General features: G+C 38.4%; 1 protein-coding gene across 1 annotated transcript; it reads left to right on the forward strand.

The window, feature by feature from the left end:
• Nucleotides 1-4,569: 4,569 nt before the first annotated feature.
• Nucleotides 4,570-77,789, forward strand: ENPP3 (ectonucleotide pyrophosphatase/phosphodiesterase 3). The gene is made up of 25 exons (XM_079716081.1): nt 4,570-4,662; nt 7,986-8,061; nt 9,073-9,195; nt 10,965-11,090; nt 14,157-14,217; nt 19,175-19,272; nt 24,088-24,167; nt 26,722-26,841; nt 27,406-27,515; nt 29,148-29,213; nt 29,720-29,792; nt 34,533-34,641; nt 35,970-36,098; nt 36,479-36,510; nt 38,293-38,420; nt 43,802-43,868; nt 46,098-46,185; nt 47,506-47,684; nt 49,434-49,485; nt 58,648-58,802; nt 65,344-65,479; nt 68,021-68,098; nt 68,837-68,969; nt 70,779-70,935; nt 77,527-77,789. Exons 1-25 carry the CDS (start codon nt 4,585-4,587, stop codon nt 77,695-77,697), a joined length of 2,625 nt encoding a protein of 874 aa, XP_079572207.1. The 5' UTR covers nt 4,570-4,584; the 3' UTR covers nt 77,698-77,789.
• The last annotated feature ends 51,870 nt before the right edge of the window (nt 77,790-129,659 follow it).

Raw genomic sequence — 129,659 nt, forward strand, 5'->3', positions numbered from 1 at the left:
GTTGGCAGGCCCTTGGGGTTTTCCCGAGACATTAACAAGTGGGCTTTCTGTAATTTTAGAAAATTCCCAGAAATCTGTGGACAGGGGGACCTTGTAGAATGTAAAACATATTTATGATGGGTGGGGGATGTAATGATAGCTGCCTTTCAGAGCCCAAGTGTTCTAAGCATTAGAATATGCGGAGTGAAGCTTTCAGAACCCAGAAGGTGGAGATTGTTCTAAAACGGAAGGGAAGAAGAATAGTGAGGCTTCCAAGATTCAAGTAACTTAGAGAGCGTAGGTTCAGATGACACAGGCAGTCTAGTCCAAAGCCTAAATTGCCTGGAAGCTGTGGATTTGGCTGGTGTGCAATGTTTAGGAGAACTGCTAAGAAGTTTCTAAGACTTGAGAAACTCAAAAGAGGTTGGAGCTTAGGACTCAGGGGAATTGTTATAGCAGAAAATATGACTAGAAGCTGGGCAATGCCAACATCTCTACTGTACATACCTGTACATGTCCCAGGTAGATTCTCTGAGGTTTACTACCCTCAGGAACTGAAGGATTAAGATATTTCTCCATTATAATATCCAACATTTATTAGCATGGAGATAATCTGAGATCACTTTGAAAACGAAGAATCTAATGTCAAGAGTCAATTAACTTGTAACAGACATAAGACTTTATCAGAGGCCTCCTAACTTCCTTACCTAATGTTTTCTTGTGTTCTCAAGGTTGAAGGGTGTTGGGGAACAAGGGTGGAAGAAGAGAGGAGGGGTGTTCTGACAGTGTGGGAGATTAAACAACTGGTTATGATAGCATAGCCAAGTTGACATACAAAACAAACCACCACAGAGAGGTAGATAAAGCCAGGAGCACTGTGAACCAGACTCAAGGAGACTAGATAGATTGTCCTAATTGCAAATAGGCAATTAGAACCCAGAACCCAAGAAAAACTGAAGGCTTAAGTCAGATGAGTACACAAAAGCCGTAGGTCCTAGGAATCTCCTAATTTAGAGGCAAATTGCGATGTAGACTTTATCTTTTATAAAATCAGTATATCATAACACAACAATAACAACAAAATACTCTGCAGTGGAAGCCTGAAGACATGGCAGAATCTAATTTCTGAGAGATTGCTCACCAAGGTGATCTGGGCAGATGATCAAGTCCCTTGGGTCCTCTAGCTTTATCTGTACAGTCATCAATTTTGATTAGAATCCAGAGTGAAAGTTTGCAGAACAGAATCCAAAAGTGCATACAGGACTCAAAGCAAGTGTTTAGACTTGATTTCAGAGAGGCAGCAGTGAGTGGTGGCTTGAAGAGAGATCTTAGTTCCCTGCCCAGGAGTTGAACCTGGGTAACCTGGATGAAAACCAGGAATCCTAGCCACTAGACCAGCAAGGGGTAGAGGCTAGAAGCAAATTTTCCCTGGCTCTTTCCCCCATTGAAAAATGCATTTCTCAAGGAGGCAAAAACTTTAAAAACAGGTACAAAGTTTATTATTAGAGACACAGCACAACAAGTGGAAGGGTGCACAGAGAGACAGTTTATTTAGTTAAGACAGAAGCAAGGCAGAGATACACACCAGGAGAGGAAGGGTATGGGCGTCCCCCACAATGAGGAGGAGCCCCGTAAAAGGCGGTTAAGTCATTTATATAGGTCAGTCCTTCCAGTCTTTGTCTTCCCTCTGGCCAATTGTCTTGTTTTGTCCCCTTGGCTAATTTGTCTCAGGACCCTCCCCTAGGTGCACGTGCACCCCTCAGCCAAGATGGATTTCAATGCAAAGGTATCTGGGAAGAAAAAAGCAGGACATTATGGCCCGCCATCCCCTGACTTTTGACCCCCAAAGAGCCTTTCTTTGCATGTGTAGTGTCTCCCTTGCCCCAAGGAGGGGAAATATGTTACCTCTTGAGCCTTTACTCAAACAGGGTTTAGCTCCTGTGACTGGTATCTTAAGGTGTCCACAGGAGACAAAGCCTGGCTATTTACCCTCTTTCTGTTGTTACTTCCATTTCAGAGTAAACAGGAGGCTGATTGTAAATGCCTACCCTGGAGCCTACCTATCTCCTGTCTCAGGCAATGTAAACAGGAGGCTACTGGTAAGTGTCTGGCCTGAAGCCCACCTTTTTCCTGCCCCATGAAATGTAAACAGGAGGCCAGTTGTAAATGCCTAGCCTGGAGCCCATCTATCTCCTGCCTCAGATTGATCTTGGCTACATAAAGAAAATCACGTGGAAGGATACTTAAAAATACTGCTGCCTTTGTCAAAAGTCCAGAAGATTCTAATTCAATCAATGTGGAGCCTGGGCTTCAGAATTCAAAAACTTAAAATTAAAAAACTACTTTGGGTGCTTCTAAGTTTACCCGGTACAAAGAACCATTTGCCAAAGGTATTCAAATATGTTTTTGTTCATTTCTGAATTTTTAAAGACCTGGTAGTTCATTGTGGTCCATGGAAAGAAGTCTGCAAGACCGTGAATTAGATTTTCTCTAAACCTTAATTCCTTCTATTACTGCAACAAATGCAGATGCTTCCACTAGTAAGTCTGTAGGTCGAATTGGTGAAGTGGGGGGCATAGTGGATGGAGAAAGTGATGGGAAAGAATAGCACAAATCCTCAATGCCACAAAAGGAAACCTGGCTTTTATGCTGCAGATTTTTTCATGAAGGGAGTGCACTTCAGTAACAGAAAAAGGGATTTAGCTACAATTTTCATAAATATTCTTAATATTTATGTCATATTGTATATTGTATATTAGGATAGATTCATTACCTATTTCTTTTCATGGTCTTTAGGGTTGGAATAATTTGAATAGTGGTTTCCAAAGAATGTACTGCAGTCTACAGGATTTTTATAATCTTTACACTAAAAGAGAGTGTTCAAGCTTTATCTGATTAAATAAAGGAGGTTATCATAGGACTAATGTTCTGTTGACTTAAAAAAAATGCACAACGTGAGAGTTGCGAGTAAAGTTTTATTTGGGGCAAAATGAGGACTGCGACCTGGGAGACAGCGTTTCAGATGCTTCTGAGAAACTGCTCCGAAGAGGCAAGGCGAGGAGCCAGTTTATATAGAAGTTTTGTAACAAAGGGCAGGTAGTCTGAACGTCAAAAAATTGCTGTTAATTAAAGAAAACCAGGGCTTCCCTGGTGGCGCAGTGGTTGAGAGTCCATCTGCCGATGCAGGGGACGCGGGTTTGTGCCCCGGTCCGGGAGAATCCCACATGCCGCGGAGCGGCTGGGCCCGTGAGCCATGGCCGCTGAGCCTGCGCGTCCGGAGCCTGTGCTCCACGGCGGGAGAGGCCACGGCACTGAGAGGCCCGCGTACCGCAAAAAAAAAAAAAAAAAAAAAAATTAAAGAAAACCAGATACCTCAAGTTAAGGAATTTAGTACTCTTCTATGTATGGGAAGATGCAAGAGTCTGGGCTCACTGAAATCATTCCTTTGATGTGCACCTCAGCTCTCTGGGGGCCAGTATCCTGTGTTTTCATATCCTGAGTTTCCTCAGGGCTCACGGTAGGGAGTAGCTGCCGTCTGATGGCTGCTAGATGGCAGGTATTCTTTTCAGCCTTGGGTTTCCTCAGGGCTCGCCGGCTCATGTTGGAGGGTGGCAATCGTTGATGACTGTGACACCCTTTGCTTACTGACATGGCAGAAAATATTTCATTTATCAGTTCCATGGAATCACACTTGGAGAATTATTGCCTTAGGGCCATTTAAAATAGAAATGTGTAAAACCCACCATTTATTAGAACTCTCTTCGGCCACACTGCTACTAATTTAGCTTCTTTCATCAGAAATCAGTAACCCCCTCTCAGCATGAAATATATGTATCATGAGACCATTCTCATCTATGTAAATAAGAAAGGATCACATTTAATTAGTGAAATTTACCTTGGATTTGGGGCTATAGAAGACTTGGGTTCCAGTTCCACTTCTGGCATGTAGTAAATGTGAGTTGGGACAAGTAAGTCACATAATTTAAATAATCAGAGCCTTACTTTACTCATCTTACAAAATAGGGATACAATGTTTGTAAGGGATTCTGTTATGTTTGACATGAGATAATGCATGTGAAAACATGTCAGAGTGTGAATGCTCTAAAATGCAAGTCATAATTATCACATGATTAATACTTTATACAGATTTAGCAGAGTTGGAGTTTTTATATTGTTAAAGCACATGGTTAATATGTTAGTTTTCAACAGTGACAGGAAGTTTATATAAATGTAGAAACTTTCTAGAATTTTGGTAACAAGTTGTTTTGTGTTGGGTTATTTTTAAAGAAAATCAATGATCATTGTATTAAAATTTGATTATTGTATTATTCTTGTTACATATATTTTGATTAGTATTTAGTAGAAACTATAAGGAGAGAAAGAACAGTTGTCTACAATGTACTAGAAATGAACTTTCATCTCTCGATATTGTTATTACTTTTTCCCTCTCTCTTGATTGCCCAATCACTAAAGAGCTGTGCTCTTCCCAAACATTTAAAAGTCAGTTACAGCCACGGACTTCATACAGTTTCTCTTTGCCAGACTAGAAAAAGGAAGGAGTTCTACCATTTTCTGGTTGAACAGGTTTATACAGCTAACAGCACAATGGATTCTACGCTGAATTTATCAACAGAAGAACCTGTTATGAGAAACACTGTTAAGAAGTACAAAATAATTTGTATTGTAAGTACATTTTAACATTTTCGTCTCTGTAGGTTTGTGACTAATGGTAGGGGTATGACTCCCCGATTGTATTTGTTTCTGTTGCTATTTAAATGTAAAGTTTTAAGTAATTGTGTTCAGTTTTATCCCTTATGACAACTCTAAAGCAAAGTGAATCACATTTTGCAAATAAGAAATTTGAGTGACAACAAATTAATATTTGATCAATCTAAAAGGTTGGGATCTGTGGCAGAACATTTAGCAGCACTAATTTTACCATGATCATAATTATATTTATCTCCCAAGTCACCTTTTTTTATTTTTTTTGCATGAATATTTTAAGACAAGAGAGTGAGGAATTAAAATCACCGTGTCTTATATTCTTTGTTGGACTCTTGATTTTATCCTATTTTACTTCACTCCTAGAGATGGTCTCTTTTTCCTATTTTCTCTTTCTTGTTCCCTTACATGGTAAGATCTTCCCTGTCCTAAAATAACAACAACGATAACAAAACAAAAACAAAAATAAAAAACTTTCCTTGACTTTATTACATTCTCTTTTTCTTTTACCATCAAACTTTCAGCTCTAGCCATTGTCTCAATTTTCTTACCACCCAACCATTTTTTGTTCTCTAGCTTTGTTTTTACTGTACTCAAGTCACCTCCTCAAAAGTCAGCCCTTCTCCCCTGTCCTTCTCCTGCTGAGTCTCCTAACAATAATACACAGATATTGTGGAGTAATTTCTCATTTTGAATTCTTCTCTCCCCTTGCTTTCATGATGGCATTGACATTCCCATTTTTATCACTTTTCTCCTTATCTGCTTTATTGGCTGATTTATCTTTCTTCTCATTATGCATTTCACCAAACCCTATCTAAAGATCTTTTCTTTAGGAAATCTCACCTTCTTTAATGGTTTTAAGAGCATATTCTCCACCAAGAATTCCAAGTCAGCCACTAGTTCTGACCTCTTGCTGAGTTTCTACCACACCATTCCAAGCGCCTGCTTGCTGGCTCCTCATCCAGCACCTTCCTTGTAGCCAAAACCATTTGCATAGTTTTCTCACACCTATACCGCTGCAGTTTTCTCCTAAATTCCCTACTTTTCTTAATGTCATTGCCATTCTCTCTGTCATGCAAGCATTGTTTGGAGGAGTAAATGAAACAGTGTGTATAAGTATTGAGCTCAGTGACTATAACAAAGGAAACTCTCAAGATATTCTATTTATTCATTATTCTGGGAACTTTGGCATTCTCTTTTAGCTCTTATGCCATTTACTATATTTATCCTACCTTATTAATCAGGGAATTATCAACTCCTCAGGAGCAAAGTCTGTTCATCGTTTATTTCCCTTCATTGTATCCTTTTAGTGGGTTGTTAGTACACTAAACAGAAGCTCAATAGTTTAAAATCAGTTTCAAAGTTACCCTACTGTTTCTAAATTTTAGTAAAAGTTTTATTTAAAAATTTTTAATGTATCTGTTGTGTTTCTAGCATTCTTTTTTCAGCCAAGCTAAAACCAAGTGTTGGTTTCTCAGTGATTTCTGGAGTCCAAAGCACTCCCCTCTCCACTTTGTAGATAGCATAAGTAGTTTAAGATATATTTGCACCTTAATATCATGAAGCTTATTCAGAATTACATACTTAGAGTCAATGATTATACAAGATTAAAAATGAACCTTTTTACCCTTGAGGAGATTACAGAATAATGTGGAGAGCAAGTCATAAATATATGGAACAAGTACAAAATCATTAAGAAATAGACATGAAGATTTAACATTACAGAGTTTTAAAGCATCCTAAGGACAGCTAGGTGTTGTCTATTTTTCCAGCAAGTTTGAATGGCCAAAGGACCAAAAATAAGATGTAAACTGAGGTATAGCCGAAATGTAAATCTATGACACATGAGGTTTACCATAGGAAAGTTTCTCAGGTCTTTGTTGCTTTGTAGCGTTAGTAGCCTTAGTCACCTGTGGCTCTTGAGCATCATAATAAGGGAAAAAGTGCTAATGATATTATTTAATAACTGTTTATGTTTACTTTTCCCTCTCCATCCTCTCCACTGAATGAATACCTGCTGGAAGGTCACTGACCCTTGGGCTGATTTTTTTTTTTTTTTTTTGTGGTACACGGGCCTCTCACTGTTGTGGACTCTCCCATTGCGGAGCACAGGCTCCGGATGCGTAGGCTCAGCGACCATGGCTCACGCCGCTCTGCGGCATGTGGGATCTTCCCGGACCGGGACACGAACCCGTGTCCCCTGCATCGGCAGGCGGACTCTCAACCACTGCGCCACCAGGGAAGCCCCTTGGGCTAATTTTGAGTCTTCATGTAAAAATTGTTTTCACAGTATTTTAACCATATTTTCCCAATCACTGAATTCACTTCTATTGTAAAAATTAGATATGTTAATTTTCAGATGATTTTCAGAAGAAAAACAGACAAAATATATAGTTTATGTAGGGTTTTTATTATCTAAGCAAATTTTGTTGTTGTTTTTTTTCTTTTATAAAAGTGATTTTTAAAAAAGAAACATAACAAAGTTTATTTGTATTGTAAAATACTTTAAGTAATCTGTGTACCTGTTGCATTTGTATTCTTTATGGTGATACATATTATTTAAGCTCTATCATCCAGTATGCTTATCATTGGACTTAATGGATAGGGAAGGAGGTCAGTGGGAAGAATTCTCTTTAATTTATATCATAGTTTAATTTCAGTCATAGTATAAAGTCCATAACACTGAAGAGCTTTGTCAGTAGTAGTGATAATAAATGACATACACAATCTGGTTACGTGACTTCCTGGTTACCCTAAAACATCTGTTTGCACTGCAGATCAAAGCAGATAATTTGCTAGTTAATTATTTGGACATTATATTTTTATAAGTTAAATATTCTTGTTATTCTCTGATGGTCAGAGTGGGAGAAAAAAACCCTGCTTCCTGGGAATGAGGTCGTTAACGATTTCACAGTTTTGGAATGCTTTGAAATAAATGATCTCCAAACATGTATCTAGTTAAGAAAGGAAAATGGGCAAAGGTAAATGGCCCCTTGGTTTCATTTGTACTTTAACTCAATTTGGGGTTAAACTAACTAGGACTAACATATTTGAATTTGAAGATCTGCAATAAATGGTATTTTAACATTCTTCCCAAACCTTTCTTACTTAATGTCTGAAAATAATCAGGCATTAAATAAAATTCTGTCCCCTTATCATTGTTGGATCTGGTAACACGAAAAGCTAGCAGGCTGTGCTCCCTTAACAATCACCAAGGGAGGGCGGTTATCTGGGTCTTTGTATATTTTAACAAAATGGTACAAGTCACATTTTTTTGGTAATAGGTTCTTCTCACTTTGTTGGTGGCTGTGTCACTTGCGTTAGGCCTGGTGGCTGGACTCAGGCAACAAGAAGAGCAAGGTACTCCCCTCAGCATTTTCTCAGAAACTTTCCTTCTTTCTTCTTTCTCCTCCCCTTCCCTGTTATAACCTGGACTCGCCTCCTTTCTAGGCTAGGCTAGGCTCCCCTTTCTCCCATGCTCCACTTGTCAGGAGCCCACATCTGTGGTTAGCACTCTCCACTGCCGCTTCTGGACCTTCCTCTTTGACCTCATCTCCCTGCTTCTTTGAGATTCATATCATTCCAGTATTTCCCCCTTTTCCTCACCTTCATAGAGGACTCCTATAGTTCTGCCTACCACACACCTCTATTGAGTTTTCCATTACTGCTCTCGTGTTTTTATTTCCAAGAGCACCCTGAACATGATTTCCCTTTTTAAAATTATAGTTTACTTTCTTATTTAATGGACGCGATTTCTTTTCTGAGCATCTCAATGTCAGTTGTGTGTTTGTGTGTGCGTGAGCGTGTGTGTGTTTAACTCTTCTGCTCCTTGCAATATTTCCTCTTCAAAAGTTTTTCTTTTTCTCTTGTTTTTTTGGTCTTTCATGTTGGATGCTATCCTCCAAGGTCTGGTAATCATCTGTTCACATTTAAGAGTAAGACTTGTTCATCTTTCTTTCTCATTATGGCCATTCTCCATGTCTGCTGTCTCTGTGATGAAAGCAACTCCTCCCAATTTCTTCCAAATTTTGAGCCTTCTATTCTGAAGTGGGAGGTGGGGTGGGTAGCTGCTGCTTCATATCCAGACTTTCAACCAATTCCACTACATTTAGCCTCTGTTTGTCCCTCCTACCCTCTCCTTATGGCCCCTGGTGTATCTGAGTCTGGGACCTCTCTGGAGTCCTGGGGAAAAATCACTCATTATGTATTACTCATTATTTATCACTTTACACTGATGAGGCATACAGTGCAATAAAAATTATCTAATTGTCTGTCCTAGTCTGTGCTGGGTACTTCTTGTGCTTGCACCATTGAGCTATGAGACTTCGGATAACTTCTAAGCACAGATTTCCTTCTTCTTTCACTCTACAGGCAGCTGCAGGAAAAAATGCTTTGATGCTTCACATAGAGGACTAGAGGGCTGCCGGTGTGATGTGGGATGTAAAGGCCGAGGCGACTGCTGCTGGGACTTTGAAGACACCTGTGTGGAATCAAGTACGAATCCTGAGAGCAAATTTATTAGCATGTTGGTTGTGCTATCATTAATACATGTGCAAATGCTCACCTTATGTATTAGTTTGCTCAGGCTGCCATAACAAAGTCCCACGAACTGGGTGGCTTAAACAACAGAAATTCATTTTCTCACAGCTCTGGAAACTAGAAGTCCAAGATCTAGGTTTGGCAGGGTTGGTTCCTTCTGAGGCTGTGCGGGAGAATCTGTTCCATGCTTCTCTCCTACCTTTTGGCAGGTCGCCAGCCATCTTGCGTGTTCCTCCACTTGTGGCAGACATAACTCAAAGCTCTGCCTTCGTCTTCAGATGGACTTTTCCCCATGTCCTCACAGCCTTCCCTCTGGGTGTGTCCACGTCTGAATTTCCTCTTGTTGTAAGAAGAATACCAGTCATACTGGATTGGGGTCCACTCTAAAGACCTGATTTTAACTTGATTATCTGCAAAATCCTTTTCTAAATAAGGTCACATTCACAGTCATGGGGGATTAAGACTTCAACATTTTAGGGGAGGGACACAATTCAGCCCATTACACCTTGTATTCAGGATCTAGTATTATCCTGACCCCCCTTTCAGTACTAAAGATAGAATCCACACTTTATTTAGTTGAGGTTGAGGAATAACAGTCTCCAGTAGATGAAATGTTGTCAAATTACACAAGTTTCAAGGGAGTTTTCTCATGGCTTATCATCTTATTTAGTTTCATTTTTAGTGGTTCTCAAATTTCAGGATGCATAAGACTCCACTGGAAAGCTGGTGATTCTTAGCAATTCTGATGCCAGCGGTCCACAGAACACAACTTGAGAAACACTGTTCTTGAGGCAGAAGAGACAGTTTGCAATATTTAATTTTCTAAGAAATCAAGGAGGTGGTAGGGGGAGGTGTCTAGTGGTTCGAGGAGAGAAGATTAGGACAGTACAGCTCCTTAACTTATGCTCTCTGAAAAGGGCAAGAGGAGGGTATAGCCTAGTATGGATAAGATGTGTACTCCTTTTATTTCATCTCCAGAACTCTTTTCTTTCTAAGTACATAGTATATAATTAAGAATGAAGAACTCTGTGCACGACTGAAACACACAACTGTCACCTAGCCAATGCATTTGTCTGAGCACAGGGGCTGATGTTGATTCTAGTCACTGTTTCCTGGCAGGTGGCCCTAGGAAGCAGCCTCAGTCCAGCCTCTTGCTGCTGTTAGCCCTGGGATTTATTGAAAGTGATCTCACATTCAGTGCCTAGCCTGGGAAAATATCAGAGGCGTGGTGGGGAGCTGATCTACCTTTCTTTCACTCTCAGCTGGGAGGTACCCTGCCTGCCTACATTCTTACAGACCTGACCATGTTCCTGTTACTTCTGTTGCCACTGCCACTTCCTTGTTGTCTGTCCTTATATAAGGCTGGGCAGGCTGCTCTTGGGTGGCAACAGTCACTCAAGGTTAGTAGTTCCTTACCATTGGAAGTTCCTACCCTTGGGTGGGAATAGGACAGGTGTTCAGAGTTTCTCCAAACTCAGAGGTGTACCTGATAGGTAGACCAGAGCTGCAGTTTATAAAGCTACATTTCTCTCTGCCACCCATGCCAAATGAAGAAAAGTGGTGGATTGCCCCTTATTCGTATTATGAATTTTCATTTATGAATGCAGATAGACCAAGAATTTGACCATAGGATAATACAAGAAGAAATGCATGGAATTTGTATTTTTGTTATTGGATGCTTAAATTAAGTTGTATGCTCAAAACCGAATTGTGTAATTTTCCAGCTCGAATATGGACGTGCAATAAATTTCGTTGTGGGGAGACCAGACTGGAATCCAGCCTTTGCTCTTGTTCAGATGACTGTTTACAGAAGAAAGACTGCTGTGCTGACTATAAGAGTGTTTGCCAAGGTAAGCAGGTGTTGGCCCATTTGCCTCCGTGAGTTCAGTGACCCTAGAGCTGGCCTAGGCTGCAAACATTAAAACAAGTCAAAGAATTTTTAGCCACTCTATGTGGAAGAAAAGACCCAATGTGTTTACTGTGGGAAGAAATGGGTTTTGTGCACGATAGAGGAAGGGAGCTCATAGCAAAGATATTATAGAAGAGAAGAGAAAAGTTAACATTCCACATGTTCTGTAAAGCAAGGTCTTTTTCAGTCCAATGACTATGCTAGACATTCTTGTGGTTTGAGATACTGGACGGCAGGTCCTAAAGTTAAAATATCACAGAAGAGATTCTCTGGCCTGAATAGCAGTTAGTTAAAGCAATGTGATTGTTGAAACAACTATGTCCTCAGTGGTTTAATGACTGATTTAGGACTGGCAGGGAGGTAATGCAGAGAGCCAAGGTTAGAATCCAGGTTATTCAACGCCTGATTTCACCTGCTTTGCCACTTTATAAGTGATGTAGATTTTTTTAAAAAATCACCAATCCCTCTGCACATCTGATGAGACTTAGGAAAAACCTACATATACACATAGCAACAAGATTTCTTCAAGCTATCAACCCCTTTTTCCTAACACCACACCCAGTAGAGCTAACTAACTTACATGTGTAATATTTTTAGACAGAAAAAGAGATTAAGGTGAATTTTGATTTTTTTAAAATAAGAGGAAAATGTTATAGTAGAAACATTATTAAGTATAGTCCCTCAGTAAAAAATAGGTTTTACACTAATAGATGAATCAGTTTTTATGCAAAATATAACTGAAAATCCACTAAAAAGGGCAACCAGAAAGGAAAGTAGAAGCCTGAAATGGTAAGTCTGTTTTTAAATAATAATTGATATTTAATAGTGAATATCGTGTCATTAAAAATCCCTCTAAATTCACAAAGGCAAGTGTAGTTTGCAGTTTGCTTATTTCTCTAATAAGTTCATTGAGCATAGTGCCTCTGAGCTTTGTGGTCTCCTGCCTTCTGCCCTAATTTTATAACTCTTAACTTTTAATCTCAGTAGTGATCCTCAGGTCATGTGGCAAATTTTCTCACTGAATTCATTGCACAACATTTCTTGAATTTAATGGAAACAAAAGTAATTTTTATAAGCAGTGTTGATGTTTACCTTTACACTAATTAACCACTTTGATGGTGTTCATTGAATCATTTCAGTTTATTTTTTAAACAAAGGTAAATGTTTTCTCACTCTAAGAATTCAACACTTTAAAGATGTTAAATGTTTCTTGCCAAAATTGTATCTCCAGACCGTAGTTGGAGGGAATTTGAATAATTTTTGTGCAAGAAACCAGCTAGTTTACTTTTATATTTTAAGTTCAGAATTTTGAAAAGAGATATGATGAATTTCTAACATATGGAAAGAATAGTGTGTTTAACCATATGCCCATCACCTTGCTTCAGTAGTGATCAACTCATGCCCAATCTTGTCTCATACCAATACAGAATGAATGTTAAGCTGGCTCAGAGGATCAAAGAGACTAGAACTGAGAGAATGTTGGAATAAAATCACTAAAGATGTAATTTGTGGTGGGATACAAATGATTTGCTTTGCTACAGGACAATTTATCTGCTATCAGATAAGAATCAGTTACACTGCTATTAGTTTTCTACCAATTAACTCCTACCCTTACTAAGTTGTAAAATGAATAAGTGGTAAAGAATAAGCTAGATAAAGGTATATACTTCTAGGTAACTAGATAATCCATAGGTGGGCTTTTAAAATAATTCCCAGCATGACATTAAAATGAAGTTTAATGATCGGTCCTCCTTTTGCTTATTTTCAAGTTTTGGGGGTTTTTTTCTTAATAAAATACCTCCAACCTCTCTTTGAAAATTTTAGATTACCACAAAGCAAATCCCAAGGTTAATATAATTCATCTATAAATATTTTCAGTATGTATCTAAAAAAGATGAAGATTTAACAAAATTAGAATACCATCAATATATCTAAAAATGTCTTCAATAATTATTTATTGTTAACAAATGTCCAATCTGTGTTCAGATTTTTTTGTTTTATGATATTAAAAAAATATTTGTTTGAGGTAGGATCCAAACAGATTCCATACATTGCAACTGGCTGATATATTTCAAGTCCTTTAAAAGTGGGTTCTCCCTTCCTTTTTTCCACCCCATGCAATTTACATGTTGGATAAATGGAGTCACTTGTCCTGTAGAATTTTCCAGTCTGGGTTTTGCAGATTGCATCCTCTGTGACTTAAGCAGTTTGTCATCCCCTATATTTCCTGCAAATTGGTAGTTAGAACTAGAGGACTGTTCAGATTCAGGTGTTTATCTTTCTTTCTATCTATCTATCTATCTATCTATCTATCTATCTATCTATCTACCTGTTTACCATGTACCCTTCACAGGTAGTAGTGTTACTTCCGTCAAGAGGCACATCTTGTCTGCTTGTCTCTTTTTTGGTCATGTTAGCCATTGATGATCATTGCCTAGATCCATTAGGGGTTACAAATGATGACATTCATATTCTATCATTTCTACTTATTAACTAGTGGGAATGTTTTATAAACAGAAACATCCATGGAGTGAGAATTTTTTAGTTACGATCTTAAAAATTTGTTTGTTTGATTTTCCCCATTTGATATTAATATCAATTATTCTCATTGGCTATTTCTCTTTTCTTTTCATGCTTTCTTTTCATTTTTCTTTAGATTATATACCTATATTTATTAAACTCATTTTTCCTAGCAGTTGGGAAAACACTGTCCTTGAGGGAAAAAACATTATTTAAAAAAGAAAGAAGAAATTGTCCCTTTCCAGTTAAAGGAATTCCCTTTATTTTCTTGGTAAAGATGGGCTTCCTGGTATTCAGTTAGTGTAGATTACTAATCTGTGCCAATCGCTAGAGGCACTGACCTTGCCAACATGTGAAGTAGCATTTAACATGTTCTAAAAGAATTTCGTCATTGGAGTAACATGAATTAAGTCGTTTGGAAAGAGCATGTCCATTGAACATTGGTTTCTCTTTTCTTATCTAAAGAATTTGATCTTATGCTTTTCAGGAGAACCCTCATGGGTTGAAGAAGAGTGTGGCACAGCCCAGCAGCCTCAGTGCCCAGAAGGGTGAGAAGGACATGGGTATATTTATTCTCCTTTAACAGATGGCACGCAGGAATGTAGCTGAGAGGCAGGGTGGAATTCCCCCACTCTGTTTACATCTTAGAGCAAAACAGTTAACAAAAGATTAGATCCCTTGTGGCTTCCAACTCATAACATACTTTCGTTTGCTTTATTGTTTAAAAAGCATTTTTACATTAAGTTATTATATTCATATTTTACAACAATGACTTTAAAAATGGTTGAAATATTTGTACTAACATCCCAAGGTCCTACGATCAGGATTAGAATTTAGATCTAAATGACTCCAGCCAGGACTCTTTTCTATTTTCATCCTGGCACCTCAGATTTATTCTCACGGAGGGAAGGGGAAGAGGATTGTCCATGGATGGCCCCACAGGGAAGGATGGACCTTGACGAATGGATGAGGAGAACACTGTCAGATGGGCACGGGTGAGGGACATGTGAGGCCCTCCTCACCCCACCCTTGGCACGCATTTCCTTCACACGTTTATGATGGTTGCTCCCCAGACTTTGTCCAACCCTGGAAACATGCCCCTTGTCACCTCCCAGTCAAGGTGGACTTCCCCTTTTCCTCTAGTTGTCCCTTCTGCCCTTTACCTGCTGCACTCTTCTGGCCCAAGCAGTGGGAGGATGACAGTGAGATAAAAGAAGGAGAAAGGAATATCTGACTATAGAAAGAATTGATGGAGACATTTTTAGATAACGTTATTTTGTTAAAAAAAAATGTGTGTGTATGTGTCTGTTTGTATATCATGTTACTTTGGTTTACACCAGTCCTCAGATCCAGCTGCCCTCTTCAGAAGCTTCTAGGTAGAAGAGTAAAGAATTTAGAATAGGGCTTCCCTGGTGGCGCAGTGGTTGAGAGTCCATCTGCTGATGCAGGGAACACGGGTTCGTGCCCCGGTCCGGGAAGATCCCACATACCGCGGAGTGGCTGGGCCCGTAAGCCATGGCCGCTGAGCCTGCGCATCCGGAGCCTGTGCTCTGCAACGGGAGAGGCCATAACAGTGAGAGGCCCGCGTACCACAAAAAAAAAAAAAAAAAAAAAAAAAAAAAGAATTTTGGATTAAAAAAAAAGACTTCAGTTTTAGTACTGGTTTTGCCTGTGGGACTTTGCACTGGTAACTTCCCTAAGCTTCATCTGTAAAATCAGAATAATAGTAAAAATAATAACAACAACAATAATGTGCCAAGTTCAGAAGATTTCATATGAGAATTGAATCAACATCCTGATCGCATAGATGTATGGCCCTGTTTTGTTTTTTTTTTCCCACGCTTAAAATTTTTTTTTTTAAGTAGAGGACTGTTTTGAGCAGTTGTAGACATACACACATACAGATGCATTTATATTTCTTTTACCCCCAAACCTGAAATCATGTGAACAATGTGTCAGACTTTATTAAAATCTTTGGAAAGACCATTAGTTCAGTGTTTTCCCTTGGTGAGTGACCAGCACCAAGCCCTCCGTTTGAAGCTGGGAACCCTGGAATTCACACTGCCAATTATGCAATACTAGAACACTGGGAAGCATTTCTGGCTGGCTCAGCTGGTGATCCGATTTTACCCTGCAGCATCAAGATTGAGAGACCTTATAGTTTTATCCTAGTTAGTGCGGATGCTGTTCTTACAGAAGTTTTTTTAAACCCCCCCCCACCCTGTTTTTAAGCTGCCTGGTTATTTTGATGGCATATTTATAAATATAAATTTTAAAATCAGCATTATGCTAACGACTTTATGAAAAAAATAAGTATTTTCCAATGCAAATTGCAATATGTCATGTTAATTTCTTGATGAATTTTTTTACACATTGTTGTTAAAACAGTAGTTAAAACAGTCAAAATTTTCCATTCTTATTTTTTGAGGTGTAGTTCATATACACTGAAGTGTTCACACTTATGTATACAGTATAATGAGATTTGGAAATTCAGAAATCTCTATAACCCACAGATACAGAATATTTCCATCTCCACAGAAAGAGGTCATATTCAGATTTTCATCACCATAGATTCTTGTTTTAGAACTTCATATAAATGGAAGCATACCATATATCCTCTTGAGTCTACTTTTGTGGGGTTTTTTTGTTTTTTTTTTGCAGTACGCGGGCCTCACACTGTTGTGGCCTCTCCCCTTGCGGAGCACAGGCTCCAGATGCGCAGGCTCAGCGGCCATGGCTCACGGGCCCAGCTGCTCTGCGGCATGTGGGATCTTCCCGGACCGGGGCACGAACCTGTGTCCCCTGCATCGGCAGGCGGACTCTCAACCACTGCGCCACCAGGGAAGCCCTGTTCTTTTGCTTTTTGCTTAACCCAATGTTTTGTTTTTGAGACTCCTAAATGTTATTATATGCATCATTTATCTCACATGAGCTTTTGCAACATGTGTTCTCCGTGAGTAAAACATCGGTCCCATTCTTTTTTCATATTATTTCTATTTGTTCTTTAGGGGTCAGTTCACAGGTCATACCCCCTGGAGAGCCGCTCTCACCTTACAAAGATCGAATCTGATGTCCTCCTATGTACTTGAATAGCATCCTGTACCCAAATCTAGTCATTAACCACTTCTGTTTACTTCTCAATTTCATCCCCTAGATAAGGGCTGCAATTCCTTCATGCCTTTATTCTGTGTCTGGCACAATGTCGGACTCAAATATTTGTTAAATGAGCTACCTACAATAAATACATATTCTGGGAAACCAAATACACATCCTCCAGACTCTCCTCACAGTTTCTTTTGCAATGTGCAAATAGATGGCTATGCTAATATTTTTTTCTAGCTCTACTCAAACACATTGAAAAGAACTGAAATTATTTTTCTTACTTTTAGCTGGTACCAGCATTCAGAAGTTTCTTTACAATACTATTGGGCCTTTGTCAGAATTTTTAAAGACAAATTCTAATCAAATTTCTTGAAAACTTATGTTCTTGTTCAAAAATTTAGATGTGAAACTGCTTGAGCACTGAGTTGAAAATTCCTTTTGGCATTCTTGTGGTGTTTTGTTTTTTTTTTTTGCGGTATGTAGGCCTCTCACTGTTGTGGCCTCTCCCGTTGCGGAGCACAGGCTCCGGACGTGCAGCCTCAGCGGCCATGACTCACAGGACTAGCCGCTCCGCGGCATGTGGGATCTTCCCGGACCTGGGCACGAACCCATGTCCCCTGCATCGGCAGGTGGACTCGCAACCACTGCGCCACCAGGGAATCCCTTAGCATTCTTATTTGCATGCACTATGTTTTTTTGTTTTTTGTTTTCTGTTTTTGGTTACACCATGTGGCATGCAGGTTCTTAGTTCCCCAACCAGGGATCGAACTGCATCTCCTGCAGTGGAAGCAGTCTTAACTGCTGTACCGCTGGGGAAGTTCCATGTGTGCACTATGTTTGGAATTTAAGACAAACTTACTCTGTTAATAGTTGTTATCCATAATAGCCCTAAACTGGAAAGTATCCAAATGTCCATCAGCAGAATGAATAAGTTGTGGTTTATTCATTCACTGCAGTTCTAGACAGTCATGAGAATGAATGATCTACAACTATATGCAAAAATATGGATGAATCTCAAACATAATGTTAAGTAAAAGAAGTTAGACACAGCAGAATATATAATGTATGATTCTGTTTGCATATAAATATAAGTACAAAAATAGACACAGCTAATCTATGCTGTTAGAAGTCAAGACACTGATCGTCTGTGGTGAGTGTTTTGCAGAGGTAGGTGACTAGAAAGGAGAACGAGGGAAGGATTCTAAGTAATATTCTGTTTCTTGATCTGGGTGATGGCTACACAGTGGAGTTCAGTTAGGAAAAAATTATGAAACTATACATCTCTGGTGTGTGTGTGTGTGTGTGTGTGTGTGTGTGTGTGTGTGTGTACATATAAAATACAAATAAAATTTTAGAAGTGAAAAAAAGATATTGAATGGAAAAAAGACAATCTCTGACTATAACCCAAAAGTCACCTTTCATCATTTTAACTTAAATACTCAACTAAAATGGGATTGTAATGCTTTGCAGGTTAATATTAATATCCTGAGATATTGGAATAAGAGTAAAAAATGTAGAACTTTAATAAAACATCTTGTAAGTTTCAGAGTTCCTAAAGTCCATATCATAATAACAATAGTTGTATCCAAAAGGTGGTAGAATAACTGTCACTTTTATAATTTTTGAGTGTGAGCATTGAATTCAGTAATCATTGCTTTTGGATCCTTAGCCAAAGCTGGGATTTTGAAATGTCTCTAATATAAAATCTCATTTCTGGTGATGTTTTGTTAGTGCTCTGCTTGCATGCTGCTGACTTCTACTGTAAAACTACAAATAATTAGCTCCATGTATACCTGCCCCTGTAAAATACTACATATATTTGAGGTGAGGCAATGATACTAATGTGCCATGTTGTAATGATTCCAAAGTGCTGGGTGCATGGGTTGGGAGTGAGTTTTGAGAGGTTGAATAACTGCTCAGTTAAATAGCTCATAAAGAATGAAGCAGAGAATTAAACTCATCTTTCTGAGGCCAATCCCTTCCTTTTTCTCCACAGCGCACTGCCTGGTCATTGTAAACACTCAGGGCTAGAGAAACTTCATATATGGTATACCTGGGTGTCACAGATAGCCAGTGCCAAGGAGCAAACGGAAATAAAGTTAGCTAACATTATTTAAACTCTAGAACTCAAAGGGTGGTATATCTCCAAGTTGAAAGACCCAGCTAATTTACGTAACACCTTTTAAAAAATACTGTACATTTTTACTATGGATTAATAACATACTGGACATAACTGATTGTAAAGGGAAATAATTTTTAAAAAGAGAAAGGAAAATTTGACTTAGAACTATTTCTGACTGTACTTTCTTAGTATTTTCTAATTTAGAGAATTATAAGTAGTATGGAAAAGTGTCTTTTTAAAAAAATAAAAATAATGGACAATTTCTTGTTTTCCATTTTCAGATTTGACCTGCCACCAGTTATTTTGTTTTCCATGGATGGATTTAGAGCTGAATATTTACAGACATGGGGCACTCTAATACCTAATATCAATAAACTGAGTAAGTCTCCTATAATCAGGGACATGCAGATTATAGACACCTAGTTAGTTAATGTCTAGATTGACTCACACTTTTCTTTCTGACCTTTAATGTTAGCGGTTTGTCTTAGTTCTGGGTCCTCTCAAGAGTTTGACGCATTTACTGCACGATATCTATTTTCATCCTTCTTAGCTCCTCCTTCCTTCTTTTGCAACGTGTTTATTTTTTGTTTGTTTATTTTGATTTGTTTTATATTTGAATATAACTTCTGCTCTGTGAAAATCTGTTCATGGATACTCTCTCAAAATTGGCATTTGTCAGCCCTGGGTTCTGGGTCTCAGCAAGGTGGGTATGACCAGTAAGGATGGGAAGCTGAAGGAGCCTGAGCAGACTGGACAGAATCAGCAGATACCAAGGCTCCAGTAAGTGAAAAGTCCAGTATCTCTGTCCAGTTCTGGAATCAAGGTGCTTGGAACCTGACTCCACCACTTACTAGCTCTGAGACCTTCGGCAAGTTTACTTCCACGGTTGGTGCCCTAGTCTCTTCATCTGTAAAATGGTCACTTATCACCTCATAGAAATACTGTGAGACCATGAACATAGTGTACATTGGATGATTTTCAGTTATTACTATAATTATTATTTTTATTGTCATCTTTATCATGATGTACTTCTGAGTTAGGGTACATGGACTTCACACAATTTTATAGTCAATAATAAAGAAGAATGGAGAACCCGAGGACACAAATTTAAGAAGTATCAGAGGGTTGGCTCCAGGGCGCATAGTCTTCACTGTGCTTCAATTCCTCTCTTACTTCCCCCTTCTACCAGGCCCTCTTTTACCTCCATGGTCCTGAAAATTTCTGACAATTTTACTGGTTTCCTGTTTTTATTTTTCTCCAGATTATTAAAAAATAGCTTTTGACTTTGAGTAAGGTGATCACCTTTTCTGGGCCTCAGTTTCCTCATTTGTAAAATGAGAGGATTAGACCTAATGATTTCTACTACTAATCCCAGCACTAAAATTCCTTGACTGTGGAAAGATAAATTACTTCCCCCCTACAGCATAAGGGACTTTGTCTCTTCAGGTTCTCCTACACTCTCTGAGGCAGATCTTTAGCAAAGAGATTTAGATGTTGGGTCTCTGACAAAACTGGCTCCAAATTCAGGATTTGTCACTTACTGCTGAGTTACTTTAGCCTGAAAAGTCATTAACAACTCTCAGTTTCTATTTCCTTATCTGTATTTCCCTTGGTAGTCTGGATATCAAATCCTGTGTCCAAAAGGGAATTTATCTAGCCAGGCTGAACTGGACCCCTTTAGAAGTGGAATTATTTTATTTGCTCATCCCCTTGAGAGTTGGAAAGGACACCAGTGAAATACTGGACCATTAAGAGCCTTCCTTTCTAAGGTTTAAAATATTTTTTAAGTCATTTATACAACATCTTGATCCTTTAATGTGTGAAGCCATAACTAATTAGGTCTACCGAGGCAAAATGGGCTCTTCATTTATAGGAGGTCCAATTAAGAGTAGATGTGTTAAAAGATTTAGGATTAGGACCTCCCGAGAATGGTAGGGTTGAGCTGAGGTATGTGATAGCAGGCATCACTTTAAGGAAGTCTAGAACCTCATCTCTAGTGTCTTATCAAGCTGCCTGGAAACTGAGCATGGACTAATACCACAGTGCAGTGAGTTATATCAGTGACTACTAAGGGGTCATGGACTCTAGTGAGAACGTGAGGTCGTTGTCTTGTCCTAACGTGGGTGGGAGCAGACAAAGAAGGGCCAGGATCAGCAAACTGTCAGGTGAGATAGAAGTGATTTAGCTTGAACTAGAAGTCAGATTTCTTGGAAAGTTAGATGTGAAACTGGGGATGGGACAAGACTAGTAGTAACTATCCTTGCATCCCAGGGATAAATCTCACTTGAAAGTGGTGTATGATCCTTTTAATGTGCTGTGGAATTTGTCTTGCTAGTATTTTGTTGAGAATTCTTACATCTAAATCCATGAAGGTATTGGCCTGGAATTTTCTTTTGTTGTAGTATCCTTCTCTGGCTTTGGTGTCAGGGTAATGTTGATCTCATGAAATGAGTTTGGGCGTGTTCTCGCCTCTTCAAATTTTTGGCAGAGTTTGAGAAGAATTGACATTAATTCTTCTTTAAATGTTAAATAAAGTTAACCTGTGAAGCCATCTTGTCTTGGGCTTTTCTTTGTTTGGAGGTTTTTGATTACTTGTTTTTGGTCTGTTCAGATTTTCGATTTCTTCATAATTCAGACTTGGAAGGTTGTATGTTTCTAGGAATTTATCCATTTCTTCTAAGTTATGCAGTTTGTGGGGTGTAATTGTTCATAGCAGTCTCTTATAATCCTTTCTATTTCTGTGGTATTGGTTTCTGATTTTATTGATTTGAGTCTTTTTTTCCCTTAATCTAGCTAAGGGTTTGTCAATTTTGTTTATCTTTTCAAAAAACCAACTTTAATTTTGTTGATTTTTAGAACTGTGTTTCTATTCTCTATTTCACTTATTTCTGCTATAATCTTTGTTGTTTTCTTCTTTTTACTAACTTTGGATTTTGTTTGTTCTTTTTCTAGTTCCTTAAGGTGTACATTTAGGTTGTTTATTTGAAATTTCTTCTTTTTTAACGTAGCTGTTTATTGCTATGAACTTCTTTCCTCGTACTGCTTTTGCTGCATCTGTACATTCTTCAGCTATTTCACCTACTCATCCATTCAGTCTTCCACTTCTTATAGTTTATAGTTACTATGGATATATATTTATTCCAATTATATTTTCAGAACTTTATTCATTTGGTACTTTCTTTTTAAAAATATGTTTTTTAAGGAGTAAAACATGCAAATGATAAACTTTTACAAGTGACATTAAAGGGTATACAGTAAAAAAACAAACAAAAAAACCAACCAACCAACCAACCAACCAACAGACTCTCTTTCCTGATCTTCCTCATTTTTCTCTGTAGCAGCAACTATTATTATTGGTTTATTGTGTGTCCTTCCAGAATTTTTCTGTTCAGTCATAATTTAGATTATTAAGACCTGGAAGAAACAATGGTAGAAGATCTTGCTTTTGATGAGTTATTCTATAATAGCTCTGGTTCAAAGGCAGGTGATCGAAAATGGTAGATTGAACCTGTAGATAGTCAACAGATATGTCCTGTTTAAAACTACGAAGGTGTCATGTTTTTACATCACTGGTAACTTAGTTTGTTTTTTATTTTATACTCTGTGACTTTAGCCATTTAAGAATTTGAAGGCGTTACCCATGTTTCAGGGAAATAAAAACAGAAACTGACCTTATATCTCTCTCTATTGTATGATTGTTTTCCCCACTTAAAGTCTTTTATCAGTGGATGAGATCTCATTTTATTTTCTATCACATGACTTCTTAACAATATTAAATGCGTCTTTCCTTGATTGAGGACATGATTTATTTATTGGGGGTATTGATTGAGAAAGAAAAAATTTGATTATATGTTATGTCCTAGAGCAGGCCTCAAACTCGAGTACATCAGAACCACTTGGGGTGCTTGCTAGAAATGCAGATTTTTGAGCTCCTTTTCCTCCACCTTTCAACCTCCCCCATCCCCACCAGAGTCCTATATATTAGACTTGGTATTGGATCCAAGAATCTTCTGAAGGAGGAAATTCCTGGATCATATTGGAAACACTGTTCTCGAGGCTGGGAAGGAGACCAGTTCCAAGCCTATTTGAGAAAACCTTCATTATTTCCAGTTGCAATGTTTGTTGCTTTCTGGACAACAATCCTTTGCACTTTTTGTTTTAACCTAAATAGAATCTCTAATGGTGAAGCTCTCTTTTAGAATTAGACTTGGTAGGATTTTGGTATGGAAAACTTCTCATACTTCACTGCTGCAGAGGAAATATCAGTGTGCCTTAGTGGTTCTGACCTCCTTGAGCAGAGTTATTGCACAGATGAAAACAACAGAATAACTGAAAGCAAATTTGATGCCATGCTTTGGGGAAAACAGATCGCAGGAAACTCCACTGATCAAATGGAAACTGTACTGAGTGAAAATAATAAGTGGGAAAGTTAGTTCATCTTGTAACATTGCTTTGTGGCATGGGCTTATGCATTTACACAAGTTAAATTCCTTTTTAGTTATCTAGATAGTCGTGTTCACTTTTGTTATATTGGATACTTTATGTATAAGAACTAGCTGAGAAGCGGATGTTATATAGAAATTCTTGTTGTAATGACCTGGGTCAGAAAGAGGGGAGCAGCAAAAGCAAACAAAGCTGGCACTGTGTAAAGCAGGGTACATTTAGCTCAGGGGTCAGCAAGGTGTGGCCTACGGGCCAAATCCAGCCCATTCTGCCTATTTTTGTAAGGCCTGTTAATGCTAAGAATTGTTTTCATTCTTAAATGGTTGGGAAAAGAAATATTTTGTGCCATGCAAAAAAAATACGTGAAATTCAAATTTCAATGTCTACAAATAAAGTTTTATTAGAATACAGCTATGCTCATTTGTTTACATGTTGTCTATAGATGCTTAGAGGCCTTACTAGCAGAGTAGAGCTGTTGCAACAGAGACCATATGGGTTTGCAAAGCCTAACATATTTATTATCTGGTTCTTTATAGAAAAATTTTCCTGACCCTTGATTTAGCTCACTCCTCTCCTGAAAACTGTCATTCCTTGGAATGGAGGAATTTTAAGCATCAGAATTTCGACCTCTTTCCATCTAATTCACCCCTTAGTTTTTCTATTTCTCTGTGACACTTTCATGATTTTTAGTTATTCAAACAACTTCTGAGGAAGAAACAACGTCTTAATTTCTCACTATCCTTTGCTGCAGAAACATGCGGAATTCATTCAAAATACCTGAGACCTGTCTATCCGACCAAAACCTTCCCAAATCATTACACCATTGTCACGGTAAGTGCTTAGCCCAGTGGCAAGACTGACAAGCCCCTGAAGGGCAACTGACCACACCAGACATGCTTAGGCGGAACCGGCCAAGCCGCAGGTCACACGTTTCACGGCATGTGTGGTGGCAGTCACAGCTAATTCAGGCTGGGAAGGAGTGTCTCAGTATGGGGTCAATCCAGGGCTGTGAGATGTTAACTATGAATGAGTGTCCCAGCATTAGGTTCATTTACCTCTGTGACAGGCCAGGATAGCCTCTTGGATGTGAGAAATACCCTCTATTCTGATCTGTTGATTAACCTCCATTTATCTGAAGGTCTGCTGGGAATGGTAGGCTATGTATGAGGACAGCCACTCTGATGTGGGAAATTTCTTTCTTTCCTAGTCTTTTTTTTTGGTACGCGGGCCTCTCACTGCTGTGGCCTCTCCTGTTGCGGAGCACAGGCTCCGGACGTGCAGGCTCAGCGGCCATGGCTCACGGGCCTAGCGGTCCGCGGCACGTGGGATCCTCCCGGACCGGGGCACAAACACCTGTCTCCTGCATCAGCAGGCGGACTCTCAAGTACTGCGCCACCAGGGAAGCCCCTGGTCTTTTTAAATTATATTTAATTTGATAAAGTCTCTTGTTTCATAATTGAATTCAAACCGGCTATATCTCTTTATAAATTTATTTATTTATTTTAAAACATTTATTTATTTATTTTTGTCTGCATTGGGTCTTTGTTGTTATGCACAGGCTTTCTCTAGTTGCAGTGAGCAGGGGCCACTCTTTGTTGCACTGTGCGGGCTTCTCATTGTTGTGGAGCACAGGCTCTAGGCGCACAGGCTTCAGTAGTTGTGGCACACAGGCTCGGTAGTTGTGGCTTGCGGGCTCTAGAGTGCAGGTTCAGTGGTTGTGGAGCACGGGCTTAGTTGCTCTGCTGCATATGGGATCTTCCGGGACCAGGGCTCGAACCTGTGTCCCCAGCATTGGCAGGTGGATTCTTAACCACTGCGCCACCAGGGAAGTCCCAAACTGGCTATATCTCTTTAGATAAAGCAAGTAAAGCAAATGAATTCTCCTCAATGTATGAGAAGATGTACATGAAATGATCAAAATGAACTCAAAGGAAGATTAACTTATTTAATATTTATAGATTTAGAATACATCTTAAGGCGTCCTCTGCCTCAGCCTTTATTGCCAAAGGATATTATGTCTTTACTACATTGCATTTAGTCTTTTATTAGTATGGAACAATAATTACAACTTATTTAAATTTTAGTCCTTAAGTAATTATATGTATGTATATATGTATATATGTGTGTTTGCGTGTGTGTGTGTGTGCATGTATAAATGCAGATTCCATTTTGCAGATTCACCTAAACGTTTGAGTACCCAGCTCACATGTTTCCAGCTGAGGTCTAACAAGGCAATACTCTGCCTTCTTGTTTTTAGCTCTCATTCTATAAACAAATGTTTTCAAAGTCTACTGTCTATTTAGTGCCATGTTTTTCACATGTTTATGCTTTTTTATTGGAGATTTTGCTGTTTACAATGGCCCTGAAGTATGGTGCTCAAGTACTTTCTAGTGTTCCTAAGAGCAAGAAGTCTGTGATGTACCTTATGGAGAAGATATGTGTGTTAGATAAGCTTTGTTCAGTCATGAGTTATACTGAACTAAAAATACATATTAAATAAGGGATCTTCAAACAGAAACACACATAAAACAAGATTACATATGGATCAGTAGACAAAAATATTGTAACCAAAGGCTCACAGGAACCTAACCCTTTATTTTCTCTAGGAGCAGTGGTTCGATATTCACTAATTCAGTGTTTGCAGCAACTTTATAGAGCATAACTATTGCAAATAGCAAGAATTGACTATATGTACACATACATAAGTCTACATACATAATATATAATACTTATACATGTATATATAAATAAGGGATTATACATAAGTGCTATTAATTTCCTACATATGCATATGTATCCATATTCATATATATAGTAATGTTCCGAAATAATGACCCTAAAAATCTCTCTAAATGTAGTTAAAACTGCATAGGGTATCATGGGCATTCAATAAAAATATGTGAATTGCAGGAACGACTGGATTGATGGATGGATGGAAGGGAGGACGTACAGAGACTTGGCAGGCTTCCTTTTAAAGTGCTGGTAACACACTTTAACCCATTTGCCAGGCTATCAGATACTTAAAATCATCCATGTAGTAAATTTCTTGCTATTACTGCCAATAAAACCAATGGCTAATCATTATTATAATATAGAATCTATAATTAACAAACAGTTATTAATAACATGAGTTATATTAAAACCATCAGCCCAAATCATCTGCCTAATGTCATTCATTTGCAGCTATAGACCATGGTGGAACTAGTATATATATAATACTAGTATGTATATTTTGTATTAGGGTTCAGATCCAGGGGTTTTATATTGAAAGGTATATGGCATCTTTTCAAATATGAGTTATGGGTCTTATGCTATTTCAATTTAAATGTATGTTCTATTAATTTATCATTTTATCTTAAATCTTTTTTAAAAATTATCATTTTAGGGGTTATATCCAGAATCACATGGCATCATTGACAATAAAATGTATGATGTATACCTCAACAAGCAGTTTTCACTTTCTTCAAAGGAGAAAAATAACCCAGTTTGGTGGCATGGACAACCAGTATGTAGCATTCTTCATGTGGCTCCAAAGTAACCTTCATTTCCCAACGTGACAGTGGATCTCTCTTCTCTCTCCACTTTGAGTTTTACATTATCTTTTTAATTTCTAAGGGCTAAGGGTGGGATGGTGTTTCACCACTATTTATAATTATAATTTGAATCTTTTTAACGTGTATAGTTGTTCACCTAAATTGTCTTCAGTTGAAACTTGGATGTTGTATTATAAACGTATCAACCTGGAAGTTACTCAGAAAGATTATCTGTTAACATTTTTACTCATTCTGTTTTATAAATCTTTAAAAGGGAAAGAAGAACTGTACAATTCTACCAATTTGAAAAATGATCTTTCTTACTGTCCTATGTTTTTTGATTTTTGAAGTGGATGCCTGGATAATTACTTTTTTAAACTGAGACAAAGACAAATTTTAAATAATTTAAATATATTTTAATAGTTGAATAAATTTTGCAACTGTTAATATGTTCAGTTTCTCATAAATGACACCGTGTCTACTCAAACTGATTATTCTCTTGACCTCCACTTATTTGAAATTTTCTCTTCTTATAGATCTGGCTGACAGCCATGTATCAGGGTTTAAAAGCTGGTACCTACTTTTGGCCAGGATCAGATGTGGCTATAAATGGCACCTTTCCTTCCATATATAGGATTTACAACAGGTACTAAAGCACCTGCAGATGTGATCTCGTCTAGGCAGGGATGATTAGATTTTTTTTTGGCTGCGTTGGGTCTTTGTTGCTGTGTGCGGGCTTTCTCTAGTTGCGGTGAGGGGAGGCTACTCTTCGTTGTGGTGCGCGGGCTTCTCACTGCGGTGCTTCTCTTGTTGGGGCACACGGACTCTAGGTGCCCGGGCTTCGGTAGCTGTGGTGAGCGCGCTTCAGTTGTTGTGGTGCATGGGCTTAGTTGCTCCGCGGCATGCGGGATCGTCTCGGAACAGGACTCAAACCCGTGTCCCCTGTATTGGCAGTCAGATTCTTAACCACTGTGCCACCAGGGAAGCCCTAGAATTTTTTTTTTTTTTGGTCTTAATCTTGATGGTAATTTTATTTTTCCAGTTGTTTGGGCCAAAAAATCTTGAAGTCAACATTGATTCCTCTCTCTTACATCCCTCATCCCGTCCATCAGTAAACCCTTGTGCCTCTAATTCAAAATATTATATGCTGTCTGAGAGCTTTTTATTACCCCAACATTAACACTCTGGTCGAGCCGTCATCCCCTTTTGCCTGCACTACTGCAGCTGCCTTTTTACACGTCTCCCTGTTTCTATTTCTGTTCCCTATAATCTATTCTCAGTTTATCAGCCAGAATAATTACTTAAAAGAACAAGTCCAATTATGCCACTCTTGTGCACCAAAAACTTCAACGGCTTGCAGTTTAGCAAAGAGTAAAGCCTACAAGGCCCTTGTGGTATGAGCCCTGCTGTGCCCCTGCCTCTCAGACTCCTCTCCAGCTACTTGCCTGGGTTCTGTCACTCTGCTCGAGCCATACTGACCTTTTCGGTGACCCCAACATACCAGGCTTGCTTCTGCTGTAGGGCCTTTGCACAGGCTGTTCCTCTGCCTGAGACAATCTCACTCCATGTATCTGTACAGCCCACTCCCTCACCTCCTTCTGGCTGTAGCTCAAAAATTACCTTCTCAGTATTGTCTTAGCCTCATCACACTGAGATTTCAAAGTCAAACTCTCCCACTCCAGTTTTTCAGTGCCCCTTATTCTGTCTCTAGTCTTGCTTTTGTTTTCCCATAGCATTTTTCACCTTTTAATACACTCTGTAATTTATTTATGTGTTAGGCCTATTTATTGTTTGTCTTCCTTGACTAGAATGTAACCTCTAGGAAGGACGTATTCTTTGGTTTGCTCAATGATAAATTCTGTTTAAAATGAACAAATCATGTCTGACAAAAGATAGTGCACATAAATACATAAATGAATGAAGTAAATAAAAATCAACAAATTGAACTAATGGATAGTAATTAATGGCCTTCTATTTTAACCGGGGGAACAGTGAAGGAAGGTTGGATGAGAAGGAAAGAAAACAATATACATTGAATCAATAGTGAGTCGAGTGTATCTCCATATAGGTATTGAAAATGGGAATCCCTTTGAGTAGTACTGAATCCCTTTCAGTACTTTTATAATATATGGACACAAAATATCTGAAAATATCAACCTGCCTTCCTGAGCAGGCATATAATGAAGTTATTATTTTTTTTTGATTTTTTTTGATTTTTTGCTTTATAACAAATTTGATTTGATTAATTTTTTAAAATTATTTTTACTTCTCATTTCAGCAGTGTCAGATATGAAGAGAGGATCTTTACATTGTTAAAGTGGCTGGACCTGCCCAAAGCTGAACGGTAATATCTAGTGTCAGGGAAGTGCTGGCACAGCGGGATGTTTGTGGGCATAAAATGAAAGTATTTCTTAGTTTAAATTACCATTTTTGAAAAAAACTTGGCATTTCCTTTTTACGGGCATTTTTCAAGAATTATTCTTAAAACCAGACATTTAAAGAAAGAACTAGTGTGGCAGAGAAAAGAGTCAGCAGAAAGTCATAAAGTAGGAAATACAGAGGGCTGTGGCTCATCAAGAGAGGTCTTAACAGCAAGAACAAGACAGATTTTCAGCACTGAGTCAGACAAGTGCTTACATTCTGGAAGGTCTCATTTACTTCCTGCTAGACCACTATCCCTGCCAAAGCCAAGCAGAACCACTGAACCACTGGGCCTGGTTGTAGAGAAGGAGAGACCAGAGAAAAAGAGGAGGAAACTGCCACAAAGTTCCAGACCTACAAATCTCCCACACCCAACTTGTACCTTTATTCCAAATGGGTAACGTCCTTCTGTTTCAATTTTACCCCTAGACCCGATTTTTATACCATATACGTGGAACAACCTGATTCTGCAGGTCATGCTCAGGGACCAGTCAGTGCCGCAGTAAGTTTTTCTTTTTAAACAAAGCTAAAATCATCTAGCCTTCACCCACAGCATGAAACGTTATTCTTTAATTTCCACTGAATACAAGTGTATTTGATATATATGAGGACATAAAAATAGTTAAAAATCTAAATGATTATCTGCTTTATTAACCACAAAATAGTTAAAAGTGTAAAAAGAATATCTGCCTTATTAAGCACATCTTGATTAATTTGATAACACTTATTGAATACTTAGATGCAGCATTGTTATTTCACATCACGAGAACATCAAGGTTAGATCCCGTGTGTCAACTGAACATGTTAATGTAACCCATTTCGAGCCATGTCACCTGATAGTCCATCATGGACTATAGGGCTGTCTATTCAAGCACAGTTCCAATCAGAATTTCCTTATAATTGATCAATATATTATTGCATCAGGCAGAGTTATTCGCCTTCTAGGCCCCCATTATAATTGACGTAGACTCTTCAATACTTGTTTCTTCATTATCTAAACCATTTTGTATTTACTACAGAAATATAGTTCTTAAATATGATTTTTTAAAAAAGCAGATTCTTTTCTAAAACCCACTCAAGGCTACGTTGTCTTGTATATGATATAAAGGTATGCAAAGGTCCCCATGAGTATGGCGTTTCCTTACCCCGTGGAAACTCATTTAACAGTTTTCCTCAGTTGCAATGCAAGCATATTCATTCTGGCAGCATGACTTAGGTGTTTGTCAGAGAAATGCCCTTCTTCTTCCTGCTCATTAAATCAAAATGATTTCTTTTTTTTGTTTGTTTTCTTTCTGTACATGGGCGTCTCACTGTTGTGGCCTCTCCCGCCACGGAGCACAGGCTCCGGACGCACAGGCCCAGCGGCCATGGCTCACAGGCCCAGCCGCTCCGCGGCATGTGGGATCTTCCTGGACCGGGGCACGAACCCACGTCCCCTGCATCGGCAGACGGACTCTCAACCACTGTGCCACCAGGGAAGCCCAATCAAAATGATTTCTAATATAAGCCCTGCTCAAATCTGACCACTCTGAACCCATTAGTCCTCTTTTATATTCCTACACCACCCTTGAGTGTCTCACAGAATCTAACACTTAATCAGGTTATTCTAAGGGTGGATGGCTTAGTAACTATCTAAAACATAGTCACCATTTCTTCTTTTCCATTTTAATTGTTATCCCTGCTTTATATGATCTGAGAGGGGATACTCTAATCTGCATTTGTCTGACCCCTACAGCTGACTTTAGGTGCCATATCTTTTTCTTCTATCCAATGCTGTAGTTTAGTACCCAAATAAATTTTAAGTGTAATTTGGAAAAGTGCTGCAAAGGGAACGATCAGGATGCCCTGAGAGGTCTTTAGGGGCTAACCTAGTCTGGGTTGGGGATGGTTAGAAAGTTCTCTAAATAACAAAAAAGATAAAAATTTCACAAATGGCCTGATTAAGGGAGGAGCTGAGCACATTAGAGGAACAAATGGACAGACAAATGGACAGGTAGCTAGACAAATAGACAATATGATAATGGTAAAAATAAGAATAGCAGCTAACTCTTATTGTGTGCTGCTCTGTGCCAGGTACTGTTTGAATTGCTATATGAGGATTGTCTCTCACTAACGTCAGGAGCACTGTGGACCAGGGGAGAGGGCTAAGAGGAAGCTTACAGAAGGAGGCAAGCGCCAAACCATGTGAGTTCTTCTAGGCCATAAGACATGCAATGGGAAGCACTGAGGCATTTTAATCAGGGAAGGACATGATCAGATCTATGTGAATTTAAATATCACTTTTATCATGTAAGAGGAATGGGCTAGAGAGAGCAAGGGAAAGTGGGGAGACATGAGTTGGCTTTTACAACCTTTCAGGAAAGAGATAATAGTGACTTGGACTGTGGTAGTGGCAACCATCATGGATGGAAGAAGGTATATTTAAGATTCATTTTAGAGATGGACTTGATATGACTTGGTGTGAGATAGGTGATGGGGTGGGGGATCAATTGTGATTTTCAGGTTTCTAGCATAAGCAGGCAGTTTCCTCCAATAAGACCACTGAAGGGCATCTTCTTGGAGGTGAAGATCATGTTGTGACTGGGGTGCCTGTGACATCCAAATGGAGATGTCCAGAAGGCAACTGAATATGGATTTAAACCTCAAAGTAGATGGAGATCAGGTATTTTGGCAGCATACAGATGGTGCATGGAAGCGGAGATGTCCTAAGGAAAGAAAGAGTGAAGAGTGAAACTAGAAGGATTAAGACAAAGCCTCATTTAAAACTTAAGAAGAGGCCAAACAGATGCAGAAACTGGAGGGCGTTATGGCTTTGTTATTGCTCTTGTTAGGAGGCTGGCATCTACTCACTTCACGTTCAGTGCAACGTGCCATCTCTGGAGTGTGTACTTTGTGAACAGCTCTGTGCTTAGGAAGCAGGTGATGAGTTTGGTTGCACAGTCCCTTCCCTGCAGGAGCTCCCACACTCCTGGGGAGACAGACACAGGCACAGATGATTTCTAAACTGTGGAGAGTCCAAAGGTAGCGGGATGCCAGGGTGCCAGGGGAGGACAGAGGAGGAAGGGCTCTGAGTGCAGCCAGGAGGAGTCAGTAGGTGGACTATGTGAAAGGGAACATAATCATGCTGTGATGACAGGTGGAAACCATGACTCTCACTGGCAAACCAGAGTGCGTGGTCACCCTGAGAATGAGGATTTAGCACTATATAGAGATGATTTGAGTTAAACTCCTGCCCTGTCCCTTAGTAACTGTGGGATCACCAACATGTCACTTAACTGCTTTAAACCTCAAGTTTCCTGGTCTCTATAACTGGAAATTCCAGTAGCACCTTCCATGAATGTTTGCTGAGAGATTTCAGGAGATAATGCACTAACACTCTTAACAGTAATTGCCTTGTAAAATCCTTTCTCAAAAAAGAAAAAAAAGGCAATCATTGTTATAATAGTACTAAGAAGAGTAAACATTTTCCCCAATCCTGTGGGGAAAGTGCTATTATATTTTCTTATTCACTGAAAAAAAATGAGTTTATGTTAGTTAAAAATTATTCACTTAAACCTTAAGTCAGTTAAATATACTATATCGATAAAGTGTAGAAAAAATACAAAAGAATATAAACAATCAAATAAAAATGAACTCCCACTCATTATTCAGAGACAGTCACTGTTAACCGTACCTTGATATATTTTCTTTTGGTTTTCCATATATGTGACTATGAAATGCTGAATATATTTAAAAACAAAATTGGATTATGCAATATGTATGAGTGTGTATACAGTTTGGCTTTAATTTTTTAACTTTACCATTGTATTGTGATCATCTTCCTAGGCCATTGTTCTTTAAAAATATTTTTAAAATTATTTTTTATTGGAGTATAGTTGCTTTACAATGTTGTGTTAGTTTCTACTGTACAGCAAAATGAATCAGCTATACATATACATATATCTCCTCTTTTTTGGATTTCCTTCCAATTTATTTATTTATTTATTTATTTATTTTTATTTATTTATTTTTTTTGTGGTACAGTGGCCTCTCATTGTTGTGGCCTCTCCCGTTGCGGAGCACAGGCTCCGGACGTGCAGGCTCAGCGGCCATGGCTCACGGGCCCAGCCGCTCTGCGGCATGTGGGATCTTCCCGGACCGGGGCACGAACCCGTGTCCCCTGCATCGGCAGGCGGACTCGCAACCACTGCGCCACCAGGGAAGCCCCTCCTTCCAATTTAGATCACCACAATGCATTAAGTAGAGTTCCCTGTGCTATACAGTACGTTCTCATTAGTTATCTATTTTATACATAGTGTCGGTAGTGTATATATGTCAATGCCAATCTCCCAATTCCTCCCATCCCCACCCCCTTTCCCCCTTGGTATCCATACATTAGTTCTCTACGTCTGTGTCTCTATTTCTGCTTTGCAAATAAGGTCATCTGTACCATTTTTTCTGGATTCCACATATATGTGTTAATATACAATATTTGTTTTTCTCTTTCTGACTTACTTCACTCTGTATGAGAGTCTCTAGATTCATCCACGTCTCTACAAATGACCCAATTTTGTTCCTTTTTATGGCTGAGTAATATTCCATTGTATATATGTACCACATCTTCTTTATCCATTCCTCTGTTGATGGACATTTAGGTTGCTTAAATTTTTTTAATGGTTATTGAATATACCTACTTACGGATATAGTATAATTTTTTTCTTGTATTTAAATTGTAAATAAATAATGTGATAAATATCCTTGTATGTAAATCTCCATCTGTACTCTGTTTACTTAGGACAAATGCCCAGAAACAGAATTATTAGGTTACAGGGTATGCCCCTTTTAAACTCTCTGGCTACACATTGTCACCTTGTTCTCTGAAACATGTGTAACCATTTAGGCTCCTATAGAAGTGTCTATGGACTCTTCTCCCCAGCACTGGAAATTATCATGAAAACCTTTGCAGTTAAATAATGTTTGAATAACGTTGAAGTTGAACACTTTTCCTCAGGTACTTATTGGCCGGTAGTCTATTTTCCTCTGTAGGGAATATGGTTTAATTTATTTATTTATTTTTGTCTATAGAAATACAGGGAAGTGGTATTTGGTAAATGTAGTATGGGTGCTGGGCTCTGATATCCTATTTCAAAACCCAACAATTTCAGAGAAGGAAATAATTTAATTTTTACTTGATTAGATAATGGTTTGGTTAATTAAGCCTTAATTCATGAAGATAATCTATATCCAGTTTTTTTTCCCTTAGGTAATTCAAGCCTTACAGTCAGTAGATTACACTTTTGGATTGTTGATGGAAGGCCTAAAGCAGAGAAACTTAGTCAATTGTGTCAATATAATCCTTTTGGCTGACCATGGTATGCTTTTTTAAAAATCATATTTTATCTTGCTTTTTAAAAAATCGTATTTTATCATTGATTAAATCTTATCACTTCAGGGAGCATACAAAAAAAATAGAGATTTTTAAAGTCTATTTCTAGACCTAGAAGCTCTTGAATGAGCAAAGAATGAGCTTTGTAGTAGGCTGTGATGAATAGAGGACTAAAATTTATACTTTTAGTTTAATTATTCTAACATTCACTCTGAAAAATCTATCCATACACTTAATTTTCTATATATTTGGAGTTAGTAGTACTTAACAAGGATGTGGCTGGGCTGTTATCATAAAAAATGTCTTCTTTTCAGTGAATGATTCATTCATATAGATTGGCTGCAGTTTACTGAATTGGCTAGTTTTACCATGTTCTGTGTATTTTTTTGGTCATGTGAATAAACTTCTATAAAGTCCCTGTCACTCCACATTTCTCTGCTTGAGGGTAGCTCTCCATTTCAGTCAACCCGAATATTAAAAGAAGTGAGACAGATGTCATGCCCTCTGCAACCTCACTTTTAAAGTACTCATTCATTCAACAAATATTTTTTAAATGCTAACTCAATGCCAAGTATTTTGCTAGATGGGGTGAGAAGAGGAAAAGGAACACGTCTGCAGAATTTTGTTTATATCTTACATCAAGATAATATGAGACATAGTAATTTATTTTAAAAGTTTCTAAAATGGTTCCCTAATACTTTGACCTATTGTTTTAAAATTAAAGAAAATATTTTAATGCATATTTTGTTAAAAAATTATAAACTATAAAAATAATAAAATGAATGGTAAAAATAATAAAAATAAAAATTTGGATGGAGTCTGAAGAATCTTCAAATAAAAAAGGTTTAACTACCAATTCTTTTTTAAAGCATATGCTTCTTATATAAATTTAAATAATACACTTATGAAAAGTAAAAATCATCTAGACTTTGTTCTCTTGCTTAATGCATTGTTTTATAAAAATGCATGTTATTTTTTGATTTACAAATATATCATGTTGCTTTATGTAAAATCAGATGTTATAGAGATTTAATTAGCTTCCTACAGAGAACTTTCTTCTTCGAAATTACTTTAATAGATCTACATTGAACAGATGATCTGTTTATAATTCCTATCTGTTCTTCTCTTATAAACATGATCCTTCTCTTCCACTGCCACGATTTTCAAGGCCTGCTAATTAGAATAAAGTAATTGGGTAAATTGTAAAGGTTCTCAGTCAAACTTGGTTTGAGATCTGTAACATAAAATATCTCCTATTTGACCTAATCAAAGACAACTTATACATTCAGTGAATAATTTTTTTTTTTAATTCAGGAATGGATCAGACTTATTGTGACAAAGTGGAATATATGACTGATTATTTTTCCCAAATAAACTTCTACATGTATGAAGGACCTGCCCCCCGCATCAGGACTCATAATATACCTCATGATTTTTTTACTTGTAAGTATGAAGATGACCACATAAAAAAATAAAGGTAACACTGAAAGCGAATAACCATAGCCTCCTGATTCTGAGGATGCAGGGATTACCAGGCCCCTTCTGACCTCTTGGGAAGACCACACAGAAGCAAATGAGAAAATCCCATGTTTAATTACAGTCTGTCATTAAAGTCTATGGTAGCATCTAATATTGTTAAGTTAAAATATACTCCATTCTTAAATGCTAAAATAATTATTTGCTTAAAGTACGTTTTTACTTAATTTTACCAGATCATAGTCATTAATAAACGTCTGTGTCAAATTCACCTGAATTGTTAATATTTTTTTGCAGTTGTCAGGTATCAGTTGTAATGTGATTTACTTCTTTTTCTTTTGAAACAGTTAATTCTGAAGAAATTGTTAGGAACCTCAGTGTAAGTATACAGTCTTCTAATACATATGTTTAAATTAATGGATGTCTTTAATCTAAGTTTCAAGAAAGCTGTATTCTATATTCTATATTCATATATATCTATATGATCCATATAGCTGTAGTCCTATTGGTGAAATGATGGCAAATGTCTAATAATCCTAGTGGCGCAAAGGGATTGGATACCGCAGGCTTTGGAAATCCATTACATGGCATCACAGATAGGACCAGGCCTGGAGCTGAAGAGCCTTGAGGAAATGGACTATCATTTTATGAAGTAGTCCATTATTCCCAGGGAAGAGTTCCAAGTGGTAGTACAATATTTCCAGGAATGCTGATTTGTGGGCCTATATTGAGCTTATATTGGACAAACATAACCAAACATGAAGTGGCAAGTTCCACACATTCTGGCTGCATGACAGACAGCAGCATCAACTTTGTTCTTAGATAAAAGGGCCAAAATTTTATCTCAACTCTAGTGTCTTCATCTCAAATTCTCAGATGCAAAGAATAACCCCATACTTCTTCAGAGGTTGGCAGTGTACCCCCAGTTTTCTATGGATTTACTCGGGCTGTACATCCAGTCAGCAAAGTGCACCTCATCAAATGATTGGTGGTCCTTAAGGGCACATCCTAGTCCCTTGGATCTTTGAGGAAGCTGCATCCTCAGCAGCTGCCACAATGTGCTTGCCTAGAAGTTACAAAAAATAGCGGCTTAAGAAAGAAGTAATGATAAATGAAAAAGTAGAAAAATAAGGAGACTGGAAAAGTATGCAAGAAAAAAAAATATCTGGCAGAAATATCTGTGCAATAAATAAGTTTCTCTTCCCTTTTTCATTCTATAACTCTCTTCACTCTCCTACTTTCTATATTTCTTTTAAATTTTTAAAATCAATTTTGTAGTGGCTCTTCTTTTTCTTATGTAAATTGAACATGAGATAATAGTGACACAGACTTGAAATATTTATGAGATTGTTGAGGCTTAAAATAAATAAGAAACTGAGCAAGTAGAAAACAATTCATTTCCCCTTATCCTTACCTGTATTTTTTTTTCTGTTGTTTCTCAAAGAAGTCGAGGGAGAAAATTTCTTTGTAGTTCTATTTCTCATTTTCTCACTTTTTTTACATGTATAGATACCAGTATGATTTGCACCTTTACCAAGTTTTTAAATACGCCATCTAGTTAACAGCAGTTATTATTAAGAAATAAAATTTCATTCAGTTTGTGAAGAAACACATGAATTTTTCACAAGTGGGAGAACTGGACTAGATTTAAAAAACTATTGACTTGATTTGAAAATTAAGCAAATGTAGGTTATTTAAGGGGTAAATTGATTCAGTTGTGAAGGGATTTTTGGTGAAATTTAGCTAATTTAAAAATTTTTTTACTCATATTTATTGTCTATATAAGACTTTTCATGTATAATTTAGACTCCAAATTTGTAACTGCCACTCTAAATACAAACTTATATTTATTCTCTGTCGAAAAAGGAGGGGAGATTTATGGTGGTTTAACATATATACACAGGAATAAAACTTCAGACAGCAAACGATATAATTTACATCATATGTTAAATTAGAACTTAAATATTGTTGCAACAATTAAAAACAATATAACTAAAGAATGTGACTACACATAATAAGTTTAATGTTCCTATTTTATTAGCCAGGCTTAAATCCTCTTACTTTTAAAAAGTGTTTAACAAATCATCTTAGGAGATGAAATTGTTGAATTAGTTTGCATATCTTATAGGTGTCCTGAGGAAATAATTTACCTCTTTTTCAGTGCCGAAAACCTGATCAGCATTTCACACCCTATTTGACTCCTGATTTGCCAAAACGCCTACACTATGCCAAAAATGTCAGAATTGACAAAGCTCATCTTTTGGTGGATCGACAGTGGCTGGCTGTGAGGTCTGTGTGCCTATTAATTTATCTCATAATACTTTTAACAGCTATCTTTCATTATAAATTTCCTTGGCCTTACCCTGCTATTATGATCACATGAATTTTCCTGAGTATGACAATTTCTTGACCTTTTATATGCTATCTAGCACTTCTGTATTTGAAATGACTGTTATGAGGTTGCCCGTCTTAGCCTACTAATCTTTACAATGTAGACGAGAATGAGGAAGAAGGCTGACTGTCGAGAGATTATCAGTACCAGCACATTCTTAACCACTGAGACCACTGTGGTCTCCTTTAAGTGGCAGACAGGATATAAAGATGGCATCAGTTGTCTCACAGGCTGGTAATGAGTAATTGATTAGATAGCTCTTTAAGATCTTTGTCATCTTTGTCATCTGAAAGAGCATGCTTATGGCTGTAAGGCCAAGCGAACCAATTTGTTGTAACATTTCTTTTTTTCTAGTTATAGTTGTGATTCATATCGATCATTTGCAAAATATAAGGCCATTTTGAGAAAATATAAATCATTCTGAATCATTCTATCCCCAAATAACCAATTAATTAATTGACTCAACAAAATGTTATTGATGCTTGCTATGTGTGTACCAAACCCTGTTCTAGGCATTTGGGATACAGGAATTACTCCTGCCCTCCTTGTCAAATGGAGAAGCCTGATAATAAGCCAGTAAACAAATAAATACACACTATCTGGTAGTTTAACTCACATTCCCTATTTTTGTATTTTATTCCAGTATTTTTTCCATATGCATAAGTGGATATAAATAGAAGATATGTTTAATAAAGGAAGAGGAGACAACGGAAGACAGGAAGTTGGGCTCTAACATAATAAATGTGTGCAGGATGAGGAAATGGAGATTTGGTAGAGTCTCTCCACTGAGATAACGGGAAAGCCAAGCAGGGCACCGCTAGGCCAGGGAGTGTGCAGTTTAACACGTGGCCACTAGATGACACTAGCCTTTCTTCTTGGAATTCGAGTTTCATAGCCCTTTGGCTTAGTAGGCTGTCCTGTGGGTCAGGACAGCATTCTCTAAAAGAAGATTAAATTACGTGAGATAAATTAAGCTTTACTAACGTTAAATATATAAGATTTTTAGTAGTGTGTGTATGTAATATATAAATGTGAGTGAGTTCTCCAAATATTTACTGTTGAGGGTATGAGATCAAAGGAGTTAGGAGACCAATGGTACAAAATGAGAAGGTGTCCATCAGTTCAACAACATGGACTATGGGTTATAGAAGGAGAGCCCAGCCACCAGGATACCTCTGGGTTTCACACATTAATACTCAGACTCAAATTGTGAGCTTTGTACATTTACTAGCTAGCAGTCAGATGTAAATAGAGCAGCAGCCCCAGAGTTCAAGTCCCGGCTCCGCACCTAGTTTGTTGTAAGAACTTGCACAGATAAATATCTCAGGTCTTCATTTGTCTCATCTGTAACACAAGATGAACCTGGTTTCACTATTCTCTTGCTATTCATATACAACATAAACTAACTTACATCAGAGGAAATGCTGACTACAGCCCCAATCAGAGCAACAGGAAGTCTCTTCTGATTAAGTCCTGGGTGTATTTTATCTCCAGCCCTTAACACATGAGTCTCAGGCTACCTATTTTCTAAGTTAAAATATGTCAACTTTAGTTATAATGTTCAATATTTGATAACTAGATTCCCTTTTCAAAATTATAGCAAATTTCATCATTTAGTGTAATCTATTTTTCTCCTTTTCCTCCTTATTTTGCCCTTTATAAAATGTGTTAGATTTTACTAATTTGGGGAAACCCAATTATTTGAAACTAGTTGAAGTAATGTTAAAGTACCCTTTTAGATAACATGAATAATAGCTTTTTATGTTATGACTGGAAACTGACAAATCATCGGTTTGTCCAGGCACGTTTCTAAGAAATGGAGATAGACACAGTCCCCACCCGAAGGATCTTCACCCAGGGAGGGGGGATGACAACAGTTATAATCAGGTGTAAAAACTGTTGCACTGGGATCAAGTACAAGGCACAAGGAAACAAAAAGAGTGATTTCACACCCCAGGTGCGGATGCCAGAGAATGTCAGAGAACACTTCCTCGTAGGTGTGATTCCTGCTCTGGGTTTTGAAGGCTCAGGATGGGTTAGGCTAAATGCTGTCACATAAGTGGGTATCCCTGTGCAGTTGTCTAGTCTGTGCATTGTACAGAGGCACTCAACCAAGGAGACGAGTGGGAGTGGGAATCTAACCCTTGTTCAGCTCACCAAGCCTGGACAGACTGTGTCTGCAGAGGAGAAGGACCCCTTTTCCTTACTGGAAGGCATCCCTCTGCTTGCCACGCCTTGAGCACTGCCAGGCTGTGTCTTCTCAGAGGTGCTTCTTTCTCTGAATGCTCTGCTCAGAGCAGTGGAGCACCTTTTTTTAAAATTATTTTTTTATATTTATTTTTGTTTGCATTGGGTCTTCGTTGTTGCGAGTGGACTTTCTCTAGTTGTGGCGAGCGGGGGCTACTCTTCATTGCGGTGCGCAGGCTTCTCATTGCAGTGGCTTCTCTTGTTGCAGAGCACGGGCTCTAGGCACACGGGCTTCAGTAGTTGTGGCACACAGGCTCAGTAGTTGTGGCTCGCGGGCTCTAGAGCACAGGCTCAGTAGTTGTGGCACACAGGCTCAGTAGCTGTGGCTCGCGGACTCTAGAGTGCAGGCTCAGTAGTTGTGGCACACAGGTTTAGTTGCTCCACGGCATGTGGGATCTTCCCGGACCAGGGCTCAAACCCGTGTCTCCTGCATTAGCAGGCGGATTCTTAACCACTGCGCTACCAGGGAAGTCCCTTTTCTTTTTTATTTTAAGTCAGTAGCAGCTCTGGGGCAAGGAAAGGTAGAAACAGAGGGTCAGGTTTCCAGGCAAAGGGACTAGATTCCATGAATTGCAAGTACTTCCGTTTTGCTAGAGCACCTAGTGAATGAAGCTGCCTTCATTCAGGTCCTCCTGCATGAAGGGCCTTATCTGTCAGGACTAAGGAGTGTGACTTTGTGAAAAGAGTAGGAGACCACTGGGAGCTACAAGGTGGCTGGAGGTGAATATATTGGGATTTGCATTTCTGAGAGCTCACTCCAGCTGCCATATGGAGGAGGATGGTCAAGCAAGTGGCAGGGAGGCCAGTTAGAAAGATGTGTTGTGACCCAGTCTTCAGCGTGATGACAGCCCCAAGGGAGGCTGTGGAGCTTTAGGGAATGGTAAAACTAGTCAGCACACCTTTGGGAAAGTATGGTGAACTTATGACTCAGATTTTCCAGGATAGAACCAGTTCATTATATTCTGTCTTCCATTTGTTCTCATTAAAATATGTTTACATTTTCATCAGGGACATATAGGGTTAAATACAATTAGGGGTGTATGTCTGTGTATGAGTTATCTGGGAAGATTTTGGAGTTCAGAGTCAGGATAACCAATTCAGGTCAGATCTAGCTTAGAATGGTGGCAGTAGAGGAAAGCGAGGGAAATGTGACAGGTACGACAGAGAAAGATAGGACTTGGCAACTAACTGGGTATCAGGAGAGAATCTTGCTCATTGCCCATGTGTGTCATGTCCCAGCTGTGGCAGAGAAACGGAGCCTTAATTTTGACTTTATTAATTAGACATGGAGAAGATAAAAGAGATTTGTTCCAAAAGATTTTAGATATTACTTGGAAGTTGAGCTAAATTATGAAAGATAAAATCAACTCATCTTTTCCAAGTGCCAGCTTCCATTTTTCCATATGTAAAAATTAATGGTTGGAAAGCTTGAATGTGAGCAGTTAGAAAAGCAGACTTCTAAAGTTTTCACTTGGAAAGCAATAAAAAATAGAGGTTTTTCTAACAATATTTTTATCTTTTGCTTCCAAATATGGTTTTGTAATACTAAAGTTTTCTGATGAAGATGGGTTAAGGGTTGGAAATATAAAAACAAACCAACAAAAACTAGATTTATCTGAAAACAGGAAGATAAAGGATCAATTTTAGAGAATTTTACCAATGGCTTAGTTCAAAAGACCTTTCCTTTCTTTCATTAATGAATACTCTAGCTCCCCACACAGAATTTAAAACTTAATTATCCTCAATCAAATAGCTCCAGTAATCTTGGAGAACCAAATATCTATGGAATAAGTATAAAAATATTTTTTAGAACAAGTTTTACCTCATACCAACAATTTTATTGCCATTAGCTAAGATGACATGAACTGGTACCTTAGAGTAACTGAACTTAAACCCCCTATTAAAAGGACTACTCTTGCTTTCCCCATTCTAGGTGGTACTTAGTTTCTCCTTTCTTCCCTCTATTGGGTAGAGTTGAGTGTGGCCTTGTGAGTTTTGTGATTTATTTTTTATTTTGTTATTTATTTTTATTTTTTTATTTAAGCTGAGTGAGAATCAGTTATGAATTTTTTAGAAGTTGATTTTTTAAGACACTAAAGTCCTGCTCTCAATTAAGGTTACAATGTAAAAAACAAAAACTGTGCGTGTGTGTGTATGTGTGTGTGTGTGTATTTGCCCAGGGGTTGGGAGCTGGGGATTGGGGAAACAAATGAGAGAAATTTTTTAAGGCCAACATTTGGAAATATTAGTCTTTTTCCCTTTAGGGGCCCAATTTGAACCTGTATAACACTATTGCTTTTAAAAAATCTAGGTTCCTTTATCACTATTTTGTTTTCAAGTATAAACACTAACTACATATGAAATTGCTAATACTGCTGAATTCAAAGACTAAAATGTGAAAAAGTAGGCAAAATACAAATGAATTAAATTTGAAAAGTCTTTCAAGTAATAGAACAACAACCTATGGAAGAAAATCCCAAAAGTTAAAAATAAACTCTGACTTTACAGAATATACTGGCTTTTACTTCCCAAGTATTATAATTAACTTGCCCTGAGTATTCTCTATTCATATTTTCATATTATTTCCCTAGATATCTCTGACCTAAAACAGGAATTGATATTTTTTCCCAGTTCCAAAGATTTATTTTTAAAGCACTGAAACACTTAACATAATATGTTAATCAAACTACTCTTAATCACATAGACATGGATGTGTAAATGTACAGGTAAGCCCGAAGACAAATTTTAAAAAAATCAGTGCCTTTGTATATCCTTCTCTTAATGTTTAAAAGTCAAATACTTTTGAATTCTATTTATAGATGCTGGAATTCTCCTTCCTTCTCTCCTACCACTCTTTGTTCCTCTGTGGCTCTGCATTTGAGCATGAAAATAAATGTATTTATGCTGTTGTTGACAGAAAATTTTACTTATATAAAAGGAGAGGCTACATCAAAATCCATTAAAGTTCAGTTTGCAATAAGGTCTCATATCAATAGAATCATCAGAGTGTAATAATATTACTTCTTTATAGGACTAAACCATCTTCATCCTGTGGAGGAGGCACACATGGTTATAACAATGAGTTTAAGAGCATGGAGGTAACTTACTTCTTTTTTTTTTTTTAAACAAATATTTATTGAGCACCTACTTTGTGATGGACAATGTTCAGGACTCTTGAATACCTTTGTGAACAACACAGATAAAGACCCCTGCCCTCATGAAGTTTTCATTCTAACAGGTGGATATAGACAATTGACATAACAAAGCAATGTATGGTTGGTACGTTAGGAGATAAGTGCTATGGGAAATAAAAAGTAAAGCAGAGTAGGTGGAAATTGGGGGTGTTTTGGGGTGACATGGGGGCAGAGTGCAACTTTCAATAAGATGGAGATGGTAAAATTCATTGAGATGACGGCTGAGCAGAGACTTGAAGAAGGTGCAAGAATTAACCTTTCAAGTATTCAGGGGACAGGTGTCCAAGGCAGAAGAAACAGCCAGTGTCAAGGGCCTAAGGTGGGAACGTGTCTGATATGTTGGCAGTGAGAGAACTTTTGTTAGGCTGTTAGGATATTAGACCATGGCTGCAGCTGATTGGAGAGGAAAGAGGGAGAGTTAGTTTGATATGTTAAATTCAAGATATTTATTAGACATGCAAGTGGAGATGTTACATATAGGCAATTAGAGAGTCTACCTAAAGGAATAAAAAAATTGAGTTTTGGGTATATAAATTATTTCGAAGTTATGTGACTAGATAACATTCTCAGGGATTGAGCGTAGGTGGAGAAGAAGAGCAAGTACTGAGCCTTAAGCACTTTCCCTTGAAGAGATTGGGAGACAAAGAATTACTAGCAAAGAGACCTGGGAGTAGAGCCAGCGAGGGAAGAAGAAAACCAGGAGAGTGTGCTGTCCTTGGAGCCCAGGGAGGAACCTATTTGAAGGAGCCCATGAGTAAAGTGTAGCCAATATTCCCCCCTCGGTAAAGCTTCATGATTTTGCAACCTGATTGTCTTATCTAGTTCCATTTGTCACACACACACACACACACACACACACACACACACACACACACACACATGCCCCTTTCCAAAGAAAGAAAAATGTGTTAGGCTCTATATGAATATACTGCCTCTTAACATTGTCATGAAGAATTATATCTCTTTGTAAATACTTGAGAAGTTTCTGGAGACAGCATCCTTCTCTATTAATTAGGGTACTATTTGATAATTGAGTTAATTACTGCAAGAAAAACCTATGCCTCCAATTCTCTGCTAATCATCTTGGGAAAATATATATGTGTATATTTATATTCCTGTTGCCTGAAAAGAATTGCCTATCTGTGTTTGATACTGTTCTTCTAGATATTTAGAATCTAAAACAAATTAGATCTGTTATAAATAATATAATTAAGTTACCTTTAATTATTTAAGCATAAATAAAAATATTTAGGTCTCTTCATCCCAAAAGTAAATGGGAGATGTCTTAGAGAAATCAGTGGGCAAGTATAAGTTGTGCAAAAATATTTAATGCTTAGAAACGTCAACATTTTTTGTCATGTAGTAGTAACATATGTGAACAATGATAAGAAAGGAGTATAAAAAGAATATATGATGTTGTATGATGAATTTCTAATTTCTGTTGTCCAGATGTTGTAGAATTGTGTGGGCATCGGTTGTCCAGTGTTGCTTGTATTCTCCTAGTCTGTTGACATAGGAGGTGCTATGGAAACAGGTGGATTTAGAAGTAAACACAGTATGGATTATACTTGATTGGACTTGGTACAACATCTCAGGTGGAAATGTTGCAAAAATCATTTTCGAGTCTGGAAAGCAGCCAATATTTTATGATAACTATAAATGGAGCATTTAAAAATTGTGAATCACTATATTGCACATCTGTAACCTATAATATTGTACAGCAAATGTACTTCAATAATAAAAAAAATCAGGGCTTCCCTGGTGGCGCAGTGGTTGAGAGTCCGCCTGCCGATGCAGGGGACACGGGTTCGTGCCCCAGTCTGGGAAGATCCCACATGCTGCGGAGCAGCTGGGCCCGTGAGCCATGGCCTTTGAGCCTGCGCGTCCGGAGCCTGTGCTCCGCAATGGGAGAGGCCACAACAGTGAGAGGCCCACATACTGCAAAAAAAAATAAAAATAAAAAAAAATAATAATAATAAAAAATCATACTGTTAAAAAAAATCTGGAAAGGAATTCTTAAAGAGGCTTAAGATACAAATAGAAGAGCTGTTAGAAAAAGAAAATTGTGTCTCTTCCAACATCTGTTTTTGAGATTACATGGCATCTAGTAATAGGTGGATTATTATTGCCTAGGCTATCCTTCTGGCACATGGACCCAGTTTTAAACAGCAGACTGAAGTTGAACCATTTGACAATATTGAAATCTATAACCTAATGTGTGGTAAGTATACCTATATAACTTCAACAATCATATATGAATCGAGTTTTAAAAATATGAATTTTGAAGCTGGTGATAAATTGAATCCCAGAAGTAGATGCTCTGTCCTAAGGAGATGGAAGATAGAAAAGATGAGGTAGAATTATTTACTATTCAGAATTATTTAGCAGTCAATGTGAGTTCTTTTCATTTTGTTTTGTTTTAGTAACGATAAACATTAGACCCTGGGAGACCAACTTTTCTGTTAGTTACTACATGAAAATTTAATTTAATAGAACTTAGATAAATAAAATTACACTTCCAACTTTTCAGAGCAGGGGTAACACAGCAAAAAACAGAAGTATTTTCTTGTAATTACAGAGAGAAAGCTTCTGGAATAAAAGGATGGTAAAAAAGTCCTATTTGGATCGACGCATTACACTCAATGTTAAAAAACCGTAAAGAATTAGTTTTGGGGAATCTAACCTACCTTCCTGCCTATGTGCTTACCTCAGACCACACATAATTTATCTAGGCAAGGCAATGAATTGAGTTGCAATTTCACCTTTAGCTATAGGAATTTGGGAACATAAGTACGCTCACAGTTGTCACTCTTAATCTTGCCACTGGCCTGTGGTAATTGAATGTAACTTAGAGACCACAGAGTATCCATTTAAAAATAATGTGTTGTAGCATTAACTTAAATTCTTTGTTCCCAAGGCTGAGTTTATGGTCAGGGCTACTGGCCCTTTCCAGGAAAGGTTTAAAAAGAACTAGTTAGTGTTGCAGTTCTAGGAGAGATCTCTTTGGTAGTCCTCAGCAGGAGCCACTTACGAGGCTATGTTTGTGCAATATTTGTATGTTCTGTTTTTATAGGAAAAACTATAAAAAGTTCTCTAAATTTTAAGCAAAATTCACTAGTTTAATACTTTAAAAGTATCTGTACTTAGAGTATTTTCCTATAATTAAATAAATATACTACAAGTAAGATTGTAAATTATTTAAGTTCTTTAAACTTGTTTTTACTAAAAGTGTAGCTTTTTTATGCTAGAAAACCATGATATGCTTAAGGCACAAAGTGATCATTTAAGCAAAGATGCTTTTCTCTGGAGGAACAGAAACAGTTCATAAACATTCCTGTGGCTCATTTACAGCAACTGTTCCTATTTTCTAGAAAGACTAGGTATGGAAATTGGGAGGGGAGGGGGAAGCTGCTCAACTGAATGGTGTATGCAGCAGAATTTATTAAAGGAAGTGAACACTAAGTGTTTGTTTCCCCCCATCTTCTGCATAGATGTTGTTGCCTTCTAATTTAAAACTACTTTGAATTTAATTTTTAAACAGATCTTCTACACATTCATCCAGCACCAAACAATGGTACCCATGGTAGTTTAAACTATCTTCTGAAGGTGCCTTTTTATGAACCATCTCATGCAGAGGAAGTGTCAAAGTTTTCTGTTTGTGGCTTTACTAGTCCATTGACCACAGATACTCTAGGATGTTCATGCCCGGGGCTACAAAATGTAAGTAATAACTTCATGTATCCATAAGAATGTAAAGGGGCAAACTCATCTATAACCAGAGTAGCTAACAACCAGGTTTGTGTTCTAGCTCAGATATTTACTAAGAGAATATGTGGTTTCTCAGAACCTTATCTGGAAATGAGAGGTACATTGTAAGATTAAGTATGTGAATATGTTTTGTAAGCTGGAAAGCACTATTTGACAATTGTTAATCCACGGTGAGCTAACTGTCTGTAATCGTTCAAAACAGTGGAATCCTGGGGCTCTCTTTGATTTCCCTCATAAACCATCTTTCTTACAGCTTAAGAATCAGAGGGCCATACTCAGTTATTTCAGAGCAGAAATAGCTGGCGGGGGCAGGGACTGAGATCTGACATCTGACACACCCACTAGGGTAGGTGCTTCGGAGTCTGCTCAGCAGGAAGCCTAGCATTTAAAGTGGGAGGTATTCTTTTGGGTAGTAGTGAAGAACCCTTTGATGAGAGGACGCTTGGGGGCTGCCTGACAGACAGTCAGCATTGGGAAGGTCTTTTTAGTGGATCAGATGCCCTCCTGAGTTCAGCAGCAGGATTTCAGATCCCAGGAGACTCTCAACCAGGTGAGATTCCAGTGCTAAGAGGAGTCTCCCAAAGGCAAGCAATCAGAACAGGAGCTCAGAATGCAAGGACCAAGCCCTGCTGTGAGAATTAAAGCACATGTGTGGGGCTAGGATATCAGAATGGAATTGGAGCCCACTATCGGGACTCCATCAAGCTAAAACTAATGTCAAGGTGCATTTGATGCCAAGTCCCAAGGGTGGCTGTAAAGCTAAATAAACACCAGCTGCCTCAGGTAGGAATTGTTTCTTAGAGCCAGGGGACAGGGAAGGCTTTCCATTCTCTGATCCTCAAAATAACATCATATCACAGAAATAAATGCATAAGTAAATTACCAACCAAAAAAGATTTGAAGTGCAAAAGTCTAAACTTCCCAATAAAAATCAAATCCATCCTGAAGATCAGAGTAAATGTGTGGGTTTCCTACTGCTCCAGATAACCTCAATGGAACCACTATTTAAAGTAATAATAATAAATATTATAAAGTGGGTGTTTTCTTCCCCACTTTAGAGATAAAGAGGGCTCTGAAAAGTTAGGTAAATTGTCCAGTGTCACAGAAGCTCTGTCTATGTGACTGCAAACCCCAAGTTCTTCTCTGCAAGGAAGGTCCCTTCCTGCTCAGAGTGTGGTCCCAGGATCAGCATCTGCATCACTTGCAAGCTCATTGGAGATCCAGAATCTCAGGCCCCCCTGAGCTTGGGCTTACACTGAATCAGAATGTACATTTTAGCAAGACTCTCAAGGGAGTTTCATGTGTGTGTGTGTGTGTGTGTGTGTATATATGTGTGTGTATATATATATATATATATATATATATATATATATATATATATATATATTAAAGCTTGAGAAACCCTGGGATGTTGTCATCACAGCTTAGTAGTTGATTCCAGCTATGGTCAGAATGATCTGCCCCATTATCAATTACATCTTTGCAGACTCCCACACAAAAAATGTATTCCTGGGAGTAGCAATGTCTCTATATTTCTGAGGTAGTGGCAGAACTGGAATTTAAACTCAAGTTAGTCTGGCTTTTTTGTTCCGTAGTAAAACATTCATGTGACCACTGCAGAAATAATCTTGATCACTTTTTAAAACATGTGTTGATACTATGATTCACTTTCTCCCCATCTCCCACGTTATCTTGCAGGTTGCTGCTGACCTTGAACGTGTGAATCAAATGCTAAATCTCACCCAAGATGAAAGTAGGTCAATAGAAAGCATGTTAAGTCTTCGATGTTTAGACCTAACAGAATACCATATTGCCTTTTGGAGGTTCTCCAAAATAAGCTTACAGGTTCTTTTGAACATAAAGATTTTCTTGCCAATATACAAGAGGGGAAAATGCCCCAGATCTAATAACAACAGTAGCAGCATGGAATAGTTATGATGGTCCCAAGCACTCAACATTCCTTGAAATGGTGGTGCGTTGTCTACAGTTCCCTATTCACTTTTTTTTTTTTTTTTTTTTTATTAGTTTCTGCTTTATAACAAAGTGAATCAGTCATACATATACATCTGTTCCCACATCCCTTCCCTCATGCATCTCCCTCCCTCCCACCCTCCCCATCCCACCCCTCCAGGCGGTCACAAAGCACCGAGCTGATCTCCCTGTGCTCTGCGGCTGCTTCCCACTATCTATCTACCTTACGTTTGGTAGTGTATATATGTCCATGCCTCTCTTTCCCTTTGTCACAGCTTACCCTTCCCCTTCCCCATATCCTCAAGTCCATTCTCAAGTAGGTCTGTGTCTTTATTCCCGTTTTACCCCTAGGTTCTTCATGACATTTTTTTTTTTTTTAAATTCCATATATATGTGTTAGCATACGGTATTTGTCTTTCTCTTTCTGACTTACTTCACTCTGTATGACAGACTCTAGGTCTATCCACCTCATTACAAATAGCTCAGTTTCGTTTCTTTTTATGGCTGAGTAATATTCCATTGTATATATGTGCCACATCTTCTTTATCCATTCATCCGATGATGGACACTTAGGTTGTTTCCAGCTCCGGGCTATTGTGAATAGAGCTGCAATGAACATTTTGGTACATGTCTCTTTTTGAATTATGGTTTTCTCAGGGTATATGCCTAGTAGTGGGATTGCTGGGTCATATGGTAGTTCTATTTTTAGTTTTTTAAGGAACCTCCATACTGTTCTCCATAGTGGCTGTACCAATTCACATTCCCACCAGCAGTGCAAGAGTGTTCCCTTTTCTCCACACCCTCTCCAGCATTTATTGTTTCTAGATTTCTTGATGATGGCCATTCTGACTGGTGTGAGATGATATCTCATTGTAGTTTTGATTTGCATTTCTCTAATGATTAATGATGTTGAGCATTCTTTCATGTGTTTGTTGGCAGTCTGTATATCTTCTTTGGAGAAATGCCTATTTAAGTCTTCTGCCCATTTTTGGATTGGGTTGTTTGTTTTTTTGCTATTGAGCTGCATGAGCTGTTTATAAATTTTGGAGATTAATCCTTTGTCAGTTGCTTCATTTGCAAATATTTTCTCCCATTCTGAGGGTTGTCTTTTGGTCTTGTTTATGGTTTCCTTTGCTGTGCAAAAGCTTTGAAGTTTCATTAGGTCCCATTTGTTTATCTTTGTTTTTAGTTCCATTTCTCTAGGAGGTGGGTCCAAAAGGATCTTGCTGTGATTTATGTCATAGAGTGTTCTACCTATGTTTTCCTCTAAGAGTTTGATAGTTTCTGGCCTTACACTTAGGTCTTTAATCCATTTTGAGCTTATTTTTGTGTATGGTGTTAGGGAATGATCTAATCTCATACTTTTACATGTCCCTGTCCAGTTTTCCCAGCACCACTTATTGAAGAGGCTGTCCTTTCTCCACTGTACATTCCTGCCTCCTTTATCAAAGATAAGTTGGCCATATGTGCGTGGGTTTATCTCTGGGCTTTCTATCCTGATCCACTGATCTATCTTTCTGTTTTTATGCCAGTACCACACTGTCTTAATTACTGTAGCTTTGTAGTATAGTCTGAAGTCAGGCAGCCTGATTCCTCCAGCTCCGTTTTTCGTTCTCAAGATTGCTTTGGCTATTCGAGGTCTTTTGTTTTTCCAAACAAATTGTGAAATTTTTTGTTCTAGTTCTGTGAAAAATGCCAGTGGTAGTTTGATAGGGATTGCATTGAATCTGTAGATTGCTTTGGGTAGTAGAGTCATTTTCACAATATTGATTCTTCCAATCCAGGAGCATGGTATATCTCTCCATCTATTTATATCATCTTTAATTTCTTTCATCAGTGTCTTATAATTTTCTGCATACAGGTCTTTTGTCTCCTTAGGTAGGTTTATTCCTAGATATTTTATTCTTTTTGTTGCAATGGTAAATGGGAGTGTTTTCTTGATTTCATTTTCAGATTTTTCATCATTAGTGTACAGGAATGCCAGAGATTTCTGTGCATTAATTTTGTATCCTGCTACTTTACCAAATTCATTGATTAGCTCTAGTAGTTTTTCGGTAGCATCTTTAGGATTCTCTATGTATAGTATCATGTCATCTGCAAACAGTGACAGCTTTACTTCTTCTTTTCCAATTTGGATTCCTTTTATTTCCTTTTCTTCTCTGATTGCTGTGGCTAAAACTTCCAAAACTATGTTGAATAAGAGTGGTGAGAGTGGGCAGCCTTGTCTTGTTCCTGATCTTAGTGGAAATGGTTTCAGTTTTTCACCATTGAGGACAATGTTGGCTGTGGGTTTGTCATATATGGCCTTTATTATGTTGAGGAAAGTTCCCTCTATGCCTACTTTCTGCAGGGTTTTTATCATAAATGGGTGTTGAATTTTGTCGAAAGCTTTCTCTGCATCTATTGAGATGATCATATGGTTTTTCTCCTTCAACTTGTTAATATGGTGTATCACATTGATTGATTTGCGTATATTGAAGAATCCTTGCATTCCTGGAATAAACCCCACTTGATCATGGTGTATGATCCTTTTAATGTGCTGTTGGATTCTGTTTGCTAGTATTTTGTTGAGGATTTTTGCATCTATGTTCATCAGTGATATTGGCCTGTAGTTTTCTTTCTTTGTGACATCCTTGCCTGGTTTTGGTATCAAGGTGATGGTGGCCTCGTAGAATGAGTTTGGGAGTGTTCCTTCCTCTGATATTGTTTGGAAGAGTTTGAGAAGGATGGGTGTTAGCTCTTCTCTAAATGTTTGATAGAATTCGCCTGTGAAGCCATCTGGTCCTGGGCTTTTGTTTGATGGAAGATTTTTAATCACAGTTTCAATTTCAGTGCTTGTGATTGGTCTATTCATATTTTCTATTTCTTCCTGAGTCAGTCTTGGTAGGTTGTGCATTTCTAAGAATTTGTCCATTTCTTCCAGGTTGTCCATTTTATTGGCATAGAGTTGCTTATAGTAATCTCTCATGATCTTTTGTATTTCTGCAGTGTCAGTTGTTACTTCTCCTTTTTCATTTCTAATTCTACTGATTTGAGTCTTCTCCCTTCTTTTCTTGATGAGTCTGGCTAATGGTTTGTCAATTTTGTTTATCTTCTCAAAGAACCAGCTTTTAGTTTGGTTGATCTTTGCTATCGTTTCTTTCATTTCTTTTTCATTTATTTCTGATCTGATCTTTATGATTTCTTTCCTTCTGCTAACTTTGGGGGTTTTTTGTTCTTCTTTCTCTAATTGCTTTAGGTGCAGGGTCAGGTTGTTTACTCGAAATGTTTCCTGTTTCTTAAGGTGGGATTGTATTGCTATAAACTTCCCCCTTAGAACTGCTTTTGCTGCGTCCCATAGGTTTTGGGTCGTCGTGTCTCCATTGTCATTTGTTTCTAAGTATTTCTTAATTTCCTCTTTGATTTCTTCAGTGATCACTTCATTATTGAGTAGTGTATTGTTTAGCCTCCATGTGTTTGTATTTTTTACAGATCTTTTCCTGTAATTGATGTCTAGTCTCATAGCATTGTGGTCGGAAAAGATACTTGATACAATTTCAATTTTCTTAAATTTACCATGGCTTGATTTGTGACCCAAGATATGATCTATCCTGGAGAATGTTCCATGAGCACTTGAGAAAAATGTGTATTCTGTTGTTTTTGGGTGGAATGTCCTATAAATATCAATTAAGTCCATCTTGTTTAATGTATCATTTAAAGCTTGTGTTTCCTTATTTATTTTCATTTTGGATGATCTGTCCATTGGTGAAAGTGGGGTGTTAAAGTCCCCTACTATGATTGTGTTACTGTCGATTTCCCCTTTTATGGCTGTTAGTATTTGCCTTATGTATTGAGGTGCTCCTATGTTGGGTGCATAAATATTTACAATTGTTATATCTTCTTCTTGGATCGATCCCTTTATCGTTATGTAGTGTCCTTCTTTGTCTCTTCTAATAGTCTTTATTTTAAAGTCTATTTTGTCTGATATAAGAATTGCTACTCCAGCTTTCTTTTGATTTCCATTTGCATGGAATATCTTTTTCCATCCCCTTACTTTCAATCTGTATGTGTCTCTAGGTCTGAAGTGGGTCTCTTGTAGACAGCATATATATGGGTCTTGTTTTTGTATCCATTCAGCCACTCTGTGTCTTTTGGTGGGAGCATTTAGTCCATTTACATTTAAGGTAATTATTGATATGTATGTTCCTATTCCCATTTCCTTAATGGCTTTGGGTTCGTTATTGTAGGTATAGTCCTTCTGTTGTGTTTCTTGCCTAGAGAAGTTCCTTTAGCATTTGTTGTAAAGCTGGTTTGGTGGTGCTGAACTCTCTCAGCTTTTGCTTGTCTGTAAACGTTTTAATTTCTCCATCAAATCTGAATGAGATCCTTGCTGGGTAGAGTAATCTTGGTTGCAGGTTTCTCTCCTTCATCACTTTAATTATGTCCTGCCACTCCCTTCTGGCTTGTAGAGTTTCTGCTGAGAGATCAGCTGTTAACCTGATGGGGATTCCCTTGTGTGTTATTTGTTGTTTTTCCCTTGCTGCTTTTAATATGATTTCTTTGTGTTTAATTTTTGACAGTTTGATTAATATGTGTCTTGGCGTATTTCTCCTTGGATTTATTCTGTATGGGACTCTCTGTGCCTCCTGGACTTGATTAACTATTTCCTTTCCCATATTAGGGAAGTTTTCAACTATAATCTCTTCAAATATTTTCTCAGTCCCTTTCTTTTTCTCTTCTTCTTCTGGAACCCCTATAATTCGAATGTTGGTGCGTTTAATGTTGTCCCAGAGGTCTCTGAGACTGTCCTCTGTTCTTTTCATTCTTTTTTCTTTATCTTTCTCTGCATCAGTTATTTCCACTATTTTATCTTCCACCTCACTTATCCGTTCTTCTGCCTCAGTTATTCTGCTATTGATCCCATCTAGAGTATTTTTCATTTCATTTATTGTGTTTTTAATCGATGCTTGATTCATCTTTAGTTCTTCTAGGTCCTTGTTAACTGTTTCTTGCATATTGTCTATTCTATTTCCAAGATTTTGGATCTGGGAAATGGAATCTTGGATCAGCTTTACTATCATTATTCTGAATTCTTTTTCAGGTAGACTGCCTATTACCTCTTCATTTGTTAGGTCTGGTAGGTTTTTATCTTGCTCCTTCACCTGCTGTGTGTTTTTCTGCTTTCTCATTTTGCTTATGTTACTGTGTTTGGGGTCTCCTTTTTGCAGGCTGCAGATTCGTAGTTCCCGTTGTTTTTGGTGTCTGTCCCCCGTGGCTAAGGTTGTTTCAGTAGGTTGTGTAGGCTTCCTGGTGGGGGGGGACTAATGCCTGTGTTCTGGTGGTTGAAGCTCGATCTTGTCTTTCTGGTGGACAGGTCCACGTCTGGTGGTGTGTTTTGGGGTGCCTGTGGCCTTATTATGTTTTTAGGTATCCTCTCTGCTAATGGGTGGGGTTGTGTTCCTGCCTTGCTAGTTGCTTGGCATAGGGTGACCAGCACTGTAGCTTGCTGGTCGTTGACTGAAGCTGGGTGCTGGTGTTGAGATGGAGATCCCTGGGAGATTTTCGCTGCTTGATATTATGTGGAGCTGGGAGGTCTCTTGTGGACCCGTGTCCTGAAGTTGGCTCTCCCACTTCAGAGGCACAGCACTAACTCCTGGCTGCAGCACCAAGAGCCTTTCATCCACCCGGCTCAGAATAACAGTGAGAAAAAGTAGAAAGAAATAATTAGTAGAAGAAAGAAAGAGAGATTGAAAGAAAGGAAGAAGGGAAGTAAGGAAGGAAGGAAGGAAGGAAGAAAGAAAGAAAGGAGGGAGGGAGGAAGGATGGAAAGAAAGGAAAGAAAGGAGGGAGGGAGGGAGGAATGAAAGCAAAAGGAAGAGTGAATGGAAGAAGAGAGGGAGGGAGGGAGGAAGGAAAGAAAGAAAGAAAGACAGGAGGGAGGGAGGGAGGGAGGGAGGAAGGAAAGAAAAAGAAAGTGGAAAGAAGAAGGGTGGGAGGGAGGGAGGGATGGAGGAAAGAAAAAGAAAGAAGGAAAGGAGGAGCGGAGGGAGGGAGGGAGGAAGGGAAGGGAGGAAAAAAAGAAAGAGCAGGTGAAGTAAAATAGAATAAAGTATGAAATATAGTAGCGTTATTAAAATTAAAAAGTAATTATTGAAAAAAAACACGGACCGAAAGAACCCTGGGACATATGGTGGAAGCAAAGCTATACAGAGAGAATCTTACACAGAAGATTACACATACACATTCACAAAAAGAGAGCAGGGGGAAAAATCAAAAATCTTGCTCTCCAAGTCCACCTCCTCGATTTGGGATAATTCGTTGTAAAAAGAGGAAAAGGGCGAAAAGTCTGAAATCTTGCTAAGTCCACCTCCTTAATTTGAGGTAATTCGTTGTAAAAAGAGGAAAAAAAAAGGGGGGGAAAGTCTTAAATCTTGTCCTCAAGGTCCACTTCCTCAATTTGGGATGATTCGCTGTCTATTCATGCACTCCACAGACGCAGGGCACATCAAATGGACCGTGGAGCTTTAATCCGCTGCCTCGGAGGCTGCACAGAGAGATTTCCCTGTCTCTGCTCTCACAGCTCCCGGGTCTCAGCCTTGGACCTGGCCCCGCCTCTGCGCGTAGGTCGCCGGAGGGCGTCCGTTCTTCGCTCAGACAGGACGGGTTTAAAGGAGCCGCTGATTCGGGGGCTCTGGCTCACTCAGGCAGAGGGGAGGGAGGGGAATGCCCTCTCCTCGCGCACCAAGCAACAAAAGGGAAAAAAGTCTCTTGCCTCTCCGGTAGCTCCAGACCCTTTCCCCGGACTCCCTCCGGGCTAGCACTAACCCCTTCAGGGTCTCTTCCTGCCGCCAGCCCCAGACCTCTCCCTGCGCTCCGACTGAAAGCCGATACCCGAGCCTCAGCTCCCAGCCCCGCCCGCTCTGGCGGCCGAGCAGACAAGTCTCTCGGGCTGGTGTGTGCCTGAGGGCACCGATCCTCTGTGCCAAAATCTCTCTGCTTTGCCCTCCACACCCCTGTTGCTGTGCTCTCCTCCGCTACTCCGAAGCTTTCCCCCTCTGCCACCTGCAGTCTCCGCCCGCGAAGGGGCTTGTAGTGTGTAGAAACCTTCCCTCCTTCACGGCTCCCTCCCACTGGTGCAGGTCCCGTCCATATCCTATTGTCTCTGTTTATTCTTTTTTTCTTTTGACCTACCCAGGTATGTGGGGAGTTTCTTGCCTTTTGGGAGGTCTGAGGTCTTCTGTCAGCGTTCAGTAGGTGTTCTGTTGGAGTTGTTCCACGTGTAGACCAATTTCTGATGTATCTGTGGGGAGGAAGGTGATCTCCGCGTCTTACTCTTCCGCCATCTTCCTCCGGCTCCTTCCCTATTCACTTTTTTAGATGTGAAGAGACAAACTGCCTGGGTTTAAGTCCTATGTCTACTTCTTCCCCTCTGTGTAACCTGGGCCAAATTACTTAACTCTCTGTGCCTCAGTCTCTTCATCTATGATAATGGTACTCACCTCACGTAATTGAAAAGATTAAGAGTTAATCCATGACATGTACACACTGCTATATTTAAAATAGATAACCAACAAGAACCTACTGTATAGCACAGGGAATGCTACTTAATATTCTGTAATAACGTAAATGGGAAAAGAATTTGAAAAAGAATAGATGCATGAATATATGTATAACTGAATCACTTTGCTGCACACCTGAAACTAACACAACATTGTTAATCAACTATGCTCTGATGTAAAATAAAAATTTTAAAAAAAGAGCTAACCCATGGAAAGAATGTAGAACAGAGTCTGCCCTGGAACAGTATTATTATTAGCTGTTATCCCTTTTATTTTTTACTTAAAAAATTTTTTAACTGAAGTATAATTGACGTATAACATTTTATTAGTTTCAAGTGTACAATATAATGATTCAATATTTGTATATATTGCAAAATGACCACCACAATAAGTCTAGTTAACATCTGTCCCCATACATAGTTATAAAAAATTTTTTTTTCTTGTGATGAGGATTTTTAAGATTTACTCTTGGGCTTCCCTGGTGGCGCAGTGGTTGAGAGTCTGCCTGCCGATGCAGGGGACACGGGTTCGTGCCCCGGTCCGGGAAGATCCCACATGCTGTGGAGCGGCTGGGCCCGTGAGCCATGGCTGCTGAGCCTGCGCCTCCGGAGCCTGTGCTCCACAAAGGGAGAGGCCACAACAGTGAGAGGCCCGCGTTCCGCAAAAAAAAAAAAAAAGATTTACTCTCTTAGTGACTTTCAAATGTGCAATACTGTGTTATTAACTACAATCAACCTGTTATCTTTCAAGTATCCTTGTATTGAACTCTCTAGGCCTGTTTCATCATTGTAAAATGGAAATACTTACTTTTAGAGTTGTTATGAAGACTAAATGAGTTAACATATGTGTGTACTTAGAATGGTGCCTGGCACACAGTAACAGTTCAGTAAATACGTTGGCTGTTTTGACAATCTTCTTATGAGTGTTCTTCTTCTTATGAGTGTAATCTACTGAGTGTTATTCCATGGCATGAATACCCTGCACATTTTTTAACCATCAGTAACTGGTGAAATTTAGACTAATGGCAGACAATTAAAAATGAATAAATACAGTAGGCATACTTTTAATAAAATTCCAATTTCTTTCCTAGGACAATTATTAAAGTAAGTCTTCTTTGTTATAAAGTATGTGCTTTTGATTTTAAAGTTTTATCTCTTCGGATATGTCTTGTGAACTGTTAGCTGTTTAGCTAAATAAGTTATCTAAGCCTTAGTTTTATAATTTATAGAATGGAATAATAACACCTACCTCATAGGGTTGTTGTAAGACTTAAAAGAGGTTAAATATGTAAAATAGCTATCAGAGTACCTGGAAAATAATAATCCATCAGAGATGGGTAGTTACTATACATAGAAACATTTGCTAATTTTCACAAACATTTTTATTTTATGTTATTTTTATTTTAGTAAAAACAACAGAGATACTAAATTTGCCATTTGGAAGGCCCAGGGTTATACAGAAGAACAAGGAACTCTGTCTTCTTTATCACAGGGAATATGTCAGTGGATTTGACAAAACTAGCAGGATGCCCCTTTGGAGTTCATATACAGTCCCTAAACCGGTAAGTTCCTGTGTCCATTGATTCACACAGGCTGGAAAGAAATTGTAGTTCTTTACTATACTAAAAGTTGAATTTTGATTTGCAGTAGAGATCCTAAAGGGAGCTCAATGGACCTGTGGCTTGTATTGATAAGACAACGTCCCAGGTTTTACTTATAAGTACTTGTAGGTGCTACATGGGTGCCAAAGAGGAATACATTGTGTTTTGCCTGGAGAAAGCAGAGTGTTTACAGGCCAATTGGCTAATTGGTATGGCAGGTAGAAAAAAAGATTTCAAAGAGAAGCAACAGGAAGTACAGAGGCACACATTTCATTTGGTATTTCCCAAGTATATGGTGGGTGCACCTAAAAGGTGATGGTAACTAAGTTATAAAGGGTTTTGTTATTTATTTGATTACTTTAAAATACTATACTATCTGCTGTGTACCGTGGTAGGCACAGTAAACACAATGTGAATAAGAGGTAATCCTTCCCTAAAAGATCTAGTACTCTAAGAAGCCAGGCTAGACTTACATGTATAGGTGTCCTATGTTACAGGTCTCTGCAGATTGAGGTTGAGAATCCAATTGTTTAAATCCTCTTACCTCTTTCACTATCTGGCAAACTCCTTTTCAATTAATATCACCGGGACAATTGGCTACCATAAGAAAAAGAAATATTAGATCCCTACTTTACACCACATGCAAAATTAAATTGATGGTGAATTTATAGACCTAAATGTGAACAGCAAGTCCATATTTTCCTTTGTGTATATCTTCATGACCTCAGGATAGAGAAGGATTTCTTAAGACACAGAACAACAACAAAAACAAAAATTACATAGAGGAAACTGATTAATTCACTACTTTAACATTAATGTGTGACCAAAAATATGAAGTTATGGGTGGGACAATATATTTGCACTGCATATAAGAAACAAGTGATGAGTATACAGAATACTAATTAGGATCCGGAATGGCTAGTAAATTTCTACCAATAAACAAGAGAATGGCAAGCATCTTAGTTAAAAAATGGGCAAAGGATATGAACCAAGCAACTGAAACTTATTAGCAATCAGGGAAATGTAAATTAAAGCAAAAATCAAAGTCTGCCAAAAATCAGCCCAAACACTCCTTCATGGCAGGAATGGTTTTATTTAATGTATTCCCCGGCACAATACCGCTGCCCAGTAAATGGTTATTGAGTGAATGCATTAGATAAATTAATCCCAACCATTATTTTTAAAGAACTGAAGATGAAGCAGTACTTCCAACCAGAAGGGTAAATAATCAGGAAGCTGTTTTTGTAGAGGAAATCTTAGTATTTTAGATACAAAGATTCTGATGACAAACCCCTACCTATTACTGTTCTTGTTAAGGGTACAGATCTTCCATCTCTTTTTATGGAAAGGAAATGATTGGTTGTATCCAGTTTATTTACTCTTCTTGTTCCAATTCAAGATTTCTGGAATAAGCATATTTTCCCACTACTAATTATGGCTTTATGTGTTCTGAAAGCCAACTCTCCCGCTGACAATGGTTTAATTGTGGTCAGTGGTAGGAGAGCACTAATGTTGTTTTCCAACGTGAGCAAATATTTTACAAAGTTACCTGAGTTCATATGTATGGTTAATGGCAGCATCACTTTCTTAATATGCACAGTGTTCAGTTGTCTATGATTTTCTTCAACATGCTATGAAGCGTACTATGAAACAATAATATGAAGTTATTTATTCCTTAAAATAATTTCTATTTTGTTTTTGATTTTGAGAGGGGCAGTATATTCAAGGCCAGTTTTATTATTCAATTCTCTATTTTGAAAAGTCTAGGTACCAGGGATTATGTGGAGTTAAGGGGAATGTTTATGTTTTTAATACTTTCCCCTGCTGTCTTGCATTCCTGAATTTATATGAGCTTTAACGGAAACCAAAGGCAGAGGATTTCAAGTGGGCTCAGACTAAGAGTTTAGTACAATTCTTTTTTTGTTATTGTTTTAAAACTAGCTTCTTTGTTACCCAGAGTTCCTGTCCTTTCAGGATCCCACAGAACTACTTGTGTATTTCTCCTTCCATGTGAGAGGATGGAATTCTAGCAATTTTCTGCTTTCTAATTCAGAAATTACTCTGTTAGTATGTAGTGGTTCAAGAAAATTACATACAAGGATGTTTTGAGATTCACATAGAAATGTTGTAAATTAGCTCTGTGTTTGAAAACTCAGACTTTAAATAAGCACTTTTTGGAGCATGGACCCAATTGGCTTGTATCTTTAAGTTTTATGGAACTTTTGTTTTTCTGTGGTTTTGGTGGGTTTTCTAATTGTTGTTGTTATTATCTCAGAAGAGTTTGGGGGAAGTAGCTGTGATTTGAAATCATGGTCCTACAGCAATTGCTTCAAAACCATTAAGGTTGATCAGACTGTATAAGGGTTTTGCTTTTGGCCCTCCTCAGTAGGAAGATGAGAATTGTTTTTTATGTTGCTAGGTGGAAAATTAAAAATAATAGCAAGAATTACAATTATTTAGCATATCTAATTCAGAAATTGAATATGAAGTCGAAGGGCTTTTTCAGAGAAGAAAATCTAGTACACTTTGAAAAATCTCCCATAACTAAATTTTTACAAAGTCTTTTTTGTTTCTAAAGCTTGTTAGCACTGATATTGTAAATTATGACCCAAATGTGTTTTGTGAGTCTTTAAAAACTAAGGACATTATTGTGTATTGCAAAGGTTTTTTTTTGTTTTGTTTTTTGAACTATAAGAAATATTTTTCCCTATAGAAAAAAATCACGACCAGAAAAATAATTTAAACACGTGTATAATTATTATCCTTACCATAAGGCAAGATCACAATTATCCAGTCTTCAAATAAATACGTTTTAGCTTTGACATTCAGTCTACAGATAAGGAGAGTCTATATAACTTCAATAAAAATAGTTTTATCGCTTGTTTAAGTTCTATTTTGTCTCCATGCCAGACTAGAAAAGAAAGTATCTCACTTTCCTGTCTGTGCTTATCATCTACTTCCCTTGAAGAATTTTGAGAGCTAGAGTTCAGATTTCATCTGAATGTCTGAATTCTATTTATTGTTTTCCTGACTTTCTATCCCCTGGCTTAAAAAACTCTAAGGAACTCTGAACAGATGGAAGGATGAAACTATTTGTGTGTGTGTGTGTGTGTGTGTGTGTGTGTGTGTGTGTGTGTGTGTGTAGGGCAGTGGTGGGGTGGTAAGGTGGCAGTTCACTATGCCTTTCCTCAAGAGCCCAAGATGCAGAAATGATGTGACTATACCTCCCCTCCATCCTTCTAGAGAGCTGCCTACTGCATGATCTCACTTTTATAAAGGAGGCCATATCCTGTCTTTCCCAGTCTTGATATATTTATATTTGGGGGTTCAAGTTTGATATATAAGAAACACATCTAAGATTTTCAGTTCGCAGAGAATGTGTAACTTTTTTTAGTACTTTCTGACTAAAGCCATCCTGGTCCTTTTCTCCCAACCCAAGGTCTATGCCACTTTGAGAAAATAGTAAACATTTTGCCCAACTGAATTGTTTGAGCACAACTTCCATAGCTGCAGGCTCATTAAAATTACAATAAACTTCCCTCCTTAAGATTTTTTATAATTTTAACTATTGAATATAGGCATTTTACTTTCCTTATATTATGGAAAATGCATCAATGGTTACATTCATGTATTATATATTTCTTGAAGTAAAATGGTAAGTTGTGTGGTAGGAAACATCAACTCACAATATTCTGGGTGTCTATAGGGCTGACTGGGTCAGCTGTCAATCTCCCTAGTTCTCCCACTTTGCATCGTCTCTATGTGCCCCTTTACAACAAGTGAAGAAACCTGGTCATTCAGAATTGTTCACTATAAGTTTTTGAAAGAATATAAACAAATGTTTTTAGCTTTCTAGTATCTGCACCAGAAGGAGAATGAAATAAATGGTGGGAGCAGATACACTGCATCTAATACTAATATCTTCATATTTCTTGGTCTACTCCTTGTTTGGGTGACTATATCACTGAGGAGCTTCCTAATAAAGGAAGAAGAGAAGATACATATTTGAGACTTTGTGCATCTCAAAGTGTTTTTATTCTATCTATATGCTTAATTGATGGCTTAGCTTTAGAATTTTAGAAACAGTTTTTCTTCAAAATTAATAGGACATTAGACTTCTAATGTGTTTATATGTGCCTTCCTTTTTTCCATCTCTTGTCTTTAATTCACTTTTTGAGAAATATCTGCAATTTCATCTTCTAGAGCTTATTGAAAATTTTATTTCTGTTGTCATATTTTTAAATCCCAAGAGCTCTTTCTGTTATCTCTTTCCTTTTTAAATGCTTTCTGCTCTTTCTCTATGGATGCCATACATACTCTCATCTCTCTGAGAAGTGAGTTTTCTTCTACTGTCTGTATTGTCTCTTTTTCTTCTTGGTTCCTCTCCCCAACCCCAATGCATATCTGGTGGTCCTTGGCTGTCAGCTCATATTTTAAGGGTGAGGCACTAAGCTACAGGGCTGAGCTTGCCAGCTGATAGGCTTCATTATAGGTTAATCAGGAGGAGAGCCAGACATTTTGTTGGGGACTCCCAACTGTATCTAGTTTTCTTTTCAGGCTGGTTTGTTTTTCAAAGAAAGGACACTTCTCATGTGAACCAACATACACGGGGGTGATGAGACTGGAGGGAATCTTACCATTCAGTGCATAGATTTTAAAATTTAATTCCATTGCTTTCACCTGCTTTCCAGGGTGCCTTGTGTCCTTTAGTCTGGTTGTCTCTTTGGATCAACCTCCCCAGTGAGTAAAGCTTCTGTCTGGCCTCTTTTACAGACTTTCAACCTATCCTCTTTTTTCCAACTTTACATACATCCCCTGTCTTTAGGAGACTCCAAGTGTTACGCTTCTGGTGTTCTACAGAAGGAATCAGTTTCTTTGGGTTTTTCCCAACCAGAGGCTCTTTGTTATCAGTGTTTACTGGTTTACCAAGTCAAGGTTACAGTAGTAAGCAAATATACTTATCTGACTTCCAGTTTCTGAAAATTTCTTATCATCTCTTATGTGTCTTCATCATTACTGTTCTTTTAATGGGATTTCAGAAGGGAGCAGAGATAAATGTTTGTGTACAATCAAGTTGAGAAATTTACTCCACTGCTGTATAGTGTTTTCCAACCGGAGTGTTGCAGCATGTTAGAGGTACATCCTTGCTTGTGTTTCCCCTCATCTTCATCTCCTTCCTGTCCTATATCTCATCATGGGGCTCTCCTGCCTATGAATATAGCGCACAGTGTATGCTGCCTTTTCCTTTGTGAATTGATCTTGTACATTTTATTTATTTGTTTTTCCCCAGCTTTATTGAGATATAATTGACATATAACATTGTGTAAATTTACAACGTGTACAATGTGATGATTTGATATGTGCATATATTATAAAATAATTACCACATATGTTTTAGACACCATAGCTAATTTTTGCTTTTAGCACAATATAGTGAATAGAGGAAGAACATTCTAATTTAATTTAATCTTCTTTTTTATAAATTACAAAATAATTTTTTAAGAAGTATATATGTTGTGGGCAGTAGAAGGCATATAAATCAAAATTTCTGAAAAAATTAAATGAATAGCAAGATGTTTACATACTCATAATTATATGCTCATCAGAATATTATGTAATACTGTATTACCTTAAGTACTTAGGCAGCACATTTATAGATGCCTGCTAGTAAATAAATGATTGTATTAGTCTTTAAAGTTGCAAAGAAAATTATAAAAAATATATTCCTATACTTCAAGATGAATAAGGCATAGCTACAAATTTATTAAAGTCCCCAAATAAGTAAATTTATACAACTACAGCTTCTTTGAGTTAATCTTAGGTTAATTAGAAGTTCTTGCTCAACTGAAGAATATTATCCTTAAGTCATATCTGTATTTTAAAAATAGTTTATAGGGGCTTCCCTGGTAATGCAGTGGTTGAGAGTCCGCCTGCCAATGCAGGGGACGTGGGTTCATGCCCCCGTCCGGGAAGATCCCACATGCCGTGGAGCAGCTGAGCCCGTGAGCCATGGCCGCTGAGCCTGCGTGTCCGGAGCCTGTGCTCCCCAATGGGAGGGGCCACAACAGTGAGGCCCGCATACCACAAAAAAAAATTAAAAAAAAAAAAAAAGTTTATATTTTATTTTCAATTTTTATTTTATTTTCAATTTTTATTTGCAAGCACAGTATATATCACCACCTAAAGTTAGAGCCTGAAATGGATTTGGGTTTTTAGCAGTAGGTCTCATTATCCCTCTGCACTCAATTCAGGTTTTTACCTGCAAATATTCCTTTCCAAGGTGTATTTGATTTGCCCTTCCCATGTCCCTAACCAGAAGGGAACCACAGAAGAAAACATTGCTGAAGACATCCATTTCCATTGCTTGCGTAGACCTGATTCACTAACAAAATAAGAAAAGGTTAAATGAAAAACATTCTAGGGAAGTTACAAACCAAGTAAGGCGATGGGTGAGCCACAATGTGGGCGTCATTTTTTTTTTTTCTTTTCTCTCTTTCAACAGGGAGACACATCGCCTCTTCCTCCCACTGTCCCAGACTGTCTGCGGGCTGATGTCAGGATTGCTCCTTCTGAGAGCCAAAATTGTTCCTTCTATTTAGCAGACAAGAATATCACCCACGGCTTCCTCTATCCTCCTGGTTTGTATAACTCTTTTTTAGAGCAGCAGCTTAGAAAGCCCTCATCAACTGGATGTGGGCATGTGCCCTAAACATATGCTCCCAACCAAAACTACCTGCTTGGGCTAAACTAGCTGCCCAGGAGGCTTCCAGTGATTGTGGGCTGGCCTGGAGCAGTGCAACAGCTATAATAAAGACTAATAAATTTTGCACTGGGAACCACACATCAGCTCTAATCTGGCCCAGATGTTCAGAGAGTTCGGCAGGTTTAAGTTTAATTTTAAAACTGAAGATTCTTTGGAGAGGGACACAAGCGTCTAAAAAAACATTTTTTTTTTTCTTTTCTTTCTTTTTTTTTTTTTTCTGGTGACTGGCCAAGCTAAGGCTTGCATTGAGAATGCAGCTGTGCCTGTGAAGACAAATCAGGCTGGAATTTGGGCCTCTCGCTCAGGCTGTATATCCAACAGCTTTATGTGGATTAAGCAGCTGAATAAACTTGAAATATTTTTTCAGAAACCTTCTCTCCTGGGAACGTGCAAAAGCCAATGTGATTTTTCTAAAGCCCAAATCTCTTCTCTGTTCAGCAGGGATTGTCATTTCCTTGATTTACTCATGAGATTTTCAACAATTTCAGCTTCTGATAATGGGATTTCTCCAGATATTTGGTTTCATTTTTGTGGAAGCCATGACCAAAGAGGTCAATTTAGAGATTTATAATTTAGAGGTTCTGAGATTTATAGTGGGAAAAAAAGGCCTAGTGAAATCAAGTAGCACATCAATGTAAAATTCCTAAAACAGAGAATTAGGATAATAAACTGATATATCTTGTTACAATATCTAGAGACAATTAGAGCGCCACCAAATTTATCTAAACCCTAGGATAAACCTTAAATAGTTGCAACATTTTATTAATAAAAAATTTTAAATTGGCATTATAAAATTGTATCTGTTAAGCCCTAAGATATTGGTTGATTTATAAATGTTTGTCTTGACAAGGAAATGAAATGAAAAACTAAACAGCTTGTCTCAAAAAATATTAAGGATTGAATGAAACCACCTTCTAACTCTCCATTACAAATTGTGAGCATTTCCATTCTAAGCAAATTCTTATGTTTCCTGAAAAGAAGATAATGTTATGTTCATTGACTTTACAACTTTCAAAGTTTAGTTTAACAAGTAGAAAAGGCTTGTAGAGGATCTGAGGACCGTGAGCAGCATGTGAAATCTTAAAGAAAAAGACAAAAAAATCTTGCTTCTCCTTGCCTTTTGGTTCCCATACATTGGCCTTTCATTTGAATATTAGTTAAGGTAGCCAAGGGTAGTTTAAATATAAAAAGCATTATAATAAACATTCATAGGCTTGCAGCAGTTTAAATCCTCACAATATTTCAGTGAGAGAGATGCCATGAGACAAATGAAGTACAGAGGGACATAGCGCTTTGCCCAAGTGGGTCAGCTGGCGGACAGTGGAGCTGGGATTCCAACCCGGGCAGTCTGATTCCAGAGCACACAAACTCAGCACACACTCCTCTAGATGGCAAGTCCATGTGTCTTCAAAGACAACCATTTGTGGTGCTGTCAGCAGTCTTCACTGAGTTAAAACCCACCTTCTTAAGAAAATTTTACTTTGGAAGAGTTATTTATCATAGCATTGTTATTTTATGTATATTCAATAACGATGCTTTCCTATCGGTATTACATTTGTTTTCTAGAGACTGCTGTAACAAATTACCCACAAACTTGGTGGCTTAAAACAACAGAGGTTTATTCTCTCAAAGTTCTAGAGACCAGAAGTCTGAAATGAGGGTGTTGACAGGGCCACGCTCCCTTTGCAAGAGAGAATGTAGGATAGAATCCTTCTTTACCTCTTCCAGCATCTGGGGATTCCAGGTGTTGCTTGGCTTGTAGCTGCATCACTCCAATCTCTGCCTCCATCTTCGTATAGCTTTCTCTCCTGAGTCTCTCCTCTTCTCAATCCGCCTTCTCCTTATAGGACACCAGTCACTGGATTTAGAACCCACCCTAAATCCAGGATAATCTCATCTTGAACTTCTTTTTTTCTTTTTTTTTTTTGCGGTACACGGGCCTCTCACTGTTGTGGCCTCTCCCGTTGCGGAGCACAGGCTCCAGACGCACAGGCTCAGTGGCCATGGCTCACGGGCCCAGCCGTTCCGTGGCATGAGGGATCTTCCCGGACCGGGACACGAACCCGTGTCCCCTGCATCGGCAGGCGGACTCTCAACCACTGGGCCACCAGGGAAGCCCTCATCTTGAACTTTCAATTACATTTGCAAAGACACTATTTTCCTACCTATCACATTCAGAGGTAATGGGGGGTTAGGACGTGGACCTATCTTCTTGAGGGTCACCAGCCCACTATAGGTATCAATCAAATGCATAAAACTGCCTGCATTATTGATGACTTCCACTGGAGAGTGCTTTGTATCTCTGTGTTTCATGTGTTAATAAATTTACATTAGTATGTAATACTAATGGGCCTATTATGTGGAATGTCATACTTTCTCTTATAGCTAGATTTAATAAAATTCATTTGTTTTGCAGCAAACAGTAGAACTTCTGATAGTCAATATGATGCTTTAATTACAAGTAATTTGGTCCCTATGTATGAAGCATTCAAAAGTAAGTATATACTTAGATTATTAATTTTAAAATACCCAAGTAACTCCTTGAACTTCTAAACTAAACACATCTTTTATTTCAATTTGTTCCTGTTATCAGTCATTTTGTTCTAATTTTTTTTTTTGGCCGCACCTTGTGGCATGCGGGATATTAGTTCCCCGACCAGGGATTGAACCCATGACCCCTGCAGTGGAAGCACGGAGTCTTAACCACTAGACCTCCAGGGAAGTCCCTGTTCTAATGTTTTAAATATTGAAACAGGAAGGATGTCTAACGTAAATTCTTTTCAACTTACTTCAACTTTGGATGACTTGTTGCTAGAATTTTGATAATTTTTTAATCCTAATTTTACTGTAAAGAGCTAACCACAAAATAAAATTTTACTGATACTCACCATAAGTAAATGAAAAGTGTTTGTCCCTAGAGTCACAATTAATAAGGCAGTATGTGTGTTCTGACCTTTTTTAATACAGTCCCCAAAGCAACTCAGCCCTAGGGAGGCATTTGGAGACATATTTAACTATAATTTCGAGACTGTGACTACATCAACAACAAAAAGCTATCATGGATGTGGCTGTTTATTTTTGTTGCATAGACTATTTTGCAGTATTACTCAATGACCACTGACAAGTATTAAAGCAGAATTGGATGCTATTTAAATGTACCTGTTTATAATAGAAAATATTTACACGTTCAATAGAGGCAGACATTTTTAATGCTTTATTCTTTTATTTTTAGCAATGTGGAATTACTTCCATAGAGTTCTTCTTGTAAAACATGCCATGGAAAGAAATGGAGTCAATGTGGTTAGTGGACCAATATTTGATTATAATTACGATGGTCATTTTGATGCTCCAGATGAAATTACAGAGTAAGTAATTTGAAACAAAATGGACTTTTGATTTGGCAATAGGGTATCATAAGGGGAAACCTCAATATTTAAAATTAAAGCTCAGTGTTCTAAACATTACATATTTATATAGAGATGCAATTGTTGACTATTTTCAACTAGTCTATCTAAATATTTAGCAAAAATTTTATATGGCAAAGATTTAAACTAATAGGCAAAGAAAAAAATGTCCAGGAATAGTTTAGAAAAATTTTTATTTGGAAAATTTCTAAACCAATGTGAAAGGGAAAACGTGGTTTTGTCAAGGTTAAGGAGGTAGGGAAGACTCACTGTGCTATCAGTAAATAGAGAACCAGTTCAGCAATAAATTAAAAAATCAAGAAGTGACTATTCAAAATACTGCCCAATATTTTGGATAGTGGATGATTCATAAAAGTATCTCCCAGGAGATAGTGTAGGCTTCCTATAGAAAACTAGTCCTACTAAACTGTACATCTTTGTACTAAACCTGGTCATACATGTTGCTAAGAATTACTTTTGAACCCAGCACACAGGAATAGAGAGTTTTAGAAGTGTCATCCATGATTTCTCTTTATTATCAAAATGGACAGTACTAAACTATTGTACTAAGCCTAGATTATGTAAAGCAATGATTTCTACTTATACCTTCTGATAAGATAACATTCATCATCACTAAGTGTGTGACCTTAAATTTTGTTTGCCTTGTCCTTATTTCAGTGTCTATTGATCCTGTCTTTCACCATTTAATAATCCTAGCAAACTATTTGATAGCACTTTACTCCATGCTAGGTATGCTTCTAAGAATTTACAGATACTTCATTTAATCTGAAAAACATCCACATGTTAGATTCCATTAGTTCCCATTTAGAAAAGGAAACTGAGGCACAGAGAGGTTAACTAACTTGTCTAAGTTCCACAGCCAAGTAGTAAAGCCAGAACCCAGACAGTCTAGCTCTGATTCTAAATCACAGTAATACATTACTACTTATACCAGTTCATTTTCCTTTTAGTGGACTCATACTAATAGCTTACCCTTATTTTGCACTTGAAACTTTTTTTTTTTTTTTTTTTTTTGCGGTACGTGGGCCTCTCACCGTTGTGGCCTCTCCCGTTGCGGAGCACAGGCTCCGGACGCGCAGGCTCAGTGGCCATGGCTCACGGGCCCAGCCGCTCCGCGGCATGTGGGATCCTCCCAGACCGGAGCACGAACCCGTGTCCCCTGCATTGGCAGGCGGACTCTCGACCACTGCGCCACCAGGGAAGCCCGCACTTGAAACTTTTAAAAGCACTTTCATGTTTGTTATCTGAGACTAAAGGACTGTCATATCAGTTGTATGGATTTGTCCCCGTCTATACTGCGAAATTGGTAGCATAGGAAAACCTCCATGTTAAAGTTGAGGAGAGTTAGAAAGTCATAGACTATTAGAGGATTAGTACACATCCAAATGACTAGTAGAAGTGCGCAGCTACAGTTGAAATCCCAGCTCCTTCATTTCCAGCCCCTGCTCTATTAGGAAATGTCACTGTGATGTATAAGTCAACAAAGCTAGGAGGCAGAATACCATGCTCTGCTTTTCATTGTATTTTAATATTTTCCCATGATGTTAAAATGACCAGGCTTGGACTTCTATAATCTTGATTCAGGCTCATTAAGGTTTAAAAATGTGTGGTAAGATTTTGTATTTTCTATTTATTTACTTTCTTTTACTATAATTTTACTTTGACATTTCTTTAAAAATATATAAAGACGTTTCTAATCTTCAGAAGCAAAAGTATAATAACATCAAATCTTTTCAATTATGTTTTTAGATATGTAGTCAACACCAGTGTTCCCATCCCAACACACTACTTCGTGGTGTTGACCAGTTGTAAAAATAAGAGCCAACCCCCCGACGCCTGCCCTGGGTGGTTGGACGTCTTACCCTTTGTCATCCCTCACCGACCTACCAACGTGGAGAGCTGTCCCGTGAGTATGCTCCTGGAGAGGCCCTGGGCCCTGAGAAAATGATTAGTCAGAGCTCATCTGGGCTTTCATAAAAGTGGCTCTGACTACAGTATATTTTCTAGGTGTTTCATGGGTTAGAGTTGTAGTAAATATGACCTCAGTTTTGAACTTTTCCTTAGACTGCTGATCTCTATGTAATTAATATCAATTTAAACATGTATATGCTTACATGAACATGTGTTTATATATGCATGTCATATATTTTATTTAGATATATTTTATTCACATTCACTAATAAGGAAAGGGGTTGTATCTTATTAGGCTTTTTATTCTGAATGCAAACCTTAAGGTTCTGTCCCAAAGTTGGCACTAAATTAATGTTTCTTAAATGAATATGTAAATTTAAAAATTCCATCAACTTGAAACATGAGGTCTGAAAATACATATATATATAGTGTGTATATATATGTATATATATTTACCTAAATACATATATACATATATGTATTTACAAAATAAGTTAGCTCAAATAACATTCCTTTTTTAACATCACCTCAAAGGCCACCTCAAAACATTTTGGATCAAGGCAAATTATATGTAAATAGTTACTTCAACTTCATATATGTTCTTTATAGAAAACATATGTATTCTGGTTAATTGGGTTTTACTGAAGTCATTCAGCTAATATATTGAATACTTATTAAGTAAACAGTATCATGATAGAAGCTTTTTAGAATGCACCAAGGAAGAATACATTGTCTCTGCCCTCAAGGAGTTCATATATAACTTTGATATATAAATGAGATACAGACACATAAATGGGCCAGTTGATCATATAAGAATTATTTTAAAAATTAGAATAAGAGACATTACAAAGTTGGGATTCATTTTCAAATACTGTTGTAAGTGTGTAGTGTTTCAGATTCAAAACACTTTTGGCTGGAATAACCAATAAAGTTTACATAAATTGAGGTGGGAGTAGGGCTGGGCCCTGAAGGATGGGCAGAATTCGAACAGATTGAAAGGATTAGGAAGACTCTTCTGTGGAGGAAATGAAGAAGGGAGGGACTTGGCAACTGGCTGGATGCAAGAGCCAAAGGGAAAGGGAGACTCAAAGCTGAATCAGAGATTTTAAATGCAGGTAATTAGGGGGAAAAAAAGAGGGAAGTTAGGAATGAGAACTGTTTTGGCAGGTAGGTAGGATAATTAAGTGTAGGTACATCTGGTTTGTAGAAATGGGCGTTCACATGGAAAATCCCATGAGTTAGTAGAGATGGAAATTAAAGCTTAGGTTCTAAGCCAGGTTGGGATTCATCTCTATTCTCTCATCTGTTCAACACATAACTGCCTTCACCATACTGTGTGCTATGGGCAATACACAGATAAATCAGACATGAATTCTAGCAAAAAAGGCTCATAGTCTATCACTTAGAAGCCTAGTAAAATAAAAGAAAGAAAAATCAGTAGCACAAAGAGGGACAGATAAAATGTAGTAGGATTTCAAAGGAAAAATACTTTCTGGTAAGGAAGGCGACATTCTAGCTGAGTCTTGAAGATAGGATTTGAACTTGAGTGTTGAATGGTTGCTTTCAGTGACTCAAGATGGATGGCAAAGTTTAGAGGCTAAACAGTGGGTCACTCATAGTCCTAGAATGAGGAAGAGTTTCCAAACAAGAAGCTATCAGGAGATGTTGTGTAGTTGAATCTCTTCTGTCCTGTCAGAAGTTTATTTAGTCGAGACAAGGGGAAGCCGTCATTCTTCACTTCCTCTTCCAGTGGCAGACTTTGGTGACTGATACGGTGTGGTGCTCTTTTCCACTGAATCAGGAATAAATAGTTCTTTATCATAGAGGTTCTAGGTAGCCATTTTGGATTGGTTAGAATGGGTGTGAAAAGAAGAAATGATTTGCTATCCCTGGTCTAGGACCTTATGGTCTTCTATCAGGACTTTTGAAAATGAATCTTAAGTAGTTTTACTGTCTCCTGTCCTCCTCCCCTTCACCTCTGTATTTCACTATCAAGTTGCTCATCTTAAAATTTAGTTTTTCATGACGACATCCCTTCTCATCCATTTGATTATCTATCTACGCTGAATAAAACTACAAAAATAAACAAAAATCTCCCAGCCTGTACTTAAGGCTCTTCACCATTTACCGTCAGTTGACTTTGCAGACCCAAGTTCCAGGCCAACTGAGGTTCTTGAATTTACTTGAACACCCCTTGATTTTCCCTACCTCCATGTTCTTGCTTATGGTCTTCTCTCTTCTAGAATGTCCTTCTTTTCCATCTGCTAAAAATTCCACCTACACTTCAAGATAAAGTACAAATGGTATGAAGCTTTCCCTGAACATCCAATGTGGAGATGATCTCAAAATTAACAGGCCATCATCTCTATTGAATAAGCCATGATCATTAATAAATTGGACATATTCCAAAATTTTAAGGAATTGGCAGTGTAGTAATCAGGCTATGATATCTATAAAGATAACTATGAGGCATAATATGATGAGTATGAAACAAACATAAACCAAGCTATAATTATAAGAAAGATTGTGACATTAATAAGATGTGACTGTCAATTAGATATAGGGAAGGAAGAGAGGATGATAGAGCCAAAGGTGACTGAAAATTTAGGTGTGATTGGCCAGGAAATATATAAGACAATCAGTTGTTTTGGGAAGGATACATTTGCTGTTGGTGGTCTTCCAATTAAGAAACTAGTTGAATATCTAGGAGGGTATGTGAAAAGCAGTATAGAATAGAACGCAAATGCATGAGTTTTGGTGTTGGATATCTGGGTTCAGTTATTGATTTGGCCTCTTTGGGCAAGCAATTGAGTGTCACTTTCTTCAAATGTATAAAAAACTCACCCCCTCATGATGTTGTTTTGAAAATTAAATAAGATATTTCATATAAACCTCTAAGAATTCTAAATAAATAGTAAGCAAATGGTAGCCATTATAAAGAAATCACATTTTATTAAGGAATTACATTCTAAAGTCAACATAAAGTGAAATTGTTTACAGATAAAATCACCCAGAATCAAATCACCCACAAAGTACTGTACATACACAAGCTGTACCTTAATAAGTGCAATTCAGCCAACATTTCCACCAGCATTAGAACAGGTAATTACGCTTTAAGCACCCAATGAAATAGGCTTTCTTTAAGGGTCATTTTGTATGAAACTTCTGCACTTTTAAATATTCTAATCACTGTGGCGGAGGGAAGGTACTCACACTATAAAATGTTTAAGAGAACAGATACCAGTTGTAGAAATGGTAGATTCACAATTTCACCTCACACCTGATGTAGGGAACTAGATTCTCATTTCCTTATATATTTTCTGTCTTCCTTTGTTCTTCCATCATTTCTTTCCTCCTCCTTTTTCTTTTTTTCCCCTCTACTTTGTATGGCTGAATTCCTGTCAGATGAGAACGCTGCCATAACTCCAAGCGACTATCATTATTGTAACTTAGTATATATTGGAAATGCAATTGGGGGTACACAGTTGTACTGTAAATAGAATTAGGGGTAAACAATACAGGTATGGAAGTTGGAAGAGAACAGAACTATAGAGATAGATTTCGTATTAAATCACGGGAGTGAAATAAAATTTCCGAAGGGAAGAAAATAGAGAGAAGAGATCCAAAGATCAGATGGAGGAAAATGTCTATTCTTCCAGGATGGAAAAAACTAAAGTCAGCTGAGGAAACAGAAGGTGTCATCAAACAAGTAAGCAGAGCTATGGAAGACAAAGAAGGAACTTTCAGAAGCTTGGGGTAATAGCTAAGTGAAAGGTCTACAAAAATTCTACTCAGTTATGTCATCCTTGACAAAATGGTTTTATTAGTGTGACGGCAGTGATAACGAGACTGTAAGTGAATAAGGAAGAGATTAAGGAGGTGGTTAGGGATTAAAAATACTGAAACTGGTATCACCTCAAAAAACTAACAATTTGAGTTGTATTTTAGGTGTATACAATACTTCTATTTATGTAACAGGTCTAATACATATGTAATTAACCAATAAATTATATATGTATATATAAATCTAAAAGTATATATTTAAATATGGCTCATAATAACTCGATATACACAAGGCTTTTATTCTCTTGGGATGCAGTGGTACAGCTAAAGCAGTTGTCTACAGCTGGCTTCTGTTCAGATTGGTTGGTGCTGGTGAACCATCTGATATGGAATAGCTTGAGTATCACCCCTGCCTAGTTATAATTATGTTGTACTTAAGATCATTTAAGTACATTTCATTTCATTTAAGATCATTAAGATCATTTCATTGCAGTTTTAAAAAAGTGAAGACTGTCAGGTGTTCCCTAAACATTCAGTTAGATGGATACCAAATAAGCTGGGAGAAAATAGAGTTATAAAAGCCACCGGGGTGGGGGGAACTTTATGAAAAAAGTCATCAAAACTATTAAATGTTACTAAAATGTGAAATAGTGCAGGCAAGAAAAAAAGGCTGAATTGGATTCCCATTAGAAATATGAGTTAATATTAGTACATCACATATTTATTTTAAAAAATAACAACTCACCTCATGAATCTCACATGGAGAAATATTTTAGAGGTTTGAAACAAACAGTGATTTCGTCTTATACTTCCTCTGGCTCACATAGTAGTTGCCTATTTTAATCTTGCATATTTAAAAAACAAGTGAACCAGGGCTTCCCTGGTGGCGCAGTGGTTGAGAGTCCGCCTGCCGATGCAGGGGACACGGGTTTGTGTCCCGGTCCGGGAAGATCCCACATGCCGTGGAGTGGCTGGGCCCGTGAGCCATGGCCGTTGAACCTGCGCGTCCGGAGCCTGTGCTCTGCAGCGGGAGAGGCCACAACAGTGAGAGGCCCACATACCGCAAAAAAAACCCAAAAAACAAAAAAACAAGTGAACCAGTATGCTGAAGTCAACTGAAAGTCATTTAAGCAGACTCATCTAATTAAACAAACTTGTAAACTTTCTTACTTTTAAAAAATTTAACTGGAAATTTAGCAATATCATATGAATATCAGAAAATTAATAAATAAAGAATAAAGAATTTCACAGGAATCCATGGCTCTAAATTATTGCACTAACCTTTTTTTTTTTTGCGGTACACGGGCCTCTCACTGTTGCAGCCTCTCCCATTGCGGAGCACAGGCTCCGGACGCGCAGGCTCTGCGGCCATGGCTCACGGGCCTAGCTGCTCTGCAGCATATGGTATCCTCCCGGACCGGGGCACGAACCCGTGTCCCCTGCATCGGCAGGCAAACTCTCAACCACTGCGCCACCAGGGAAACCCTGCACTAACCTTTATATATACAGTATATATAGTATAAAAAAAATTTTTTTACTATACTATTTATTATACTATTTTAAACTATACTGTTTTTTATATGTAGTTAAAAACCTATTGAAAGTCAAATGGCCAAGAAATATCTGAAAAGATACTCAATAAAACTCAAGGTAATAACACTTAAACAGGGATAAAGCACTATTTCACATCATGGTTTGGTAAGGATGTGGGGAAATGGGGATTATCCTCCATTGCCAATGGAACTATTAATTGGTATAAACACTTTGAGGAGTGCTAGGTTTAATATCTGGTAAAGTTAAAGTTACATGTACTCTATGACCCAGCAATTCCATTTCTATATCCTAGAAACTCATGTTCCTGAACACAGAAGATATGTGGTAATTTATCATGAAAGTATTATTTATAATGCCAAAAATACTAGCAATATGGCAATGAAAAAAATAAACTGTGCTACCACAACCATAGCTAAAAACAAAAGATTTAACTAGATCTAGATATTTCGCTATGAATAGATCACAAACATAATATTGAATGAAAAAGTAATTATAGAATGCCACTTACAGGATTTCTATAAATTTGAAAACATAAATCAATGCTATATATTGTATACTGATGTGCAGTAAAAGTTTAAAAACAGACTGGATTCACACTGACTCATGATAATGATTAACTCTGAGTAGAGGAATGTAGGGACTTAACTTCATCTTTAATGTCTCATTTTAAAATAAAATTTGTATCTGAAGTAAATATAGAAATGGCTTTGGGCTCCCCTGGTGGCGCAGTGGTTGAGAGTCCACCTGCCGACGCAGGGGACACGGGTTCGTGCCCCGGTCCGGGAAAATCCCACATGCTGCGGAGCAGCTGGGCCCGTGAGCCATGGCCGCTGAGCCTGCGCGTCTGGAGCCTGTGCTCTGCAACGGGAGAGGCCACAGCAGTGAGAGGCCCGCGTACCGCAAAAAAAAAAAAAAAAAAAAAAAATGGCTGGACTTTATGGCAGTCTGTATTTATTATAGTATACTTTGTACTTTTTCTTTTTCTTTTAATATACAGCAAAATTTAGCTGTATCAAATTAAGATTTAAGGCAATAAAAGCGACAGGAACAAACACTGAGTCATGATGTTGTACACTTAAAACTAATGTAATGCTGTTTGTGTCAATTATACCTCAGTAAAACAACAAAAACAAAAACAACAACAACCAAAAAAACACAGGAAAAAGGACAACTTCTAAGTAATAAAAGATCTTTCTGTTAATGAAAAATCATGCCCCAGGGAAACTAGTCTTTTGTTTTTCTTTTTCAGGAAAATAAAACAGAAGCTCTTTGGATTGAAGAAAGATTCAACGCACATGTTGCCCGGGTCCGTGATGTGGAACTTCTTACTGGGCTTGACTTTTATCAGGAAAAAGAACAGCCTGTCTCTGAAATTTTGCAACTAAAGACATATTTGCCCACATTTGAAACCATTATTTAACTTAATATATAAAACAACTTTGGCAAACTGTAAATGATTTTTTCTGCTGAAGAATGTGAAACAAAGTTTTCTGTTTTTCCTTAACTCCTCTAAAAGCCATGTTGTATAATTTTCATTATTCTCTTCTCTTCTTCATTTCAATAAAAATATATTATTTTAAAGTTACACTTTTTTTGCCAGAGATTGTGCTATGTTGTTCCTTCCTTATTATATTTATTAACTCACTTATAATCCTGGGCTATATTTTTCTTCCCAGCATTATCTAAATAGAAGGGAGAGTAGGAGAAGTAGGTCTCCCTTTTGAATCAGTTCTACATCAGTTTTGTTATAAAACATTTCATACTTGGCAATCAGGCAATATTTCTTAAAATAAAAAGTACACATTACCTTTATTCAGTAATTTCATTTGTAAAAGTGGTGCCAACAGATATACTTTGCACAAATGCATGAAAATATCATCTTTTACGAAGACCAGAAGGTAACCTAAAAGACTTGTTGAGCAAATTATGGAGTTTATTTAAGCAATCAATGGGATGCGATTCCACTGCTATAAAGAAAGAAGTTGATCTACATATTGACTGTATGACTATTGTTAAATGAAGAGAAGTGGTAGAATAGCATGTATAGTATACTATCATTTTTCAGGGGCTGGCAAAACTTCTCTTTAAGTGTTGGATAATAAAATTTTTCATGCTGTACAGACTCTGCTGCAACTACTTAACTCTGCCACTACACCAAGGAAGTAGTCATAGATAATATGTAAAAGGAATTGGAGTAACTGGTGTCCAATAAAACTTTATTTACAAAAGTAGATGGGGGAGCTAGAGTTGGCACATGGTCTGAAGTTTGTCAACCTTGATTTGTACACTAAAGCCAGGGTGGAGAGAGGCAGGAATTAATACTAAGAGACAGAGGGAGATAAAATTTTTATCTTGTGACTTTTGGCATTACATAAAAATTTAAAAAAACTCTCTCTATATGTATCTCTTTAATTTTTCAAAATGTGTTTATTAAACAAAGAGATCCCAGTACTCATTTGGGAGGCAATACCATTGGTCAGACTTTTGGATTTGCAGACTGGCAATGTTCCAGATTCATTTCTGATATATATAGACCAGTTCATACAGGGGACACAGGCTTTGCTGGTGAGAAAAAAATCTTGTGGCACGAGCTTCAAAAAAACAAATTATTTCTATTAGGACTTCAATGGAATTATGGTCATTAATTACAAGTAATTTAAATATTAGCTTAGGGCCATTGGGTTTTTTTTTTTTTAACTCGACTTACAGAGTTAGTTTTAAACTGTACAATTCAGAGAAGCTGAAAGACAAGACAAAAATTGGAAACTATTTCCAGCTATGTGGCAAAAATGTTGATGCCCTGTATATAGACACAATTCCTCCAATCAGTGGTCCCCTGACCCACTGTGGCCAGGAAACTAAGATAACCTGGAATTTAGGCTCCACTATGGGGGGAGACAGTGAAGGATGGTTACAACCTTGAACTGAGTTTAACTCTGGTTGCCCTCATTGCTTCTGAGTTTCTCTTAAAGCAACTAAATTGTTTTTGATATCAGATCAAATGGGTGCTCAACATAGAAATAAAAATTTTAGTCAGAGAAACATTAAAATTGCATATTTTGCATAGAGATTGTGTAATTTTTTTTGGTATAATCTTATCCCATTAAAAAGAAATATGTTTGGGCTTCCCTGGTGGCGCAGTGGTTGAGAGTCCGCCTGCCGATGCAGGGGATACGGGTTCCTGCCCCGGTCTGGGAAGATCCCACATGCCGCGGAGAGGCTAGACCCGTGAGCCATGGCCGCTGGGCCTGTGCGTCCGGAGCCTGTGCTCCGCAATGGGGGAGGCCACAACAGTGAGAGGCCCGCGTACAGCAAAAAAAAAAAAAAAAGAAATATGTTTGTGTAAAATCATTCTGAAGGAAAGACACCACTGATTTAACAATTCATGGAATTACAGGGGATTTACAATCGTTACTTTATAACTTTCAGTATGTGGCCTACTTTTTAAATAATGATCTTGTCTTATTTTAAAAATCTGAAAATGTAAATAATAAAGTTAGTTGCATTTAAAAAATATTTATTTAGAAAGAACTTCAAAGATACAGAAAGGTTGTGAGAATAGTATAAAGAACTCTGTATAACCTTCCCCCATCTTCAGTGATTGTTAATATTCTCTCTGTGTATGTTTATGCATAGCTTTATTTTTTTCCCTGAACTCTCTGAAGAGTACATTGGAGTCATTATGCCCATTTACCCCGCCAGAACTTTAAGGTATATCTCCTAAGATCAAGGACATTAAGTCACACAACCACAGTCAGGAAGTTTAACGTTGATACAATATCATTATTTAATTTCCAGATCAAATTTAATTTTTTCTCATTTTCAATAATGTCCTTTAAAATATTTTTTTTTCTGGGATGCAGAACAGAATCATGCATTGCATTAAGTTTTCTTTCCTCTTTGGTACAACAGTTCCTCAGCCTTTACCAAATAATGTCAACGTTTTGAAGAGTCCAGGCTATATATTTTGTAGGCTGTCCCTCAGTTTGGGTGTGTCTGATATGTCCTTATGATTGGATCCATGTTTTGCATTTTTGGCAGAAACACTACATCAGTGATAGTGTGTCCTTGGTGCTTCACTTCTGGAAGCACAAGATGTTCAATTTTGCCATTATTATTGATGCCAAATTTGGTCAGTTGGTTAAGTTGGTGTTCACCAGTTTTCTCTGCTGCAAAGATAGTACTTTCTCCTTATAATTTAGAAGTTATTTGTGGGGAGATACTCGAGCCCCTATAAATATTCTGTTTCTCATTAAATTTTCACCTGTCTTTAGTATCCATTAATAATTCTTCCCTGATGCAATTTTTACTATGACAATTGCAAAAGGGTGATTTTAAAAACAGCCATTATTCCTTCTACATTTATTAGCTTTCTACTGTAAGGAAAAGCTTTCCCTTCTTATTTTTGTTTGTTTGTTTATTATTTGTTTCTTTTTTTATATTTATTTTTAAATTTATTTTTATTTTTGGCTGCGCTGGGTTTTCGTTGCTGTGTGTGGGCTTTCTCTGGTTGCGGTGAGCAGGGGATACTCTTCGTTGCGGAGTGCGGGCTTCTCATTGCAGTGGCTTCTCTTATTGCAGAGCACGGGCTCTAGGCCCGTGGTCTTCAGTAGTTGTGGCACATGGGCTCAGCAGTTGTGGCGTGTGGGCTTAGCTGCTCTGCGGCATGTGGGATCTTCCCGGACCAGGGCTCGAACCCGTGTACCCTGTATTGGCAGGCGGATTCTTAACAACTGTGCCACCACGGAAGCCCTATTATTTGTTTCTTATTTGTATAGACTCATGGATTCTTTTTTATTCCAATTGATTAAAATAGCGGAATCATTGTTTAGTTAAGTATTCAAATTGCCCCAGATTTGGCCTGTGCAAGCTCCTACCGGTGGGTTCTTGTGTCCTTTTGACATATCCTTATTATTTTCTGAGCACTTCCTTACTTTCTGATACCAAAAATAATGTTTTAAGCTCATCTTGTACTTATCTATGCTAACTCTGGAATCAGCCATTTCTCCAAGGAGCCCTGGTTCCATTTAGTGGGTGCTGGTGCCCTAATTACTTCTGGCGTATCATTGTATCTAGTCGCCTTTAGTCAAGAAGAGTACAGTCTATAGCTACATCTCTTTGTCTATGTGTCTCTACTTATATCTCTATTTATATTTATAATTACATGTGTAAAATGCAATGAGTTCAGTTGCCATTCAATACTACATGGTTCTTTCTAACCCTTTCCCATTTCATAATGGTATCTTCCTTCTCCAACAGTGAGAAACTTGGTTCCCAACATTATCAACATATTTACTCATTTGCTCAATCCTATAATACGAAGAATGAAGGAATTACTAACCAACACCATTGAGAGAAACAAATCTACTAAGTAGAATTCAAGAAATGTTTTTAGTTCTTTGTGTCTCAAGACTAAAAATTTATAATCACAATTCCGTGTTCCAAAATGACTTGTATTAATTTTTCCCCCTTCAGTGTAGTTATGTTATTCTTTCATGGATCAGGCCTTTGGTGTTGTATCTAAAATGTCATCACCATACCCAAGGCCATCTAGGTTTTCTGCTGTGCTCTCTTCTAGGAGTTTATAATTTTGTGTTTTACATTTACGTCTATGATCTATTTGGAGTTAATTCTGTGAAGGATGTAATGTCTCTGTCTAGATTAATTTCTTTTCTTTGCACGTGGATGTCCACTTGTTCTAGCACCATTTGTTGAAAAGACTACCTTTGCTCCATTGTATTGCCTTCACTCCTCTGTCAAAGATCTGTTGACTACCATAGTTAATTAAGTCAGTCTCCTATATAAGGGCCTTTAACTGTTTCCAATATTTTGTAGTTACAAATATAGAGCAGTGAATAACCTAATCCATATGTAATTTTGTTCAAAGTGTATCTTCTGTGAAAATTCCTAGAAGTTGGTAAACATATATATGGCACTTGGCACAACTTTAATTCCTAAATTGGTATATTCAAAATCTGAATTTACTGAGATGTAGTTTTCCCCCACCAAGAATGGAAATAATTTATTTTTTCTAAATTATAAAAGAAACACATACTCATTGTAACACTATCTAAACTATATGTATATATTTATACTATTTAACTACATATATAAACATTTTATATATAAACTACATTTACATATAAAAATATAATATATATTACACATTATTAAAATCACACATAATCACAGCAACCAATGATTATAACAGTTAAACTCTATTAATTCATGGCCCCTGGGCATAGCTCTCCTTTGAATGTAATATTTGAACATAGGATTTGGAGAAATGTCAATCCACATTACTTTGGTTCAGAGTCAAATGTTTTTCTCAGGTGAATTTTGAAATTTTCAGGAAAATACTTATGTTTTAAGGATTTAAAAAACACTTTCTATCAGAAAATTTAACTTATTGGAGTAAGTCAGGAAATGACTACTTGATATTTCAATAAATGCCTTGATTTTTTACAAATTGGTACCCAAAATGTGTAGCTGAGAATTAGTGGAGCCTTAGGTGGGTGTAGTAAGAATCCATGTTAGCATCCATGACCAGTCATCACTCCAAGTCTTCTTGAGTTATTTTTTGTCTTTTGGCCAATAGAACTATATCATCTCTCAGGTGATGCAGTTGTCTTTCCTTTTTATTCTGCTGACACCAAAGTATATGATCAACTAAAGTTTTGACAAGTGCTTGTATATAAATGATAATTTAATACTACAGAATTACTTGCTTTTTAAATAGAGGAAACTCATATTACTTCTGTTTTCAGTTGTACGTGTTTTGGTAGACAGGCATATAAGAAGGACATTTTTGTGAGTTCCAATGTCACTGAATCAAGGACTACAATTAATTCTTGTTTGTAGAAAGAGAATATTCTAACCCAAATGGGGTCAGCTAAGGTCTTGGGAGCAGACTTGGAAAGAAGGGAAATTTTAAATGTTGGCTTATTTTACAGATTTAGTTAAGATTATGGAAAGTTATTTTTTCAATGCCTTTCTCCATTTGTCCTTCTCTTTTTTCTTTCTTTCCTTCCTCTCTTTCTTTCCTTCTTCCTTCCTTTCTTTCTCGCTTTCTTTCTTTCTTTCTTTCCTTCTTTCTTTCTTTCTTTCTTTCTTTCTTTCTTTCTTTCTTTCTTTCTCTTTCTTTCCTTCCTTCCTTCCCTCCTTCCTTCCTTTCTTCCCTTCCCTTCCCCTGCTCTTCCCTCCACTCCCCTCCCCTCCCTCCCTCCCTTCCTCCTTTCCTTCCTTCCTTCCTTCCTTCTTTGCTTTCCTTTCATGGTTTTTAGTGCCATAGTCTGAATTAAGGAAACTCAGATTCTGTTCTTCCATAAAATATCAGAAACAAATGAGTTTTCTGGGTAAGTAGAAGCAGATGGGTGGAGATGAAGGGGATAAAGAGGTGTACCTATTTATGTGCCAAGAATTCATCTTTAGCCATTAATTTAGCTGGCATTTAGTGTAAGAATGTCCATCAGTGTTTGATCATTTTAGAATAAGTACATGAAATTTCTCTCAGTCTATATTTATGCTTATAGATTTGACTGATCTTGATACTCTAAATCCCATCTGGTTTTGGCACTTGAGTTTATTTCCAAATTACATTTGGGTTCTTTGAAAAACTTCTTGCCCTAGGGACATCTCTTTCCTTCCTCCACCTCCATCCCCACCCCTGCATCACCACTACCCTACCACTACTGCTTGTCATCTGTTTACTTTGAGAGGGCTGGGCCTGAGAATGGAGACAGGACATAAACTGAAACAGTTTTCAAAAACACAAACAAGGCTGTTGGAAGAAACAACTTCCTTTTTACACAGCACCCTTGGAAGACCACAATCACTCCCTCAATCAGTGGACTCACGCTTGAACAAACTTCAAGAAAGGAACAAACCTCAGCCTTCCAACAACAGAGGATTCATGCAATTCTGACTTGTCCCAAATCCACGTTGTAAACGTAGCTGAATAACAACTAGTAAATCATGACACCAGACTTAGACCTAGGCTGGTTCTGTTATTCTACGATATTATGTTTCTCAGTGTGTAAATTAAAGATGCGTAGGTGTAGAAGAAATCTGGAGCGGCTAGCTAGTCCACCTCATATGGCTCACTCCACTAAAGTATAATGTTTTATATGTCTAAGGGATAAACAAAGACCTTAAACAATTTTTCCTATTTCTTGAAATTAAGAAATTTTGCCTAATGATTTGCATAGTGTCTTCTCTATTTAATGTGTTAGCTGTAAAGTTTGTTTATAATAGTCTCCCAAGGAATCATGTCTTCTCTGTTGTGTTATGAGGTGGTAGTGAATTGATAAGACCATGAATTCCTAAGTTACAGACACCGGGGTTTAAATCCTGGCTTCCTAGCTGTGTGACCTGGAGCAAGTTTCTTAAACCTACAACTTAGTTTTCTCATCTGTAAAAGGGGAATCATTTAGTACCTACCTCATAGAGTTGTTATGAGGATTCAATAAGTTATCAGATCTAGAATATGTGCAACAGAGGCTCTGCCATGGTAGCATTGCCCTCTCTCAATCACATAGAAAACACTTTTCTTGAAAGAACAAGACAATTGTTTCTGCTTCACTTGGGTTTGGGCACAATTTCAGTGACTCAAATTTGTGGATTGTGTCAGGTTGATCTTTGCCCTGTGATTTGGAGGTTTGACTCCTATACTTCCTGCCAGGATGAGTTAGTCACATTAATAGCATCCTCCATTATGGTTTGTGGTTGCCCTGATCTTTAAATTTGGTCTGCCTCTATTACAGTCCTTATTCATTGTTTGGGTCCAGAATATTTTTATAAGTTATGCACACATTAGCAATTTAAGAAAAAGCAACTGTGGCATGCATAATCTTGTTACTCTGGGATACTGAAAAAACCGGAAACAGATTGTCCACAGTGGCTCTGATCAACTGGCTTTGGCAGTAGATTCATATGTTTCCTCCCGATCTGTCTGGATGTCATCTCAGAAAATGGACTTATTCTGATGATTTCATCATCAGCTATCACCTCAGATTGTGACTTCAGTCTCTTACAGCATTTAAGCAGTTTTCCACAAATTAAAAACAGAAATTTAGGGCTTCCCTGGTGGCGCAGTGGTTGAGAGTCCGCCTGCCGATGCAGGGGACACGGGTTCGTGCCCCGGTCCGGGGAGATCCCACGTGCCGTGGAGCGGCTGGGCCCGTGAGCCATGGCTGCTGACCCTGCGCGTCCGGAGCCTGTGCTCCGCAATGGGAGAGGCCACAGCAGTGAGAGGCCCGCGTACCACAAAAAAAAAACAAAAAAACCCCCAGAAATTTAGAATCAAATATGTAATCGATTACTTTGATATGAAATATCTTCCTCTCTTGCTGTCCCTTTGAGACTGGAACCAACTACCTTTTCCTAGTCATTCAACAACATGTCTTGCCTGTTCAAGATCTTCTTATTAAATTTATTTATTCAACTAATGTTTACTGAGTTCCTACTATGTTCCAGACACTGTTCTAGGGGCTTTGGATAATCAGTGAACAAAGTCAACAAAGATCCCTGCCCTTGAGAAGCTTATATGCTAGTGAGGAAGATAACCAATAAATAATAAGTACAACAAATAAGAAAATTAAATTATGTATGTTAGAAAGAGATAAATGCTATGGATAAAAAGGAAAAATAAGGCAGAATAAAAAAGGACCAGGACAATGGGTAGTGGAAATGTGGAGGATAGTTTGCTAAAAATAATAAATAAGGTGGTTAGGGTAGGCCTCCTTGAGAAGGTGAGATCTGATAAAGAATTGGGGGAGATGAGGTGTTAGCCAGGCAGATGCATGGGGGAGGCTATGAAGTAATGTGCCTGGTATGTTCAAGGAGCAGTAGGAAGCCAGAATGGCTATAAAGAAAAGTTTCTTGTCCCCTTAGACCTCTCATAACCATTTCTTGCGATACACAGTAAGAACAAAAAACTAGATAAAGGAGATTTTTTTAAAGTTGCCACCAAATCAAAAAAATGATCAAATTTTTTTCTTTCAGTTCTGTTTGACACTCTGAGTCATTCTGTCCCAGAATAAAATCTTCTTGTAGGCAGAGACAATAATGAATGGGGTCTACCAAGTCCTAATTAGCAATAACAAGTCTGTTAGCTATAATAACCTCAAGTATAACCCTGCATTTTACCAACTATTCGTATTAGGATAAACCAAATGAAATTGCCATTCTTGTAACTCAAAAACTGCTAAACATTGACAATTTCATATGGTTTGACCTATACCTCACTTTGGTAACATTAAAATGACATGTGTTTCATTTTGGGCTAAGAAACAAAATGAATAAATATTGATAACAGAAAAAAATAACATGAAGTGTATTGATTTTCAGAGATATACTTTGACATTGTCATGGAGTTTTAATTGTTTGCTTTATGAAACATTTTAAAATTCAAAAGTGTGTGTACCAAACACTTTCACATATCTTCTCATTTAAGTTGATATACTTATGATCACTCCCAGTCCACATGTAACAAACCTGATAAGAATAGAGATTGAATTATTTCCTTGAGACCACAAAGTTACTAGAATGTCAAGCCAGGATTGGACTCCACGTTTTTTGATTCTAAGTTCAGTGCTCATTCCATTTTATCATAATTACAGTCTTTTACTATCAATTAATCAAGATATTGAAGGATACAACAACTTAAAAACCCAGGTCTTGCCTTTAAGGAGCTGATAATCCAGCCAGGGCAGTGTTTTCTAAGGTGATTTCTGTGGAATCCTAACATGCTGGTATGACAGTTAATTTTACGTATTAGTTTGCCTAGGTCTATTCTGGGTATTTCTGTGAAGGTATTTTTGCCCCATTTAAATCTGTGGACATTGAGAAAAGCAGATTGTTTTTCATAATGTGGTGGGACTCATCCAATCAGTTGATGGACTGAATAGAACAAAAGTCTGCCGTCCTCAAGCAAGAGGGAATTCTCCAGAAGACTTCCTTAAGACTTCCTTTACAACATCAGCTCTTCGGACTTGAACTGTATATTGTCTCCTCCCTGGGTCCCTAGAGTGTTGGCCCACCCTGCAGACTTTGGACTTGCCAGCCTCCAAATTGTGTGAGCCAATCCTTAAAATCAATAAATATTATATATATTTAATATATATGTAATATATTATATATGTTATTTATATCTTATTAGTTCTGTTTCTCTAGAGAAACCTAATGGACCTGGAAAGCTCCATTACAAAACAGTCTATATGTTTAGAAAGTACTAAGCACTATTATGTCCTTTGGAAATATACACAGTACACATTAATATATCAGAAGCTTCAAGGATTAGTTTTACTTAAAAAAAACTTTAATCAAAACAGAAAGTACCAGCAGCCTATGCATATAGTTCTAGTGTTCTAAAGAATACACTTTGGTAAATGTGGAGCAACAAAGCCAATTTGTATAAACTAGTACTACATGGAAATACCTGCCAAGTGCTTTAGGAAAAGCACAGGGAAGAGGAAGTGTGCACAGTGGTCAGAGGCGGACTCTTGCATCACGTTGCATGAACTCCGTGTGGTTCATTTTCATTGATAACATGGGATAATTTAATGCCCGTTGTAAGGAGTAAGTGAAACAACACATGAAATATGCTTAAAAAAGTGAAAAGTGCTTCAATTATAGGTTGATACTTGCTCTGAAAATTTACAGCAAGCCTATAGGTCCCAATGTGATAGAATTTAGACTAGTCTTAAAAATTAGATTGCAAAAAAAATGCATTTTAATGACCATGTAAAACAACCCATGAATTTTAAAATATAATTTTTTAAACCACAGTAGAGGTACTATTAGACACATTATTGAGATTCAGTTACCTTGTCAACTAGAGTCTTAGTGAAAGACTGGCTGATAGATCTTTGTTCTGTTCTGATGGACCTTAACTTCAGAACTTACGTTGACATCACTGTCTTTTAAAGTAGTTTTAGTGCATATATTGTATCACAATGATTTACTTAGATGCTTGTGAGCCATTTGAGAGTAAGAACCTTGTCTTATTCATCTTTGTACCAGTAACTACCAATGTGTCTGATTGAGAAGGGCTCAATAAACACTAAATTAAACCTATCTGGACCCGTTTAAGCTTATGTTAGAGAAGCGCTAAGAGCTTCGGCTACGCTAAACTATGCTTAGAGAGACTTTAGATGTAAGGATGTAATAACATGATTTGTCCTGCCATATGTTTAAACCTGAGTGAGAAAAAATTCTGCTCAATTCTGACCTTTCTTCTTTTCTCTAGACACCCAGGTACCCTGTAGATTACAAGACACATGGACAGAAGACTAAAAAATTTATCTCATAATTAACTGCATTATATTCAGGTATGCAGAGGAGTCACCATATGCTGGTTGACAGGGAAAAAATTTAACCAAAATCCAGTCCTGTTTAAAGCCTAGTGTGACCTTATAATGTAAGTGATGTTTTTTGGGTAGTGTTCAGACACTCTAGGATGAAAATATTTAGTTCTTATATAGTGTCTCCCCTCTTCTTCTCTCTTGGTTGGAGTCCAGGTTTAAAAGAAGTGGAGTTTCTGACCTTGTGGGGCTGGGGGGAGAGATCCCTGGCCTCCTGTTGTCCACGAGCATGCGCTGGCTGGCATCTTCTGGCCTCAGAAGTAAGTTCCTTTCTGCCTTTCATGGAATTGCCCTATTCAACTCCAGGCTTGAAATCTACCAGTGGTGAACTCAAGGTCCATCCATTTGGCTTGGCCACCTCAGTCTCTGAGTCTCTCACGACATCCTCCATGTATCCGGCTGGCCCTGAAATCCAGTCTTATCCCCTATTGTGGGATTTCCTCTCTCACACTGCTGGCCCTGAGCTCAGGATCCAGGCCACAGGGAAACTGAGTAGCTCAGGAAAGCTAACTTCAGGGGCTCCATCTGTCTACCACTCTTCTCTGTGTCTATGACTGTGCCTTACATTGGATCAGGATAGCTTCCTCCCCAAGTTCATAATGCAAGACCACCTCCCCTGTACCCCCATAAGTTATTGCCTCATGAACCTAACATGTTTTGGGCTGCCAGAGATATAAAAACTGATACAAATATCTGATTGTTTCTTCTACTTGTTCTTTTTTCTCCTCCTTTCTGCAGTTCACTGAGGCCAAAAAGGAGCAGTCTTTTCTCCTTCTGGAGCCTCCTCAATGAAAACTCTATGTTTTGGCAATCAAGTGAGTCCCTGAATATGTTAAAGGGGAGATGGAGGAATTTAGACAATCGTTTCCCCAAATAATAGTCTGGCATAAAGGTCTAGTTGTCTTTATGCAAAGTCCTATTTTTGAATATTAGAAAATCAGCTTTTCTTTTGGTATTTGATAAAAGAATGCAAAACATTAATTTCTCCACTTCACCCGTATCCACATTTGGGCAAGTCAGGATGACGGCTTGTGCTCAAAATAGGCAAAAGAGAAAAATCACCTTAATGCTTTTCAAAATGAATTTTTTTGGAGAATTAAAGATGCTTCTTGCTTAATGAGTTTATGGGGGGTAGTTATTATTAGTTACTTAAAAATGTTGCACACAGTACTTAGGGACATAAAAGTTACTGGAAATGAGGCAGGTAAAACTTTAGTATTTCTTTAATGCACTGTACCTTTCTAGGAAGACTTTAAAATCCTTTCTCATTTTTTTTCCATGCACACACAAAAATTATTTTTGAAAGAATTATAGACTCACAGGAAGTTCAAAAAATAATACAAGAGTCCAGTATACTCTTCACCCAGCTTTCCCCAGCGGTAACATCTTACACGACTATAGTAAAATACCAAAACCAGGAAATGTCATTGTATGATATTGTTAACTAGCCCATTGGCCTTATTCAGATTTCACCAGTTTTCACATGCATTCATAAAATATTACTTGTTTATATTTACACAGTACCATTTGTCTACACAACCCTGAGAGTAGGTACAGATGCAGCAAGTGAGGTTCAGAGAATGTAGAGTGCTGTCCTTCGTCCAATATGATACCCCCCTCTGAAGAGTATATGGTGACCAACAGGGTGAAACCCACTGGTATTAAGGGTCCTGCCCTGAGACAATTTCCTTCTGGAGTCTTAACTCTGCCCATCAGAGATTTGCTAAATTCACCTGAAACCTTTGCACCTTTTTTGAACTGCATATATTCCTAAGAGATTAACTCACTCAGTTCTTTATTTTTTTCTGGGATCTCAAGAAATGATAGATGCCTGAGATGTGGGTAACGCTTGGAGGATAAGATGCTGATGATAATGGGGAAGGACTAGCAAAGGGGAGTCAGAGGCTATCCAGGGCTAACATGCTCTCCTCCTTCACAGATTTGCTGTGGGAAAGCTGTATTCATTAGGTACTTCTGGGACAACTGTGGAATGTGGCCGCCTCAGACAGAGTGGGTAACTTGGGTTTTAAGACACAATGGCATATGAAGAAGTTGGCTATTAAAGCCTAAAATTGTGACTGTCTTTATTTTAAAATAAGAATAACATAGATAATATGTGAGAATAAAGTTTGAAACCCCCAAAACAGCAAGGATGAAAATGGAAGAGTTACATTCATGTTTCAAAAAGCAATTAGGGAAAAACAGCACAGTGCACCATAAGGCTGGAAACCAGTGGTCTGGAGGATTGAGTAGTGCCAATGAGGAGAAAAAATTTCCATAGAATTTCAATAACCAAGTAGAGTCAGAGTGACTCAAGACACGTCTGGAGTTTAGACTTATTTGATGGAAACTTTGTAGGCTGGGTTTTCCTCTTTCCCGCTCTGACTTTACAAGCCAGAGCCCACATACTTGGAAACAGTAACTGGGCAATTACTAAATGGTTGCTGAGTGATGGCGTAAATAGTTGGAAAAAAGCTTGAATTTGGATTCATGACAGCTATCAAGGTAAGTCTTCCTATCCTCATGTTATAGTTTATATACTAATAGGACACATGATTATTGAAGCAAAGTCAAAGTTTGCTATGTATTTCCAATTAAAATTCATCTTGATTTGTCAAGTGTATACAAAAGTATAGAGGAAAATTTTTTTTTTAGATTTCTAAAAGAGTTTTCTTAAAAAAATACTTTGCATTGGGAGGCTCCATGTGTTCTCGGAAGCCACCGCAATGTGCTTTCTGAGAGGGCATACAGAAGGCTCCCACGTAGAGGGAACTTAAGTTAAGGAGTCCCAGTTCTGTCACCAAGGGCTCCAGGAATGGCCAGCTCTTTCTTCTCGGGAGCCAAAGCTTGGGACAAGGACAGGCTGAGAGCAGAATTGAAAGAGTCCTTGTCACTTTCATATTGTATATTTATTCATATATGTTTATGGGTATACAATGACTTTGTGTATTTATCCATCTGGTGGAAATAATATTCTCTTAGCTATGAAATTTCACTTCCATCACCACCACCACACACACATACCTGTTTTATTGGGTGAATATTTTGATAAACTGCCTGAGAAGGAATATAAAACACTCACAGGCCAGACTTAACCAGTGTTAAGTAGTTATTGGTCTGTTTTTTATTGCAATGGTGAGGGCTGCTGTTTGTCGAGGGTATTGCTGGCAACAAGCCCAAGGCTGGATTTCAGACAGTAGAGAGGATTTTCTGATTGACACAGGAGAAGGGGGCAAACTGTGAAGATTAACTTTACTAAGTTTTTCTGGGTGATATGTGATGTAATTTCCTTTCTTCATCTCCCCTAGAAATCTTCAGTAAAATTGACATTACTTATGAATGAATTTTAGTGTCGGAATTCTTTTGGGGATGTGGCAAAGAGCTGAGTTTAGTTTCAGAGTAGACACAGGGTGAGAGCAGAAGCCACCACAGAATTTCAGGCACACCTGGGTTACTTAGACTTTCAGGCAGTGATCTCTCAATTGAAAATGTTGTTATGATTATCAGGTTATCCGCTATTAATACTTGTCTTCCAACCTAGAATGTTGAAGCAAAAAATGACTTCTTTCTTAGATGAGAAAGTATTTTCTTTCATGTATGCTTTATGGTTCTCTCTGTGTGTCACTAACAAAAATTTAAACACATGTTAAACTCATAATTCTAATAGGACACTTTTTGCAAATGGGTATTTTGGACTATCCACTTAACAGGGAAACTTCAGGGGTAAAGAGAGATGAATTAATAAACACTAGCATGGAATTTAAAATATTACCTTAAAAGCTAAAAATAACTTTTTAATTTTACTTGTTATAAACCTATAAATGTTTACTGTAAACAGAGAAATATAGACAGGCAAAAGAAACAATACTTGAAATACTATCAAGCAGAGCAAATCACCGATAATATCCAAATGCATATCCTTTGTGTGCTGCTTGTATAAGGCCATATTCTGTGTATTATTATTTGTCTCCTATATCCAAGTACTGAGCTAAGTGCTCTACATACAATATTTTATTAAACCTCTCTCTATACTATGAAATAAATGCGATCTTACATAAATGGAAGCACTTGGTTCTTCCAAGAGGTAGAAATTAACCCCTTTGGAAGTTTTCCAAAGAGCAGTCTTATTTATTTATGGCCTATGGCACATGAAATAGGTAAGCTTTGTTGTCACTTATGTTGCAGTGCTCACCATAATTCTAGCTGTCCAGACACTGGTCTAAGTTGAAGAATTCCACAAGGAGATTTCAGGAATATAAAGAAATTCAGACCAAATCCAAATCTCCTAATCTACTGAGGAAAGAATTTGGGAATATCCAACATACAAAGAGTTCTTTCTTTGTTAACTGGAATTGGAATATAATACCCTTATACTTGACTCATTTCAAATATGAAAGTGTTAAGATTGCCAAAGGAGGAGCTTAGCCATCCCAAATAATCAAGACAGTGTGTTTGAACCTTATATATATTTTGGGATATTTGTTAAAACAGTTAGCATTACCATAATTAAAGCAATTACAATAATAGTTGTGGTTAAGAAATGAATATAGAGACAACATGATGATGTGAAAATATCTTATGCTACAAAAAGTATATAACATAACACTTTTTAGCTTTAACAAGCTATGCATTCTTTTACCATGTTTCAATTTCTTAACAGACACACTGTACATTTGAGAAACATGAAAACTTCTTTCCAAATGCAATTTTTAAAGGCAAAATTTATGAAATATGAGTCACCTGCCAGACTTCCAAGAAACCAATACTGGGTTTACATACACATGGTGATTCACTCTTCCAGGATGTTTAAGCGGATGTCCTAGAAGGTGGGTGGCAAAGAAGTGAAGCTAAGAGCAAGAACAAGAATTAAAGAGTATAATGTGTCTTATTTTACACATATGGGTTCTCACCTGAATGTATGTTCCTGGTATTTTCACCCATTTTAGGGAACTACTTGATCTTTTGGTTTTTTTCGTTTCTACTCTATGATCTGTGGTAATTTACTTTAAGATGGAAGTTATCAAGAAACAATGGGACCACTGAGGGGCTGAGTCTTTTTAAGTAGCTAAATTTTTCACGTGCCTGGAGGTTTACCTTTAAGAAGCAATATTTAAAACCATGTAACCATACTTGAAGGATTGCTTTATAAAATGTATTACAGCCTTTCCTGCTCCATTAAATAAGCTACTCTACACATAACCAAATATTTTCCTAAAGACCCTGTGTGTTTTCACGAACAGCAGTGCACGCTGCCCTTTGGTCAGTATCCTTTTATTAATGTCTTGTGTTTGTTCTTCATTGTGTACTTCCCCCACCCCTTATGGTCCCCACATCCACCATGTTCTCTCCCTTGGCTTCAGGTAGTTGGATATCACTTCTCTTTCTGCTGTTGTGTGACTGCTTAGACCAGACTTGCCTGCCATTTTTCTCATTAGCATAACAGAGATTGTTTTATAGGCTGAACTGTGTTTCCCCAAAATCCATATGTTGAAGTCCTAACCTCTGTTACTTCAGAATGTCATTTCATTTGGAAATAGGATCTTGGCAGGTATAATTAAGTCAAGATGAGGTCATTATGATGGGCCCCACACCAATACGACTGGTGTCCTTATAAGCAAAGAACATTTGGACACAGATACTTACAGAGGGAAGATGATGTGAAGTTAGAGAAAGAAGATGGTCATGTACAAGCCAAGGAGAGAGGTCTGGAACAGATCCTTCCCCCAGAGCCCTTAGAAGGAACCAACCCTGCTGACATCCTATCTAGGACTTCCGGTCTCCAGAACTGTGGGAAAGTAAATTTCTGTTGTTTAAGCTACAGAGTCTGTGGTACTTTGTTACAGCAGCCCAAGCAAACTAATACAGGTTGACTTGGAAATCATTAATACCATGAAAACTAGCTATAAATAGACTATGAGGGAATGAAAGAATCTATCTTCTGTGAGTAGCTCTTATGAGCTTTATGATATGAATATTGGGTACCCTGAGTCCTAGTCACATTATATTGCCTTCTTAGATGCTAATATTCATTCATCCAATTATGTATTTAATCAGTGAATATTTATTGAACTCTTTCTGTGTACCAGACATTGTGCCAGACATGTCTGGCACAATGGTGTGTTTGTACAACTTTCAGGGAGCTTATAAGTCTCAGAAAGGAAGACGGTCAGGTATGAAACTAGTTACAGTAAAACACTACAGGTGCATAGGAAGTTGGCGAGATTCAAAGGAAGAACTGATTTATTTTACTTTCAATCTGTCTATGGAAATGGTGATTCTTGAGCACACAGAAGAGAAAAGAGGGAATCACACTTGGGGCATGATTTGGACTGAATTGTGTCTCCCCAAAATGCATAAGCTGAAGCCCTCATCCCTAATGTGATGGTATATAGAGGTGGGGACTTTGGGAGATATTAGGTTTGGATGAGTTCATGAAGGTGGGGCCATTATGTTGGGATTAGTGCCCTTATAAGAAGAGACACCAGAGATCTTGCTCACTCTCTCTCTCTCTCCACCCTGTGAGGATTCAGTGAGAAGGGTAACCATCTATAACCCAAGAAAAGATCTCTTACCAAAACCTGACCATGCTGGTACATTGATGTTGGACTTCTAGCCTCTGTAATGTGATTAAATGAATTTCTATTGTTTAAACCTCCCAGTCTAAGGTATTTTGTTTTGGCAGCCTGAATTGACTAAGACAGGGCATGAAGCACAGGGCATAAGCAAAGAGTCAAAAGAAACTCATGGCTAGAGGGCTTAACTATTCATTAATTTGTTCATTCATGCATGCATTTATTCATTTGTTCTATAAATATTTATTGAACACCAACTATGTGTCAGGAACTGTATTAAACCTTGGGAGTTCAGTGGTGAACTAGCAAAGTCTTTGCTCTTACTGAATTTACATTCTAATGAATTTATAATAAACTAGTAAGCAAATAAACAAGATACTTTGAGATTGTGAAATGCTATCAAAAAAAGAAACAAGAATGAGGTGAAGAGTAACCAGGGGCTACTATAGATAGAATGCCCAGAGAAAGTTTCTATGAATGAGTGACATTTAGCTAAGTTCTGAAAAATAAGAGTCAGGCAGCCATTCAAAGATCTGAGGGAGAGTGGTCCAGGTAGATGGACCTGCAAATTCCAAGGCAGAAAAGAGCTCCATGCATTCTAGGACCCAGAAGGAGGCCAGTGGGGCTGCAACACAGTGAATAAAGGGAGAGATAGGTGAGAAAAATTAGAGAGGTATAGAATGGCGAGGTTATGGACAGTTTTGTGTGCCATGCCAAAGACAATCTTGTGGACAATGGGGAATGTTTGAGGACATTAAGCCTGGAACACCATAGTAAATTTTCTGCTCACTTTGATGACAATGTCGAAGATGTGTTTGTAGGTTGCTGGATAAATTATAGTCTTCCCATCAATATTTGGAAAATGTTTTCACTAAAAATATTGATTGTTTATCTGGAATTCAAACTTAATTGGGCATCTTGTATATTTATTTACTAGAATTGTCAGTCCTGGTTGGAAAGCATAGAGCAGAGGTGAGGCTGCTATTGTGTTTTCCCAGAGAGAGATGACAAAGGCCTGAAAAGGTAGGCAAGTGGAGGATTGAATAAAAGAGAAGGGAAATAGACCTAATTGGATATGGTAGTTGTTTATTCTGGTGGGAAACAGAAGTGGAAACTGAGGGAAGAGGAGGAGTCAAGAGTGACTTTAAGTTTTTTTGACTTGAGTAGATGACATTGCCTGTCTCTTAGAGATACAAGAAAAAGAGAAGATTTGGGGGAAGGAGTGAGTTAGGTTTTAGAAATGCTGAATTTAAAGTTCCAGTGGCCTATTCAGGAGGTATGAACATATGGAGGTATATCCAATTACCTCCTGAACTTATGCAGGAGGTAATTGGACATGAAGTTCTGGACATCAAGAAGAGAATTTTGTGATCCTGATTTGTGAGCCATCAGCACACTGTTTTCAGTCTTGTCTATGAAAATGATCACACACGAAGTGCACATTAGAGTGATAAAGGGGCCAGGACAGATTTTATGATAATTCTGATATTTAAGGGGTAAGAAATGGGAAGAGAAACAAAGAAGAAGAGAAGCAATAAAACGTGGACACATCAAAGAAAAGGGAAGTTTAGAGAGAAAGAGAATAACTTCCCTTTTCAGGCACTAAGAAGGACCAGCTAACCAGAAACATCTTTGCTAAGTAACACCTAGGTATGTTGGATAAGATATGACAAACATGCTTTAAATGTGTAGGTAAATTTGCAAAAATTATCTGCAACTAATAGGTGCGTGCGTGCACCTGTGGGCGTGTGTGTGCATGTTTATGTTGAAAGAGACTGAGAATGTTTTGCTAAGTTGTGTAGAAGACACCAGGGCAGGTTTATAGAAGTGAACATATGAATAAATGAATGAAAAGTGGCCTTAACTTCCTCTGTCAACTGCAGAGAGAAAAGAATCCAGAAGACTTGAGATGTGTGAAATTTAAGAATAGTTCTGTGGGGCTTGGAAAAGGAAGCTTATTATTGGTGAGCAGATAGATAGATAGATAGATAGATAGGCCAGCCAGGTGGTTTTGAGTTCTGGAAGGTGAGTTCCCCAGATGGTTGAATTAAAAATACATGAAATATTATGATGTGTGTGTCTAGATATTTATCTATCTATATAACTACCTATATCTTTTAACCTAGTAGCATGCTCCCTCACTTCTTTTCTTAGTTTCAACGTCTGCTGCAAGCTTATGGCTGCTAGTAGCTAGGACAGAGTGGGGAAGTAGTTAGAAGCCGTGCATTATGTCCTGCCTCTGTTATTTATCTAGCTGAGTGACCACAAACAAGTCACTTAGCCTTTCTAAGCCTCAATACCTTCCAAAGTGGTTGTTTTGGGGATTAAATGAGATGAAATATGTCACAGGGCTTTGCAAAGTATAAGACTTTACATAGTTCAGTTATGATTTATTAAAGAAAAAGGAACCTTTCCAGACGAATAAATAGTTAAAATTAATAAGTGACAAATGAAACCAGGGCTAAATCAGGTACAGGGAACATGTTGCTATCTAAAATTATCTTAGTTATTTTAGGTATTAAGTGGCTTTTTGTGTGCAAAGTTCGGTCTTTGTTGTTTTTACTGTGGCAATACCAGTTAAATGGTGCTTCCTGCTTGATTGGAAAATTGAGTGCTTACCACCCTGTATATGTGGAAGCAGTTGGAGATGCTCTTAGTGGGACTGGGGACATCCCCTGACGGGCAACATTACTTTGTAATTAAGACTCACGGACTCGAAAACTATCCCCAACAATTTACTTAACCTCCTTGTAAAAATGGGGCTAAAAGTGGTATCTGCCTTATTATGGGATTGTTAGGTGAATTATATGATTTGAGATTTATAAAGCACTTAGAGTGGCTGGCACATAATAAGTGCTGTATAAGTATTTGATTAATAAATACTTTCTGCGCCTCCAAACCGTCAGCTTTTATCAACTGCTGCCACCGAGCTTTTCACCAAATGCTGGCTTTTCCTCTGTTTTCTTAACAACGCTGCGCACTGAAGCAATGCCTTCTCAGAAGGCCCCCGGGACTCTCCATTGTTCTGGATAATAATCTAACTCTGCTGCTTTCTCATTTTACAAGCTTGGGATGGGGGCAACAGAGCGACAATCATTTATATTATCTCAGTGAATTGTCAGAGCCCCAGTGGAAGGGCCTCCTGGCAAAGCAGTGGATCTGCCTCTTTCCTCTCCTAGGATTGTGTTTGGGATCGCTGGTTTGCTCTGCTCTTTGAAAAGGCTTTATGGCACTTTTCAAACATTGCTAGTGAACTGCTGTCGGAGATCATCTTTCTGGAGGACAATGTCTCAGAAACCTCAGTAAATGTGCTGGTTTGAGTCTGGCAATGTATTTTGAATGATTGGCAAGTGCTCGAAAATGTATGAATGATGCTGTTGTGTTGTTGCTTAAAGTAATAGTGAAAAATGAGGAACTACCTAAATGTTCAACAATATTGAACAAATTAATGAATGATGGTATGCTCATCTATATAGATGGCAGTAAAATAAGGGAAATTTTAATTTGTATATGAAAAGATCTATTGCTAAGTAAAAAGCCAGTTGCAAAACCATGTGTAGAATTTGACACTTCTTAAAAGAGTTAACTTTTATATGTTTCTATTTGAATAGAAAAGGCTTGGAAGAATTGGCACAAAATTATTAGTAATAATTACCTCTGGGTAGTGGTATTTTGAGTGGTTTTAATTTACTTATTTTCTTTTTGTTGATCTACATTTTCTAAACTTTCTTCAATGATCGTGAATAGAATACACAAGGGCAAAAAAGGGAGAAAAATAGTTTAAAGAGGCATTTTATAACTTTGGCTAGTTTATGTCATCAAATTATCTGGGGAAAAAAGTTTCCATGCATTCCAAGAAGGCTATAGGGGAGGAAAAACTTGCTTTTACTCTCCTAGGTTCTGTGGACTGAAATTGACAGAAGACAGAGTCACAGGAGAAAAGCATACATATTTTTATGTGTATATGGGTGTCTTCTAAAGGAAAATGACAACCAGAAGAAGCCACTGGATCCCAAAACTTATATGTCTTTTTAAGCAAAGAATGATAAATTGTAGGAATACAATAAGACAAAGGGGTTTGGACTAAGGGGAGTAAATTGTGAGACAGCGATAGAGGATGGATGCAGGAACTAATGGAAGATAAGGGTTAATTTAGTAGGTTTGTTTGTACACCAGTCTCTGGTGATGAGGATGTTCTTCTCTTCCTGGTGTAGGGTGGGCACCTCCCTCACGGGAAATTTTATCATGTGCTTTTAGGTAGAAAAAGGAGGTCAGAGAGCCCTTCCTGTACCTGCTATTTTTTGAGTGCTTTCAACTCAAAATAATCAGTATGTCAAAGCAGCATATTTTGGGGTGGCATGTTCTGAACCCCTTCAGGGCCATCACTGGCCTTAGGATTGCCATGTTTTTCCCCTGACACTACTGGTGAGGGCCACATGCCTGCGGGTTTAGTGAGGGCTGATGGGGTAAACGCAAGTGCCCGAGAAGCAGTACAATGGACGCGTACTTCTTCCCGCCTCCCTCCACTTCCTCCGCACATTATTCTCAATGGGAAAGAAGATCCCTATTGCCCAAGGTCAAAAGTGCTTTACTATCTAAGGTCTCAAGAGGGAAAAAAGGAGAGAACAATCTTTTATCTCGACCTAGTAATCAATGGTGAGCTCTCCAGACCACAATGGCTCCCTTTTGCTAAACTAATTATCTTGGTTGAAAGAGTATCTTTGAGCTACTCCCAACGGACAAGTCTCGGTGATGAGGAGAGGATCTGGAAGCTTTTGGCTAACAACTCCTAGGGGTGCTGCCAACAGGTCTCCTAAGGCTGTTTGTAGGCTTTGTGGGCAGATTCCCAAAGCCCAGAAGCCTAAAAAAAATAAAAATAAAAATGAACAGAAAAAGACTAGATTCTTTTCTCAGGGCTTAGGCAGCCCGCCTTGCGCTCTTCTCTCAAGCCAAGGCTGGGGGATGAACCTGCCAGAATAACACGTGGTATTCTCTGATACTCCTGCCAGGGGGTTCTTTTTGTTTCTAGTGGCCAGAGATTTCAGGTTCCACTAACTCATTGCCTAGCTGGGATATTCCTTTTCATTAGAACACTTCTGATTGAATTCAGGCATCCGTGGACCCAGTGTATGTAGAAGGAACAAGGCGGAGAGAGGCATTTTAGGGTAACAGTGAAGGAAGGGCTCTGAGCCTGAGTCACCACTTACCAGCAATTTTTTTTTTTTCCTGCGGTACGCGGGCCTCTCACTGTTGTGGCCTCTCCCATTGCGGAGCACAGGCTCCAGACACGCAGGCTCAGCGGCCATGGCTCACGGGCCCAGCCGCTCCGCGGCAAGTGGGATCTTCCCAGACAGGGGCACGAACCCGTGTCCCCTGTATCGGCAGGCGGACTCTCAACCACTGCACCACCGGGGAAGCCCACCGGCAATTTTTTAAGCAGAGTTTCTAAGCCTCAGTCTCTGTCTTTTTGTGAAATGGGAATAAAAACAGTACTCATTTCAAGAGGTCACTGTGAGGACTAAATTCAGTTGTGTCCTTAAATGCCTGGCATATAATAAGTATTTAATAAAAGTCGACATTAGCAAAGAACAGCTGCGAGGGAGTTCAGGATTGGCCTGATTCTTCCTTGAGGGGTGGTGGAAGGACAGACTGGACTCAGTTGATGACCAGACTCCATCTCACTGGGGAATGTGACCACCTTACTCCCCTCCAGTGGAGTCATCTAGGTACTTATGTCTTCAGTAAATGTACTTCTTTCTATTCCAAAACCCCAAACCATAATATTTCAAACAGCACTACTGTTTCATGGAGGTTATGTTTGGATGTCTGTTTTCTTGAATAGTTCATAAAATTTATGCCTATAAATCTATGTTCTTTAACCACAGAGCTTCAGATGTGCAGCAATCTGCTGGGAACGTTACCAGGGAAAAAAGAATGCTTCTTCTCATGCTGTCAGTTTGCTGGTAAAGCGAATACCAGAAAGCTCAGAATATTTAGGTTATTTGAGAATAGTAGGAAAAACTGAACTATGAAATACTAAAAATAAAGAAAAGCCATTGAATCTACTTAAACTGATCACTGCAGCTGGCAGCAGCTCTTTGAAAGTCAGTTGCAAAATGTTATAGCTTTCAAAGAACCTTTTCATATATTTTGTGAGGTTTCCCTGAAAGGATTCCTTTTTTCATGAGCATTGCTATTTAGGAGGATTTCTATAAACCAAAATGAATTTGAAGGTAAGCATGGTTCTTAAAGGAACAGAAGCCTGATTCAGAAATGTTTATCGAACTGAAGAACTCCAACTGACTCTCCCATCCAGACACACCAATTTTTCTCATTTTCAAAGCAGACCCCATGTCTTAAAGTCCCATTTAGGAAATCTGCCAACAGCTCCTTGTACACAGGCTAGTGCTACGTGCCTACAGTTTTCTGTGAGATTGGGCTTCTACCTGTGACGTTTCAGGCGGCACACACAACCCATGTCCTTTCAGATTCTGAAATCACTTTTGATGGCTGGAATGGCTTCTCTATCTCCACTTCTCAGTTAAATATTTGCCTCTCAGGCTAAAATACTTTATTTTTCCTCTTTAGAATCCTCACTGACCTTAACTGTGTGGAAATTTTACAAACAATGAGATTCTGTTAATACAAAAGCAGTAATTCAAAGCCTTGGAAGATGAGCCTGGATGTACAGAAGTGGTGACTTCCAGTGTTCCTGATGTACTTGGGGAGAGATGTCAGGTGCGTGTGTGCATCAGGGATCAGGCACTTTAATGCTAAATATGAGGATTAAACGAGATAATGTACCTGAGGAGTGCCTGACTCAGAGATGGGCCCCAAATGTTCTGCCTGTTCCTCAAATTCCAGCCCACCCTGGCAGCACCCTTTCTATAACAGAGGCAGCTATTATGTGTCCCCTGATCCTTCTTTTCTCTCAGGGCAAACACCTGGGGCTTTCTTCTTTTCAGTCACTCCCAATATGAGTCTCTGTACTTCCTCAGCATCTTTGTATTGCCCTCAGATTAACAATATTTCTTCCCATTTCAATTTTGGCACCTGGAACTGAGCTCAGTACCCAAGGTGAGGTGACTTCAGCAGAAGGTGGCCTTTCTATCCTTTCTGAATGGGATTTCTCTAACAAAGCAGATCAAAATCACTTTCTTGGTTCACTCAATCTGCTACTGATCTACATCAAATCGCAGAGTCTACCTACACATTTCACCATTCATTGGTCAAGGACTCGTCCTTCAGTCTGCTGAGAAGATAACTACGTAATTAGTATCCCATAAAAGGTGTTATCAAATGCTTTTTGGAGATCTAGCTCTGCTCTTATGGCATTGCCTTTATTTACCAGGCTCGAAAAAAAGAACAAGGTGTTACTTTCAATGAGGGTGGGAATTTTTTCTCATTCAAAGGACATTTATTGGGGCTTCCTTGGTGGCTCAGTGGTTGGGAGTCCACCTGCCAATGCAGGGTATTCGGGTTCGTGCCCCGGTCTGGGAAGATCCCACGTGCCGCAGAGCGGCTGGGCCCGTGAGCCATGGCCGCTGAGCCTGCGCGTCCGGAGTTTGTGCTCTGCAATGGGAGAGGCTACAACAGTGAGAGGCCTGCGTACGGCAAAAAAAAAAAAAAAAAGACATTTATTGAGTGCCCAGCCCATGGTAAGCACTCAGTAAGTGACTTTAGAATGAATGAATAAATGAATGAATGAATGAATTTGTATTAATACTTCATGAATTATATTGGCTTCTGTTACTCCCTCAGACTAGCTTTTAGCATATATGTTTTAAAGTCAAGCTATGGTTTATGCAATTTATTTTAGGAAATTGTAACTAAAGCAGCCCTACTGTCATCTTCCATCTCTCAGAAAATATATTTCCATTTGCTTCTCAAAAATAATTGAAAGTGGCTCAGAAATCTTAAAGGCAGTTTTCCTGGGTGCTCACCACTTTACTTTGTGGGGATGAACTGGTTCAGAATAGCGTTCCTTTCTCTATCACAACCTCACATATCTTAGGCATCTACATCCTCTCACTGATGTTTGTTCTACCACTCTTGGTCTGAAGTTCATTCTCCCTGAAAGAAGGCCAAAAAAAAAAAAATCAAACAAATTTTTATTTCTGTCATTTGTTAACATTTAACATAAATAAATGACAATGTCATCTGTCATTTATTTCTGTCTTCCTCTCTGTCATTTGTTAACATTTCACTATGTGCCACAAGGAATGGGCCTGTTTTCTCTAATTTTCTAACTTTGAATACTATTAATGAGACTATTTTTTGTCCTTAGGTGTTTATGGCTTAAGAAACTCTGTGTGTCTTTCAGCTGCTGTTATCTAGGCTGGGAAGGAAGAAACTTTCCTCTACTCTTCTGGCTGGTCTAAGAATTAAATTGATATGAGACAGATTAACAGGAGAAAAGCAAACAAAAGTTTAATAACATGTATACGTGGGAGAGACTGAGAAAAACTGAGTAACTCTCCAAAATGGTGACTCCCTTAACTTAAATACCTTCAGCTAAGGACAAAAGAGGATATTGGAGGTAGTGGTTTGGGACCTCAAAGGGGAGGAAGGCAATTCACATGGAGATGGAAAGCAAATATTTGGTAAACAAATGTTTGCTGGACCAGGCAGAGACAGTGGGACACAGAGAGAAATTTTAACAAACGGGCTTTGCTGGGTTCTACCTTGTCTACGACACCTGGCTCATACCATAGTTATGAATGGTGACAGCTCCCTTCCTAGAACTGTTCCTTTATCTACATTCTTTTAGGCAGTTAGGGGGAAGGTCAGAGTTTCTTTCAGAATCTTTTGGGCCTTGACTGTTTTCAGCTAGAAATAATCCACACGCCAAAGAGACATTTTGTTCCCCTACACCTTCCACTAACTGAACTGCTGAAGTTCTTACAGAGAAACCCAGAAGAATTTAACAATTGATGAGCTTCACATTTTGAGTAGTACCTACAGTACCAAAATGAGCAAGTACTTTTTAAGTATTCAAGGTATCTTTATGACTTATAGAACATTGTTTGAAAAAATAGAGCATTAAATCTTTTGTTAAATATTTCAAATAAAAATATTGTGACCAGTCATTACTACACCTGTAAAGCCTATGTCACACTGAGTGTTTCATGTGTAATTCTTATAATGACACTATTGTTTACATTTTTATGGGGGTAGGGACTGAAACTTCAGAGTATGTAGTAACTCACCCAACTAAAAGTGCAGTCAGTATTAGAACTCAAGTTTGCTTCCTCAAGGCTTCTACTCATCCATTACATGACCCTGCCTACTGACTTCCGTTTATCTATTTGAAAAATATTTATTGAATGCATACTAGATGCCAGGCACTGTTTTTAGTGCTTAGGATACATCAGTGAATAAAGACAAAGTCTCCTGCCCTTATGAGTTTTAGATTTCAGTGGGAGAGACAGACAAAAGAAACAACGTAATTTCTTATAAAATTATATACACGTTAACAGGTGCTAAGTGCTGGGGAAAAAAGAAAAAGAAGAGCACAATCAGAAGAATCAGGAATGCTGGGCAGTGTGAGCCAGGGCAGGTTGCCATATTAGAGAGTGAGCCTCATTGGAAAGGTGGCATTTGAGCCAAGACTGGAAGGTGAGGGAGTGAGGGAACCAGGCAGATTTCTGAGGAAAGGATTGCCAGACAGGGGGAGCTGTGGGAGCAAACGCTCTGGAGAGGGATGTGCCTGGCCAGTCCGAGCACCAGCAAGGAGGTCAGGATGCTGAGTAGAGGGAGTGAAGGACAGAGGAACAAGAGGTTAGGTCAGAGGGGAAATGAGGCTCCATGTAGGGCTGTGAATTGAATGGGTGGGTAGGAGGCACTGGAATGTTTTGAGCGGAAGCGTCATACATTCTGCCTTAACTTTGAGCAGGGTCACTACATCATCCACATCGAGATCAGACTGTTAACAGGGAGAATGCAGAAGGCAGGCCATTTAGGAGGTATTGCAAAACCCAGGCAAGATTTAATATCTCTTGTATTCTGATAACCCAGACGTCAGTGGGACCAGTGGAGGGAATAAGTGGTCAGATTCTGCATGTATTTTGAAAATAGAGCCACAGATCTGCCGAATGATTAGATAAAAGGATTGAAGTAGAAAGAGAAGTCAAGATGACACCGAACTATTTGTTCTACCTCAAAGGATAAAGTTGACATTAACTAAAACAGAAAAGGCTAGGGAGAAGACGAGGAGCTTAGTTTTGACACCTTGAGGTTCAGATATTGATCAGACATCAAAATGCAGTAGTTGAGTAAGCAGTTGGGTGCATCTCAATCAATTTTATGCATCCTAATACAGTTTATCAATAAAAGTCATTTACCATATATACAATTTGAATTGTTGGTAAGCCCTGAGTACCTTTCCCTCATAGTCCTTATCTGCTTATAATTATATTGTTGGTATGATTCATTTATTAGCACCTTCATTAGACTCTAGACTCCAGGAGGGCAGGGATCGCCTTTGTTTGTGCTCATTTGGTCACTCTATTTCCATTGCTTAGCAGTAGTACCTGGTAGGTGGTAGGTTACAAGGGACATATCAACCACCCAATAAGTATTTGTTGAATGAATTGATATTTGTTAAAAGAACGAGTTTTTCTTTTTTATTTGGAAGAGGGATGTTGATCTGTAAATATTTGGAGATAAGAACAAAATATTTTTTGAGTTTTTCAAATCTCATTACCATGCTATTTTACCAGAAGTATCCACCAGCTTTAATTCAAGACTAAAAAAACAATTTTATCAGAAATTATATTTGTCCTAGATATGAGATTTCGACAAGTTTGAGGCATCAGAACATGTGACTATTAATATAGCTTGTAAATTAATATATGTATATTAAATATTTGCATATATAAATATATAAACCAAAAAGATATATGTATACGTATAAATTGTCCTCTTCAAGTGAGATGGCATGTCTGAAATGACAATGCATCCCAGGGAAAAGCATTAATAAGATTTATAAAAATTGCAAATAAGCAAATCAGAACTTTTCTAGAATGCTACAAGCTTGTAAAGAAAGACTCACTTTATGTAAACGTTATGGATTCAAGTAGATGGTACTGAAATAAGTGAACAAGGAAATGGTGTGGGGTGAAGTGGGTGGAGGATCTTGATGCAGAAACCATGGGGAGTTTGGATTCTGAGATACTTGGCCCTCTGTGTGCTTCTGAGGGACTCGACCACAAGGAAAGAAAACAATGTGTCCTTGGATTCACCAGTGTCCCCACAGAGGAATTTTCTGGAGTCTCAGAACCACTTCTCTGTCTGCTGAGGTTGAAGAAAGGAATGGCCAAGACCCAAGTGAAACAAGTACATCCTACTTGTTTCACTTCTTAGACATTTCTGAATTCCTCATCCTGAGATAAGGAAAGTGCAGCTAAATGCCAGAGGAGCAGTGCTGCGTGAGGCCCAGCAGGACAACAGTGTACCTCGGTTTATCTCAGTTCATTTAGCTTATTTCCATGATTTTTCCTGAAGCACACAATTCTGACCTTGGTTGAAACCGGACTCTGATGTGGAAAAAGTGAGATAATGTGTCTGCATCTATTTTTCCAAGGTTTTCAGGCCAATTCATGGGCCTGTAAAACCTGAACAAGCCAGGATTTCCTACAGCTTTCCTGACCTACACCCAGCTCCTTAAGGGAATGTCTCCCTCATCCATCAGAGAAATCCATCAGGAAATAAACTCTTGATAGATTAAATATCACAGACAGATCTAATGATATTGGTATCATTATCTAATGATAATGGTATTGCTTATTGAGATTTGAATATATTTTACCAGTTCTCCATGCCTCCCTCTGCAGAGTGAATGAAAATGTGTGCCTTTGGCAGTTACACATAGCAACACAGTGAAAATTTCTGTAACTTTCTAAGCATCGATTTTTTCATCTTTAAAAAGGCATAATAGAATACATCAGACATTTTTATGGATTAATATATGTAAAAATATATGCTTATCTAAACATCTGGTACAGATTAAGTGTTCTAAATAGTTGCTTTTAATACAGAGAAGTTGTATGAAACATCATTGTGATGCGATCTAGGCACTAGGGATCCCTAGCAACAGATGTAAGCCCACTGTGTTTCTTTTAGAACGCATCACCACATTTCCCATATTCTGTGGGTCACTGTCTTACCTCAATATTCTTAGTGACGTGGCTGAAAAATGCATATATCTCTGGTTGTGAATCCTCCTGTATACTTCCTTTGATCTTGAATTAATTGACTGAAGAGTCAACAGCAAACAAATCTCCACAAATTTCTATTTTTGTAGCAACTGTGAGCAAAGCAATTCCTGACAAAACCTATCAATGTAACTGCCATTGAAGGAACCAAGAAATGCATAAGTGTTTTGCCTTAAATTGGCAGAGGTTCCAAATGGAGGGCAGAATGTCTAGAAGTGAACAGTAAATCCTCTGGCTGCTCTCAGGTATAAAGGATATAAAGTCCCTGTGGAGGGCTCCCTAGAGGAATACTCCACGTTTCTGGGATCTGGGGATGGTCAGAGTTGTTTCTCACCTCCAGGGCCCATCATCTTTACCTCTTCCACCCCATCTGCTCTGATCTTCCCTCACTAACTCTGTTCCAGTCACACTGGCCTCCCCAGCATCCCTGGGACTGGCCAGGCAGGCTCCAGCCTCAGGGCTGTGTACGTCCTGCTTTCTGCAACACTCGTCCCCAGATGTCTCCCCTCTTCTCCTTCAGGTCTTTACTGAATTGTCAGTTTCTCTGTGAGGCCTTCCCTGGCCACCATGGTTAAAACTGCAGCCACCTCTCTCTCCCCACTTACTTATATCCACAGAATTGACCCCTTGCTAATATACCAGATGTCGTATTTATTTATTTTCCTTGTGGTCTGCCTCCGCCCCGCCCCCCCCCCGCCAGTAAACTGTAAATGCCAGGAAGACAGGGATCTGTGTCTCTTTCAGTCGCTGCTACATTCCCAGTGCCAGCCATGTAGCAGACTCCCAATATCTCTGTCTGATACGTGGATGGATGCCCGATAAAAAATGGGTGTAAGGGCTTTGATGGTGGTGGTGATGGTAATAGTAGAGATTCACATAGGTAGCAAGGTGGGCAGATGGACCATGAGGTGGGAAGACTGAGGGACTGAGAAGGTCTGATGCGCCTGGTGAGATTAAACATATTTCTGACCTAGTTCCACATTGGAAGTAGATTAGACGTCTGGTGACAATTCCTGGGCCATCATGTACCGATATTAAGTAAAAGCACAGTTTTCTGAAAACAGAACCCTGAGGAGGACAACCCAGGAATCCCAGGGTCATGGGGATGGAGGACGTTATAAGCTGTCGGAGTGTAGATGTGACAGCCCTAGGAGGGTAGGAGAGTAGAGAGAACAGTGAGATGCAGCAGAAACTAGGGCAACCTGAATACTTTGGGAACATGGATCATCATTTCATGCCAAGGCTGTGTGTGTTCTTAGAGCGTTTCCACGTGTGCCCTCTGTAACACCTTCTCCAGGTGTGCCCGGCCACATATCCTGGATTTTTTCATCCTTATTGACCAAGGGATATTCCATTTTGTTCCACTTGCCTCATCAGATGCGGGATCCTGTTTCATCTAGCTCACTAGTTTCTGCTTTCTTTTATCCAGATAACGAATGCTGTCGTGAAGGGGGAATGCTGTCAGGGATAGGTTCAATAAAATAAGGCTGGAAAATAAAGAAGCAAACTGATTTCAGAGTCCACAGTGCCCTCTGTGTGCCCCCTCATTTGTCACAGTCATTTCAGATGCTCAGTGCCCTCATCCTCTCTCGCTTCCTTCTCTGTCAGAACCAGCTCTCAAGCTGTCATAAATCTTTCTCCATTAAGTTATAAACACTAGATAAAACAAATTCTGTTATCCCTCTCAAGAATATTTGCATTTTGGTAAATAAATTGTAGATATAGGTAAATAAAATATTAAGCCAATCAAAGGCATTCCTAATGCAGTAATTATGTAATTTCAGCATCTCCTGGTTGGTGGTGGATACTGGAACCTGGAGGCTTTGGTTTCTGAGATCAGAGTCTTTGTCGGTGAGCAAGTAGATGAGATGCAGCCAGCCAGCCTTGCTGACACCTTCAGTTCTGTGCTTCTTAAGGCTGGGGACCCTCAGGGTCCTTGAAAGATTGATCCATGTACAGTAGGTATTTTACTTTTTTTTTTTTTTTTTTTTTTTTAAACTTTATTTTGTGTGTGTGTGTGTGTGTGTGTGTGTGTGTGGTACGCGGGCCTCTCACTGTTGTGGCCTCTCCCGTTGCGGAGCACAGGCTCCGGACGCACAGGCTCAGCGGCCATGGCTCACGGGCCCAGCCACTCCGCGGCATGTGGGATCTTCCCGGACCGGGGCACGAACCCGTGTCCCCTGCATCTGCAGGCGGACTCTCAACCACTGCGCCACCTGGGAAGCCCGGTATTTTACTTTTGATTAGAGAATGTAGAGATCATAAAATCTTTAGACTTCACTCCTCTGGAATCACCATGGATCAAGAAGAAATGAAAATATTAAGTAAATCTTAGGTGTAGGGCCTCCCTGGTGGCGCAGTGGTTGAGAGTCCGCCTGCCGATGCAGGGGATACGGGTTCGTGCCCCGGTCTGGGAGGATCCCATATGCCGCGGAGCGGCTGGGCCCGTGAGCCATGGCTGCTGAGCCTGCGCATCCGGAGCCTGTGCTCCGCAACGGGAGAGGCCACAACAGTGAGAGGCCCGCATACCACCAAAAAAAAAAAAAAAAAAAAAAAAAAAAAAAAAATCTTAGGTGTAGAAAGCTAACCCATTCATCATTTTTTTGGTCAATTCCCATTGGTTACTCTGTGTGGCAAAGTGGCTTCCGTTTTATTTCTCCATAAGAAAACGTCGACATCACAACATGTATGTGTTAACATTTCCTGATTGTTCCAGCATATGGAATTTCAAACCTTGCTCATGGGTTTTCTGAGAGCTGTTAGTGTATTCTTACAGGCAGAGCTGTATTCCAGGAGTTGGACACTAAGAAGCAATTAATTATGAAAAATACTTTCTGGTTGTAGTAGTGAAGTCTGGTTTCAATGTATTTTTCTATGGTTACTTAGCAAAAGGCTTAAGTAAGCTCATGCTGATAAATGTGGGCCAGGCTTCCCCTCTTCCTCTTCCATCCTACTTCTCTCCCAGGAGATTGGTGTGGAGAAAATTGTTCTGTCTGGGATGGCAACTCTCCTTGTATTCAAACTCTCATCCGGAGCTCCGTCAGCTCATTTTCCAGGCACATGACTCAAGCTTCATTGTGACCCTTGGGCACTGGGTTTACAGTTCCTACAGGCAGGCTGACTGAGGAAGAGAGGGGTGGAGACAAACATGGGCATTTGTGTCCTGGGCTGGGGCAGTGATGGAGGCTGGATTTCTCTTTCTTGCACCCTGTGAAGCTGGTGGTCTCATTGACACCTACTCTCAGCAGGGATCTTGGCTTGGTCGTGAAAGTCAGGCAAATTCTCACAAAGAGCAGAAAGGAGGAAAAAGTCTGGACAGCATTTCAATGTTTCAAACTTTGTGTCCCCCTTGGAAAACCAAATTAACAATAAATGATTTAAAATTTCAAAATAAGCATTTTTATTTGGTTTTCCAAATATAAAATTATATTATAGTACTGATTTTTTTTTTTCAAAACACACATACCTCACTGAAAGTCTAATCTACACCACAGAAAATCTCTGCTCGGAAGTATGGGTGATCTCGCCAGGGGTCCTGGTTATCCTGAGGCTTGGGGCTGGGGACTGGGTGGTAGAGAACCACTGGAATTGCCCAGTTTCCTGCTCTACAGGGGGCTCATCTTTATAAAAACTCCTGGTATTTTGGTTCTATTAGGACCGTGTGGGATGCCACCCAAGGGAATGTATTTGGCAGTTATCCCAGTGATTTGATTAAGTGGAACAGTCAACTGGAATACTTCAATTTGATAAACATATTTTCTTCCTTCCATTCTAGTTTGCCTGCTGTTTGTGGAATAAAGCACATGGTTCCCAGATTTACAGCTTGTTCACAAATTAGTTCTAATATTGGTGGAAAGTTTAGAAACATAGAATGTTATGCAAGCCAGGTAATTATTTTTTATGAGCTTAATTATTTTCCATTGTACGCTGGTTATACATGCAGGAGAATCATTGCAAAGTGCTGTTTCTTTAACAGGGTGATATCTTTCAAAGATTTCTTTCTACTACTCACAAAAGAATAATTTAAAATCAGCAAAATCTTTAGGTATTCATGATAATGATAATACATCTTTGTACTATTATGTCTAATTACATATATATATATATCATAAAATAATACATCCGTGGAAGGAAAGCAACAGGGGATATTAACTGTGAGGAAAGAGAATCAAGGAATATCCAGAATCTTCCTTATGAAAGATGATTGAATGTTGCTTATTACCTGAAAACTGCTGTCACCTTGGAATTACTCACTCAAGGGAGTAAGAATAGACCAGGATGTGGTCAAAAAGAAGTAATATTAAGCAGCAAACACATCTTATGTGATTTCTTTAGAAATGAAGTTCATTATGGTTGGGGGAGGGGAGAGGAAAGGCATGTCCGTTATCTCACCACAGATCTTATAAAAAAAGGCACACTGACTTTTTTTAGCTTAAAAATTAACAATAATTTTATATGTTTACTTTCACCTGTGTCAGCAATTTGTTTTTTGGGGGTTTTTTTGTTTGCCACTAGTTATCTCTTTTTTAAATATACAGCAGGTTCTTATTAGTTATCTATTGTATACATATTAGTGTATATATGTCAACCCCAATCTCCCAATTCACCCCACCACCACCACCCCAGCCCCTGCTTTCCCCCCTTGGTGTCCATACACTTGTTCTTTCATTCTCTACATCTGTGTCTCTATTTCTGCCTTGCAAAACGGTTCATCTGTACCATTTTTCTAGATTCCACATATATGTGTTAATATACGATATTTGTTTTTCGCTTTCTGACTTACTTCACTCTGTATGACAGTCTCTAGGTCCATCCACATCTCTACAAATGACCCAATTTTGTTCTTTTATATGGCTGAGTAATATTCTATTGTATATATGTACCACATCTTCTTTATCCATTTGTCTGTCAATGGGCATTTAGGTTGCTTCCATGACCTGGCTATTGTAAATAGTGCTGCAATGAACATTGTGGTGTGTGTGTCTCTTTTTTTTGGCAGTATGCGGGCCTCTCACTGTTGTGGCCTCTCCCGTTGCGGAGCACAGGCTCCGGACGCGCAGGCTCAGCAGCCATGGCTCACGGGCCCAGCTGCTCTGCGGCATGTGGGATCTTCCCGGACCGGGGCACGAACCCATGTCCCCTGCATCGGCAGGTGTACTCTCAATCACTGCGCCACCAGGGAAGCCCTGTGTGTCTTTTTGAATTATGGTTTTCTCTGGGTATATGCCAAGTAGTGGGATTGCTGGGTCATATGGTAAGTCTATTTTTAGTTGTTTAAGGAATCTTCATACTGTTCTCCATAGTGGCTGTATCAATTTACATTCCCACCAACAGTGCAAGAGTGTTCCCTTTCTTCCACACCCTCTCCAGCATTTGTTGTTTGTAGATTTTCTGATGATGCCGATCCTAACTGGTGTGAGGTGATACTTCATTGTAGTTTTGATTTGCATTTCTCTAATAATTAGTGATGTTGAGCAGCATTTTGTGTGCCTCTTGGCCATCTGTATGTCTTCTTTGGAGAAATGTCTATTTAGGTCTTCTGCTCATTTTTTGATTGGGTTGTTTGTTTTCTTAATATTGAGATACATGAGCTCAATATTATATATATTATATATAATATATATATTATATATTCATATATATAATTTATATATTTTGGAGATTAATCCTTTGTCCATTGATTCGTTTGCAAATATTTTCTCCCATTCTGAGGGTTGTCTTTTCGTCTTGTTTATAGTTTCCTTTGCTGTGCAAAGGCTTTTAAGTTTCATTAGGTCCCATTTGTTTATTTTTGTTTTTATTTCCATTACTCTAGGAGGTGGGTCAAAAAAGATTTGCTGTGATTTATGTCAAAAAGTGTTCTTCCTATGTTTTCCTCTAAGAGTTTTACAGTGTCCAGTCTTACATTTAGGTCTTTAATCCATTTTGAGTTTATTTCTGTGTATGGTGTTAGGGAATGTTCTAATTTCATTCTTTTACCTGTAGCTGTCCAGTTTTCCCAGCACCACTAATTGAAGAGGCTGTCTTTTCTCCATTGTATATCCTTGCCTCCTTTGTCATAGATTAGGTGACCATATGTGTGTGGGTTTATCTCTGGGCTTTCTATCCTGTTCCATTGATTTATAGTTCTGTTTTTGAGGCACACTGACTTTTATTTTTAAACTCAAATTTTACTTTGAAATAAAAGGACATTTTCTTGCATAGAGTTCTGTAGATTTAGAAATTTACTTTGGATCCTCAAACATGTCTGCAAATTTACACATTTATCACCTCAGGATAGAATGTCCTTTGGAGCAAATAAGAAAAACCAGTTTGCCTTCTCTGTGGTTATAAGCTGTAGATACTTTCTCAAAGTGAAAAAGTTGTTTTCAAATAATCATGGTATGAAATTAGAAATGAGCATTAATTTAAAACACATAACGGTTACAAGTTATGTTTGCCAATACTTCTCTAGTTTGAAACTAAAAAAATGAAATCCTAGGAATTTTAGAGGAAACAAACTGCCACCCCAAAGAGACAAATTCACACTTTAGGAATAAATACTTCGCCTTTGGTTTGCAGCTACTCCATAGTAATTACAAGAGGAACAGCATCACCAACCCTAGGGGTCCCTTAAAATTTACAAAGTGTTTTACGTTCAGAATCTTAATATTTCAAACAGCATTATTTGAGATTAGCAAAACAGGTAGTAGTATTACCCTCATTCTTAAAATGTGGAAACCAGAGCAGAAAGAAGTTAAATGACTTCGCTAGGGTCACTCAACCATTAAATAGAGAAACGAGGGCTTCAACAAAGGTATTCTGATTCCAAAGGTTCTTCTCACCACAAAATGATATAACTACCTTTACAAGCAGCTGCAGACCCTTCAAAACGGTCATATTGGAGTGCGGTCCAGTTGGGACCCATGGATATCAGGCAAAATCTAATCATACACTTCCCTTCCTTACTGCCATCACCTCCCCTTCTCTTCACCCACTTTCCAGACAAAAATCTTATAATAAAATATCTGCAACCGGGGCTTCCCTGGTGGTGCAGTGGTTGAGAGTCCGCCTGCCGATGCAGGGGACACGAGTTCGTGCCCCGGTCCGGGAGGATCCCACATGCCACGGAGCGGCTGGGCCCGTGAGCCATGGCCGCTGAGCCTGCACGTCCAGAGCCTGTGCTCCACGACGGGAGAGGCCACAACAGTGAGAGGCCCGCATACCGCAAAAAAAAAAAGAAAAAACAATCTGCAACCAACGGAGGAAGTTGTATGATTACATATATTTAGGAAGCAGATTTTCCAAACAGGTTGGAGTCTGAGAAACAACCATTTTAAAAAGATCTTGTGACTACTCTGGATTCCACATAACAGATGGACACATAAGTACTTAGCATGCCTTTAGCACATTGTAGAAATGATGTAATGAAATAGTATGTGAAATACTGAAGCAGTAATACAAGCATCCTGACTCAGCAATAACTCTTCTTTCTGTTGCTTCAAAATGTAATAAATGTAGCTTCACACTCTTCACAGAGGTGATCAGGACAGTTAAGCAACAGCTTTTAACATGATGTGTCCATATTCTGCTTTGGGTTCATGCCCCCTACCTCAGAAGTATTTATCTTACTACCTTTCAAAGCGACCTGTTCTCTGCTGGAAAACAGGACTTCAAACCTACAGACTGAGCTCACTCTTCCTTTTTGAAGGCTGGTACTCCCACCTTGAGGATGGTGCTGAAGCCTTGTGAGAAAACATAAGTACACCTCAGGAAGTCACTTCCCCTGCCACCTGCCCGCCAGACCAATAACTAGGGTCCAATCACAACTTGGGGAAATCATATCTGGTTGGGGAGGTGCTGGACCTGCTAGGGAAGGAAAGGGACTTAATAACAAATGAGATGTAGAATCTAGCCAACATATACAAGCAGTCTCTAGGAGAGAACTTTTGAGAGTGTGACAAGTCAAGTGAGATGGAATATAATATATAATATTTGATGTAATAAAATAAACGTTTACTGACACAGGAACCCCCTCTCCTGACGCAGGATTTAACGTTGGTAGGGTCCACTGAAGATGATGCTAATACACTGCTAGGTCGACTCTGGAAACTTTGTGGAAATAATGGCTCACACTTATTGAAATAGAAATTCCAGAACTTCCTGGCAAATGTTTGAGCAAGGGATCAGGAGGCTCAAAGAAGTGGGCATGCTAGAGTGGATATACTATGTAAGGCCAGAAAGTCCACCTGCTGTGGGAGAACCCAGATGAATGCAGTTTACCAAACCCATAAGGGATGCACTGATGAGGGAGAGCTGTTGTTGGGAAGCAGTGTTGGTGTGAAGCTCAGTGATGTTCTTATCTGGAGACCAGGGCTGAGGGTAGGAGCAGCTCTACAGAACTGGGCTCCATGAAAGCCATGGTGATAATGGAAGCTAGGTGATGCCATTTAACATTGTGAAGCAAAGTGGATGTGATTATCATAATGAACAGCATTGTAGGAGTAGCAAGTAGAAGAGGCTGAACCACCAAGAGGTATGAAGGTGGTTAATGGAGCATGATGTTCCCAGGGCAAGATGGCTGGGCAGACAACAAGGATATTGTCCAATGTAACCTACAAGAGAAATCAGGATAGAAAATTAGGGGGGTGAGGGCAAACAGCCCAATAAAATGTCACAATCCCTAGCCTAGTTTCCAGAACTGAGCCAGTTTTCAGACCTGTATCATACTGAGTCAAGGACAGGCTGGGTTGTCCAGCTCATGTGGGGCCCATGGATTGACAAAGTGCTCAGTTCCTCAGTCCCTGAGTGTATAATTGGAGTGGACAGAGTTGGTATTTGTCAAAATGCTCCTTTGGATTCCTGGGTCAGTTGGTAAAAACGATCACACAGTGGGAAGGCCAAGTACAAATCTCTAAAACTGCCTCCTCTGGCCCAAATAGTGGAACCTAAAACAATTCCACAATCTAAGAGAAATGGCAGAAATTTGTGCGACCCTTAAAGAACTAAAGGATTTCTGGGTGGTGGTCCCTTTCATGTCCACATTTAATTTACTGGCAATTAAAAGTATGGCCCCTACATAAGCCAGATAGATCCTGGCAGATGACACTGGACTACTGCAAACATAAACAAGTTATAACCACAACTGCAGCTGCTGTTTACATGTGGTAGTGAGCAGGGGGACTGCTTTAGGAAGTTTGAAGGGAGTTGATAAAGGTTTGCACAGCTATACCAGAGATGTCTTCAAGTACGTTGACATGTTAAGGATCCAGCTAAAGTTGAAGGCTGTGAATGGATGGTGGCGTCTATTCTCTGATGATGTGAGTTTTAATGCTCAGAAACCTAGATATGGGGTCTAAACTGCTGTATTTGTTTTCTAGGGCTGCTGTAACAAAGTACCATAAACTGGTGGCTTAAAACAATAGGAATTTATTCTCTCACAGTTCTGGGAGGCTAGAAGTCTGAAATCAACGTGCCAGTAGGTTCGTGCTGTCTCTGAAAACTCTAGAGGAGGATGCTTCCTTGCCTCTTCTGAGCTTCTGGTGGCCCCCAGCAGTCACTGGTGTTCCTCGGCTTACGGTTGTGTAATCCCAACCTCCAGCTTTACATGATGGTCTCCCCTCTGTGTCTTCATATTGTCTTCTCTCTGTGTGTTCATGTAGGAAAAGCCTACACTCATCTTCCTAGGTTTCTCCTCTACACTCACACTACTACTGTCCTCACAACACTTCTGACACCAGATGTGTGTGGGGTTTTCCCACATCAAGCAATTCTGTGACACCTGCTGGGTCTCTTATGGTAAAACTCACTTCTGACATTAGCTATTTGGAGACAGTATCAGGTCCCGCAGGTTACATGCTCAGTCCCAGAAGACTCAATCCACCCAACTTGAGATGGCAATTGCAAGTAATAGGTTCCCAGGTTACCCAAAAACTCTGTCCGACTTAGCTATGAATTGGAGGCTCCTGTGACCTCCTCCCCGGGTTAGATTAATTTGCTACATAGGCTCACAGAACTCAAGAAAACACTTACTTAGGTTTCCCAGTTAATCAAAAATAGGATAAAGGATACAGATGACCAGCCAGATGAAGAGATACATAAAGTGAGGTCTGAGAGGGTCCTGAGCATAGAAGCTTCTGTCCTCGTGGAGGTGGGGTGCCATCTGATACATGGATGTGCTCACTAATCTGGAAGCTCCCTAAACCTTACACTCTTGGGATTTTTATGGAGGCTTCCTCACGTGGGCATGATCAATTATTAACTTCATTTCCAGCCCCTCTCCCCTCTAGAGAAGTGAGGAGGGCAGGACTGAAAATTCTAAGCTTCTAGTTATGGCTTGTTCCTTCTGGTGACCAGCCCCCATCCAGGAGCCCAGCCAGAGTCACCTCATTAGAACAAGGGATACTCCTAGTGTTTCTACACTAGGAACTGGGGGCAGATATATATATAAAATGTGATTTTGACACCTCACTTCTAGAGGTGGAGTCTGTGTTTCCTTTCCTTGAATCTGTTTTATTTTTATTTTATTGTCCATTAGATTTTATTCTTCATTCTGCTTTTGAACACTAACACATTATTACGATGTTCTGTTTTTGCCACTCCCTGTCTCATTTGGGGGTTATTTCCTCCAGGTATATTCCTTTTGTATTAGTCAAAGGGGTAAGTTTGTACTGACTTCTTAGGCAGTACATGGGGTGGGCTTTGTGCCTAATGTGGCAGTGACACTACATGACCTACCAGCTAGGTTATAAAATTCAGTAACTGCCCCCTGGCTCTCCTGGGAAGTTTGCTCTCAGAACTCAGCCACCATATTCTGAGGAAGCCCACGTGGATACATGAGAGAGCCCAAAGAGGCATTTTGGCCGATAGCCCCAGCTGAGCTCCCAACTAAGAGCCAGTATCAACTGATGAGTGAGAGTACCTTCAGATGATTCCAGTCTCCAGCTGTCTAGTGACCCTAGCCCTCCCTTCTTTACAACTGAGGCCCCAAACACTGTGGAGCAAGATAAGCTTTCTTCCTGTGACATTTCTGAATTCCTGACCTAAAGAACCTGTGAGCACAATATAATGGTTTTTTAGTTACACCACTAACTTTGGGGTGGTTTATTAAGCAGCACTGGTAACTAGAATGGGTAGGGGAAAAATAGAGTATCCATTAAATGGTTCTGGAAAAAAAATAGGTTGCCATTTGAAAAATAAAACCCATATCTCATACCAAAATAAATTTCAGATGGGTCAAAGAGTGAAATACAAAAACTTAAACAAAAATGTTACTAGGATAACATTGGAGAATTAAAAAAAAAAAGCTTAGAAGGAAGATTTTTCTAAGTGTGATATAAAACCCTGAAATTATAAAAGATCAATAAATATGACTACATACAAAAATCATATGTTGCTTGGGAAAAAATCATAAGCAAGAGTCATAAGTAAAGTCAAAAGATCTTGACTATACTATGGGTCAGTAAGAAAAAAACCAACAACCCAGCAGAAAAGAGGACTAACAAAAGGAGTAAACAGCCAACTCACAGAAAAAAGAATGGCAAATTCTTGTATAAAGAATGTCAATCTTACTCATTATCTGAGAAATGTAAACAAACACTACAGTGAGGTACCCCTTTTCACCCAACAGACTGACAAAAATAAAACTTGAACCACAGAATGTGGGAATTAAAAGTATGGGCCCTGGAATCCAAAGCTGCCTGACTGACCTTCGGCAAATTTGTTAATCTTTGCCTGCCTCAGTTTCCTCATCTGTAAAATGGCAATGATAACAATAGTATTTATCTCTTAGGGTTTTGTGAGGATTAAGTGACTTAACGTATGTAAGCCATTTAAAACAGCGTCCAGCATTATAATAGGCATCAATAAGGGATTGCAGTAATTACTGCTAAATTGAGAGGCTGGGGGTGGGGACTGGAACACATGCACTGCTTGTGGGAGAATAAATTCCTTTACTCCATGTAAGGGCCATTTGCCAGGATCTTTAGAAACTAAAAGAAGGGACAATCCAGCATTTCCATGTATTTAAGTATATATCCTACAAATGTGGTCCACATTTGGGAAATAAGGTATATGCAGAGGTATTCATTGTAACATTGTTTGTAGTGGCAAGACTAGAAACAGCCTAAAATCGCACTCCATCCACAGGGAGTTGGTTTTAAAATGTGGTTCCTTGGTACAATAAAATCTTGTGAAACTACTGAAAACCTTTCAGTCTCCTCAGAGTAAACAGATGATGAGAACTGCCTCATGAGTAGGGAGGGAGGGTGAGGGCACAGCTCTCCAGCTGTCACTGTCTTGTAAACAGTGAAGAGAAGGGAGCAAAAGCAGTCGGTAAATTGCACAGCTCAGTGCCTAGCGTATTGTAAAGGCCCCCAAAGTGGTAACTGGCATTGTTTTATTATTTGTCATCATTTATTTTCTCCATATAATAGAGCCACATTGCCACGGGCTCCACAAGCCACCTGGAGTTGTATCAATGTCTATTAGAGATATCATTGGCTTTAAGCCTTTGCTCAAAAAAAAAAAAAAAAAGCAACTCAGCTGCTCGCCAGACAGGTCTGTCACAAGCAGCTGTTTCCCAGCCAGTCCCAGTCATGGCTTACAGCCAGGGAGCTGGAGAGCATGCCTGAGTGAACCCTTAAAGTTCTTTTCATCTCTGCTTGGGATTGCTTCACTCTTGTTTACACTACAGCAACTGCTAGAGAGCAGGGCTGCCCATTCTGCTCACGCGGCAACCTCTGCTCCCAGCTGGGAGGCCAATCACTTCCCTGAGGACAAAGGCCTAACATTGTGACCCACAGAGTCCGCATCCCCCAACCCCGGTTGGAAAGACACATAATAATTTACGGAAATAAAATTTTGATACATTTTACAATTTGTGACGAGGTTCAAATATTTCTAGTCTGAAGAAAGTGTAAAAATAACCAGGATGAATCTTTATGTTGTATTTTTTCATTTTGTCAAGCAGGCATTCCTCTGAATGTTTTTGCAAGTTTAACTGTGTAAGATTGAGGAGAAAAGGCACAACTTTCAATTTCCTTATAACCTATTATAGATCACTTGTTACTTAGAGTGTCTTAGAACTCAAGTTAAAACAAGAAATATTTTTATTGATTTCCTTCCTCAACATCATTTGGTGATTTGCTTTCTTTTCAAACCTCCTTTCAGATGTATAACACCTCATTTACTGGGATAAAACCTTATTTTCAAATAGATATTTGAATCGATTTTCTAATTTACTGTTTCCTATGTTCAAAATGTACATACCTGAATCACATTTCAAATGTATATTATTGTTATCATCCCTTTCAAGTTTTTTTTTTTTTTTAAACTTGTCCATTCCAGCACTTCCCTGTTCTCTGAATTACCAAACTATTTCTGTCATTGTCCGGGCGGGGGTGGGGGGTGGGGGCGGATCTTGACTTATTCTCATTTATAAAAGGGAACCCATGAAACTGGTGGATTAAGAACTGATGTCTAAATAGTTTCCAGTTTATGACTCATAGTCAGTATATCTCATTTCTTCTTATACACAGATCTTACACAACTAGCAAAAGCCATATTTCAAAATCATCTAGGTCTGTGGTCTTATTTCTACTTATTTTTCAAATCTCAGTGAAAGCATTCCATCCTCAAGGAGCCCTTCACTGACCACATCCTACTCCTACCACAGATTGGTTCAGACATTCCAGTTATATATTCTGCCCTCATATACTTTTTTACCAGTTATATATTCTGCCCTCATATACTTTTTTTACCATAGTGTTTATTACCATTTTTTATTATAGTTCTCAACATTTAATTGATTAATATTGATCTCCCTTCACTAGACTCTTAAATTTCTTGAGGAGACTGATATTCTCTTACCCATGTATCCTGAGTCTAGAAAAACGCTTGGCTCATAGTAGGGATTCAACAAATATTTAGTGAATAAATGAATAAATAGAGGTGAAAAAAATGAATGAATGACTAAAGTCCCCAGAACTGTGACCGGTATATGGTGGCATTCAATAAAATGATAGTTGATATTATTATTGCTGGTCTCCATTCCAGATCAAATCAATTTGCTGAGTATTTTAGTTTGTTGAAGTCTTGATTGTGGCTTCAGAAACAAAGTTATGTGCTCTTTCAAATACGTGGTTTCTTACAGTTGAATTCTTTTCTATAGTTGTGCAATAGACAAATATGTAGATAGAGATAGAAAGAGACACGTGTGTGTATGTGTACATGTGACTGTGTTAATAAGGAATAAATCAATAATTTTTTAGCTATAAAAATATGTGAAATAATTTTTCTATTTAGTAATCATGAATATTATAACATATATACACCTTGATTTAATTTCTTATTAAAACAGTTAAATTTTTAGTATAAGTTTTATCAATTCTTATCAGGATTTCCAAAATCAACAATATATGACCAGAAGTAAACAAGGTTAATTACTTATACATTTTTTTCATTTTTTGAGAAGTTTGATTTTATTCCTTTTAATTTGAACACTTTAATAAAATTTGCAAGTTCAAGACTTCATTTTTCTTTAGAATAAAATATGATAATCTCAATTATAGGGGATTTCTGGATAATTAGTTATTTTTCTGTTATAATAAAGTTAATTTTCATTTTGATTCTCAATTTAGTGATAGCAAGGACTCAGAATTACTTGGTATTAGATCCACATGGAAAGTTTGAGACTTGTGATTAATTACCATTCCATTATTACATTTGATTTCTTAAAATGAATTTACTTATAGCTCATAGACAGTGAAGATATTTTGAAAGCACTTTTTTCCCACTGAAATTATTTTCTAAACAGAACATTTACACACAGCAATACTTTTATTAATTTTTCTATTGGACTATAGCCCTCCAGTTTGGGATTGGTACCTTTCTATGGGCTCCCAATACACTGGGCTGCCCTTTCAGAGTTCTCAACATACTATATTACAATTAACTGTGAATATTTCTGGCTTCCACACTGGGCTAGGAGCTTCTCGTGAGGTTGGACAATTCTTGTTTTTCTTTCTTTATCCCATGTTTCTGGTACAGTCCTTGGTATACAGTAAGTAATCAATAAATGTGTGTTCCAGAGGGCAGGCGGATTAGCATTCAGTATGCATATTTGCAACCTATTTTTCACACTAAATATATTTTGGGGGTAATTATATGGTAATTAGCCAAATATGTTAATATGGTAATTTGTCACCTTTCAGTTCTGGAGCCCTAGAGTCCAAAGGCTCTGTTTTATTTTCTCCACAGAAAAAACCTCCAGTTTTCTGCTGACAAGGGGGAAGAGATAGTCACCAGCTGCATGGAACTGGGGAGAAGATCTGGCCCTCTAACTGCTTCTTTTTTTTTTTTTTTTTTTTTTTTGTGGTACGCGGGCCTCTCACTGCTGTGGCCTCTCCCGTTGCGGAGCACAGGCTCCGGACGCGCAGGCTCAGCAGCCATGGCTCACGGGCCCAGCCGCTCCGCGGCATGTGGAATCCTCCCGGACCGGGGCACGAACCCGCGTCCCCTGAAACGGCAGGCGGACTCTCAACCACTGCGCCACCAGGTAAGCCCCTAACTGCTTCTTAAACAGACTTCGAACCAATTTGCCTGTTTTTTAGTCCTACCTTCCCAGCCTCTAACAGAAGTACCTGGTGTAGCCCATTTTGCTTATGTCTGGTTACATCTTGGTTTTCTTCACTTTGGGTTTAGGGTTAGGCTTTCTTTGGTCTGTTAAAGCATTTATCAAGTGTCCACCTGTTTTTCCATCCACTATTGTGTTATTCTCGTCACGGCTTGCCAATTCTCTTTGTCCCCGAGGATTTATGCCTTTAAAAAAGGCATTCTTTTGTCTTAGTATGGTCTGGGGAGAAAGTGAAAGCAAATGTACCTGTTTGATCCATCATCTTTTTCCAGACGTCCCTGTTTGCATGATTTCCTTTTTTTAATTTTTAAAAATCACTTTTACTGAGGTACATTTGATACATAGTAAATCTTTGATTTTAGGTCTATGATTCAATGAGTTTTGACAGATATATGCAGTCGTATAACCACCAATATCATAATGTAGAGCATTTCTATCACTTGTGCCCATTTATAGTCAATTTCCTCCGCTCACCCTGATCCTAGCAAACACAAGTCTGCTTTCTGTCACTACAGTTTTGTCCTTCTAGAATTTCACATAAAATTGTTTATAATATTCCCTTATCCTCCTAATGTTTGTAGAATCTGTAGTGTTTGTGCCACCTGTTTCACAATATTAGGGATTTGTTTCTTTCCCAACAAGTCTAATTAGAGGTTATCAATTTTATTAAGCTTTGCAAAGAAATATCTTTTGGTGTCATTGAGTTTCTCCATTTCTTTCTGGCTTTGATTTCATTAATTTCTATTCTTCACTATGTTTGTTTCTTTTATATAAAAGATAACAGTCCTTAGCTGCCCACTACTAATATGATGAAAAGACATTTTAAATAGATTTTGTCTAATTTTATTTTATTGGTAATATAGTATTCCTTTGATTGGCAATTCTCCTATTATTAGTTAGGGCATTGCTTTGGATGTTTTCCTGGCCATATGCTTTTCTATTTCTGGTAAGTGCCTTTTTTTTTTTTAATAAAAAGAGTTGGGTTTTTTGTCATTTTTTTAAATACTTAAGTTTTTCAAAATATCATTAACTTTAAATGATTATAAAGTTCCTTGTATATTAAGAAAGATCATACTTTATCATTCTCATTTATTCATTCTTCTAAAAAATGTTTGTTTGAAAAACCAGGAGCTATGAGGTAATTTTTGATAATCACCTATATTTTTTTCATATGCATTTGAGGGGTTTTTGTGCATGTGTTTATGTTCACATTTTTATCTTTTAGAAGTTTATACTGCAATAAAATATGAGATATTTTTTATACTGTTTTTCCAATATTTTGGCTTTATGTGGCTTAAGGTATAAAGAAGTACAAAGCTTTTTTTCCCACTATTCTCCATATTATGAGAATGAACAAATCTGTCTTACACTGGGCCAGACTTAAGCATCTGATGTTCTGGATTATGTCACCAGCACAGTGAGGAAGAGGAAATTCTTACTCTTTGGGGTTCACACCTGCAACATTCCTCCTTGTCTCCCAAGATTTTAGACTATCCTGCAACTATGGCATCTTTGTAGCAAATGTTCTCTCAGATGAGTGAGAAGGAAAGTCATGTGCTTGTCTCAGGCTTGGTCCTGTGTGTCCCATGATCATACCTAACCAGCTTTGATGACCACATCAACAGAAAAAATGGGATTCCCCATAATGATGAATCAAAAAAATGTCAGGATCTTTCCTATATACATGTTACATGTGATTATATACTTGTGGGGGTAAAACTGGAAAATAATTTTGAAAAGAATGGTGAGTTAAATTTTTTTTTTTTCTGTGTGAGGGATCTGATCCCTGACCAACTAGAATTATCCACCTGCCTCAGAGCTGGGAGAGGAAGATAAGGTGGGCAGCCTTGGCTTTATTATGCCCAATATACAAAGATAAAGGAATTGCTACCAGTTTTCAACTGCAAAAATATAATTGTAAGACCTACTTCAAGGATATGTAACACCTACTTCAAAGCCAGGTGTTGTTAAGAGACTAAACAATTTCTAAATTTTTTAAGCTCCCACAAACAAATTAAGTGTGAGGCCTGAAAGACTTGAATGTTCAGTGGACTATAAACCGTGGGAATACAGAACTCAGGAGATGATGCATGAAAAGTCCCTGCTACACTGCCATGAGAGAAAGTTGACTCTTGGATTCTGTGGAGTGTGGAAAGGAGAAGGTGAGAGGGAAGTGCTCAGTTAGACACCTTTATGATGCCTTTACCTTTTGTGAGCTGAAATCCTGGATCGGAAGGTAAGTGTTAGGTAGGTTGAATAGAAAGCCTGAAGCAGAGATGCTTCTACCCTACTTCCTGGTTGGGCCTCTGTGGGTAGAATGTTCCCCTCATGGATATGGAGGGGCTTCATCCAAATGAAAAATGTTTACACCGTGTGGCTAGGCAGAATCTGATGTAGCGGATGAAAGTTGGCTCTACTGTAGGAAGGGAGCAATACTGAACTTCTCGCATGCCTTTTGGGGATGTGGAAGTTACCTGAGTTGAGAGCCAGTGGAGTTACCCAGTGGGCCTTATAGTCAAAGATAAGATGACCCTAACAATCATCTCAGGGTTCTGTAAATTGACCAAAGGCAGACAAGTTGAGAAAGCATTTATTCTTGAAAAACTGCTATGGTTGGATAAGAACAGTGGGAGTTTGTAGCCTTTAGCCATCAGAGGGGCAGGCTTGATTTCGTGAGGTGATGGTGGAGTGTGAAAATGGCAAAATCTATAGAAAACAGCAGGAAGAATCTGAAGTTTTAAGTCCAGGAGAGTACTGAAAGAAAAAATTCTCAGAAAAATAATCAGAATCCAGAGTAGCTATAAAATATTACCTACAAGTCCAGTTTTCAACCAAAAATTACAGTACTTGCAAGGAAGTAAGAAAGTTTGACTCAGATTCATGAAAAAAAAATCAGTGTGTGTGTATGTGTGTGTGTGTTTGTGTGCGTCTGTATGCATACTCTGTTTTCTTAATTTCTTTAAAAAAACCTAAGGTTGAAAACAATGATCATAACACTGCATCATTGGTTTTATAACATATAGATTAATACATATGATAATAATGGCAGAAATGAGGAATCAGAACATGGAGATCTATTATAGCAAACAATGTTATATTTTAGCAGAATGAAGTCAGTATTAACCTGAAGTAGATGGTAAATTAAAGATGCATATTATAACCTCTAGAGCAACTAATAAGATAGTAACTCTTTAGAAAAAGTAAAATTCAACAGAGGAATTAACATGGTATAATAAAACATATTTGAAATACAATTTTAAAGAAGTGAAGGAGAAACAGAAGGACAAAAAAAAAAAAGACATGAGGCATAGAGAAAACAAATAGCAAAATGGCAGGCATGAATTCAGATTATCTGGCAACCCCAGGTTTTGCTTGACATGAGGTATAAAAGAGACAATGGGGGGTGGCAGAGGCCGTGGACAACCAAAAAGTGAAGACTGGACAGCAGTTCCCTTTAGATGGGGTCTTCATTTGCCATTTTTCCACAGTTTCTATGACTCAATTGCATTCACTTTCTGCACTCATTTCACTGATTTTGTTACTTGACAACGAGGTGTGTTTTTTCCATCACAGAGGGGTCAGTATCCCTTCCTGATCCCATGGGCTCTCCCTTTGCAGATGCATATATCCAATGGGAGTTCTCAAACCTTCCCAGAAATTATATTTAAATTATATTTAAATCATTTATAGTTGTTATATTTAAATATTTAAATCATGCATAATTTATGTAAAAATTAAATCATTTTATTCTCTTTCTTAGGGGTAGAGATTGGGTGATTTAAATATGGAAAGGATCTATTTAAATTTTTATGTAAAATTGGGAAAATGTAAAACATTTTGTTGACATTTAGAGATACTAGTGTAATTTTATGTTATTATTTGAAACACCAGTTTATAAATGAGACAACCAAAGCTCAGAGAGTTCTTGTACTCTGTACAAGGTCACATTGCAATCCAAGCTTCGTCCATGGGGAGTATTTTTGCACTTACAAAAAAGAAAGAGAAATCAGGATGTCCGGCAAAGTCTGAAAAATAAATTAATGCCATGGAAAAAAATTTTTTTTTTCTAGATCTCATAAAGATGAAAGAAACTTGTTTTTTCATTTTAGACTGGGCTAGATGTCTTCCATGTTTCACTGGAGAATTGGAGGGATTTCAGCTGGAGAAGCTCTGGAGCAGGTGCTAAAATAATTACTCTATAGTATATTTCATTTTTTAAAAGCTGAGAAGAGAGTTGTTTCTCAATTTTGAGAAGTCATAGTTCAAACATAGATAACAAGTTGGTTGTGTTTGCTGTTTTGGCCTTACTCATATCCAAAGTTTCAGGCACCAAGGGGGAAGTGTTTAGATATTTTTGTACAGTACAACTTAAGGAATCATAAAATCTTACACCCTCATCTTTTCTGCTGTACTAGATTAGAGTTCTCAATCATTGAATGACACATTCATTGTTCACCTTTACACTAACGGGAGAAGTTTTGTTGCAGTTTCTGTCTTTGACCTTATTGTACTTTGGAGTGTGAAGCTGTCCCTCAGATCATTTTGAATACAAACAAGATGGAGACAAGACTTGTCTATATCTCAGCGTATGGCTAAACAACATGAGTGGCCCACTTGATCCACTTTTATTCTAATTTTAGGGTTTCAACTGTATTTTTATAGTTACCCATAAAAGTCCCAGTTGGCACAGGCAAGTCCTGAGCATAAGGCAGAGGCCACATCCTGTTGGCCTGAGTGCCAGGCCCACCCTGCTGATGTGTTACATTTTGTTCAGCCTTGAAAGTATTTAAAGAAATTGTTTTTCTGAATTTTGTAGACACACTTTTGCAGTCTGGAGAATTCACATAAACATCTAAATTTCCTGTTTCTCTTGAAAAATCTGACTATCTGGCCACAATGGGCACACAGTCCTTCTGAGTTAGTGTCATAGCCTTTAACAGGGCACACAATCACCTACAGGGGGCTGCCTCACTCTTTTATGGTTCCTGTTGGTCCCTGGATGTTTGCGTTTGTGACACTGCAGTCCTCTCCACCAATGGGTGGCATCTTTAAAATGATTTGTTGAGGGCTTCCCTGGTGGTGCAGTGGTTGAGAGTCCTCCTGCCCATGCAGGGGATGCGGGTTCGTGCCCTGGTCCGGGAAGATCCCACATGCCGTGGAGCGGCTAGGCCCGTGAGCCATGGCTGCTGAGCCTGCTGCGTCTGGAGCCTGTGCTCCGCAATGGGAGAGGCCACAACAATGAGGGGCCTGTGTACCGCAAAAAAATGATTTGTTGACTTGGGATGCAGAGAGTACACTTATTTCATTTGTTTTCTCAAGTTCAAAGCCACTTTGGAATGACTCTGTTGAGTTGCTTTTAGAAGTTTTGACACTCATTTGACCAGTCTCCATAAATCTTTGTCCTTGACTCTGATTTTTGGAAACAGTCAAAGGAAAATTTAGAGCCACGTTTGGGGTAAAAAAATGTGTGACTCTGTGGTAGTGAAAACCTGTTTCTCTTGGGTGGTTTGGTTTGAAAGCTGACTCAAAGGTATTAAAAAAAAAAAAAAAGAGCTCAATAGTGCTTTGAGGGATGGCCTTTATTTCTTCCAGATGTCAGTTACCCTTTCCACTAAGCTCTCGTAATATCCTATGTGTGATTCTATTACGCATATATAATTTGGGTTTTAGTTTTTTGTTTACTGCCTTCACCATGTTTGATCAGACTGAGAGCCACTTGGGAAAGATATACTTCTGTGCATCTTTGATATTGTTGGAGACCACTGACATTGTTGGAAGCCAAGAGATTGAACTGAAGGATTCATTATTGAATGAATGAATCAATCAAGCAATATAAATGGAAAGCATCCCAAGTTAACTATTTTAAAGGGGACAACACACATCTTATATCTGTTAAGCATCCGTTCTCATTCAAAAAAATATTTGTATATATTCCTGAAATCAAAATGAATTGAAAATTAATTGATATTGGATGGTATAACTTTCCTTGGTCACTAAAGTCAGTCCTGGGTATGGAAAGTCATTGTTTTCCGCTTGACAACCAAGACTCACGTCACTACACACTTGTGGTTTTTCTAATTGATGAGCAAGGAAATGTAAAAGTTGTAGAATCAAAGGTGAAGAAAAACCCACCAAGAATTATAGCCTACTGTTCGTGTCCTAGTTCAAAAACAAAGTATCAAAGTATTCCAGACTGTTGAAATTTTGACGTTGCTAACAAGTATCGGCAGCAGTCTCAGGAGAGCGCAGCGCGGACTCTTTGAAGCTTTCGATGTATAAAGTCTAAAAGAACTAATAAACTGGGCTTCCCTGGTGGCGCAGTGGTTGAGAGGGCGCCTGCTGCTGCAGGGTACCACGGGTTCGTGCCCCGGTGGGGGAAGATTCCACATACTGCGGAGCAGCTGGACCCGTGGGCCATGGTCGCTGAGGTTGCGCGTCCGGAGCCTATGCTCCGCAACGGGAAAAGCCACAACAGTAAGAGGCCCGTGTACCGCAAAAAAAACCCCAACAACTAATAAACACATAAAGCAAGAGCAGCCCTCACCCCCAGCACAGAAACCACAGAAAATTATTATATTTATCTCTTTTATGTGTGCATTTGTAAATTCAGGTATTTTAAG

Source organism: Hyperoodon ampullatus (assembly GCF_949752795.1).
Source record: "Hyperoodon ampullatus genome assembly, chromosome: 12".
Taxonomy (NCBI): domain Eukaryota; kingdom Metazoa; phylum Chordata; class Mammalia; order Artiodactyla; family Ziphiidae; genus Hyperoodon; species Hyperoodon ampullatus.

Bases quoted from the DNA above. Each gene is read 5' to 3' on its own strand.
- ENPP3 (XM_079716081.1), top strand. From the start codon at position 4,585: ATGGATTCTACGCTGAATTTATCAACAGAAGAACCTGTTATGAGAAAC. The intron at 36,099-36,478 runs GTAAGTATGAAG...CTTTTGAAACAG, and splicing joins ACCTCATGATTTTTTTACTT to TTAATTCTGAAGAAATTGTT. The intron at 68,970-70,778 runs GTAAGTAATTTG...TTATGTTTTTAG, and splicing joins GCTCCAGATGAAATTACAGA to ATATGTAGTCAACACCAGTG.